This window comes from Ranitomeya imitator, chromosome 3, assembly GCF_032444005.1.
Source record: "Ranitomeya imitator isolate aRanImi1 chromosome 3, aRanImi1.pri, whole genome shotgun sequence".
Lineage (NCBI taxonomy): Eukaryota > Metazoa > Chordata > Amphibia > Anura > Dendrobatidae > Ranitomeya > Ranitomeya imitator.
Window position 1 is genome coordinate 31,133,850 of NC_091284.1, and position 144,179 is coordinate 31,278,028.

General features: G+C 45.7%; 1 protein-coding gene across 1 annotated transcript; it reads left to right on the top strand.

Annotated features, from left to right (window-relative positions):
• The first annotated feature begins 30,936 nt into the window (after positions 1-30,936).
• LOC138672581 (interferon-induced GTP-binding protein Mx-like) lies at positions 30,937-97,083 on the top strand. Its single transcript, XM_069760710.1, has 17 exons — positions 30,937-31,023; positions 33,266-33,364; positions 34,164-34,269; positions 38,198-38,247; positions 43,393-43,588; positions 49,829-49,966; positions 50,086-50,240; positions 65,719-65,761; positions 70,989-71,084; positions 75,428-75,626; positions 75,891-75,969; positions 76,798-76,920; positions 78,110-78,251; positions 81,876-82,034; positions 93,763-93,839; positions 95,385-95,597; positions 96,061-97,083. Exons 1-17 carry the CDS (start codon positions 30,958-30,960, stop codon positions 96,292-96,294), a joined length of 2,175 nt encoding a protein of 724 aa, XP_069616811.1. The 5' UTR covers positions 30,937-30,957; the 3' UTR covers positions 96,295-97,083.
• Positions 97,084-144,179: the final 47,096 nt, after the last annotated feature.

The window sequence follows — 144,179 nt, forward strand, 5'->3', positions numbered from 1 at the left end:
TTTGCATCGATATGAAATAAATCTGCTGGGGTGGAGGGGTTAGGCGGTAAAAAAAATGGAACTTATGCTTACCTCTCTTTGACCATCTCCATAGCTGGGCTTCATGCTGGTTCTTCTTTGGCTTCTATCTTTGTTCTGGTCCTCCAGACACTTCTTCCAATCACTAGGTCCCATGATGTCATGTGGACTTGATGCAGGTTATTCACATTAATGAAGTGGGTCGCCCCTCATATGGTCAAAGCGAATAGCTTAGACACCATGTCTCTAACTTGCCATCTAAGCAAAACTTTATTCAATGAGTATCAGAAAATATGGGACCTGTGCTCCATGTTACGTCCTGAAAGGTCATCAGTTTCATTTTTGCTACAGGCAACATTCCAATAGAATCCAATCATAGCGCTGTAGAAGGTTTTTCCACCAACATAGAAGATGATTCTTTACTCTTAGGGCAGTGAGAATCTGGAATTGCTTGCCTGAGGAGGTGGTGATGGCGAACTCAGTCGAGGGGTTCAAGAGAGGCCTGGATGTCTTCCTGGAGCAGAACAATATTGTATCATACAATTATTAGGTTCTGTAGAAGGACGTAGATCTGGGGATTTATTATGATGGAATATAGGCTGAACTGGATGGACAAATGTCTTTTTTCGGCCTTACTAACTATGTTACTATGTATACCGTAGACTCCAGAGCTCCCTCTAGTGGGTGCCGCCAACGATCAGATCTTCATGTCTATGCAGGGGATAAATTAAGAAATTTCTGGGCTGCGTGTATGAAAAAATTAATACAAAACATGGAACCGAGGGCGTCTCTAGCGTCAAACGTCCGGGGCTCCTGGCCCGAATGTTTTCCCCAGAGCCCCGAATCTCCTGACAGACTGCAGTGGGGGCCCCACTGCCGTGATCCCTACTTGTTACCTTCCCTCGCTGTTGGCACAGGTGCCCGGCTGCAGATAGGAGGACACGGTACCCTCCTGTCTCAGTATTCAGAGAAGCCTCTAGTATCGGTTCATGAGGGGGCTGGGACCTAGTTACAGGAAAGAAGAGCTCAGGGAGATGAGACAGGAAGCTGTGATCTGCCCAGAGTCACATCTGTTTTAAGAGGTAAGAGTGTGTGTGTGTGTGTGTGTGTATATATATAATTGTGTGTGTGTAAATGAGTGTATACACTGGTGTGTTTATATAATTGTGTGTATGAATGTGTGTGTGTGTATATCATTGTGTGTGTATATGAGTGTACACAGTGGTGTGTGTGCAGGGCCGGACTGGGACTAAGATTCAGCCCTGGCATATGCAGGTGCACGGGTCCACTTGTCGCATGGTGAATGTGTAATATCTTTATGCAGCCGTATGCTACAAGAATTGAAGTGCGTGTAACACGACTGTTGTGAATTCTGTGGCTGAGTTCACTTCTGTGGTCACAAGTGGTATTGCAGTCTCTGGGCTTCCTCCCTCAGGTGTTTTGGTGAGCTCGTTGGCTGCCTTGCTATTTAGCTCCACCTGAGTCTGTCTTCCTTGCTCCTTGTCAATGTTCCAGTGTTGGATCTGAGCTACTGCATCTTTCCTTGGGCCTGCTGCTCTGCTAGATAAGTGCTTCTAGTTTGTTTTCTGTTTTTTCTGTCCAGCTTGCTATTAACTTTTGCTGGAAGCTCTGAGAAGCAAAGGGGTGCACCGCCGTGCTGTTAGTTCGGCACGGTGGGTCTTTTTGCCCCTTTGCGTGGTTTTCGTTTTAGGGTTTTTTGTAGACTGCATAGTTCTCTTTGCTATCCTCGCTCTGTCTAGAATATCGGGCCTCACTTTGCTGAATCTATTTCATTCCTACGTTTGTCTTTTCATCTTGCTAACAGTCATTATATGTGGGGGGCTGCCTATTCCTTTGGGGTATTTCTCTGAGGTAAGTCAGGCTTGTATTTCTATCTTCAGGCTAGTCAGCTCCTCAGGCAGTGCCGAGTTGCATAGGTAGTGATAGGCGCAATCCACTGCTGCTTATAGTTGTGTGAGGATAGATCAGGTACTGCAGTCTACAGAGATTCCACGTCTCAGAGCTCGTTCTATTGTTTTTGGTTATTGCCAGATCTCTGTATGTGCGCTGATTACTGCACACTGTGTTGCCTGATTGCCAGCCACAACAGTACAAGGAGCCACACCAATGATTCCCAATAGAGGGAAAAAAGAAATCCTGACATCATTTTTTTTTTCTTAGCTCTGTCTTCAGTCTTTTTTTTCCCCTAGACATTAGAGTGCTTCAGGACACAGCTGTGGACATGGATATTCAGGCTCTGTGCTCCTCAATGGATAATCTCGTTGTAAATGTACAAAAGATTCAAGATACTATTGATCAGAAATCGATGCTAGAACCAAGAATTCCGATTCCTGATTTGTTTTTTGGTGACAGAACTAAGTTCCTGAGCTTCAGAAATAATTGTAAGCTATTTTTGGCCTTGAAACCTCATTCTTCTGGTAATCCTATTCAACAGGTTTTGATTATTATTTCTTTTTTGCGCGGCGACCCACAGGACTGGGCGTTTTCTCTTGCACCAGGAGATTCTGCATTGAGTAATGTTGATGCATTTTTCCAGGCGCTGGGATTGCTTTACGATGAGCCTAATTCAGTGGATCAGGCTGAGAAAAATCTGCTGGCTTTATGCCAGGGTCAGGATGATGTAGAAGTATATTGTCAGAAATTTAGGAAGTGGTCAGTACTCACTCTGTGGAATGAATCTGCACTAGCGGCTTTGTTCAGAAAGGGTCTCTCTGAAGCTCTTAAGGATGTAATGGTGGGATTTCCTATGCCTGCTGGTTTGAATGAGTCTATGTCCTTGGCCATTCAGATCGGTCGTCGCTTGCGCGAGCGTAAATCTGTGCACCATCTGGCGGTATTGTCTGAGAGTAAACCTGAGCCTATGCAGTGCGACAGGACTATGACTAAAGTAGAACGGCAAGAACACAGACGTCTGAACAGACTGTGTTTCTATTGTGGTGATTCTACTCATGCTATTTCTAATTGTCCTAAACGCACTAGGCGGTTCGATAGCTCTGCCGTTATTGGTACTGTACAGTCCAAATTCCTTTTGTCCATTACCTTAATGTGCTCTTTGTCATCGTATTCTGTCATGGCGTTTGTGGATTCAGGCGCTGCCCTGAATCTGATGGATTTGGATTATGCTAAACGTTGTGGATTTTTCTTGGAGCCTTTGCGGTGTCCTATTCCGTTGAGAGGAATTGATGCTACACCTTTGGCCAAGAATAAGCCTCAGTACTGGGCCCAGCTGACCATGTGCATGGCTCCTGCACATCAGGAAGTTATTCGCTTTCTGGTACTGCATAATTTGCATGATGTGGTCGTGTTGGGGTTGCCATGGCTACAAACCCATAATCCAGTATTGGATTGGAACTCTATGTCGGTAACCAGCTGGGGTTGTCAGGGAGTACATGGTGATGTTCCATTTTTGTCTATTTCGTCATCCATTCCTTCTGACATCCCAGAGTTCTTGTCGGACTTTCAGGATGTATTTGAAGAGTCCAAGTCTGATGCCCTACCTCCGCATAGTAATTGTGATTGTGCTATCGATTTGATTCCTGGTAGTAAATTCCCTAAGGGTCGTTTATTTAATTTGTCCGTACCTGAACACACCGCTATGCGCAGTTATGTGAAGGAGTCCCTGGAGAAGGGACATATTCGCCCATCGTCGTCACCATTGGGAGCAGGGTTCTTTTTTGTAGCCAAGAAGGATGGTTCGCTAAGACCGTGTATTGATTACCGCCTTCTTAATAAGATCACTGTTAAGTTTCAGTATCCCTTGCCATTGATTTCTGACTTGTTTGCTCGGATTAAGCGGGCTAGTTGGTTTACTAAGATTGATCTTCGTGGTGCGTATAATCTGGTGAGAATCAGGCAGGGAGATGAATGGAAAACGGCATTTAATACGCCCGAGGGTCATTTTGAGTATCTGGTGATGCCGTTCGGACTTGCCAATGCTCCATCTGTTTTTCAGTCTTTTATGCATGACATTTTCCGTGAGTATCTGGATAAATTCTTGATTGTTTACTTGGATGACATTTTGATCTTCTCAGATGATTGGGAGTCTCATGTGAAGCAAGTCAGAATGGTTTTCCAGGTACTGCGTGCTAATTCCTTGTTCGTGAAGGGATCAAAGTGTCTCTTCGGTGTGCAGAAAGTTTCATTTTTGGGGTTCATCTTTTCCCCTTCTACTATCGAGATGGATCCGGTTAAGGTTCAGGCCATCCAGGATTGGACTCAGCCGACATCTCTAAAAAGTCTGCAGAAATTCCTGGGCTTTGCTAATTTTTATCGTCGCTTCATCTGTAATTTTTCTAGCATTGCCAGACCATTGACCGATTTGACCAAGAAGGGTGCTGATTTGGTTAATTGGTCTTCTGCTGCCGTGGAAGCTTTTCAGGAGTTGAAGCGTCGTTTTTGCTGTGCCCCTGTGTTGTGTCAACCTGATGTTTCTCTTCCGTTCCAGGTCGAGGTTGATGCTTCTGAGATTGGTGCAGGGGCGGTTTTGTCACAGAGAGGTTCTGGTTGCTCAGTGTTCAAACCATGTGCTTTCTTTTCCAGGAAATTTTCTGCTGCTGAGCGTAATTATGATGTGGGCAACCGAGAGTTGCTGGCCATGAAGTGGGCATTCGAGGAGTGGCGTCATTGGCTTGAGGGTGCTAAGCATCGCGTGGTGGTTTTGACTGATCATAAGAACCTTACTTATCTTGAGTCTGCCAAGCGCTTGAATCCTAGACAGGCCCGTTGGTCGTTATTTTTTGCTCGTTTTGATTTTGTGATTTCATACCTTCCGGGCTCTAAAAATGTGAAGGCGGATGCTCTGTCTAGGAGTTTTGTGCCCGACTCTCCGGGGTTATCTGAGCCGGCGAGTATCCTCAAGGAAGGAGTCATTGTGTCTGCCATCTCCCCTGATTTGCGGAGAGTGTTGCAGAAATTTCAGGCTAATAAACCTGATCGTTGTCCGGCCGAGAAACTGTTCGTCCCTGATAGGTGGACTAGTAAAGTTATCTCTGAACTTCATTGTTCGGTGCTGGCCGGTCATCCAGGAATCTTTGGTACCAGGGAGTTGGTTGCTAGATCCTTCTGGTGGCCATCTCTGTCACGGGATGTGCGTGCTTTTGTGCAGTCCTGTGGAATTTGTGCTAGGGCTAAGCCCTGCTGTTCACGTGCCAGTGGGTTGCTTTTGCCCTTGCCGGTCCCGAAGAGGCCTTGGACACATATTTCCATGGATTTCATTTCTGACCTTCCCGTTTCTCAAAAAATGACGGTCATTTGGGTGGTCTGTGATCGCTTTTCTAAAATGGTCCATCTGGTGCCCTTGGTTAAATTGCCTTCCTCCTCTGATTTGGTGCCTTTGTTCTTCCAGCATGTGGTTCGTTTACATGGCATTCCTGAGAATATTGTTTCTGACAGAGGTTCCCAGTTTGTCTCGAGGTTCTGGCGAGCCTTTTGTGGTAGGATGGGCATTGACCTATCTTTCTCCTCGGCCTTCCATCCTCAGACTAATGGCCAGACCGAACGAACCAATCAGACCTTGGAAACATATCTGAGATGTTTTGTTTCCGCTGACCAGGATGATTGGGTGTCATTTTTGCCGTTGGCTGAGTTCGCCCTTAATAATCGGGCCAGCTCAGCTACCTTGGTCTCTCCATTTTTCTGCAATTCTGGGTTCCATCCTCGTTTCTCTTCAGTACAGGTTGAGTCTTCGGACTGTCCTGGTGTGGATTCTGTGGTGGACAGGTTGCAGCAGATCTGGACTCAGGTAGTGGACAATTTGACCTTGTCCCAGGAGAAGGCTCAGCTTTTCGCTAATCGCAGACGCCGTGTGGGACCCCGACTTCGTGTTGGGGATCTGGTTTGGTTATCTTCTCGTCATATTCCTATGAAGGTTTCCTCTCCTAAATTTAAACCTCGTTTTATTGGTCCGTATAGGATTTCTGAGATTCTCAATCCGGTGTCTTTTCGTCTGACCCTCCCAGACTCCTTTTCCATACATAATGTATTCCATAGGTCGTTGTTGAGGAGATACGTTGCACCTATGGTTCCATCTGTGGAGCCTCCTGCCCCTGTTTTGGTGGAGGGGGAATTGGAGTATATTGTGGAGAAGATTTTGGATTCTCGTGTCTCTAGACGGAAACTCCAGTATCTGGTCAAATGGAAGGGTTATGCTCAGGAAGATAATTCCTGGGTTTTTGCCTCTGATGTCCATGCCCCAGATCTTGTTCGTGCCTTTCATGTGGCTCATCCTGGTCGGCCTGGGGGTTCTGGTGAGGGTTCGGTGACCCCTCCTCAAGGGGGGGGTACTGTTGTGAATTCTGTGGCTGAGTTCACTTCTGTGGTCACAAGTGGTATTGCAGTCTCTGGGCTTCCTCCCTCAGGTGTTTTGGTGAGCTCGTTGGCTGCCTTGCTATTTAGCTCCACCTGAGTCTGTCTTCCTTGCTCCTTGTCAATGTTCCAGTGTTGGATCTGAGCTACTGCATCTTTCCTTGGGCCTGCTGCTCTGCTAGATAAGTGCTTCTAGTTTGTTTTCTGTTTTTTCTGTCCAGCTTGCTATTAACTTTTGCTGGAAGCTCTGAGAAGCAAAGGGGTGCACCGCCGTGCTGTTAGTTCGGCACGGTGGGTCTTTTTGCCCCTTTGCGTGGTTTTCGTTTTAGGGTTTTTTGTAGACTGCATAGTTCTCTTTGCTATCCTCGCTCTGTCTAGAATATCGGGCCTCACTTTGCTGAATCTATTTCATTCCTACGTTTGTCTTTTCATCTTGCTAACAGTCATTATATGTGGGGGGCTGCCTATTCCTTTGGGGTATTTCTCTGAGGTAAGTCAGGCTTGTATTTCTATCTTCAGGCTAGTCAGCTCCTCAGGCAGTGCCGAGTTGCATAGGTAGTGATAGGCGCAATCCACTGCTGCTTATAGTTGTGTGAGGATAGATCAGGTACTGCAGTCTACAGAGATTCCACGTCTCAGAGCTCGTTCTATTGTTTTTGGTTATTGCCAGATCTCTGTATGTGCGCTGATTACTGCACACTGTGTTGCCTGATTGCCAGCCACAACACACGACTATATAACTTATAGTCACCACTGTGTCCAGTATTTATTGCTTTTAGTTACGGGGTCTTTTACACACAGTGGTGGGTGTGGAAGGATGCTGCTCTCTGCATTGTGCCGCTGCAGCCTTTTCATAAAGCTGATGCTCAGGGATCCAAAAAGTCAGATGCCCACTGAGCTAATATTTATTTCACTCACTTATATAGCGCCATTAATTCCTTAGCAATTTACATTATTATCACTGTCCCCACTGGGGCTCACAATCTAAATTCCTTATCAGTACGTTTTTGGAGAAAACTGGAGAACCCGGAGGAAACCCATGCAAACACAGAGAGAACATGCAAACTCCTTGCAGATGACACAGATCAGTGTCCACATTTTGCCCCAGCAAAGTAATAATGATAATTATAGAAACTTGATTCCAGCTCACCCAGTTGCTCTATGCTCATCCATCTGGGGCTCGTCCTGGCCTCACATCAAGGAAAATAGAAAAAATTGGATTGGATTTTCCTTTTCTTTTTTTTTTTTTTCAAAAGAAAATATGGCGCATACAAAAGAAAAATGTACATGGCCGACATGACCCAGTCGACGCGTTTCGACTGCACTAGGCAGCCTTAGGCTACTTTCACACTAGCGTCGGCCCGACGTACCGACGCAGGTTGTGAAAAAAATGAACAATGGGGGCAGCGGATGCAGTTTTTCAATGCATCCGCTGCCCCATTGTAATGTCCGGGGAGGAGGGGGCGGAGTTCTGGCCGCGCATGCGCGGTCGGAAATGGCGGAGTCGACGCATAAAAAAAATGTTACATGTAGCGTTTTTTTGTGCCGAGGATCCGCCAAAACACGACGCATCCGTCGCACGACAGATGCGACGTGTGGCCATATGTCGCCTTGCGTCGGCTAATGCAAGTCTATGGAGAAAAAAAACGCATCCTGCGGGCAACTTTGCAGGATGCATTTTTTTCTCCAAAACGACGCATTGCGACGGACATCACAAGACGCTAGTCTGAAAGTAGCCTTTCTCATGACTAATGGTCAGATAACATGCAGTCATTTATATATTCTTTTACAAGGTATAACAAAGGCGATGCAGCAAATACTAGAATGACATTACAAAACTGCAAATTATTAGTGTCCATTACTTTTTCCACAGCGCAGGTGAAAAAATTATATATAAATAAAGTCACACACCAAAATTCTAAAAAAACACATGCGATAGTGTGATGTTGAAATGAGAAAAATTAAATCATACACCAGAATAAAAACGTCAAAGTGTATTTAATAATGACATGATATAATTATACCATGTTGTGAAGGTGAATGTGAATCCAACCAAATCATTTTTTTTTTCTTATTATTAAAAATGTTCTTTTTATTGTATATATATAAAAAAAATGTGTAATTTTGGTGTATCAATTATTATTGTAATTTTTCTAATTCCTTATTTCAACATTATTAAGGCTACATTCACATTTGCGGCTTTGGACGCAGCGGCGTCGCCGCAAAGCAACGCACGCGTCATGTTTCCCTATCTTTAACATTGGGGACGCATGTGCGTTCGTTTTCATGCGTTTCGGTGCATTTTGCGACGCATGCGTCCTTTCGACGCACCTGGCAGTGCGTTGCAAACGCAACATGTTGCATTTTTTCTGCGTCCAAAATTTTTAAAAAACGCTTGCGTCGCACTTGCGTTGTATTTGCTTCGTCGAAACTTCAAATCCTCCATTGAAGTGTATTGGCAACGCAGAAGACGCAAGTACTTGCGTTGCTGTGCGTTGTAGGACGCATGCGTTCTTTACTTTAAAAATAGAGAAACTGAAAAGACCCTATATATTAAAAAAGGGTTGAACGCATGCGTTAAAAATGCATGCGTTCTACTTGCGTCTTTTGTGCGTCGTGCGTTGCGTCCACGACGCTGCGTCCAAAGCCGCAAATGTGAACGTAGCCTAAGAAAGATTCTAAAGTGAACACACAATACAAGCATTTATAAATAAATATGAATGCCTCCCATAAAATGGAAAACATTCTTACAAGGCAACATGATCAAGGAACTTTTAATGCACTGGCCACAAAAAAAAAATTGCTGAAATACCTTATGCAATGAATCTGTCATATATAAATGCTATTGAAACATATAAAGTTGACACTATGCTTTTCAATATTGTTAAATTACAGAAATGTAACACGACATACATATAATACTGCTCTTTAAAATACAGTTTCGAAATTATTCACGTAGTTCTCAAAAAGCTTCATGATTGCATACCCTCTCTAACACAAAACTCAGACAACCTGAAGTAAGTTTGTGGCCAGGAGTACACTTGTATACCTCCCCCAATACCAAAGTCCCAATCCTTAGGACAGTTCGGGCAGCTCCAAAACACATACAAAACAAGAGAACGGAGCCACAAAATCCCAAAAGACATGATCATAAAATCATACAATTTTTATTAAACCAATATTAACACATTGTATCAAAATATATAAATATACAGCAGGCATATAGCCAAAAGAACATGGAGTGTGGAGGAAACTGATATATTAACTTACTTCCTCCTGGTTCCCAAGCATACCATCAGTTTCCCCCACACTCCATGTTCTTTTGGCTATATGCCTGCTGTATATTTATTTATGTATTTCGCAAAAAATCCACCAATGAAAGTCTATGGGGGCGAGAAAAATACGGATTACACATGGACCAGCAGTGTGACTTGCAAGAAATACGCAGCGGTGTTCTAGCGAAAAGCCGGCAATTCAGTGCGGTGTACAGTAAAATCACACTGACTGGTTAGAATAGAATAGATAGAATAAATGTCTACACATAGTATAGGTATATATACTGTATATATATATATATGTATATATATATATGTCAGTGAGACACATATACTGTATATATATATTTATATTTAATACAGTGCTAGATAGCAGAAAAGCCAGTAATTCAATTGTCGGCGTTTGCTATCTCCTTATCAAACCCGACATTATATGAGACATGATTACATACAGTAAACCATTTCATATCCATTATATTTTTACAAATTCCTCACTAATAATGTAAGAAGTGTCTGTGTGCAAAATTTGGGAGCTCTAGGTGTTAAAATCAAGGGTTATTAATATCTGCCCTCAGTCACTGGCTTTCCCACTCCGGCGGAGAAAATTGCGCGGGAGCCCACGCCAGTTTTTTCTATGATTTAATCCTTTATTTTAATGCATAAAGCTCCCAAATTTTGCACATACACACTACTAACATTATTAGTCAGGAATATGTAAAAATATAACCGATATACAATATCCTGTCGGGTTTGGTAAGTAGATAGCAAAAGCTGGCAATTGCGACAGTCTCTAGCAAGGTGCCCCCGTCGTCCACATTCCCAGCATTGGATGCCTCCTCCTCACCGGGGGGCACCTCGAGCCTGTCCTCATGCCTCCGATGCCTGACACACGTCCAAAATTTTTCAGTGTGAAATTTTTCAATCCGATGCCTGACGGGAGGGGGCTTGCTCCCATTGATCCCTTGTCGGTTAGGCTGAAGAATGGTTGCATGAGTATGGTGGGTCAGACTGATGTAGTTCCCCCACTCTTCGTTCCATCTGGGTCAGTTTCTCTTGCATGTTGACAAGGGATCGCTGCAAGTCTTGCACCGCCTGGACCAGCACCTCCTGATGGTTTGGGTCCCCTCTGGTATTGGCGCCCTGGACACGCATCACCCCAGACGCGTAGCTCTCTTCTTTGCTTCGGGCCACCATTTCCGCCAGGAATTGACAAAATGTAAGAGTCGGCTCTGCCCGGACCCATTATGACAGTGCTCGCCTCAAGGATGTGCTGTGCAGTCCCAGAATGAATTGCTTCCGGAGTATCCTGTCTTTAGAGCCCATGCTGCCAAATCCATCCACCTCCTTTCTCTGCACCTCTTCGAACACTTCTTGCAGTGCTGTTGCATACTGAGAAATTCCTTCTTCTTCCCGCTGCAGCCTAGAGAAAGATTTGGAGCGAAGGTGTCCGGCGCTAGCAGTCTCGCCGTAGATCTCTTACAGGAAATTTACTAGCTCCTTCAGGGTACTGCAGGTGAGTTCTGGTTGTAGGTAGACGTTTCTACGGGCTTCTCCCTCTAGGGCAGTTAAAGCAATGTCCGCTTCAAGGTCTGGGCTGATGTTAAAAATCTTCAGGGTTCTTTGCAGCCGGGACACCCAGTCAGACAGTGGCATATTATTGCCCTCAAACTTTGGTAGCACACTAAATACAGTGTCTATAGGGAGTGTCCTTGCAAGGGTTCCACCAATGCCCACAGCATTTCCATTAACATTAGCATTCCCGCCGTTGCTGTCTGCTGCCTCCATCTTGGTGACAGTACCCTGCTCGCAGCGCCACTTGAAGCGATGGCCGGGGGACCACCACGGTGAGGAAGACTACCGTACACAAGATGAGGTGCAAACAACAAAGGGTAGATTTATTGGAAGGCAAGGAATGAAGTGGATGAGGAAGATGCAAACAGGGGTATGCAATGGCAAAAGATAATTTACAAAAGTTATATTCTTTAGCTTGTTCGTAAAATAGCACTGCGCTTCAACTATTACAGAATCAACATACGTCACGCAAGTAAATGCAAACAATAAACAAATAATGATGCTACTCTACATATAACCTCCCTGGCATTTACTAAGCAGGCCACCCGGCTCCCGTGTACTGACTACTGAAGCCTACAATAGGCCCTAACGTGCACAAAACAGGAGCAAACTCGCGGTTGAGGTTGGGGACTCAGATCCAGTCCCTGGGGCCCCCAACAGTCTAGTACGGTGGTGCACACGGCTTTCTGCCAGCTCCATGAAACGTGATCTTCTTGCTTCTGGGTCCTGGAGGTGCTCCTGGAAACTGTATATCCCTTTGTTGGTATCTTTGTGGCTTCTCAAACTCACACAGGACAGCCACTCTCGCTGCACCCGGAAAAGTCTGTCAAATTTCACAAGTCCACTCCGTTACAGGCTGTGCGTCCTCTCTTGCAGAAAACAGCACAAAGTGTTCTCTGCAGAAGCTTCAGCTCACACAGGCTGTTCAAGCTCCACCCCTACCATCTGCACAGTCCAGCTCATTCACACAATCTATTGTAGGGGAGAAGCAGAACATTCCATCACACCAGAAAAGGGGGTGCAGTCTCTTAAAGTGATAGCGTGTTCCTTACTGTCCATAACAGCACCACCCTCTTACACTACTTTTAGAGGGGCATCAGGCGGCATTAATATTCTTAAAGAGCCATTATTAAATAGTGGTTCTCCTATGCTGTTATTGCCTATGCAGTGAGTGGCTGGGCTGCCAAGAATTACAACGCACCCCAATACCCCTTTCACAAGAGGTAAAGGAGGGATTCCTGAAAAAATGTTGCATTGAATTGCAAGGCCTGCCCTGCTATCAAGTCATATGCTCCCCAATAAGCCTTTGAACCCAGGTACTGGATGGTCACAGGAAAACCCACTTCACATTCTTCAGTTGGTCCTGCCATACTGTTTCCTTATGCATTGAATGCAAGGGCCGCCTTGACCCAAATTTGCACGCACCCCAATCCCCCCTTGGAAGAAACATTGAGGAGAGCCTCATAAAAAAACTGTCCTATTACAAAGGAGCGGATCTCCTAGACTCGTAATGCCCATCCACTAACTGCATGGGCTGACAAACATTTCCCCATGGGAGTTCATTTTATAAAAATATTTAATGGGGATCATAGACACCCTTGCCAAAAAATTGACTGCCTGTAGCAACACGGAAAACGTGAAACCTTGTGATCTGGTGGTGGATGAGAGGTGCAGGAAGGCTCCATAAAATACTAGGCCCAATGTAAAGGAGTGTGTCTCCTAGACTTGTAATGCCCATACATGCAGTGCATGGGCTGACAAACATTTCACCAAGGGGGATACATTTTTAAGAAATATACTATGGGCATCATAGACACTCTTGCCAAAAAATGGACTGCCTATAGCAGCACAGAACACGTTTAGCGTGGTGGTCTAGTGGTGGAGAATGAGGAGACATTGCTGAAGGCCTCATTAAAAACTAGGCACAATGTAAAGGAGTGTGTCTCCTAGACTTGTAATGTCCATACACGCAGTGCATGGGCTGACAAACATTTCCCCAAGGGGGATACATTTTTTTAAAATATACTATGGGCATCATAGACACCCTTGACAAAACTTGGACTGCCTGTAGCGGCACAGAAGACTTTAAGCCTGGTGATCTAGTGGTGGAGAATGAGGAGACATAAAGATAATTCATAATGAAATCAAACAAATAAATAAAGGATGTGAATCCACCGATGAAAGTAAATAACAAAAGGGAGGGGAGAACACAGGTTCATAGATTTGAAGCCAGAATGTGTCCAACGAGATATGTTTGTCCCTAGCAACAGCTCAGAGACAGGGCTGTAAATAAAAATATAATATAAAAGTCTTTGAGTAATTTTCTATTGAAGAGGTATACAGTACCCCATTAGAGGACTGTCCAGAGAAAGGGAAAATGGAAAATATAAGAATAAATGGGAATAGTGAACATACATCTCTTTTTTGTGACATTTCCCCCTGTGGGAGTAACACTTGTTTTGATTTCCAATTAGTAACGGACATTATAAAAACACCATTGCACAAAACAGTTTGTGACTTTGGCATCACGGAATCCCTTCACTCTGGTGTTCTACTAGTTGTGGATGATGAGGATGAGAATAGGAGGAGGATGACAACAAATAGACCAAATCTGGAAGCGTATACCCATGTGTGGTTGTGAAGAGGTGCATGAGAATACACTTCCCTAAAAAACAGAATGTGTCACGATCCATGTTTGGATCTGTGGCATATCTGGTTTCCCTCAGATTTAAACCTTTTTTCCTTTTCTGGTCATTGGGGGTTAATGCAGTTTTCTCCCCCCGGTGGCCGCTGGTGTTATTGCTGCTGGGTCAGCTGATGTTGTGACCACTCCCACCATCCTTTATAAGGTCACCTGGTGCTTCAGCTGACTGTTGGTTATACAGTTCCTTTCAGGAGACCAACCTCGCAGTAGCAGCTCCCTGGTGTCAGCCTAAATCTGGTGTTTGGAGCTCAGTTGCTGTACTATCTTTGTTGTGGAGTCTGCAGCGGTGTGCACAATCTAAGTTCTGAGTTTTGTTACTTTGTTGTTTGTGCATTCACCTTTTGGTATCGTGTTCCCCTCACTCTTATATTGTTTATTCCTGTTTATTTGCTTTGTGGTGCTGTTTACACCGTTCATCCCCTGGGGTGGGGGCTGGGGGTTTAGTTAAGGGTTTAACAGGAGACAGGGACAGGTCGGTGACTTGGGCCTCCCTACCTTCAAGGGTACCCCCAAGTTAAGGAAAGACAAGGCTTCCCCTAGCCTGAGGGGCAGTTCAGGGGCCCAGATTCCTCATCTCCTGTTTTCCTATTTTTGCCCCGTGACATTATAACCAACTGTTCCTTTTTTTTTCTGGTGAGCCATGGCCCAAATGCAGGCTTTTGCCCAATTGCTACAGACTCTCACTGAGGAGTGTAATGTGCTGCCTGGTGAGGTGGTGCAGCAGCTGCAGCAATTGTTGGGGTTTTGGGCCTCGGCTCAGGTACAGGCTCAACCTGAACCCAAGATATCTCTCCCAGACAGGTTCTCTGGAGGGAGAGATAAATTTTTGGGTTTTAAGGAGGCCTGCAAGTTGTACTTCAGGCTCCGCCCTCGTTCATCAGGGAGTGAGGAACAACGGGTGGGTATCATCGTTTCCCTTCTTAAGGGTGATCCCCAATCTTGGGCCTTCTCCCTGCCGACCGGTTCACCATCCCTACGGTCGGTGGACGAGTTTTTTATGGCTCTGGCTCTGGTGTATGGTGATCCAGATGGCGTCTCCCTAACAGAATCCCGACTCCGTAAGATCAAGCAGGGGGGTCGGCCGGCTGAGGAATACTGTTCAGAGTTCAGGAGGTGGGCCACAGACACACAGTGGAATGACCCTGCCCTTAGGAGCCATTTTGTGCAGGGTCTGTCCCCTAGGTTGCAAGATACTCTGGTGCAGTACGCAGCCCCCAGGTCATTGGAGGCCTCCATGTCCCTTGCCATCCGGGTGGATAGACGCTTGAGGGAGAGGCATACACCAAATGTGCCCCCTTTGGTCTTTGCTAGGGAGGAGGACACACCTGGGCAGGCAGACGAACCCATGCTGGTGGGAGGAGTTGGTTCACAAACTGGGTTGCCTGTGGTTTGCTGTGGAGTGGGGGCATGTTTCTACTGTGGGCAGACCGGTCATTTTATCAATGTCTGCCCAGCGTGTGCTAAAGTACCTGCACCATCTAAAGAGCCGTGTCCTCCTGGTCGTGTGGAGGGAGGCGACCAGGGTGTGTATATTTCCTCCATTTTTTCGTCTCAGTGTACCTTACCTGCTGCGGTGGTTATTGGTGGGGTAACTGAGAAAATTCTGGTGCTTGTGGATAGTGGAGCAGGAGTCAATTTGGTGGATGCTCATTTTCTCCAGACCCATGGCCTGGTGAGTAGGACGCAAAACCCTTAAGCGTCCAGGCCATTGACTCTGCTCCGCTCAGCCAGGGGAGCATTACACAAGTCGTAGACAATTTACATCTGCGTATAGGGGCTTGTCATGAAGAGTATTTATCATGCTACGTCTTGGAGGGCATACCAACTCCCATGGTTTTAGGACTCCCTTAGTTGAAAGACATAACCCGGTCATAGACTGGCGGTCCAGGGAAGTAGTCAGCTGGGGTCAGTCGTGTAAGGACTGCAGCCCAGGAGCTACGATCTCTGCCGTTCTTCTAAAACCTAACCCTTCCCCTTCAGTGGGGGCAGCAGAGGTGCTCCCAGGGACTAGGGGCAAGACTTTACCCTCACTACAGGTTAACCCAGTGGGTCAGAGACCTCTTAGGAGGAGGGGTCAGATGAGGGTGGTGGTTCCCTCAGAGCATTGTGGGGGTGTGAGTGTAGTGACACAGGGGGACGCCTCTGTTGTCAATTCCTCAAAGAATTCTCCGTCCTGTGGCAAACGTTTGCATGGAAATAAACGTTCAGGTCCAGACCTGTGTGTGAATGAGTACGTATGGGTGTCCACCAAAAACATCAGATGGAAGTGTGCAACTGGGACCTGGAGTTCCAGGGTGATTGGGCCATATCGGGTATCGGCCATTTTCAGCCCGGGGACTTTTCAGTTGGAGTTACCCCTAGTTATGCATGTACACTACTCAATCCCCAGGTCGGCCCTCTGGAGGTTTGTGGCACCTTCGTTGGTGGCATTTTCATCAGGTCGTGTTTGCCATAAACCTGAGGGTCAGGTGCCTAACGAGGTGAACTCTGGTGTATCGAGGCGTCCTCACCGTAGGTAGGTCTGGTGAGGTCTGATTTTGAGTGTCCAGAGGCCACTCATTGAAAGGGGGGGTACTGTCACGATCCATGTTTGGATCTGTGGCATATCTGGTTTCCTCAGATTTAAACCTTTTTTCCTTTTCTGGTCATTGGGGGTTAATGCAGTTTTCTCCCCCCGGTGGCCGCTGGTGTTATTGCATTGCTGCTCGGTCAGCTGATGTTGTGACCACTCCCACCATCCTTTATAAGGTCACCTGGTGCTTCAGCTGACTGTTGGTTATACAGTTCCTTTCAGGAGACCAACCTCGCAGTAGCAGCTCCCTGGTGTCAGCCAAGTCTGGTGTTTGGAGCTCAGTTGCTGTACTATCTTTGTTGTGGAGTCTGCAGCGGTGTGCACAAGCTAAGTTCTGAGTTTTGTTACATTGTTGTTTGTGCATTCACCTTTTGGTATCGTGTTCCCCTCACTCTAAGGGTACCGTCACACAGTGGCATTTTGATCGCTACGACGGCACGATTTGTGACGTTCCAGCGATATATCCGTGACGTTCCAGCGATCTCGCTGTGTCTGACACGCTCCTGCGATCAGGGACCCCGCTGAGAATCGTACGTCGTAGCAGATCGTTTGAAACTTTCTTTCGTCGTCTAGTGTCCCGCTGTGGCGGCATGATCGCATGGTGTAACAAAGGTGTGCACAATATTGTATACGATGTGCGCATAGTAACCAACGGCTTCTACATCGCACATACGTCATGAAATTATCGCTCCAGCGTCGTACATTGCAAAGTGTGACAGCAGTCTACGACGCTGGAGCGATATTGTTACGATGCTGGAGCGTCACGGATCGTGCCGTCGTAGCGATCAAAATGCCACTGTGTGATGGTACCCTTATATTTTTTATTCCTGTTTATTTGCTTTGTGGTGCTGCTTACACTGTTCATCCCCTGGGGTGGGGGCTGGGGGTTTAGTTCAGGGTTTAACAGGAGACAGGGACAGGTCGGTGACTTGGGTCTCCCTACCTTCAAGGGTACCCCCAAATAAAGGAAAGACAGGGCTTCCCCTAGCCTGAGGGGCAGTTCAGGGGCCCAGATTCCTAATCTCCCCTTTTTCTATTTTTGCCCCGTGACAGAATGTATTAGAGGTTATGTTTTGCTGTTTTCACTTGGTGGTGTACAGAAGTCTTGCCTAGTCCAGCCCTTGTTCATTTTTATAAGAGTCAGCCTGTCAGCATGTGAAGAAACCAGATTGTATCTTAATTTCCCAGACAACCATGTTTTTGTAGACCAAAAAGAACTGACTTTTTAATCTGTATATTGGCTTGTGAATTTAAGTGGTTATGGCTGGTGGGTCAAGAAGACAGACTTGCCAACTGATATACTATCTAACCTACTGTGTAAGTCTGTAATAGTGACTGGACATAGGATGTGTTAAGCTTTGTTTATTGATGTGTGCTGATATGCTAATAGTGCATTATTTTCTGGAACCAGCTTGGTGACTTCGAAAGCAGAGAGGGAAAAGGTACCATCACATTTAGCGACGCTGCAACGATATAGACAACGATGCCGATCGCTGCAGCGTCGCTGTTTAGGTCGCTAGGAGACGTCAAACACCGGCAAGGCAGAACGATGCAGGAGCGATCCAGTGACGTACTTATCGTTCTCGCTGGTTGTTCACTCCATGAAGAAACATTGCAGGCATCGTTGCTTTTGCTGTCAAACATGACGAATCACGCCAACCTGACAACCAAATAAAGTTCCAGACTTTCAGCAATGACCAGCGATGTCACAGCAGGATCCAGATCGCTGCTGCGTGTCAAACACAACAAGATCGCTATCCAGGACGCTGCAACGTCACGGATCGTTGTCGTTCTCGTAAAGTTGCTCAGTGTGAAGGTACCTAAAGACTGTACAAATAGATTGAATGGTCAAATTGTGCTACTTGATCCCATCACCATTGTTTACCTTATCTTGATGTTGGACTGAAGGACCCTGGGTAATTCTAAAAATAGCTTACAGGCCTCTTCTATAAAAGAGACTTCTTTTCTTCTGGTAGGGGACTCTTCACGATCTTAGCCAAGGGTCTGTCAGACCCGGCTGAAAAACACAGGACTGCTCTCGGATATCTCCCTATGCTTGTCGTTACCTCCTCTCTGCGTGCATACCACAGATGGAGTAGCGACCCTGGGAACTCTGACAACATGTACCATTATCTCGGCGAGTCAGGGGAAGGGTGAGGCCCTGTAATGTGCACCATCTTGGGGTAATTGCTGAGATTGTTCTGTTTTTCTGTTGTGTGTTGTGGTACAATTGAGTATTACCACACTGTTTTACCTTAACCCCGTGTTGTCTGTGTAGTGTAAACACTGACGTCGGCTGCCATCGGTCTCACATGGGAATTTTCTAAGTAATTATACTACAAGGACCCTCTGTTAATGCACCATGTTAGGACACCTCTCTGCCTCTGGTAGAAGAGATTGAAAGTTCTCCTTGTAGCGTGGGTCTAGAAGTGTCACCAACCAGTAATGAGTGTCACCAAAAAATGTTATAATGCGAGGGTCACGTGAAACGCAGCGCAACATAAAGTCAGCCATGCATGCCAGACTGTTAACAGGCAAGACTTCCGTGTCCTCTCCAATAGGACAACTGACCATGCTGTCCTCCTCATCCTCATCCTCCTCCTCCTCCCTGTCCTCAGGCCATCCCCCTGAACAGATGGTATGACATCTGTGCTTGTGGTACCATCTGTAGCACATGAAAGTAGCTCCTGTTCTTCTTCTTCCTCCTCTTCCTCATCGCCTACCAATCCACGTTGAGAAGACATGAGGGTGGGCTGAGTGTAATCCACCTGCATGGTTCCTTGATCCATTTCCTCGTGCTCTGCCTGCGATGCATCCTCTTTAATTGTGAGCAGAGAGGTTTTCAGAAAGCTGAGAAGCGGGATGGTGACGCTAATTATGGCATCATCGCCGCTCACCAACTTGGTGCAGTCCTCAAAGACTTGTAGGATGGAACATAAGTCTGACATCCATGTCCACTCCTGAGGTCTTATGTGTGGATGTAAAACTTAACTTTTAATTTTACACAATAAAAATGTAAAAGAAAAAATGTGACAAACCCCAAAACAACTCAGTGAGGGGAGACTTTACAAAAAAACAACTACAAGACACGAAAGGAAATTTAAAAAGCTGATCATGTAACGGTCCTATATTAAGATCCAAATCAGCACATGTAATACTCGTCTCTTAATTGGCAGTGCACGGAAATTATGACAAAATATATGGTCTGTATATCCAATTACAGCCTCGGCCCCTAAAAAGTTGTATATATGTGGGGCTATTATAATCGACCAATTAATCCTGGTATATGGTAGCCAAAATTTTTTTTCGCCCAGTACACCAAGCATAGTGATACTCGGGCGATTGCCGAGTAGTAGCGAGCACGTTCGCTCATCACTAGTTATTAGTAAATGTATTTGTTGCTAGTAACTGACTGGTCTAAGGAGGTTTCTTCCTGGCATTCTTATGACCATCAAAGCTTTCAACTGAGATTCATTGGAGAGTATAAAATATAAAAAAACAGAAAGTGGGGGACAAAGACATAAACAGATGGAAGAGTGATGGGAGACACCGAGAGACGAGGCTGATTGACTTCTACCATACTAACGTAATGTATGACTTTATTGATTATGTGCTGTTTGAGTGACTGTTTATTATCTTTTATTATGTAAATGCATTTTTGTTTATTCAATTTTTGTGTGAGCATTTATTTATTCATCACAATTCCTTGAACCTTAACAAAACAGTGTGTTTATATGAGTGTGTGTTTTTATATGTGAATATGTGTTTCTATGTATGTGCGTGTGGATTTATGGTAGGCTAACAGAAATTAATATATGAAAAGGGTGTAGACAAACAGCTAACTAACAAAAACCCTTATAAAATTTAACTTTTGTTAAGTAGTTTATTAAAATACATATACACAATACAGAAGTGAAAGTGCAACGTGCACTAGATATATCCGAAAGAATGCTAGATATCTGACAGGGGCCTATGAGCACAGGAAGCAGGCTGGTATGATATATGAGAAATCACCCCCACATATTACTGCCCACCACAGTAGTAGAATTGATGAAACCTACTGTCCTATATTGATTTGTCGCCTTAGATTTGGTATCTTTATCCATTTTCCCTAGGCAATTGTCTACATCATTCCTACAGTTGAGGCTTGGCATATAGGGCCATAGTCGCCTTCTGTTACAGATTTTACTGTTTTTCACTTAGGCAAGTTTCACACTAGCGTTTTTCTGATCTGCGGAGGGCTGCGGACTTCCTCCGTGAAGCCCCGCCCTCAGCTGCACCTCCACCGCTGTCTCCGCCTACTTCTGCATGCGGACCGCATGCGGCCTGTGTACCTATCTTTAACATTAGGTACGCAGGTCGTGCAGCTGTATGCAGATGCTTCCGCATGCGTCGTTTTGACGATGCGATGAAAAAAAAATTGCTACAAGCTGCGTCCCATCGCATTCGGTATTCTAGAATATGTATGTGGTTTATTTATGAAGTTTTCAGAATAATGCAATTTACACACAGGATTCGGCCAGCCAGCCGCGACCAATTAGGGAAGCGTGGTTCAAATTCCGCGCCAATTTGAGGGCTGACTGCGCCTGTCGCTGATTGTTCGCAGCCGGGCGTGACCAATCAGTGAAGCCAGGGCCGGCTCCAGGTTTTTGAGGGCCCCAGGCGAAAGAGTCTCAGTGGGCCCCCCTCTTTAACACATACCACGATTCATAATGCACAGATACAGCAGAGAAATATAGCACAGCCAAGTAGCATCTAACACAGCCCACGTAGTATATAACACAGCCCATGTAGTATACAGCACAGCCACGTAGTATATAGCACAGCCACATAGTATATAACACAGCCACATAGTATATTGCCCAGCCACATAGTATATAGCACAGCCCATGTAGTAAATAGCACAGACACGTAGTGTATTGCCCAGCCACATAGTATATTGCCCAGCCACGTAGTAGATAGCACAGACACGTAGTATATTGCCCAGCCACGTAGTATATTGCCCAGCCACGTAGTATATTGCCCAGCCACGTAGTATATAGCACAGCCATGTAGTATATAACACAGGCACGTAGTATATTGCCCAGCCACATAGTATATAGCACAGCCCATGTAGTAAATAGCACAGACACATAGTATATTGCCCAGCCACATAATATATTGCCCAGCCACGTAGTATATTGCCCAAACAACGTAGTATATAACACAGACACGTAGTATATAGCACAGACACGTAGTATATAGCACAGACACATAGTATATTGCCCAGCCACATAATATATTGCACAGCCACGTAGTATATAGCACAGTTACATAGTATATAGCACAGAGACGTAGTATATAACACAGCCCATGCAGTATATAACACAGGCCACGTAGTATACAGCACAGCAATGTAGTATATTGCCCAGCCACATAATATATACCACAGCCATGTAGTACAGTGGGGCAAAAAAGTATTTAGTCAGTCAGCAATAGTGCAAGTTCCACCACTTAAAAAGATGAGAGGCGTCTGTAATTTACATCATAGGTAGACCTCAACTATGGGAGACAAACTGAGAAAAAAAAATCCAGAAAATCACATTGTCTGTTTTTTTATCATTTTTTTTGCATATTATGGCGGAAAATAAGTATTTGGTCAGAAACAAACAATCAAGATTTCTGGCTCTCACAGACCTGTAACTTCTTTAAGAGTCTCCTCTTTCCTCCACTCATTACCTGTAGTAATGGCACCTGTTTAAACTTGTTATCAGTATAAAAAGACACCTGTGCACACCCTCAAACAGTCTGACTCCAAACTCCACTATGGTGAAGACCAAAGAGCTGTCAAAGGACACCAGAAACAAAATTGTAGCCCTGCACCAGGCTGGGAAGACTGAATCTGCAATAGCCAACCAGCTTGGAGTGAAGAAATCAACAGTGGGAGCAATAATTAGAAAATGGAAGACATACAAGACCACTGATAATCTCCCTCGATCTGGGGCTCCACCAAAATCCCACCCCGTGGGGTCAGAATGATCACAAGAACGGTGAGCAAAAATCCCAGAACCACGCGGGGGGACCTAGTGAATGAACTGCAGAGAGCTGGGACCAATGTAACAAGGCCTACCATAAGTAACACACTACGCCACCATGGACTCAGATCCTGCAGTGCCAGATGTGTCCCACTGCTTAAGCCAGTACATGTCCGGGCCCGTCTGAAGTTTGCTAGAGAGCATTTGGATGATCCAGAGGAGTTTTGTGAGAATGTCCTATGGTCTGATGAAACCAAACTGGAACTGTTTGGTAGAAACACAACTTGTCGTGTTTGGAGGAAAAAGAATACTGAGTTGCATCCATCAAACACCATACCTACTGTAAAGCATGGTGGTGGAAACATCATGCTTTGGGGCTGTTTCTCTGCAAAGGGGCCAGGACGACTGATCCGGGTACATGAAAGAATGAATGGGGCCATGTATCGTGAGATTTTGAGTGCAAACCTCCTTCCATCAGCAAGGGCATTGAAGATGAAACGTGGCTGGGTCTTTCAACATGACAATGATCCAAAGCACACCGCCAGGGCAACGAAGGAGTGGCTTTGGAAGAAGCATTTCAAGGTCCTGGAGTGGCCTAGCCAGTCTCCAGATCTCAACCCTATAGAAAACCTTTGGAGGGAGTTGAAAGTCCGTGTTGCCAAGCGAAAAGCCAAAAACATCACTGCTCTAGAGGAGATCTGCATGGAGGAATGGGCCAACATACCAACAACAGTGTGTGGGAACCTTGTGAAGACTTACAGAAAACGTTTGACCTCTGTCATTGCCAACAAAGGATATATTACAAAGTATTGAGATGAAATTTTGTTTCTGACCAAATACTTATTTTCCACCATAATATGCAAATAAAATGTTAAAAAAAACAGACAATGTGATTTTCTGGATTTTTTTTTCTCAGTTTGTCTCCCATAGTTGAGGTCTACCTATGATGTAAATTACAGACGCCTCTCATCTTTTTAAGTGGTGGAACTTGCACTATTGCTGACTGACTAAATACTTTTTTGCCCCACTGTATATAGCACAGAGATGTAGTATCTAACACAGCCAATATAGTATATAGCAATGTGGGCACAATTCCCTGTTAAAAAAAGAATTAAAATAAAAAATAGTTATATACTCACCCTTCGTCGGCCCCCCCGGATCCAGCCGAGGCATTTACGATGCTCCTCGCGACGCTCCGGTCACAAGAGTGCATTGCGGTCTCGCGAGATGATGACATAGCGGTCTTGCGAAACCGCTACGTCATCATCTCGCGAGACCGCAATGCATGGACCGGTCACCGGAGCGTCGTGAGGAGCGGGAAAGGCCTCGGCTGGATCCGGGAGGCCAACGGAGGGTGAGTATATAATGATTTTTCATTTTTTTATTATTTTTAACATTAGATCTTTTTACTATTGATGCTGCGTAGGCAGCATCAATAGTAAAAAGTTGGTCACACAGGGTTAATAGCAGCGTTAACGGAGTGCGTTACACCGGGGCATAACGCGGTCCGTTAATGCTGCCATTAACCCTTTGTGAGCACTGACTGGAGGGGATTATGGAGCGGGCACTGACTGTGGGAAGTAAGGAGCGGCCATTTTGCCGCCGGACTGTGGCCGTCGCTGATTGGTCGTGGCAAAATGGCCACGACCAATCAGCGACTTGGGATTTCCGAGACAGACAGAAAGAAAGACAGACAGAAAGACAGAAGTGACCCTTAGACAATTATATAGTAGATATATATATATATATGTATTCTATGTGTATATATCTAGTCTATCTTTTCTATTATAACCTGTCATTACTGTACCCCCATATGAATTACCGACTTTCAAAGGACACTGGTGCGAGTGCTGTGCGATTTTTTTTTTTTTTTTTTTTCTCGCATCCATTGACTTGCATTGGCGATTCTCGTCCAAGTTACGCAGCATGCTGTGATTTTATTCTCAATCCGATTTCGGCTGACAAAAAAAAAAATCACAGATGAGATGTCACCCATAGAATAACATTGGTCAGAGTGCAGTTCGATTTTTTAGCGGATTGCACTCGTCCGTATTTGAGCCCTAAGAACGGATTCATTATCTGGTGTAAGGATTTCACTCACTCAGCTGCGACGGCTGACACTCAGGAGACGTGTTCCTTTAAAGTTCACTGGGTTTATTGCTTCATAAACCATGTGGCAAATAACAGAAAGCAAAATGGGCCTTTGGTTCAGGCAAAGAAAAGCAAGTGTCCAGTTCATCCGGCTCAGTCCTGAAGCCGTAACACACTCAGGAGGGTTTCACCTCCACACATCTCTGCTGTGTAAAGGATTAGCCAGTCTTATAAAGAGCTAACCCCACCCAGTAACCCATCACATGATTAGCCATGTGGTCTGACATTACCACAGGTCCTGAAACACATATACAAGATTATGTGCAAGAAAGGAATACTCCGGGCTACATTACAGCAACCAGGCACTTATGTGGCACATACCTCCCATCGACTACAAACCCTTTAGCCATGCTACATACCTCCCCCCTCTGCCTAAAGCCGTGGGGCTTGGCACTTTCCCCCACTAAACAAGGGATCCTTGATAGGGCATCCGCATTACCGTGCAGCTTTCCGGCCCTATGTTCCACATGGAAACTGAAATCCTGCAGGGCTAAGAACCAACGGGTGACTCTAGCATTTCTTCCTTTCGTTTCTCTCATCCACCTAAGCGGGGCATGGTCAGATACCAGTCTAAATTTACGTCCCAGCAGATAGTACCGCAATGTGTCCACTGCCCATTTTATGGCCAAGCACTCCTTCTCAATGACTGAGTAGTTCTTTTCAGATGAGGACAGCTTCCTACTCAGATAGAGAACAGGATGCTCCTCCCCATGTAGTTCTTGGGAAAGGACTGCTCCCACCCCAACATCTGAGGCATCTGTCTGAAGAATAAACTCTTTCTTGAAGTTTGGGGCCATCAGAACGGGTTGCTTACACAAAGCGTTTTTCATTTCTTGGAAGGCTGACTCTGTTTCTTCGGACCACTTAACCATTACTGATTTTGTCCCTTTTAGCAGGTCAGTCAGAGGCGCAGCCATCGTGGCGAAGTTTGGGATGAACCTCCTGTAATATCCCACGATTCCCAGGAAGGCTTTAACTTGTTTCTTGGAAACTGGTTTTGGCCATGTTTGGATTGCCTCCACTTTATTGATTTGGGGTTTTATTTCTCCATGACCCACTATGTATCCAAGGTACTTAGCTTCTTCTTTACCCAAGGCGCACTTCTTCGGGTTTATAGTAAATCCGGCCTCTCTTATAGCATCCAACACCGCTTGGACTTTCTCCAGATGACTCTCCCAGTCCGGGCTAAAGATGACGATATCATCTAGGTACGCAGCAGCGTAGGCCTTATGGGGTGCAAGGACTCTATCCATAGCCCTCTGGAAGGTCGCCGGAGCTCCCTGTAGGCCAAACGGCATCCGGGCATATTGGAAGCATCCATCAGGTGTCGAAAAGGCCGTCTTCTCCTTGGCTTCCTGTGCCATGGGGATCTGCCAATACCCCTTTGTCAAATCCAAGGTGGATATATATCTGGCGTGCCCAAGCCTTTCGATGAGCTCATCAATACGGGGCATGGGATAAGCGTCGAACTTGGAGACTTCATTCAACTTCCGATAGTCGTTGCAAAACCTCCACTCTCCATCAGGTTTTGGGACCAGGACAATTGGGCTCGACCAACCGCTCTTGGATTCCTCAATGACCCCAAGCCTCAACATACGCTCCACTTCCTTGGAGATAACTTCTCGACGAGCCTCAGGAATACGATAAGGTTTCACATTCACCCGCACATGTGGCTCTGTTAGGACCTCGTGCTCTATGACCTTCGTGTATCCTGGCAATTCTGAAAACAGGTCCCTGTTTTTCTGGAGTAACTCCCGGCACTGCTGTTTCTGGGTCTTTGATAGCGTCTCTGCTATAGTAACCGCTCCAACCTCACCTTCTGGGTTGCTTAACAATGATGGAGTTGCTGTCGGCTCTCTATCTTGCCATGGCTTGATGAGGTTGACATGGTAAACTTGGAATGGTTTCCGTCTTCCTGGTTGGTGAATTTTATAATTTACCTCACCAAGTTTCTCGACAACCTCATATGGCCCTTGCCATTTGGCCAAGAACTTGCTTTCCACCGTTGGAACTAACACAAGAACTCGGTCTCCCGGATTGAACTGCCTCACTCTTGCAGACCGGTTGTAGACCCTGGCTTGAGCTTCTTGTGCTTGGAGAAGGTGTTCTTTCACGATAGGCATCACCTTTGCAATCCTCTGCTGCATCAGGGCCACATGCTCAATGACGCTTCTGTGGGGTGTGACTTCGGCCTCCCAGGTTTCCTTGGCTATATCCAGGAGTCCTCGTGGATGTCGGCCATATAGAAGCTCAAACGGTGAGAACCCTGTGGAGGCCTGTGGAACTTCACGAATGGAAAACATCAGATAGGGTAAGAGACAATCCCAGTCTCTACCGTCTTTCTCTATAGCTTTTCTCAGCATGCTCTTTAGTGTCTTGTTAAACCTCTCAACAAGGCCATCTGACTGGGGATGGTACACCGAGGTCCTCAACTGGGAGATCTTCAGGGCTTTGCATAACTCCCTCATCACCTTGCTCATGAAAGGTGTACCCTGGTCAGTCAGGATCTCCTTTGGCAGACCTGTCCGGGAAAAGACATGGACCAACTCGCGGGCTATGCTTTTTGAGGAAGAATTTCTCAAAGGAATTGCCTCAGGATAGCGTGTGGCATAGTCCAGGATGACTAATATATACTGATGGCCCCGAGCTGATTTAACTAAGGGACCGACCAAGTCCATGGCAATTCTCTCGAACGGTACCTCAATAATGGGCAGTGGCACAAGGGGGTTCCGGAAATGAGGAGTAGGAGCAGTTAGCTGACATGTAGGGCAGGACCTGCAATAGTTCACTATTTCCCGGTGACACCCAGGCCAATAGAACCTCTGCACAACCCGTTCCTGCGTTTTTTCCACCCCCAGGTGTCCACCCAAGATGTGTGAATGGGCCATGTCCAACACTTTCCGTCTATACGGACCCGGCACTATCAACTGCTCTACCAACTCCTCCCGTATTTTCGTGACACGGTACAACAACTCCCCCCTCAACAGAAAATGGGGAAATCTTGTGTCTGCCCCCGGCTCCTGTACCACCCCGTCAATAACTGTGACATTATTAAAGGCTTCTCTCAGAGTGGGGTCCCTATGTTGGGCAGTCCCAAAATTTTCACCGGTAACTTCTAACTCCAGAATGTCAGATGTAGGGGATACTTCCTCCTCATCCCCAACCAGAACACAAAAAGGAAAACTGTCTGCCTCTGGGTGTGGCGATACCCTTCCAGGGTTCACTGGTTCCCTGCCAGGGAGCTCAGAACCATTTCCCCACAAATCCCAAAACAAACAGAAATCCCGGCCAATAATTATAGGGTGCAACAAGTCCTGAACCACGCCGACTATGTGGGACTCAGTGCCACATGCCGTTTCAATGTCCACCCTGGCCATAGGGTAGTCCTTTGCATCACCATGTATGCACCGCACTCCGACCTTCTTTCCTGGGAGCAGGTGGAGAGGAAAAGTGGCCCTCACCAGGGTCACTAGGCTCCCCGAGTCTAACAGTGCCGTTACTGCTCGACCGTTCACCTTTACGGGACACGCTTGAGGTCCCTCGTTGGATGGAGAGTTCACACTACAGGCTGGATACGCATAGTATGAACAACGGCGTCCCATGCTGCAGTCCATCTGCTCAGTGGTTTGGGAACAACGGGCAGCTATATGTCCTGGCTTGTGGCACCTCCAACAAATAATATCACCCGTGGGGACCTTGGGCACCACCTCCCCCGCCCTTTGTGACCTTGGACGCACCACCCCTTTTTGGGACTCAGCTGCCTTCTGGGACCCCCAGTACGGCATGGGCTGCCTCCCGAAGGAGCCTTCCAACCCTTGGTATCTCTCAACCAGTCCGATCAGCTCGTCGGCATTCTGGGGATCACCCTGGGCAACCCAAGACTGTATAGGCCTCGGGAGGGAATGGACAAACCGATCCATCATCACCCGTTCTACCATCTGTGCAGGCGCAGAGGATTCTGGCTGCAGCCATTTCTGGACCAGGTGCAACAGATCAAACATTTGGGAACGAGGTGGTTTGTCCCGGTGATAGCCCCAGGAGTGAACTCGCTGTGCCCTGACAGTCAGTGTCACCCCCAAACGTGCGAGAATCTCGGCTTTCAATTTGTGATACTCTTTGGCATCCTGCAAGGTCAAATCATAGTACGCCTTCTGGGGTTCTCCTGTCAGGTATGGCGCAAGTACCTCTGCCCACTGCTCTGGCGGAAGTTTTTCCCTCTCAGCGACCCTCTCAAACACCGTCAGGAAGGCCTCAACATCATCCCCGGGAGTCATTTTCTGCAATGCGCGTCTTACCGTTTTCCGGACGTGGGTGTCATCAGCCAAACCTGGGGTTGGGGCACTCGCCTTGCCCTGGATGGCGGTTGCCAGAAGCTGCATCTGCTGCTGATGCTCCTGCTGGCTCTGCTGCATCTGCTGCCGTTGCTCCTGCTGACTCTGCCGTTGCTCCTGCTGGCTCTGTTGTATCTGCTGCATCAACAGCCTGTTGGTCTCTTGCTGCCTTTTCTCCTGCTGTGACTGCATCTGGACCAAGTGTTTCAGCAGGTCCTCCATTTTCTCCGGCAATGCTTGCTGGCTTGCAACAGCCTTGACCCAGGACATTCAAAAATAAACTCACGTCTCCGCTGGGAACGCTGCTCGCACGTCTACCACCAATTGTAAGGATTTCACTCACTCAGCTGCGACGGCTGACACTCAGGAGACGTGTTCCTTTAAAGTTCACTGGGTTTATTGCTTCATAAACCATGTGGCAAATAACAGAAAGCAAAATGGGCCTTTGGTTCAGGCAAAGAAAAGCAAGTGTCCAGTTCATCCGGCTCAGTCCTGAAGCCGTAACACACTCAGGAGGGTTTCACCTCCACACATCTCTGCTGTGTAAAGGATTAGCCAGTCTTATAAAGAGCTAACCCCACCCAGTAACCCATCACATGATTAGCCATGTGGTCTGACATTACCACAGGTCCTGAAACACATATACAAGATTATGTGCAAGAAAGGAATACTCCGGGCTACATTACAGCAACCAGGCACTTATGTGGCACATACCTCCCATCGACCACAAACCTTTTAGCCATGCTACACTGGATTATCTCTTTTTGGGTGCATTTGTATTCAATAAATCTTCTCCACTTATTGAAAAACTTTTCCATTGGTTTTGTTTTATCTCTTTCCGCTTCCAATCTTTATAAATATAGCAACTGTTTAATGTTATTCAGTAATTCACTCATGGTCGGACTCTCGGTCGTAATCCAATGTCTTAGTATACATTTCTTTGCCAAAATTGCTATACCATGCAGAATCGACTTCTTATCCACCCCCCCCTTCCTGCCATCCCCCTCCGCGACATAATGAAAAATTCAAGGCATCGGATCCAGTTGCCACTCCTTTCCCCCAATCCCAATGCTAAAATTGCACACAGAATTCTTTTATGATGCTACATCTACACAGACCGTGACACATATCCGTGCATTACTTTTATTTTTTTTATATTTTTAAAAACTTTTTTTTTACTTTTTGCATACTTCAGTAGTCTCCATGGGAGACTAGAAGTTGCACTTGTTTGATCGGCTCTGCTACATACAGGTGATGATCAGATCGCCTGTATGTAGCAGAATTGCTCACTTGCTATGAGCGCTGAACACCAGGCGGCGCTCATAGCAATCCGGCAGTGACAACCATAGAGGTCTGCTGGAGACCTCTGGTTGTCATGGCAACCCATCGGTGACCCGCGATCACATGATGGGGTCACCAATGAGCGGGATTTCTGGTTCGCTTGCTGGAAGCGCGTGTTAAATGCTGCTGTCAGCCGCGTGTGGATCGTGATTCCACCTGCGGCTGTTAGAGGCACATGTCAGCTGTTCAAAACAGATGTGGGCTCAGCGCCGTAGCACACTTCAAAGGGAGGGAGTCAGAAATCGGAGGAAATATACACCGAATGTCGGAAAGGTGTTAGAGGGGATACTGATACTCAAGGGTATTTGTTGCTTCGAGGGGACACTTTGGGTATTATAACTTTCAAAAGAGCATATTTAGCTTTATTACTTGCCAGGTAGCACATTGGGGGCTTTACTAATTTCTATTGGAAGTTATTATTTTTGTAGGCCCCCTCTATGTGGCACATTCTCTTTGTAGCAATAACTTATGGAGGGGTAATCATAGTAATGACATAATATTTGAAGCATTGGGGTCACTGCTCCACGCTGGAAGAGCAGGCAAGATGGGAAGGTTGTGCAGGTTGGGATTAGATGGGGACGGCGCTGGAAATGTGAGAAGTCAAAAGTGTTTTTGCTGTAATCTGCGCAGACAAGTCCTGGCTGGAGAAGTCGTCATGTCGGCCCGGGACGGATGGAAAAGATGGCCAAAGAAAACGACTAAATCACAAAGAATGTCAGCTGTAAGTCCCTATACTGTACACATCTGAACAGAAATCTCCATAATATGGTTGGCAGGACTTGTATCTACCACTATATGGTCACAATATGGCGAAAATATCAGTCTTTTCAATAGCGTGTTTTTCTTTTTTACTTAATGACAGCTTAATGCATTTCAGTCATGCAGTGGTAGGTGTCTGCCTGCATTATTGGACTTTGTACAGTGAGTTATGTAGAGGTAACGGTCATATAATATTATGTACACGCTGTGTAGTGGTGATGGTAGTGGGCATTGTGTAGCGGTATTATTTTGGCCTTGGATAGTAGTAATTGGTCTTTGTATGGTGTATTTTAGGTTAGCAACAGTTGTATACTCTAATTATACACTGCTCAAAAAAACAAAGGGAACACTTAAACAACAGAATATAACTCCAAGTAAAGGACCGCTACCTCCGCCTTTGTGCAAGGAGGAACAGGAGGAGCACTGCCAGAGCCCTGCAAAATGACCTCCAGCAGGCCACAAATGTGCATGTGTCTGCACAGACGGTTAGAAACCGACTCCATGAGGATGGTCTGAGTGCCCGACGTCCACAGATGGGGGTTGTGCTCACAGCCCAACACCGTGGCATTTGCCTCAGAACACCAGGATTGGGAAATTCGCCACTGGCGCCCTGTGCTCTTCACAGGTGAAAGCAGGTTCACACTGAGCACATGTGACAGATATGACAGAGTCTGGAGACGCCGTGGAGAGTGATCTGCTGCCTGCAACATCCTTCAGCATGACCGGTTTGGCAGTGGGTCAGTAGTGGTGTGGGGAGGCATTTCTTTGGAGGGCCGCACAGCCCACCATGTGCTCGCCAGAGGTAGCCTGACTGCCATTAGGTACCGAGATGAGATCCTCAGCCCCCTTGTGAGACCATATGCTGGTGCGGTTGGCCCTGGGTTCCTCCTAATGCAGGACAATGCCAGACCTCATGTGGCTGGAGTGTGTCAGCAGTTCCTGCAAGATGAAGCCATTGAAGCTATGGACTGGCCTGCCCGTTCCCCAGACCTGAATCCGATTGAGCACATCTGGGACATCATGTCTCGCTCCATCCACCAATGTCACGTTGCACCACAGACAGTCCAGGAGTTGGTGAATGCTTTAGTCCAGGTCTGGGAGGAAATCCCTCAGGAGACCATCCGCCGCTTCATCAGGAGCATGCCCAGGTGTTGTAGAGAGGTCATACAGGCACGTGGAGGCCACACACAAAACTGAGCATATTTTCCTTGTCATGCGGCATTTCCACTGAAGTTGGATCCACCTGTAATTTGAATTTCCACTTTGATTTTGAGTATCATTCCAAATCCAGACCTCCATGGGATATTCATTTTGATTTATTTTGATAATTGTTATGTTTCATTGTTCTGAACACATTCTACTATGCAATGAACACAAATTTGCAACTGGAATATTTCATTCAGAGATATCTAGGATGTGGGATTTTAGTGTTCCCTTTATTTTTTTGAGCAGTGTATATGTATAAATGCTCTTTTAGGTGGCTGGGAGGCTGTATGAGGAAACACGTACTTTGGGCCTTGGACCCTTGATCTTTTAGAACTCCAGCAACACCCCTGTCCTAACCCTAACCTTACCTTTAACTCTAGCACTAGTCTTTACTCAATTTCTAACCTTAAAGGTTGTCCTAACGCTAGTCTTAACTCTAACACTAGTCATTACTCAAGCTCTAACCTTAACCCTTGTCCTAATCCTATCCTTACCCTTAACTCTAGCACTAGCCATAAACCAGGTTCTAACCTAACACTACTCCTAACCCTAGCCTTAACTCTAACCCTAGTCATAACCCAAGTTCTAACCTGTACCCTTGTCCTAACCCTAATCCTTGCCATAAATCTAATCTGAGTTATAATAACTCAAGTTCTAACCTTAGCACTAATCCTAACCTTAACCGTAGCCTTAACTCTAACCTTAGTCCTAACACAAGCTATAACTTTAACCTTTGTCCTAACCCTAGGCGTAACTCTAACCCTAGTCATAATCCAAGTTCTAAACTAAACCCTTGTCCTAAACCTAATCCTAGAATGAAACTTAATCTTAGTCATTGCCCTAAGTCTAGTCCTAAGACTAAACATACTCCTGATCCTAACCTCGTCTGAACTCCATTGAGGGTTAGAAAAAGCATGTAACAATTTAAAGTTCGTTTTTATACGGTTATTGTTAGAAATTATCAGATCTGAGAGGATTAAAACTAACCAAATCTTGAGATTTTCCAGAGAAAGTTTATTTCTTCTTTCCGGGGGAGGTTCGGCAAACAGGATGGCAGTCAGTCAGCAGAATCGGCAGCCAGACAAGAGCGCGATGAGGTATTACTTATTATTTTTGTGGCCTTTTATGGTTTAGGAAAATAACAAGCAGTCCAGCTGCCATTTTGCTGTATTGTGTGGTGATAAAATCTGTATTCTGAAGAATACGGATTTTTGCAAAATTCAAGTACAATTCAATATGTGTTTCTTTAATTTTTGCTTCTTATTTTTATGAGGGACACTTTTCTAAAATTGCGACAGCATCCCAATCACGGCTATGTATCTCCTCTCACAAAATTACAAATGAGAGGAGAGGGAAGGGGATCTGTGGGAGAGCACAGGGCAGACTTTGTCATCTCAGTTGCTGCCCATGCAGAGTGTAACAGCCGAGATAAGTTTGATATCCGTCATCTCCGCTCTGTAAAGGCAGCGACTGAGATGACAAATCTTGCTTCATCGCATTGAGCGCTCTTTTATCTCTCAGATTCACAGCTGCACTCTGTAAAAGAACCTTTAGCATTGACTTACTTGCCAAAGCAGCCACTGCATCTAGTTTACAGGCTTCTGAGTGGGAATTTATGGGGCAAGAAAAAACAGCAATAGGGGTGAAAGTTTGCGCCTCAATAGAATTTGCACCTGTTGCAACTGCCCCTGGCAAAGCAAAACTATACAGTATGTCTCCATGGCGACAGACTACAATCAGCCCCTGCGTAGTCAGATCCTGCCGTCATGTTCTGTATGTTTACAATGACTGACTATAGTTCAAGTAGAATCCAACAGTCACAAAATCCATGTTCTGCCCATATCATGGGACCATATTGTGCTTGTATAATTTCTTTTCATGACTCTTTTTCCGCAGGAATCCTCTGCTCCAGATCATCTTCCCTTTGCAGCAACGCCGGCTCATATGCAAGGCTCCCTGGAAAACATAAACGCAGATGGGAGACAGGCAGCTTTTCAACCAGGTCTGGTGATTGATATGTCTGATAGTGCAGCCCCTTAGGTTGGGGGCAATTCAGCAACTTTGGGATCACTCTGTGCCGCTGCTCCATCGTGGCGTAATGCCGGTGACTTGGCATCGCATGGCAACACGCAACACACTGTGACGTCGGCAAGTACGTAAAACAAAAAATCCAACCAAGTGCAACTTTTCCTATCTGCTTGTCACAGTCACCGTTCCTTCTGGGTTGCATTACGGTGCGATGTAGCATCTGCATAGAGAAAACCTCGGCTGCACAACCGGTGCCATCACCAAAGTAGCCGCATAGTCACAGTCTTAATGGCGGAGTCTTGTTGGTACTTAAGTTTGAAGGTGATAACGCACAGGTTGTTGGGAGGTTCGACCACTGGACCCATTGATCTCAAGAACTGGGCTCCGAAAAGCCCCGTCTGAAGAAGGCAGTGAGCAAAAGTACTATCCGTATCCGAGCGCTGTTGGCGATCACTGCCAGTCCAATGGAGATTCATTCCAATGGTTCATTTCAGAACACCGTTCTTGGAATCATGAGGGTCCCAGAGGTCGGACCCCAAGTTATCACCCATCCTAATGTTTAAAATAAATCTTAAAATGATACAAATATTTTATTTCACATGATGTTATAGTAATACTCTTTTGTATCTCATAACAACAGGAGGACAAAAAGAGCAAACTGATTAAATCTAAAAGATATCATATCATTTTATTATATCATAGAAAAGGTAAAATGTCACAACAATATATAGAACACCAAAAACAATGCAGACTGTTATGAACTCCACCCACACCTATCCCTACCCCACATATACACTTCAATCCCTGGAAAAATAAATAAATAAAGGTCCAAAGACCGTAACTCAGGGAAAAGACAGTGCGTCCAAACGTGGACGTCAGGGAAGCAGCATGCATGAACCAGATGATCGGGAATAAAGTTACACCCATCTATCTAACATCTAAGGTGCAATAGTGCGTGGCAAGAAATGCAGCGCTTACTAACAGATGAGTGGAAACAAGGAGTGGTGGATGAAGGGTCCCGACGCGCGTTTCGCGGCAGCTAGAGGCCGCTTTCTCAAGGGAGTGTGTCTCAGGTCCCTGCAGGACCTTCTAATAACCCCATGAACTTAGTCACATGGCCTGAAATGGCCAATCAGAACGGCTAGAGTCGGCACATGCGCACTGCGGCCGTCAGGTCCTGAACTGCAGATAGGGTGTCACGGGAAGTGCACACGCACCATGGGAGAGCCCACCAAGCGGTGCACACACCGTAAAGACGCCCACCCGCAGACAGGAAACAATAGGTCGCAGTGCGATGCGTACAGCCATGAGAGCATGTATGAGGACAATTGACTGGATGACAAAAAACGCTGTGTAACAGGGAAAAAAAAACCCATGGCTGCATATAACTATAACATCACAAAATACAAATACAAATTACAAAAGTTGAAATCATCCAAAGTCGCTGAGATGGCTGTAATTTTCCCATATAACGAGATGAAGTCTGGGGTCATTTTCAGTCCGAAAGGGGGGCCCAGTAGGAGAAAATACGGAGGCGCAATAAATCAGCAGAGTCACAAACACTAAATTAAAAAAATAAATAAAAAAAGTTAAAAACACATCCACGGGGTTGATAAACATGGGGGCATGTGGGAACAGAAGTCTAGGAAACCAAATATTAGGAGGACGACAAAAAAGGGGCAAAGCTTAAATATTCATTGAGGCCTTTCGGTATCATGGTATCTAATTGGACGATCCACCTTGTCTTGATTTGTGCAAGAAGTTTTTTTATTGTCGCCCCCTCTTATACCAAGATGGAAAGCATCAATCCCCCTCACAATTGTGATGTAACTTGAAATGACGAGGAATAGTATCCAATTCCGAAGTATCGGACACTGTCTTGGCTGCACCAATGCCCCGCACATGTTCACGTACCCGTATTCTTAATTCTCTTGTGGTAAGGCCCACATATATTTTGGGGCACGAACAGGTGGCATAGTATATAACATTAGAAGTACCACAAGAGATACGTTGTCTGATTTTAAATTCCCTTGACCCATCTGATGAGGCAAAGGTAGAACAGCATAGGACATTGGCGCAGGCAAGACAGTGCCCGCATGAGAAGGATCCAAACTGAGGACCACTAGTGCCAAAGGGATTGCTGGGATCCGGAACATAGTGGCTCCTAACCAGCAAGTCACAAAGATTTTTGGATTTTTTAGGGGTCATCAAAGGAAAGCTACCCAGGGAGGCCCTCAGGGCGGGATCAACTCCCAAAACGGGCCAATATTTGTTTAGAATGGTACGCATCTTTGTATGTCAGTACATTATGCCTTTCACTAATATAGTGACCGCCATCCTAATAAACTCACATTACCCAAGTAACTTTGTTACGCCATAATCCCATTGCAGAGGGCGCTGGTAAGAGTCTGTATGTACTATATGTATGTACTGCAAAACTACTGAGATGCTGCAGTCAAAATTGACCGTGGCATCTATGGGTTAAAGGAACGCCCGCCAGGGCACTGGGGTACTCGATACCGGGTGGTAACGGTGTCTGCGACCTGGTCCATGGCCCTAGGCGCCCAAGTAAAAGGGGAAGGTCTATAAAAGGGTTTTATGAATAACGTTTGTTCGTGATGCCACCTGTGGTATTCAGTCACAGATAACCGATGCTGCTTAAAGGGGTCCTCTGGGGTGATGTTATGGCAGCTATGGTATAACTTTCCACAGGTGAAGTATATCCCCAGGGCTCCCGGTGTGTAGATGGAGATGGTGAGTGGTGCAGTAAAGAACGGAGGACACAGGTTTGCAGTCTGTTTACCTGATTTACTGAAGACTTCAGGCAGCCACAGTCCAGGGCACCAGATCACAGATACAGGCAGGGTCTGGTCGGCTTGGAAGCGAAGAGTCGCCTTTACCAGGCGGAGTTAAAAGCCTTACTACTAGCGCGGTGGTGTAGTCCCTTGCTGCCTATGGCTTCTGTCAAAGTCCTCACAGTTCTCTCTGTCCTCCTTAAAGGTGGGACACAAACCCATATGACAGGTGGCTTGAGCCTTTTTACAGGATTTCTATCATGACCTGGGCTCTATGCGCCACTGTGTCTCCTAGGTATTAGGGTGGACAGGTGACGTATAGTCCAGCTGCCCTGCTGGTTTCTGCTGTGCCCCTCAGAGTCCGACACATCCTCGGTCTTCCGGCTACAGGTGTCTGCGCTCTGCAAGGAGGTAGCTAAGTCGCACCTATTCTCCACAGTTGTCACACTCCTTTGCCTCACTCACCTGCATGCTCACTATACACTGTTCTTCCTTCTGTATCCTCTAAATCCAGGAGCTGCAGCACCTTCTTGGCTGCAAGGCACCTCACACGTCTTTCTGCCTCAGACTGCTCCAGTCTGCTATGCGGCACTAACTAACTCACTTTCCCTCCAGACCAGAATATATACTGTATATAGGGGAGTCACAGATAAGTTGGATCAGAGCTCCCCCTTCTGGCCTGGAGTGTGAACATGTTGTGTGCTTTGTGTTACCTGATAAAAGAAGATCTTCCTTCTCTTCCAAGCGTGACATCACTCTCCCCGTGAGGAAAGCAATGCCATTGTAACAACAACCAGGACCATGGGGTGTTACATTAACATTCTGGGAACATTCTGATCTATCTCCAGTCTTATAACACTAGGGCGCCTGCAAGTGATTTCATGGGCAAAGCTTCTGTACCAGTGGTGGTTTGTGAAAAATTACCCGCAAACCGCAACGTACTATTAAGGAGTAATTCATGGGTTTACTTTTTGCAGTTTTGCTGCTTTTTATCTTTTTTGCTGCACTGTAGATTGTAAAAATTGCAGAACAAAAAACATCAAACATTGCACATGTGTGCACAACCTGTAACTGAGGGAGAGATATATTTTCTTTTATATATTCCAGGCTTTGGTTCTCCAGTTTCACCCCAGTACTATCCAGACCAAGATAATACGGTAAGGGGCACTCACATTAGCACTGACATGTCCATTTTCCGCTCGTGTGCCGCCATATGGCATGGTGTTCTTCCAGATACTTGCTTGCGCTAATTCTTTTTTTTACAGATCCTCATTAAAGAAAACAAATGAAGAGTATTAAAGCAAACCTGTCATTAGCCGTAAATACGTATTTTTTGAACCAGTGTAAATGCCGGCGATGTTTTTCTTTTGTTTGTACTCCTCTCCATTCCAGAGATACGGCTCTTTCTTCCCTGTATATAATCATTTTATCCATCTGGGCATGGTGCTCAGGAAGATGCACACAGAAAAGAAGTGATGATAATGCCCACTTGGCTAAAAAGTCCAAAAAAATTAAATACAGGGAAGAGAGGGTCATATCTCAGGAACGGAGAGACGCAGGAACAAAAGAAAAACAGGAGATTCAGAACAGCGGCTTTTACTTTACATAAAACAAAATACATATTTATGGCATGTGAGGGGTCAGATTTAAAACCTTAATAAGAATTTGCCCAGAGTCACCCTCAGCGTAGGGAAATACAATCCGTATTTTACATACGCAATACGCAGAAATAGTCCCCAAATAGTGATCCGTATGTCATCCGTAGGCAGGGTGTGTCAGCGTATTTTGCGCATGTCATCCTCCGTATGTAATCCGTATGGCATCTGTACAGCCAGACTTTCTCGTCGGCTTGCAAAACGGACATACGGATATACAATGGATCCATGTGCTCAAATATTCATGAAAACATGTGTATGTATATATATATATATATATATATATATATATATATACTCAATTATAAGCCGACCCCCCTAATTTTGCCACAAAAAAACTGGGAAAACTTAATGACTCGAGTATAAGCCTAGGGTGGGAAATGCAGCAGCTACCAGTAAATGTCAAAAGTAAAAATAGATACCAATAAAAGTAAAATTAATTGAGACATCAGTAGGTTAAATGTTTTTGAATATCCATATTGAATCAGAAGCCCCATATAATGCTCCATACAGTTCATGATGGGCCCCATAAGATGCTCCATATTAAAATATGCCCCATATAATCCTGCATAAAGGTTAATAATGGCCCCATAAGATGCTCCATAGAAACATTTGCCCAATATAATGCTGCACAAATGTTGATTATGGCCCCATAAGATGTTCCATAAAGATATTTGCCCCATATAGTGCTGCACAAACGTTATGGCCTCATAAGATGCTCCATACAGACACTTGCCCCATTTGCGGTTGCTGCGATTAAAAAAAAAATCACATACTCACCTCTCCGTCTCTCAGGCCCCCGGCACTTTCAATATTTACCTGCTCCTCGTTGCGGCGCCGCTCCGTCTTCAGCACTGACGTTCAGGCAGAGGGTGCGCACTAACCACGTCACCGCGCCCTCTGACCTGAATGTCACTGCAGAACACGCTGAAGACTGAGTGGCAGCTGGAACGGGGAACAGGTGCATATCGTGCAGCGCAGCTCTCCCCCTCCCCGTTATACGCACCTGTTCCTGGCGCGGTGCAGTCCCTGCTTCCCCGGCGCTGCTGCTTCTTCCTCTACTGAGCCGTCACCGTTACCGCTCATTACAGTAATGAATATTTGGCTCCACCCTTATGGGAGGTGGAGCCGCATATTCATTACTGTAATGAGCAGTACCATGTGACCGCTCAGTACAGGAAGAAGCTGTCAGCTGCGGGGAAAAGATGTGCAGGGACCGCGCCAGGAGCAGGTGAGAATAATTAGACAGCCCCCGCTCCCCCTCCCCTGCCGACCACTGGGTATGACTCGAGTATAAGCCGAGAGGGGGACTTTCAGCCCCAAAAAATGGGCTGAAAATCTCAGCTTATACTCGAGTATATACGGTGTATATATATATATATATATATATATATATATATATATATATGTATATGTATATGTCAGTGACACATGTGTGTATATATATATATATATATATATATATTTATACATATTTATTTATATTTCATACAGCGCTAGATAGCTTAAAAGCTGGTAATTCAATTGCCGCCTTTTGCTATCTCCTTCCAAACCCGACAGAATATAAGACATGGTTTACATACAGTAAATCATTTCATATCCCTTATTTTTTTTAACATATTCCTCACTAATAATGTTCAAAGTGTCTGTGTGCATAATTGCGCTCCCGTGCAATTTTCTCCGCCAGAATAGGAAAGCCAGTGACTAAGGGCAGATATTAATAGCCTAGAGAGGGACCATGGTTATTGCCCCCCCCCCCCCCCCCGGCTAAAAACATCTGCCCCCCATCCCCCCACAGAAAAGGCAGATCTGAAAGATGCGCCTATTCTGGCACTTGGCCACTCTCTTCCCACTCCCCTGTAGCGGTGGGATATGGGGTAATGAAGGGTTAATGTCACCTTGCTATTGTAAGGTGACATTAAGCCAGATTAATAATGGAGAGGCGTCAATAAGACACCTATCCATTATTAATCCAATACTAGTAAATGGTTAATAAAACACACACACATTAGCAAAAAAGTATTTTATTGAAATAAAGACACAGGGTGTTGTAATAGTTTATTATACTCTCAATCTAATTGAAGACCTTTGTCATCTGAAGCAAAGTTAAAATAAAAAATCAACAATATCCCATACCTTCCGTTGTTCAGTCTTGTCCCACGCTGTAAATCCATCTGAAGGGGTTAAACAATTTAACAAGCAGGAGCCTGCTAATGCAGCCTCCCCTGCCTGTAAAAACTGGGGAATGAAGGGGAACGTAGCTACCTAGACTTGAGGTGCTGTGCCCCCTGCTGGCATAACCTCAGATGAACTCGAGCGTGAGAAAATATTCAGAAAAATTCAGAACATCCCTTTATTTTAACAGCTAGAGTGCCCAAATTTTGCCCATAGACACTTGGAACATTATTAGTGAGGAATATGTTAAAAAATAAGGGATATGAAATGGTTTACTGTATGTAAACCATGTCTCATATCATGTCGGATTTGGGAGGGAGATAGCAAAAGCCGGCAATTGAATTACCGGCTTTTGTGCTATCTGGCGCTGTATGAAATATAAATACATATATAATATATATATATATATATATATATATATATATATATATACCTATTCTATGTGTAGACATTTATTTTGGCTATTCTATTCTAACCTGTCAGTGTGATTTTACTGTAAACCGCGTTGAATTGCCGGCTTTTCTATAGAACACCGCATGTACAGTCGGTGCAGCTGCATCGGGGCCCAGAGGCTTCGGGGGGCCCTGCAGGGCGGCTAAAAATGAGGGCAATCTGGCCTGTTTATCCAGCCCCGAGGCTCCAGGGGGCTCCTGGCCATATTGCCCTCATGTGCGGCAGGCAGGGAGAGATCGCTGCAGCTCTGCTGCCTACAAGAGAAAATGACAGTGGAGCTGCAGCGATCCATCCTGCTTCCTGCCCATGCTTCGTGTCTCACACAGCAGTCTGGATGACATCATCATTCAGTGCCGTGGCCTCTGTGCCAGTGAGAGGAAGCTGCCGTGACGGTGATGCTGTGGCTGCGGGAGAGCATGCGAGAAGGTGAGAGGTGCTGTCTGGTGTGTGTGTAGAGATGAGTGGTGGTGTGTGTGTGTGTGTGTGTGCGTGTGTGCATAGAGGTGAATGGTGCTGTGTGTGTAGGTGGAGGAGGGGGATATGATGGGGGAGAAGGCAATGATGGGGTGATGGGGAGAAGCCAATAATGGAGTGGTGGGGGAGGAGGAAATGATGGAGGTGGTGAAATGGACAATGATGGGGTGGTGGGGGGGGAAAGGCAATGATGGTGGTAGTGGAAAGGGCAATGATTGGGTTGATAGGGGAGGAGGAAATGATGGAGGTGGTGAAATGGACAATGATGGGGTGGTGGGGGGAAAGGCAATGATGGTGGTAGTGGAAAGGGCAATGATTGGGTTGATAGGGGAGGAGGAAATGATGGAGCTGGTGGAATGGGCAATGATGGGTGGTGGGTAGAAAGCAATGATAGAGATGGTGGAAAGGGCAATTATGAGTGGTGGGTAGAAAGCAATGAGAGAGGTGGGGGAGAGGAAAATAATGGGATGCAGGGGGAGGAGGACAATGAGGGGTGTGGGGAATTGGGAAGGGGAAATTACAATGGATTTAGGAACAGGGGGCGGTGAAGGAAGACGTTATTATTGCTTATTATGTTTAACACAGTCCCGTAGTATATAGTGTACTCACTTATTATACATAGCACAGTCCCTTAGTATATAGTGTACTCGCTTATTATGTATAGCGCCATCTCTCAGTATATAGTGTAGTCTCTTTTTATGTATAGCACATTCCCTTAGTATATAGTGTACTCACTCATTATGTATAACAGTATAACACCATCCTTAGTTACATAGTTTCCTCTTTTATCATGTATAACACAGTCCCTTATTACATACCATCCACTCTAGTTATATATATGAAAAGATAAAAACCATAATTATTGAAATCTCCCCCATTTTAAGATGCTAAAAAAAAATTAGTACAAAAACATTTGGTATAGATGTGTCTATAAAAGTCTTCACTATGAAGTTACAAAATGTGTTAATCTGGAAGGCAGATGGATTACTACAAAATTGAAATGCCCAAAATTGTACATGCTCGTTTTCTCGCCTTACTGCCTTATGATCGGTCAGCATCGTAGAAGAAGAAGGGAGAAGAACATGTCCCCAGTGAAAACTGTGTGATAACACCCATTTGATTGCTAATTTCTCCCCAAAGGAGAGGCAACATAGATTTTTTTTTTATTTATCAACATATTATGTCCAAAAAAAGATAAAGGCAGGACTCCAAGGTCCAAAAGGATTTTTTGGTTTATTGACACAATGTCATCATGGCGACTTTATCTATCTATCTATCTATCTATCTATCTATCTATCTATCTATCTATCTATCTATCTATCTATCTATCTATCTATCTATCACCGTATTATTATCATCTATTATTGTATTATATCTATTATCTATCTATTATCTATATACCTATTATCTATCTATATATATATATATACATATATTATCTATCTATCTATCTATTATAATATCTGTCTAGCAATCTAACTTTCTATCTATAATCTATTTATCATATATTATATATGCAGTCTATTTCTTTCTGTTTTTTTAAAGCCTGCAACAGTTGCACTTATGGACAAGGGATTCCAAGAGAAGATCCGCCCGTGTATTGACCTCATTGACTCCCTTCGGTCGTTTGGGGTGGAGAAGGATCTGGCGTTACCAGCGATTGCTGTCATTGGTGATCAGAGTTCTGGTAAAAGCTCAGTCCTGGAGGCTTTGTCTGGAGTCACACTTCCCAGAGGCACCGGTGAGAGATTTTCTACCTGTCCTAGCCGCTCTGATGGTTTTGGGTAGGGAAATGGTGAATGTCCAGTTCCCTTGTGGTCTGGAGTAATAGCAGTAATAATTCATGGTCAATGGCAGGATTTGTTATTGTTTCAAAGCCAAGTGTCCCCTAATTAAAATACATTACACTGAAGTACAACCAAAGCTATACACAGACCCTTAATGGAGGTGATAATAGCAGCTTTTTTTCTAGGATAATAGTGGGGTAACAACTGCTTCCAGGAGGTCTAAGCCACGGGAGGCTTCCTGCTGGTTTGGGTTAGTGGGGGTATGTCACCAGCTTTACTGGTGGTCTAGGGTACAGGTGGGATTAATGCCACCTTACTGGGGATATAGGGTAGTAACACAACTTCCCATTTGGTTTAGGGCAGTAGAAGGGTAACACCAGCTTTTCTGTTGGTCTAGGGTATGGGAAAGATTAATTGCAGCTTTCCTGTGGTGCAGGTTATTGGAGAAGGTAACATTAACTTCCCTGGGGTTCTAGTATATACGTGTGACTAACGTTAGCTTCCTGGAGGTCTAGGGTACTGGTGTAGTGACACAAAATTCTCTGTTGTTTTGGGGTTAGAAGGTGTTTAACACCAGCCTCCCTAGTGGTCTAGGGTAAAGAAAGTGACTAATGCCAGGTTCTTGGTGGTCTAGGGCAGGGGTCCCCAACTCCAGTCCTCAAGGCCCACCAACAGGTCATGTTTTCAGGATTTCCTTTGCAATGCACAGGTGATGCAATTATTACCTGGGCAAGACTAAGGAAATCCTGAAAACATGACATGTTGGTGGGCCTTGAGGACTGGAGTTGGGGACCCCTGGTCTAGGGTAGTGGAGGGTTAACACTAGAAATTATTAGTACCACGCCGGATTCCTACTCTGACAGGCAGGGTCTCCAGCATGTCAGTTCACTCACCCGCGCTACGGTCGGTTCCTCTCTTCCTCATGCTCCGCGTGCTCCCAGCAGCACTTCCAGACGGGTTTCTAGCCGTGTCCTTAGGACACGCACGCACTCCCGCCCTCTTAAAGGGCCAGTGTGGGCACTTGCTATTTCCTCTCCAACCAATGGTTGTGAGGCATTGTTTATATATTGCTTCCTCTCCACTGGGGAGGTGCCTGAGCAACATTCCTGTTTTGCAGTCTAAGTTGTGTAAAGTTGCATACCTGTCCCTTATGCACTCTGGTGCAAATCCTGCCTGCTGCACTCTGGTGTGAATCCTGCCTGCTGCACTCTGGTGTGAATCCTGCCTGCTGCACTCTGGTGTGAAACCTGCCTGCTGCACTTTGATAAAAACTCTGCTGCATTCTAATACAGACTCTGCCAGCTGTTCCCTCCAGTCTGTCCTCTGGGTCCAGCTGCTGCTCGTCTGTTGGTCTGTCCTGGAGTGGCACCTGACATTCATCGGCAGCCAAGTCTAACCTCACCATCAGAGGCTCTAGTGAATAGTCAGGTGATCGCTTAGTCATGCCCCTCCAGGCTCTCCACGGCCCAAGGCCCAGTGGGCTGGCTGCAGTGCTGAGAGAGGGCGGAGTACAATGAACAGGACAAACTGCTGGACTTAGAGAGAGGTGCTGGCGGAGATGTTATGGTGGATTGAGAAACTTGTGGTGTACTCATTCTCTGAATCAGTCAAAAACAGCAGGCATGTCTGCTTCCGTTACAGCCGATGGTGAGCTCTCAGTCAGCATGACTGAGCGGGTAAAGTACCCGAGATTTTGCGGTCAAAGACCTGCATCTCTATAGTTGGCACGGTAACAGAGGAGCAGGAAGAAGCAGCAGATGCAATTGATGGGGCGGCTGATGGTGGTTGAGGTTCGCTGATCCGCATTTTTGCGCAGTGTGATTCCCACAGTAATGCATGTTGATTGCTCATGTGGTTCATACATGTAGTAGTCAAATTATTGCACTTTTCACTCAGTTTTTCTTTTAAAGTTGGCAGATTACGTGAGTTGGCTCATCCTTTGCAGTGTCAATAAAGACCCAGGGTAGGCAACCCTTGCTACCACTGTGAGCTGCAGACATGCGGACGCTGCTGGTTACAGCCACATTAGTGGCTGAGGATGCATTGCTCATCGTGGCTGCATCACTACGCGTCTACGACATACAGCGCAATGTAACCTCCTCGTCATCCTCCTCAGATGACCTACTTAGCTGTGTGCCTCTATGTTCACGCCAACTGGGATCTAACACCTCATCATCATCATCCTCTGTGTTATTACATTCTTGCCCTTGGAGTCAGCGTCCTCCTCTTCCTGCCCTGACAGCTTAGTACAGTCCGTGTGAGCCTCAGATATCTGAGTCTCATCAGGATCACCTCCCCAGGGGTTAACATCTGATGATGAGGGTCAGGAGGCTGTTCGGACCCTACTTCATCCTGCTCTGGACCCAAGCTAAAAAATTTTTGGACATCGGTGCAGATTTCCTCCTCTTGACAAGGCGTACCGCTGTGCGTCTGCCAAAGAAAGGTAGTCCAGAACAGAAGTTGTCAGTTATCTTTGCATAGGAAGTGACGTTGTTGGTTTACTAGTGCTTTCACAAACATTGCCACTTACGCCAGATACACCTTGAACACCAAGCCTAATTCCCCTTCCACCACAGCCTCACTTTTTCCCAGTCATGTTGCTCAGATAGTGTGATAGAAGCACAGTATTAGCAACAACAAAAAATAGATTTTAAACTCTGCACCACCTCTGCAAACAGCTGAATTTCAGCAACAGTAAATTCCAAGGTGATATATGGTGTGCTGTATCGTGTTAGTCACAGAAGAAAGAATTGTTTGAGTGTGGATGAGGACTGTATGACAAAGAAGATATGCTACAAACAATTTGAAAGTCAGATGTCTCCTACTGTATGACAGTAGGAACAGAAGATTTTTTCTGGCCTCTTGATCAGGCCTCTATAACACACTAGATGCTGCAAACTATTTTCAAGTCAGATCCTTTTAGGAACACAAGAATTTTTGGGTGGCCTCTGGATCAGGCCTCTACAGCTTAATTTCAACCCAACAAAATGACAAAGTGTGATATGGCGGGCTGTCTAACTTTTTAAACTGAAAAATTATAAATATTTTTAACGTGCCTTAGGTCTGCAGACAGTTTTATATCACCACAGCACTAAATGACAAGGTGGGATACAGTAAGCTGTTTCACATTTAGCTAGTGAAAAAATATTATTTAGAACGCTATACTCGTGCACGGAGAACAATAGAAGCAGCGCACAACTCACTTGTTGGACATGTGCCCTGCCGGCTTTATCTGTGGACCTCAGTAATAGCCCCCAAAAATGCTGGAAGGTAAATTTTTACAGCCACACTGGACACTAGCTTGCTACACTATCTGACTGATATACAACTGAATAGCTAACTAGCTAAAATCTTGCTGCTAACAGTGACAGCATCAGGAGCAGCCTCTCTGGGCTGTTGCAGTGCCAAAATAGCGCTAAAACAAGATGTCCGCTCTTTATATGGATAGGGACATGTGATTTCAGCAGCTAATGACACAAGCCGTTGTGTCAGGACATTGTGGGTGTTTCCTGTGTAAGCAGGTTGCGGGATGCAGTCACGCAAGAGAGGCAGAGAAAGGGTTAACAGTTTTAATTTTAACAGGGGATACTCCACGCAGGGAGATAAACGCTTTAAGGGTAAGCAATAGGTAGAGTTAATGAGCAATAAACATGTTAAAGGCAGTTCCTTATATCATTTATCGTGTCAAAGGCTTCCCAGTCTTCTGCTGAAGCTTGGAGGGTGGCAGCGCCAACAATGGCCGGCGCTGTGCCGTTCCAGTGGGGTCCTGCCAACAATGGTCCGTCTTCTGGTGGCAGCGGTCGGTTTCTGGTACCTTCCGCTGAGCCCCTAGTCCATAAGCACGTGCGGCCAAAACAAACAAGGCCACGGCACTGTCAAGAGTCAAATGTAAACAGGTGGGAAGCAAGTGGCAAGTTAGGCCGCAAAAGTCTGTCCGGCCTTCTGTCATCTGCACGTGTGCGGTACTCAGTCACTGAGCGCACGGCACTTCTGTCTCTAGCAGCTACTGAGCGCACAGCACTTCCCTCTGCAGCGGTCCCGCTGGAAGCAGCGGGGACCAAACAACGCAGCCCGTTGTGATGCCGGCACTCAGAGGACGGAGCAGGCTGCTCACCTGGCTGCACGCTGCTGCCGATTCATGCTAAACTGCCTGGCACACGTTGCTCTGCACATCCCCAATACCAGAAAGTCTCTCACGCAGTAAGTCTCTTATGCAGCCGTCCTGGATCTGTGCTCTGTCCTTATCTCTGCTGCGCGGCCTGTAACTTTGCAGAGCGTGCCGCACGCACGCCTGCTTCTGCTCACGCTGCCGGCGGGAAACTGACTGTTTCTTTGCGCTTTCTTCTCTCTGCCTGGCTTACTCATGCCCCCTCTTTCTGGGTCATGGGGCCTGTCCTGTCCCCCATTCTTTTCCCGGGCATCATAGGACGCAGCCTCAGCAGTTCCGGACCCAGCATGATTAAGGCACCTGCAGCCCAGTCTTCCTCCTTACACCTGCACATTGATTGGCTAGATGCAATGTGCACACAAAGTTACGGGGGAAAAATGACTGTTTGCAAGAACGACGCGGCTTGAGCTCTGTAAACCTCCTCCCCTCCTCTTTTCACCGAATCTTACCTTTTTTCCGATTTTATAAAAATTTGCTCGTGTTTCCGATCATGAATCCGAATGTGCCATATTCATGCAGAATTTATGTTTGGTGATCGTTTTTCGAACAAATTTGCTCATCACTCATTTGCTTTCCCATTGTACTAGGGAATTTATGGGGTAACATTAGATTCCCTGTTGGTCTAGTGTAGTGGAGAGGGTAACATTTTCTAGTTGTCTGGGGTAGCAGATGGGTAACACCATCTTCTGTTTGGTTTAGGATATTGGGGGTAATACAAGATTCCCTAGTGGTTTAGGGTATTGCAGGGGTTTTACAAGCTTCACTTGGCGGCCTAGGAAGGGTAACACATCACTTCTGCCACAGATAAGTTGCTGTTATTCCTCCGATACCCTAGACCACCAGGAAAGCTTGTGTTAGTTCTTCTCTACCCCAGACCACCAGGAAAGTTTATAATAATTTGGTGGTAATGATGATATTATTGATGTTTTTTTTCTAACACCAGGGAATTGATAAAAAAAATTGAGAGCATAAAAAAGGAATACTTGAGTAAGCAATGCTCACCTGTTACTTCCCCAGCATCTGGAGTGGTCCTGCATTTGCTACAGAGGTTGAGTGCTGAACATCCACATTTGTGTGACATGTCACAGGCAAGGACCATAATAGTTATAGCACCGGAGCAGCTTCGAAACTAAAATATAAGCATTGCTTATTTAAAAAAAAATTGGTTTGTGTCACTATTTTTTAACCCCATGAGGGTTTCCTTAATTATTGGCACTATTTTGAGGTTACACAAAACATTTTTATAGCTTTCTATTTTATGCAAGATGACACAACATTGGCACATATATAGAGTGTATATATTTATATATATATATATATATATATATATATATATATATATATGTATAGTGGTAGATCGGCTCACTCGGCTGTACACGGAGGTAGACACGGGAACACTGTGGCTTTAGGAATTCACTTGGTTTCTTTAGATGCGGCGTAAACCAAGCTCAAGCACAAAGTAAACACGGCCCTCTGGGCAAAACAGCAAAACAAAAGCTAGCACTAGGCAAAGTCTTTGTATCAGCGGGGATCAGCCAATTCAGGGTTAGCAAGGCCCACGGTTCAGGTTTAATCAAAACATAAACATTTCTTTGGAGTGTTCCTCTCCAGACACTGAACCCTGCTGCCTCTGAAGGCCAGCTACTTAAGCCACAGACCAACCCTGGGGTGGAGATAAATGGAAATCCTCCCACCCGCTCTATGGATGTCCACATAAAAGTCAGCTCATTATACAAATTAGCTTAACTCCTTAACGCACTTAGTGCCCTGGAGGAAATATATACTGTGTATGTATGTGTGTGTGTATATATATATATATATACATACATACATACATACATACATACATACATACATACATACATACACAGTATATATATATTTTATATGGACCGGGCTCAGCTTTTGAGCAATAAAACAATTAAGCCAATAAAAAAAGGAGGAGACACCTCCACATCTTACAAAATGATGGCACCAATCATATTGCTATACCCAATTCATTTATATTTTATTTTTTCCTCTACAGGTATTGTTACACGTTGCCCCCTTGAGCTGAAGCTGAAAAAATCTGCCACCAACTCCCCGTGGTTTGGAAGAATTATTTATAGAAATACAAAAACAAATATTCCGGGACCCTTCGCTGTGGAGGCTGAAGTTCGGAGAGGTAAAGGGAAAAATAATGGTTTGGAGATTTTAGGAACTTAGTTTTAGAAGAACTCGGTCACAGAACTGATATCTTCCTGACACTTGTCTTTCCTACCTACTTACTATTTTTCTTCCCAGCACAAGACATTGTAGCCGGCTCAGGAAACGGAATCAGCGAAGATCTCATAACGTTGGAAATCATCTCTCCAAACGTCCCAGATCTGACTCTCATTGATCTCCCGGGGATCACAAGGATTGCTTTACCCAATCAACCCCAGGACATCGGAAGCCAGGTTTGTCAGGATTTGCCTAGCAGACATCAAAAAGAAATGTGAAGTTTTTTTAATTTGAGTTATGCAGTTTTGCTACTTTTTTCCCAAAATGTTCGATTTGCAACAAATGAATATTCCACAAATTTGAAATACTCTAAAGTCTCCAATTTCCCTGAGAAGACGTGTGTAACACTCTGAGGTCTCCTAGTACTGTATCCAACTATTTTTAAGCTATTTAACTCAAATACAGCCTTATTAATGTCAAAGTGACCTTAACGTTTATGGCTAAAGGTAAACGGATAGTAGCCAACAGCTTGTTCCTCACACACTAATCGTCTTCCAAGCTGGTACACACACTAACTGTACAGTCTCTTTAGTATTTTGTAGTTTTCTCTCCATACCTTCATAGCTAACTTCTGAATTCTCTGCCTCTGCTTTTATACAGGCTATAATAGTCCATTCTGATTGGTTGTGCTATTCCATGTGATATGATAGCAGTAGGGCATTATAGGGAAGCTCCCCGCCCAGTTGCATCTGACTATTATGTGAGCCTTGTCTGGTTGATGCAATCAATTCTTCTACAATATGTAACATAGCATTTCCATAAATAAATATTCAGAGAGAGAGAAGAGAATTTGCACATGTATATACCTTTTTATATAATGTAAAATTATATATTTATTTACATAAAGAGGTGAGATGACTACCACCTAGAGCAAGAACCAGTCAGACATCCAACAGCGTGTCAAGAACATGAAGAGCTGGACAACACCTGGCCGAGACATGACCCACACCTACTGGCTAAAGAAATTAACAGTGGTATGTGAACGCATGGCAAAGCAGATGAACCAACTGCTAGAAGTAGGCCAGCACCCAGCTTGCCTAACAGAAGGAAAAACAGTGCTGGTCATGAAGGATCCTCACAAAGTAACAGTTCCATCCAACTACCAATAACCTGCCTTACCTGTTGTGAATTCTGCTCTTGGGCTCCCTCCGGTGGTTGTTGATGGTAATGCAGTTATTCCTGAGCAGCAGTCTTGGACAGGTGTTTCTGCTAATTGCAATTCTGACTGGGGTATTTAGCTGTGCAGGACTCATTAGTCCTTGCCAGTAGTCAATGTTCCTTTGGAAGTGTTGGTCCTCTGCCTGGCCTCTCCTGCTTGCTGCCAATTCAGCTAAGATAAGTGTTTGCTTCATTTTTTAGACACACTGCTGTGTGTTTATTTTCTGTGCTTATCTTGTTTCTATTTTGTTCCTGCTAGACTGTGCCTGATGTTTTTCTCAGTCTAGTTGGACTCGCTGGAGTCGCAGATATACTCTCCACATCTTTAGTTAGGTGGTGGAGTTTTTGTATTTTTCTGCTGTGGATATTTTGTAGTGTTTTGCTGACCGCATAGTATCCTGTACTATCCTTTCCTATCTAGGTAGAAGTGGCCTCCTTTGCTTATCCCTGTTTTCTGTCTGCGTGTGTCTTTTTTTCTCCTACTCACAGTCATTATTTGTGGGGGGCTACCTATCCTTTGGGGGTCTACTCTGAGGCAAGAGAGTTTTCCTATTTCCATCTTTAGGGATATTTAGTCCTTAGGCTGTGTCGAGGTGTCTAGGTCTGGTTAGGCACACCCCACGGCTACTTCTAGTTGCGGTGATAGGATCAGGGTTTGCGGTCAGTAAAGTTACCACTGCTCCAGCGAAGGTCATTTCATGCTGCTCCAAGGCGACCTGATCATAACACTTACCACAACAGGGAAACTCCTGTCAGGCTTCATAGCCACCAAGCTACAGAACCATATGAACCAGTACATGAATCCAGCTCAGATCCTAGTAGACAGAGCATTCCCTCAAGGCTCAAGATCCAGACAGACCAATCTCAGCACAGCCTGGATTGACTACAGGAAAGCCTATAACTCAGTGCCACAAACATGGATCTGTGAATGCTTGGCTCTCTATAATGTCAACAGAAAACTAAGAACCTCCCTCAGAAACTCAGTGGGGCAATGGAGAACAACATTGGAAGTCAACTCAAGACAACTAGCACAAGTGACCATCAAATGCGGCATGTACCAAGGTGATGAACTGTCCCCATTGCTGTTCTGCATAGGCTTGAACCCCGTCAGTCAGATAATTAGAGTCTGGCTATGGATACAAGTTCAAGAGTGGAAGCATCATCAGCCACCTCCTCTACATGGATGACATCAAGCTGTATGCGAAAAACAAACAAGACATCAATTCACTGATCTACCTGACAAGGATCTACAGTGAAGACATTGGGATATCTTTTAGACTGGAGAAGTGCGTCAGGTTGATCATCAAGAGAGGCAAGGTAGTCAAGACTGATGGAGTGGAATTACGAGCAGGACACATAGCAGATGTACAGACATGCTACAAGTACCTTGGCATCCCACAGGGATACGGTAACTATGATGAGGAGGCAAGGAAAGTAGCAACATCCAAATAACATCAAAGGGTAAGACAGGTCCTCAAGAGCCAGCTCAATGAGAAGAATAAAATCAGCGCCATCAATACATATGCCCTGCCAATTATCAGATACCCTGCTGGCATAGTGAGCTATCCAAAAGAAGAGATGGAAGCTGCAGATGTGAAGACTTGAAAGCTCTTCACAATGCTTGGAGGTCTCCACCCTAAGTCTAACACCCAAAGATTGTATGCCAACAGAAAGGAGGGTGGTCGAGGCTTGATAAGCATCCAAGCAACCATCACAGATGAAGCAAGGAGTATCCAGGAATACATCAGAAAAATGGCACCAAAAGATGAGATGCTGAGAGAAAGCCTAAGGCAACAACAGATCTGGAAGGAAGAGCAGGAACATGAAGCGCCATGGCAAGACAAGCCGCTGCATGGGATGTACCATTGACAGATAATGGAGGTGGCTGACATGGAGAAATCCTACCAATGGCTGAAGAAAGCTGGACTCTGAGACAGCATAGAGGCACTAATCATAGCAGCACAAGAGCAAGCACTAAGTACCAGATTCAGAGAAGCAGGAATCTACCACACAAGACAAGACCCAATGTGCAGACCAGTCAAAGAAACCTCAGAAACCGTCCAACACATAGTGGCAGGATGCAAAATGCAAGCAGGAACAGCATATACCGAACACCACAACCAAGTAGCGGGAATTGTATACAGGAACATTTGTACGGCATATGGGCTCAGTCCCCCTAAGTCCAAGTGGAAGACCCCAGAGAAAGTGGTGGAGAATGAAAGACTAAAATCCTGTGGGAGTTCAAGATAAGCAGGTGTTGGCTAACCAACCAGACATTGTGATAGTAGAGAAGGACCAGAAGACAGCAATGATAATAGATGTGGCAGTACCAAGTGAAAGCAAGATCAGAAAGAAGGATCATGAGAAGCTGGAGCAATACCAGGGCTTCAAAGGAGAACACGAGCAGAAGTGGAAGGTGAAGGCAACAGTGATTCCAATGGTGATAGGAGCATTTGGAGCAGTGACACCTAAGTTGGAAGAATGGCTACAACAGATCCCAGGAGCAACATCTGAGGTCTGTACAGATAAGCGCAATGCTGGGAACTAAGATTCTGCTCAGAACTCTCAAACTTCCAGGCCTCTGGTAGAGGACCCGAGAATGAGAAAGGACAAAAAAAGACCACCCACATTGGGGGTGAGAAGGAAGATTGTATATTTTATATATATATATTTATATATATATATATATATATATATACAAACATTTCCATCCGCTATGTAAAAAGACACATATGCATGTTTTTCTCAATATCTGACATGGAATCAGAATAAACCTTTCCCCTTTTAGGTCAATTAGTTTTACCAGAAGTATTAATGTTTGCCAAATGCCAGAATAATGAGAGAGGGAATGTTTTAAGGCGTTTTTATTTCTTACTGCAAAGTCAAAAGTTTACATGATTTCATGTCAGATATTGAGAAAAACATGTATATGTGTCATTATATATAGGTATGGAAACGACTGGTTTCAACTGTATGTGTGTATATATATATATATATATATATATATATATATATATATATATATATATATATAATCTGTACCTCTCTCTCTGTTTAGGAATTAAATAGTCCTTATTCTGTCCCTGGGGCCTGTGGCTGCAAATATGTCTCTGTGAGATGATGAATCTCTTCACCTTACTTACAATTGGCGACGTTCGCAGATAGCTTAACTCAGCTGCCGGCACACATGTTATGAAGAATCCAGAAGAGACTTTGATTTCTTTAAGAATTCTTGTTGAATGCATAAACAGCAGCAGCAGCAAGTAAAAAAGACTTTCTTTGAGACAAGCTAAAAGCACATGTGCCTCTAATGAAGCCAAGATGGAGACTGAGACACAGGGAGAAGAAGAAGGAAGTGACATGACACCCAGCAGAGGGAGACAGGGAGACAGAAGGGACAAACTTGATGGAAAGGGAGGATTTCAGCTATGCAAAACACAGGAACACATAGCAACAATAAACAATATGAGAACTGCAATACAGCATGTAAAGTGTACAGGACAGTCTGTAAAATGTCTCATTCATGGGACATAACACTCCCCGTCTGAAATCTTTAGACTTCACAATTCTTATGATATCCTCTGGGGATGTCACTGTAGACCTGAAAAACAAAAGGAAAATAAGCATACAAGTAATAACAACAACAGTGGTAGTCCAATTGGCATGGTCCAATCTTCAGTTGAGGCATGAAGTCCTAAACAGCGGAATAGTCCAAGTCCAAACGTAAACCCATCTTCAGATTGGGGAAGCTGCAACGTGCAAACACTTCCACCAACCCAACAATCCGCTGGAGAAAGTTCAAAGGTTCGAATGTTCCAACACAGCTGGAGGAATATATGGCAGTAGGCTCCCTGCTGTGAGCTGTGTCCATAAGCAACGACTTTATGTGATGCCCTCCTTTGGTAAAAGTAGCACAAGCTCAGTGACTGGATGAAACAAAATAGGAGTTGAACCGCCCTTCGTAAACTTGACTTCTACCTTACGGATCTTCCCGTCATTGCTTGGTGTAACCTTGGTGATAAGACCCATTGGTCAGTCGTTTCGATGAGCTTCCTTATCCTTAAGGAGGACGAGGTCTCCCTCTTGGAGATTAGGTTTTGCAGTCTGCCATTTGTGATGGCTTTGGAGCAAGTGCAGGTATTCAGTTTTCCAGCGGTGCCAAAAGACATTGGACAAGTGTTGTACCTGTTTCCACTGACGTCTGTAAATGTCCCCGTCCACAAACTTCCCTGGAGGGATTGCGGCAGCTCCAACCTTCTGAGTAAGAAGTGTAGCAGGAGTAAGGATCATTGGTGCATCAGGGTCTGAGGTTACTGGCACCAATGGTCTTGCGTTTATCACAGCAGACACTTCAGCCAGGAAGGTAACCAACACTTCATGAGTGAGGGGTAACTTGTGATCCAGCAACATCGAATCTAGGATACTTTGAGCAATGCCTATCATACATTCCCAGGATCCTCCCATATACAAGGAATGTGGAGGGTCGAACACCCAAGTACACCCATTGTCAGTCAAAAAGTTGTCCAACTGTAGTTCTTTGCATGCTCCCACAAAGTTAGTGCCACAGTCAGATCTGAGTTGCTTGTCAGGTCCCCGGATAGAAAAGAATCTTCTGAGGGCATTGATGAAACAAGAGGAATCCATGGATTCTATTACCTCAATGTGAACTGCTCGGATGCTAAGACAGGTGAACAGCACGGCCCACCGCTTACTGTTTGCAGCTCCACCACGGGTCCTTCTTGTAACAACCAACCATGGGCCGAAAACATCTATGCCGACATACGAGAATGGCTGGTCTGTGTTTAGCAGGTCCGCTGGAAGATTTTCCATTTGTTGATGTTGCTGTTTTTCTCTTAATTTTTGACATTTAATGCATTTATGGAGCACTGAGGAGACGCATCTCTTCATCCCCACGATCCATAGGCCAGCGAACCTTATAGCGCCTTCGGTAAACTGTCTCCCTTGGTGCTGCACTCATGAAAGTGACAGACCAACAGCGTGGCAATGTAGTGCCAACCCGGGATGATGATAGGATTCTGCTCCTTATCACATAGGTCAGTCTTCTCTATATGACCACCCACCTTTAACAATCCATGATGATCGATCACTGGGTTCAATTCAAACAGAGAACTGTTCTTAGACAGGCTAGTACCCCTTGTGATACTGTCAATCTCGTGACCATATTCTTCTTGTTGCACACATCGGATGATGAATTGCTTGGCATGTCTGACATCAGCAACGGTAGGGTGTCCTCTACACATATGCCAGCCACAACACTTTGATGTCTTGTTACTGGCAAACGAATGGTTGATGTGAATTAGACGATGCTATGGCCCGCACGACAGCTGTCCATCTTGAGAAGTGTCAAAGCGGAGAGATCTCCGTTCCAATTTTGGCATCACAGAAGTGTAGTGAGTAGAAATGATTGGCCTGATCTCTTTGTCAGACTCTGGTTCCACCAGCTCATAAATGTTGTTGAACTCCCTTGAACTGGAATCCTCGTACAAAATCCTTGGAGGTGACACCCACATGTTGTCATTGAGTTTAGACGCGGCGGTGAGTCTCGTCCCTCAGTCGGCTGGATTCATGTCAGTAGGGACGTAGTGCCACTGGTCAGGGGTAGAAAAGCTTCTGATACGCTCTACTCTATTGCTGACGTAGACATAAAATTGTTTTGTTTGGTTGTAGATGTAACCAAGTACCACTTTACTGTCTGAGTAGAAGGTAAATGAATCAATAGCAATGTCCATTTCGTCCTTTATAGCTTCAGCTAACTCCACTGCCAGAACGGCGGCACCAAGTTTGAGTCTTGGAACAGAGTGAGCAGGTATCGGGGTTAGTTTTGCCTTACTGAGGATGCACAATGCACCTTGTTATCTTTTGCCAAGGTCTTCAGGTAGGCTACAGCAGCTATAGCCTCTGTAGAAGCGTCGGAGAAAATGTGGACTTCTCTTCTAATGGTGGCTGAAAGGGTGCCTGGGGAATAACAACGTGGGACTTGGAAATGCTCTAAAGGTACCGTCACACTTAGCGACGCTGCAGCGATACTGACAACGATCCGGATCGCTGCAGCGTCGCTGTTTGGTCGCTGGAGAGCTGTCACACAGACCGCTCTCCAGCGACCAACGATCCCGAGGTCCCCGGTAACCAGGGTAAACATCGGGTAACTAAGCGCAGGGCCGCGCTTAGTAACCCGATGTTTACCCTGGTTACCAGCGTAAAAAAACAAACAGTACATACTTACATTCAGCTGTCTGTCCCTTGCTGTCTGCTTCCTGCACTGACTGCTGGCCATAAAGTGAAAGCAGAGCACAGCCACAGCGGTGAGTCACCGCTGTGTGACTCACCGCTGTGCTGTGCTTTCACTTTCACTTTACGGCCAGCAGTCAGTGCAGGAAGCAGACGGCAAGGGACAGACAGCTGAATGTAAGTATGTACTGTTTGTTTTTTTACGCTGGTAACCAGGGTAAACATCGGGTTACTAAGCGCGGCCCTGCGCTTAGTTACCCGATGTTTACCCTGGTTACCAGTGAAGACATCGCTGAATCGGTGTCACACACGCCGATTCAGCGATGTCTGCGGGGAGTCCAGCGACCAAATAAAGTTCTGGACTTTCTTCCCCGACCAGTGACAGCACAGCAGGGGCCTGATCGCTGCTGCCTGTCACACTGGACGATATCGCTAGCGAGGACGCTGCAACGTCACGGATCGCTAGCGATATCGTCTAGTGTGACGGTACCTTAAGACCTTCAGAGACTTCTTCCACGCCTCCCACCTTTGTTGTTTCTGGGATGGTAGCGGAGTGTTTTAATCCATACTCTCGGCGGTCAACTGTCTCAACAGTATCTTGCCTTGAATGGTGATGAGTGCGATAAACCCGAGAGGATCATAGATGCTGTTCACAACAGATAGGACTCCTCATTTAGTGAAAGGTTTATCAAGCTGACACCTGGAAAGTGAACGTATCCTGCTTAATATCCCAAAGCAGACCGAGGCTGCGTTGCATGGGAGGAACGTCAGAACCCAGAACAAGATCCCTTACACCAGCAGCGTGATCCTCAGATGGAAATGCTTTCATTACCTTTTCACTGTTGGAGATGATCTTGTGGAGTCTAAGGTTTGCTGTTGACAGCATTTCCTGAGTCCTAGAGAGCAGATCGATTGTCTCTTCACTTATGGGAAGAGACTTAAGCCCATCGTCTACTTAGAAGTTTCTTTCCACAAATAGACGAGCATCAGACCCATATTCTCTCTCACCTTCCTGTGCTCTCCGTCTTAATAGATCCATAGATGGCCACTGCAGGCGAGGGGCTGTTCCCGAAGACATGCATCTTCATCCTGTAGTCTATGACCTTGTTATGGACATCGTTGTCTTTGTGCCATAGGAATCTGAGGTAGTTTCTGCTGTCTTTTCTCACGATAAAACTGAAACATTTGTTGAATGTCGGCCATCACTGCGACAGGTTCTTGCCTGAAGCGAATAAGTACTCCTATAAGGCTGTTGTTTAGATTAGGCCCAGTGGTGAGCAGGCTATTTAGGGAGATGCCTTCATACTGAGCACTGGAGTCAAACACCACTCTAATTTGGTCGGGTTTGCGAGGATGGTAGACACCAAAGGATGGGAGATACCAGCATTCTTCACCTTCTTTTAGCGGGGGTGCGGGTTCTGCATGACCTCTGTCGAAGATATTCTGCATGAAGTCGACAAAATATTTTTCCATCTCTGGCCTTCTCTTTAAGGTGCGTTTTAGGGATGAAAACCTTGCCGCTGCTTGTTGTAGATTATTAGGTAGTCTTATTCTTGGAGAACGTGCTACCCAGCTATTTGAATCGTCTTGGGCGAATTCCTTTCCCATAATCTTTACGAACTCTTTATCCTCCCTTGCAGGTGCTAGCTGGTTGTCTTCTCTTGTAGAGTTAAAAACTGTTGACCCGAGGTCATCATTGTGGGACAGGAATGTGTTCGTGTCGTCAGAGGTTTCTTTCTTCCACTTGTTATTGCTTATCTTCTCTTTCACCCAGTAATGATGTGGGCATGGTTGAAAGTAAGTGTTGCGACCATTTGGTAGGACGTGAGTCTTAAATGAGGAAATCCTCGTGGGTCTCTTCATCTTTCCTATACAGACATCGCCTATGATAACCCAGCCTAGGTCAAAGCGTTGAGCAAATGGAGCGTCGTGTGGCCCGTTGATTTGCTGACGTACCTTGTGTAGTCGCAGAATGTCTCTGCCAAGCAAGATCAGAATGTTTGCGCTGTTGTCGAGAGCTGGAATCTTGCCTGCCAAAGTCCTTAGATGAGGGTCATGGAGTGCAGTCTCTGGAGTTGGGATTTCCTCTCTGTTGGACGGTATCTGGTTGCATTCGACCAGACTGGGTAAGGGTACCTCCACATTGTTCTCAAGAGAAGACACCATGAGTCCAATGGCTCTTCTCCCAGAAGCCTCTGTAACACTGCTGCAGGTGCCCAGGGTGTTGGGGTGAGAGTTTCCCTTTAAGTCAAACATATCAAAGAGTTCTGACCTTGCAAGTGACCGGTTGCTCTGATCATCCAGGATCACATACACACTTGCGGTTTTCTCTGGTCGACCCATGGGAAACACATTCACAAGGCATATCTTCGCACACAACTTGTTCCAGAGGCCTTCTCTGCAGACTTCTGTGCATGAAGAAGATATTGTGATAGAACCAACTGTTTGAACAGCAGCCTCCCCGCCTTGCCTCGTGGTGGGGGGAGGCGTAGGCTATGCATCCCTGTCTCCCTCTGCTGGGTGTCATGTCACTTCCTTCTTCTTCTCCCTGTGTCTCAGTCTCCATCTTGGCTTCATTAGAGGCACATGTGCTTTCAGCTTGTCTCAAAGAAAGTATTTTTTACCTGCTGCTGCTGCTGTTTATGCATTCAACAAGAATTCTTAAAGAAATCAAAGTCTCTTCTGGATTCTTCATAACATGTGTGCCGGCAGCTGTTAAGCTATCTGCGAACGTCGCCAATTGTAAGTAAGGTGAAGAGATCCAGCATCTCACAGAGCCATATTTGCAGCCACAGGCCCCAGGGACAGAATAATAAAAAAGACTTACCAGATTCATCTGTAAAGCCACCAACAGCTTCCATAAAGCTACAGAACTTCCTGCAGAGCATCCGCTCTCAGCATTTAAGAGACTATACAGCTCCCCTTCTCCCTGTGAATCAGGATGGCTGTAGGAATGACTATACTCTCTCTGCCAGACCCATTGTTAGAGGAAGAGTGCATAGAACTTGATCCACCATCTAGTGAGAAGGCTAGACATTCCACAAAGCCCACAAGGAAAGTAAGGGAGAACCTAGAATCCAATACACATGATCTTCTCTGTGCCATAGCAGAGCAATGGCAAAAACTGCTGAGTCACATAGCCTGTTTCAGCCTGCTTCTCTCAAACGACCACCAGAGGGAACCCTTGCACAACTGTGTTCAGATTATCAAGTGTATGCAGAAATTGCAGCTCAGTGCTCCTCTGTGTTAGAGACTTAACCCGCCAGTTCCCTGCAAAGAGCTGCAAGCTTTCCAACAACTTAACTCTGAGAGAGAAAGCATGGTGTCATGCCGTAAACGGCGATAAAGGGGCAGGACATCGTACTGGAACCCGCACCTTTCCTTACCACTTAAATGGGGCCCTGGCTTTCCCTTATCTCGGGGGTACCTATGATGGTTAGGAGGCCCGAGCCGCCAGCATATCCCTGTCTCCTGTGAAGGAGGGCCCCCTCTCCCCCCAAAGGAGGTGAACTGCTCCAGTGTATAAATACAACAAATAACAGGGTATACAGACAAGGTAACTAAAAGTCTCAAACTCACCAAATGCTCACACAACCACAGAGGAAACAGAGAAGGGAAGAGAAGGAATAAACTTAGGAAGGAAAACAGGTTTAACATGCAACCAAAACTGCAGACACCAATCTCTGTAAATAAACCTCCAACACCAACACTACGCTCCTTCAACCTCCAAGCCAGGCAGTAGAACTGATCACTGACACTAGCTGAAGTCAGAACAGGGTCTATATAGAGGATCAGATTACAAAATCCACTTCAGCTGAGAGACCCAGCTCTCAGCAACTTAGCAATAAGGGATGGATGGAGCGCTTGCAAATGCTCCTCACTGTCACACTCCAAACACTTAATAGATATTTTACAGTCCTTAGCAAGGCGTTCAGTAGAAGCGCAGCACCTGTAACATATGCTAAAGTTCTTCAGAAGCTCTTTGCGTTCCTGAATTGGTTTCTTTCTGAAGCTGATGCACTTCTTTAAGGGGTGAGGTTTCTTGTGAATGGGACACATACGATTAGGATTCTCAACCTTCTCACCTTTGTTGCTCTTATCTTGTGATAATGTAGGTGTGGGAAGAACATCAGTCTTCTTGACTGACATTGGAGCTCGGCGGTTCCTGTAGTTAAGACGTGGACTATCGTGTTTAGGAGATGAAACCGCGTCGCTATGTTCTTCATAGGAAAAACTTGGATCAGTCTTACACTCTGCAATATTTTCGATGAACTTGCAGAAGTAGGAAAAAGGAGGGAAGGAGACTTGGTTTTCCCTTTTGTATTTTGATTCAAGCATGGCCCACTTATTTTGGATATTGGACGGCAGCTTGGAAACTATTGGGGTTACCCCATGAGCAGTGTCCAGGTAGCTGAGGCCAGGCAGGTACGGGTCTGCTTTGGCCAACTGAAACTCTAACAGAAGGTTGCTGAGCTCTTGGAACCTTGTACTGTTCTTACTAGATACCATTGGAAATTCCTCTAGTCACTTGAACAGGGCCTTTTCTATTGCCTCAGGACTGCCATAGCTTCTTTCTAGCCTGTTCCATGCAGCGGTGAGACCCACGATAGGATTACTGATGTAGACGGATTTAAGTCTCTTGACCCGATCTGTGGATTGTGCCCCAAGCCACCTGATTAGCAGGTCTAGCTCTTCAGTGGTGGTAATGCTGAGGTCACTGATTGTGGTTTTAAAGGTACACTTCCAACCCCTGTAGTTGCCAGGTTTATCGTCAATCTTTGTAAGACTGGTCTTAGTTAGATCACGCCGAATTATGTACCTTGCAAAGCCAGTCATCTCAGCATTCTCCAATTTTGGACTGTTGCTGGCTGGGTAGCATTGTTCATACAGTCTGTGCTTTGACCTGGGAATGCAGGAACATATGGGGCAGCATAGGCGTTTAGTCCATTAACTGGCTTAATGAGCTTAGTTTCTGCCACACATGGGACTGGAATTGTGTGACTGACCGGAGTGTGGTGACATGCCTGCATATTGGCCTGCACGTATGTTTGTGTATAAGACTTGGTACAGGCAGGTTTCTGGTACATTCCGGTGCACAGAGGAGGATCAGGATGCAGGGTTGGCAGCGTATTGTACTGACCTTGGGTGCAGGATGCGGGCAAACACTCTGTGTCCTGTTATCTCAGGGGAGCATCTGTGCAGTCAGGAAGGATTGCAGGAGCAGGGGGAGCGCTGTATTGGCTTTGTACATAGTCTCTAGTACGTGTAAAGAGGGTCTTCAGTATCAAAATCACTTAAACTAACACTGTCTCTTTGGCTCCCACTGATGGCTTGTTCCAGGACCTTTAACCTTGCCATGTCTGCGGCGTGTTCGCATGCCTTCTCTAGGGCCTCTATTTCTGCCTTTTTTTTCTTCTCTAGGGCCTCTATTTCTGCCTTTCTTTCCTTCTCTACGGCCTCTATTTCCATCTCAGTTTTCTTTTGAGCGAAGGCAGCTTGTGTTTTAGTTGCCTCAGCTTCTGCACGTGCTCTTACGAGCTGTTCGCTGAGGGTTGAGGATTTTGAAGAGCATGACTTAGATGATCGCTTTGACTGTCTGGCTGAGCCGGAAATACAAGATGACATTTTGGCTATTAGCGCAAATCTTGCCTCTGTCTTGACTTTTATATCACGCACCATGTGTCACAGGGCTACCGTGACAGAGAGGTTCCAGAAAACCGCAGCACTCTGGGCCTCGTTCACACACAGTGAACAGAAGCTCTTCACCTGTATTCTGACCTAGCTGCTTTGTGCCAGCAGTGCAGGAGTTAACCTTATTGCTAAGTTGCTGAGAGCTGGGTCTCTCAGCTGAAGTGGATTTTGTAATCTGATCCTCTATATAGACCCTGTTCTGACTTCAGCTAGTGTCAGTGATCAGTTCTACTGCCTGGCTTGGAGGTTGAAGGAGCGTAGTGTTGGTGTTGGAGGTTTATTTACAGAGATTGGTGTCTGCAGTTTTGGTTGCATGTTAAACCTGTTTTCCTTCCTAAGTTTATTCCTTCTCTTCCCTTCTCTGTTTCCTCTGTGGTTGTGTGAGCATTTGGTGAGTTTGAGACTTTTAGTTACCTTGTCTGTATACCCTGTTATTTGTTGTATTTATACACTGGAGCAGTTCACCTCCTTTGGGGGGAGAGGGGGCCCCTGATAGGGCCTTCACAGGAGACAGGGATATGCTGGCGGCTCGGGCCTCCTAACCATCATAGGTACCCCCGAGATAAGGGAAAGCCAGGGCCCCATTTAAGTGGTAGGGAAAGGTGCGGGTTCCAGTACGCTGTCCTGCCCCTTTATCGCCGTTTACGGCATGACACCATGCTTTCTCTCTCAAAGTTAAGTTGTTGGAAAGCTTGCAGCTCTTTGCAGGGAACTGGCGGGTTAAGTCTCTAACACAGAGGAGCACTGAGCTGCAATTTCTGCATACACTTGATAATCTGAACACAGTTGTGCAAGGGTTCCCTCTGGTGGTCGTTCGAGAGAAGCAGGCTGAGACAGGCTGTATATGTGATTCAGCAGTTTTTGCCATTGCTCTGCTATGGCACAGAGAAGATCATGTGTATTGGATTCTAGATTCTCCCTTACTTTCCTTGTGGGCTTTGTGGAACGTCTAGCCTTCTCACTAGATGGTGGATCAAGTTCTATGCACTCTTCCTCTAACAATGGGCCTGGCAGAGAGAGTATAGACATTCCTACAGCCATCCTGATTCACAGGGAGAAGGGGGGCTGTATAGTCTCTTATATGCTGAGAGCGGATGCTCTGCAGGAAGTTCTGTAGCTTTATAGAAGCTGTTGGTGGCTTTACAGATGAATCTGGTAAGTCTTTTTTACTATTCTGTCCCCAGGGCCTGTGGCTGCAAATATGGCTCTGTGAGATGCTGAATCTCTTCACCTTACTTACAATTGGCGACGTTCGCAGATAGCTTAACTCAGCTGCCGGCACACATGTTCTGAAGAATCCAGAGGATACTTTGATTTCTTTAAGAATTCTTGTTGAATGCATAAACATCAGCAGCAGCAGGTTAAAGGGAACCTGTCACCCCGTTTTTTCAGATTGAGATAAAAATACTGTTAAATAGGGCCTGCGCAGATGGAGATCGCGGCGGCCATTTTCCCAAAGCCGAGTTTGCATCTCGGCTTCAGGAAAATGGCCGCCGCAATCTCCATCTGCGCACTCGCGGCATCCCGCGGCCATTTTCCTGAAGCCCCGTGCAGCAGAGCACTCCATCTGCGCACACGCGGCCTCAGGAAGATGGCCGCCCCCACCGATGACAAGGGTAATAGCGCAGATCGCGCGCTTTTTCTTCACCTGCGCGCAGTGGATTCGGAACTTGGACATGCGCACACCACTACGCCACCAACGGAAAGCTGGAGAAGAAACAGCGATGTCACCACGCCCACCTGACCTGACCAGCCTGATTGACAGGCGAAAACGGCGACTTTGGTAATGTATTTCGCAGCATAGGTGGGGAATCAGGGTACACTACATACACTATTGTAACGCACAGCGCAGGCCCTATTTAACAGTATTTTTATCTCAATCTGAAAAAACGGGGTGACAGGTTCCCTTTAAGAAGATTTTCTTTGAGACAAGCTGAAAGCACATGTGCCTCTAATGAAGCCAAGATGGAGACTGAGACACAGGGAGAAGAAGAAGGAAGTGACATGACACCCAGCAGAGGGAGACAGAAGGGACAAACTTGATGGAAAGGGAGGATTTCAGAGGAACACATAGCAACAATAAACAATATGAGAACTGCAATACAGCATGTAAAATGTACAGGACAGTCTGTAAAATGTCTCAATCATGGGACATAACAGTCCTGGTGAATTAGTAATATTTGTTTATGGAAATACTGTACTATGTTACATATTGAAGAAGAATTATATATGGGCACCCCTGCTATGACCTCCTACTTAGACAAAGAGATAAAAGATACTTACCTATAGCCACCACTAGGAGGAGCTTAACAGCTTACCGCATACACATTCATTATGCAGCATATTGTAGAATCCCCCTAGTGGTGACTGCAGGAGGAAAAAGTTTTCACATCTCAGTCTGTCACTATGGAGGGTGATATGAAACTTTGCACAAAAATTATCTCAGACTGCTAGAAGATTTAAAATAAATAAATAAAGTGAAATTAATGTACTCACTTTAACGCTAATAACCCTTAGAGTGTAGTAAAATGTCTTCTTTTATACACATATTTCCAGATTAAAAAGATAATAAGAAACTACATAACGAAACAAGAGACCATTAACCCCTTAATCCCATATGACGTACTATCCCGTCCAGGTGACCTGGGACTTAATTCCCATGGACGGGATAGTACGTCATATGCGATCGGCCGCGCTCACGGGGGGAGCGCGGCCGATCGCGGCCGGGTGTCAGCTGCCTATCGCAGCTGACATCCGGCACTATGTGCCAGGAGCGGTCACGGACCGCTCCCGGCACATTAACCCCCGGCACACCGCGATCAAAGATGATCGCGGTGTGCCGGCGGTGCAGGGAAGCATCGCGCAGGGAGGGGGCTCCCTGCGGGCTTCCCTGAGACGATCGGTACACGGTGATGTGCTCACCGTGTACCGAGCGTCTTCTCCCTGCAGTCCCCGGATCCAAAATGGCCGCCGGGCTGCATCCGGGTCCTGCAGGGAGCACTTCCGGGTCAGGATCAGGCTGCAGCTGCAGCTCTAATCCTGCCCGGCTGTATGTTAGATCACCGATCTAACAGAGTGCTGTGCACACTGTCAGATCGGTGATCTGTGATGTCCCCCCCTGGGACAAAGTGAAAAAGTAAAAAAAAAAATTTCCACACTTGTAAAAAAAAAAATAAAAAAAAAATTCCTAAATAAAGCAGAAAAAAAAAAAATATTATTCCCATAAATACATTTCTTTACATAAAAAAAAAACAAAAAAACAATAAAAGTACACATATTTAGTATCGCCGCGTCCGTAACGACCCGACCTATAAAACTGGCCCACTAGTTAACCCCTTCAGTGAACACCGTAAGAAAAAAAAAAAAAAAACGAGCCAAAAAACAACGCTTTATTATCATAACGCTGAACAAAGAGTGGAATAACACGCGATCAAAAAGACAGATATAAATAACCATGTTACCTCTGAAAACGTCATCTTGTCCCGCAAAAAACGAGCCGCCATATAGCATCATAACCAAAAAAATAAAAAAGTTATAGTCCTCTGAATAAAGCGATGCCAAAATAATTATTTTTTCTATAAAATAGCTTTTATCGTATAAAAGCGCCAAAACATAAAAAAAATGATATAAATGAGGTGTCGCTGTAATCGTACTGACCCGAAGAATAAAACTGCTTCATCAATTTTACCAAACGCGGAACGGTATAAACGCCTCCCCCAAAAGAAATTCATGAATAGCTGGTTTTTGGTCATTCTGCCTCACAAAAAAATCGGAATAAAAAGCGATCAAAAACTGTCACGTGTCCGAAAATGTAACCGATAAAAACGTCAACTCGTCCCGCAAAAAACAAGACCTCACATGACTCTGTGGACCAAAATATGGAAAAATTATAGGTCTCAAAATGTGGAGACGCAAAAACTTTTTTGCTATAAAAAGCGTCTTTTAGTGTGTGACGGCTGCCAATCATAAAAATCCGCTAAAAAACTCGCTATAAAAGTAAATCAAACCCCCCTTCATCACCCCCTTAGTTAGGCTAGGTTCACATTGCGTTAATGGGTTAACGCTAACGGACAGCGTTGCACGGCGAAAATGTCACAATTAACGCCGTGCAACGGGTCCGTTAGCACAACCATTGACAGCAATGTGATTTTCAGGTGTAGCGCATCGCTAGAGCGTGCCATTTTCGGCTCGCGCTAGCAAGGTGCCATTCTTTTGTGGCGCGCCTCAGACGCTGCTTGCAGCGTCCGCGGCGCGCCCGAGGTCCGATCCCCGATCTTCCAGAGCGGGGACGTTAACGCGACCACTAAACACGACACCTAAAAAGACATTGTGTTAGCGCAATCCGCTAGTGCTAAACGGATTTCCCTAACGCAATGTGAACCTAGCCTTAGGGAAAAATAATAAAATTAAAAAAAATGTATTTATTTCCATTTTCCGGTTAGGGTTAGGGTTAGGGTTAGGGCTAGGGTTGGGGCTAGGGTTAGGGTTTGGATTACATTTACGGTTGGGATTAGGGTTGGGATTAGAATTAGGGGTGTGTCTGGGTTAGGTGTGTGGTTAGGGTTACAGTTGGGATTAGGGTTAGTGGTGCGTTTGGATTAGGGTTTCATTTATAATTGGGGGGTTTCCACTGTTTAGACACATCAGGGGCTCTCCAAACGCGACATGGCGTCCGATCTCAATTCCAGCCAATTCTGCATTGAAAAAGTAAAACAGTGCTCCTTCACTTCCGAGCTCTCCCGTGCGCCCAAACAGGGGTTTACCCCAACATATGGGGTATCAGCGTACTCGAGACAAATTGGACAACAACTTTTTGGGTCCAAGTTCTCTTGTTATCCTTGGGAAAATAAAAATTTGGGGGGCTAAAAATCATTTTTGTGGGAAAAAAAAGGATTTTTATTTTCACGGCTCTGCGTTGTAAACTGTAGTGAAACACTTGGGGGTTCAAAGTTTTCACAACACATCTAGATAAGTTCCATGGGAGGTCTAGTTTCCAATATGGGGTCACTTGTGGGTGGTTTCTACTGTTTGGGTACATCAGGGGCTCTGCAAATGCAACGTGACGCCTGCAGACCAATCCATCTAAGTCTGCATTCCAAATGGCGCTCCTTCCCTTCCGAGCTCTGCCATGAGCCCAAACAGTGGTTCCCCCCCACATATGGGGTATCAGCGTACTCAGGACAAATTGAACAACAACTTTTGGGGTCCAATTTATTCTGTTACCCTTGTAAAAATACAAAGCTGGGGGCTAAAAAATCATTTTTGTGAAAAAAAAAAGAATTTTTATTTTCACGGGTCTGCGTTATAAACTGTAGTGAAACACTTAGGGGTTCAAAGTTCTCACAACACATCTAGATAAGTTCCATGGGAGGTCTAGTTTCTAATATGGGGTCACTTGTGGGGGGTTTGTACTGTTTGGGTACATCAGGGGCTCTGCAAATGCAACGTGACTCCTGCAGACCAATCCATCTAAGTCTGCATTCCAAATGGCGCTCCTTCCCTTCCGAGCTCTGCCATGCGCCCAAACAGTGGTTCCCCCCCACATATGGGGTATCAGCGTACTCAGGACAAATTGGACAACAACTTTTGGGGTCCAATTTATTATGTTACCCTTGTGAAAATACAAAACTGGGGGCTAAAAAATTTTTGCGAAAAAAAAATAAATTTATTTTAACGGCTCTGCGTTATAAACTGTAGTGAAACACTTGGGGGTTCAAAGCTCTCAAAACACATCTAGATAAGTTCCTTAGAGGGTCTAGTTTCCAAAATGGTGTCACTTGTGGGGGTTTTTAATGTTTAGGCACATCAGGGGCTCTCCAAACCAACATGGCGTCCCATCTTAATTCCAGTCAATTTTGCATTGAAAAGTCAAATGGCGCTCCTTCCCTTCCGAGCTCTGCTATGCACCCAAAAAGTGGTTTACCCCCACATATGGGGTATCGTCGCACTCAGGACAAATTGCACAACAACTTTTGTGGTCTAATTTCTTCTCTTACCCTTGGGAAAATAAAAAATTGGGGGCGAAAAGATCATTTTTGTGAAAAAATAAGATTTTTTATTTTTACGGCTCTGCATTATAAACTTCTGTGAAGCACTTGTTGGGTCAAAGTGCTCACCACACATCTAGATAAGTTCCTTAAGGGGTCTACTTTTCAAAATGGTGTCACTTGTGAGGGGTTCCAATGTTTAGGCACATCAGGGGCTCTCCAAACGCAACATGGCGTCCCATCTCAATTCCAGTCAATTTTGCATTGAAAAGTCAAATGGCGCTCCTTTCCTTCCGAGCTCTGCCATGCGCCCAAACAGTGGTTTACCCCCACATATGGGGTATCGTCGCACTCAGGACAAATTGCACAACAACTTTTGTGGTCTAATTTCTTCTCTTACCCTTGGGAAAATAAAAAATTGGTGGCGAAAAGATTATTTTTGTGAAAAAATATGATTTTTTATTTTTACGGCTCTGCATTATAAACTTCTGTGAAGCACTTGTTGGGTCAAAGTGCTCACCACACCTCTAGATAAGTTCCTTAAGGGGTCTACTTTCCAAAATGGTGTCACTTGTGGGGATTTCAATGTTTAGGCACATCAGGGGCTCTCCAAACGCAACATGGCATCCCATCTCAATTCCAGTCAATTTTGCATTGAAAAGTAAAATGGCGCTCCTTCCCTTCCGAGCTCTGCCATACGCCCAAACAATGGTTTACACCCATATACGGGGTATCAGCGTACTCAGGACAAATTGGCCAACAATTTTTGAGGTTCAATTTCTTCTCTTACTCTTGGGAAAATAAAAAATTTGGGGCGAAAAGATCATTTTTGTGAAAAAATATGATTTTTTATTTTTACGGCTCTGCATTATAAACTTCTGTGAAGCAATTGGTGGGTCAAAGTGGTCACCACACATCTAGATAAGTTCCTTAGGGTGTCTACTTTCCAAAATGGTGTCACTTGTGGGGGGTTTCAATGTTTAGGCACATCAGTGGCTCTCCAAACGCAACATGGTGTCCCATCTCAATTCCTGTCAATTTTGCATTTAAAAGTCAAATGGCGCTCCTTCCCTTCCGAGCTCTGCCATGCGCCCAAACAGTGGTTTACCCCCACATATGGGGTATCAGCGTACTCAGTACAGATTGTACAACAATGTTTGGCATCCATTTTATCCTGTTACCCTTGGTAAAATAAAACAAATTGGAGCTGAAATAAATTTTGTGTGAAAAAAAGTTAAATATTCATTTTTATTTAAACATTCCAAAAATTCCTGTGAAACCCCTGAAGGGTTAATAAACTTCTTGAATGTGGTTTTGAGCACCTTGAGGGGTGCAGTTTTTAGAATGGTGTCACACTTGGGTATTTTCTATCATATAGACCCCTCAAAATGACATCAAATGAGATGTGGTCCCTAAAAAAAAATGGTGTTGTAAAAATGAGAAATTGCTGGTCAACTTTGAACCCTTATAACTCCCTAACAAAAAAAAATTTTGGTTCCAAAATTGTGCTGATGTAAAGGAGACATGTGGGAAATGTTACTTATTAAGTATTTTGCGTGACATATCTCTGTGATTTAAGGGCATAAAAATTTAAAGTTGGAAAATTGCGAAATTTTCAAAATTTTCGCCAAATTTCCGTTTTTTTCACAAATAAACGCAAGTTATATCGAATAAATGTTACTACTAAAATGAAGTACAATATGTCACGAGAAAACAATGTCAGAATCGCCAAGATCCGTTGAAGCGTTCCAGAGTTATAACCTCATAAAGGGACAGTGGTCAGAATTGTAAAAATTGGCCCGGTCATTAACGTGCAAACCACCCTCGGGGCTTAAGGGGTTAATCTGGCCGTGGTTCCCTGTAATGTGGATATAGCAACAACAGAAGTTTTAGAAATGGCGCGAGAGGTGGATCCAACCGGAGAGCGAACTATAGGTAATATAAATAGTGATGGGTCCTTCCGTTACTTTCCTCCAACCGTTAGAAGAATTCATCATGGATTCTGTAATTCTTCTAGTAAGATGATCATGGTGAAAACCCGAAGAATGCTATGACGGACACCGGACAGGTTAATGTCCATCATTAGGGTTGAGCGAAACGGGTCGGCAATTTCAGAAGTTGCCGACTTTTGGCAAAGTCGGGTTTCATGAAACCCGACCCGACCCCTGTGTGGGGTCGGCCATGAAGTCGGCGATCTTCTGAATCTGGAATCGGAATTCCGATACCGATTCCCGATATGTTTAAGATATCGGGAATTGGTATCGGATCAGATTTAAGTGTAAAATAAAGAATAAAAATAAAAAATATCGCTATACTTACCCTCTGACGCGCCCTGGTACTAACCGGGAACCTTCCTTCCTTCGAATCAGTGCTTCCAGGACCTTGCGGTGATGTCGCGGTGACGTCGCGGCTTGTGATTGGTCGCGCGACGCCCATGTGACCGCTCGAGCGACCAATCAGAAGCCGTGACGTCACCGCGACGTCACCGAAGGTCCTGGAAGCGCTGATTCTTAGGAAGGAAGGCTGCCGGAAAGAAGCAGGGTGCGTCCGAGGGTGAGTATATACCTAATAGGAATATACTCACCCTCGGACGCGCCCTGCTTCTTTCCGGCAGCCTTCCTTCCTAAGAATCAGCGCTTCCAGGACCTTCGGTGACGTCACGACTTCTGATTGGTCGCGCGAGCGGTCACATGGGCGTCGCGCGACCAATCACAAGCCGCGACGTCACCGCGACGTCACCGCAAGGTCCTGGATTCGAAGGAAGGAAGGTTCCCGTTTAGTACCAGGGCGCGTCCGAGGGTAAGTATAGCGATATTTTTTATTTTAATTCTTTATTTTACACTTAAATATGGATCCCAGGGCCTGAAGGAGAGTTTCCTCTCCTTCAGACCCTGGGAGCCATTGGAAACCCAATGCACTGCATTGGGTTTCGAGTTTCGGCCGACCCAGACCCCGACTTTTTTATAGGATCGGCTGATTTCACTCGACCCGACTTTTGAAAAAGTCGGGTTTCGTGAAACCCGACCCGATCCTATAAAAGTAAAAGTCGCCCAACACTATCCATCATGTGACGGATTCTCCACCATCATCAATTTTGTTAATTAAAACCTTCCTGAGCTGAGATCTATGGCAGTAAATATTAGAAAAGTATATGCCTGCCATAAGCCTAAACAAAGTCCATCCATTGATCGTCTGTTGTCCATAAGCAACTATGTTAAAAAATATATATTAAACTGGATAACTTTGTCAGATGCCATTTGTCACCCAAAGGTGACAGTCCGTAGTCCACCTTTTCTTGCATGCAGCCTCTCAGGGAATCAGGGAAGGGGAGGAAGGGGATGCAGCTGCAGCTTCTTACAGTATTCAGTAGAACACCATTGGGGTAGAGAGGAGGAGGAGCAGCGGAGTGAGATATCTTATTGGCTCAGAGCACTGAGATCACACCAAACAGTATCCACCCAGTCATGTACAGAAAAAAAACCTGCAATTGCAATCAGAAGATCCAAAATCCTCATTAATCAGTATTTCTAAAACAATGCATAAGATGAAAAAAAAGAAACAGGTGACGAGCAATAAATAATTTGCAAACCTGAAAAACAAGAATGAAATATATAAGGTCTGAAAGGGTAGAAGACATAAAAAAACAGACATTGCGGTAATTATTTTTTAGTCTATTTATATTGGGGCTCCTTTAATAAATGGAAAACCCACATAACTATGTGTCTCCATGGTCACAGACTACAAACACACTCTGTGTAGTCAGATCCTGCAATCATGTATTACTCCACATACCCTGTCTTCTTGATGGCATGAATAATATCACTGCCATACAGTGACCATATATAGGGGTGGATGCTAGTTTTGCAGACAATAACTGTGATACCAATTAATATATATATATATATATATATATATATATATATATACATACTAGCTGAAGAGCCCGGCGTTGCCTGGGCATAGTAAATATCTGTGGTTGGTTATAGCACCTCACTTCTCTTATTTTCCCATCACGCCTCTCATTTTCCCAATCACATCTTTCATTTTCTCCCTTACACCTCTCATTTTCTCCCTCACTCCTCTCATTCCCCCCTAACACTTGTCATTTCGACCTCACATCTGTCATTTTCCGATCACTCGACTATTTTCCCTCACTCCTCTTTCGACCTCACATCTGTCATTTTCCGATCACTCCACTATTTTCCCTCACTCCTCTCATTTTGCACTCACACCTTTTCATTTTCACCTCAGTATATACATGTTTGTCATCTCCCTTATATATAGTATACACCTGTATGTCATCTCCTGTATATAGTATATACCTGTATGTCATCTCCCCTGTATATATAATATACCTGCTGTGTGTCATCTCCCCTGTATATAGTATATACCTGTATGTCATCTCCTCCTATATATAGTATATACCTGTATGTCATCTCCTCCTGTATATAGTATATACCTGTGTGTCATCTCCCCTGTATACCGTATATATCTGTCATCTCCTCCTGTATATAGTATGCGCGTGGCGAGTTTTGAGTGGCGACTTTTGTGTTTCGACTTTTATGTGGCGAGGTTGGTGTATTTGTGGTGAAATGTGTGCTGAGGGTAATATGTGTTCAAGCACGTGGTTGTGTGTGGTGCATTTTGTGTGAGTGTTCATATCCCTGTGTGTGGTGAGTATCCCATGTCGGGGCCCCACCTTAGCAACTGTACGGTATATACTCTTTGGTGCCATTGCTCTCATTCTTTAAGTCCCCCTTGTTCACATCTGGCAGCTGTCAATTTGCCTCCTACACTTTTCCTTTCATTTTTTCCCATTATGTAGATAGGGGCAAAATTGTTTGGTGAATTGGAAAGCGCGGGGTTAAAATTTCACCTCACAACATAGCCTATGACGCTCTCAGGGTCCAGACGTGTGACTGTGCAAAATTTTGTGGCTGTAGCTGCGACGCCTCCAACACTTTTCCTTTCACTTTTTCCCCATTATGTAGATAGGGGCAAAATTGTTTGGTGAATTGGAACGCGCGGGGTTAAAATTTCACCTCACAACATAGCCTATGACACTCTCAGGGTCCAGACGTGTGACTATGCAAAATTTTGTGGCTGTAGCTGCGACGCCTCCAACACTTTTCCTTTCACTTTTTCCCCATTATGTAGATAGGGGCAAAATTGTTTGGTGAATTGGAACGCGCGGGGTTAAAATTTCACCTCACAACGTAGCCTATGAAGCTCTCAGGGTCGAGACGTGTGACTGTGCAAAATTTTGTTTCTGTAGCTGCGACGCTTCCAACACTTTTCCTTTCACTTTTTTCCCCATTATGTAGATAGGGGCAAAATTGTTTGGTGAATTGGAAAGCGCGGGGTTAAAATTTCACCTCACAACATAGCCTATGACGCTCTCAGGGTCCAGACGTGTGACTGTGCAAAATTTTGTGGCTGTAGCTGCGACGCCTCCAACACTTTTCCTTTCACTTTTCCCCATTATGTAGATAGGGGCAAAATTGTTTGGTGAATTGGAACGCGCGGGGTTAAAATTTCACCTCACAACGTAGCCTATGAAGCTCTCAGGGTCCAGACGTGTGACTGTGCAAAACTTTGTGGCTGTAGCTGCGACGGTGCAGATGCCAATCCCGGACATACACACACACACACACACACATTCAGCTTTATATAGTAGATATATATATATATATACACTGTATATATATATATACATATATATATATATAAATATATATATATATATAATATCTCTCACAGCTGAGATCCTTCTGATTGGTGTCCACTTTTTCCATGTTTTCCATCTGGTCCAGACCTTCATGAAGACTTCTCCTAACCATGACTTGTCTGCAGAGTTTGCAACACAGACACATTTGACCTCTTATGTCCCCATCTGTTCCCAACCGACACCTACTTCCCATCCCAGTGGAACCCCCAATTCTGTGCCTGGCCCCCTGCTCTTGAAATAAAAAAATATTAAAAACTGAAAGTCCTCATTGGTTGATAGTCCTATTAATGGCTAACTGAAAAGTCAGGACATTATTGCAGTGTCTGCGCCAGGATGATGATGTCTTGCGCTGTTTTATTGTCCTGGGGGGGCAGGCGTAAAGAAAACCATGGGTTACAAAACAGAGGCAGGTGGAACCATCGCCTTTCTTACTTTCCACAGGGTACGAGTGAACAGAGGGCGACCTCCACTCATATTCCCCCCTCCGGTTGTCACACCACTGAACACAATATATCAGTAACTTTATATTTGTGCTGTAATTTTCCTACAGGAGTCCTGACTAAACCAGACCTGGTAGACGCAGGTGCTGAAAGAGAAGTTTTACGTGTAGTCCAAAACCGAGTATACAGCCTTAGGAAGGGCTACATGATGGTCAAGTGTCGAGGACAGAGGGAGATACAAGAAAACATCTCTCATGAAAGAGCCGTACAAAATGAGAAGAATTTTTTTGAAACCCATGAACACTTCAGGTAAAGATTATAAGGGTGCAAACGGTCTGGGCAGGAGACCCTAGTTTAAGGAATGAGCCGATTCCACATATGTTTTTGAGTTGGAGGCAACGTGAGGTGGTTGGACATGTGGTTTGAAAGACATGGCTGAATCCAAATGTGATATCCTAACCTTCTGTCTTGGAACATGATGGGGGGAATATTTATATATATATTGGCCGTCCAATGCTTGGCTGGTGTCTGCATCACACATAGTTTATGAAGGTATCATTGTTTTACTTGTAGCGTTCTTTTGAAGGAAGGACAGGCCACCATACCTCACCTGGCCGAAAGTCTCACCAAAGAGCTGGTGTGCCATATCTCCGTAAGTATGTAAAGTTGGTTAGTTATTCCCAACACAGAGGAATTGTAGAGTCCTCTAATATAGATGTCATCAGTCGAGGTCTTCGTTATCAGGGAGCAGGGGTCTGACTCCTGGCACCACCACCGATCACCACCACGTCGGAAGTGGCACAACTCTGGTCTCTGCACATCGTGGTACTACAAGTTCTCTCCCACTCTAGTCAATGAAAAGACCTAATTAATTTTCAACCTACGGAAGATAGTTCACCAGATTGTTCAGAAGGGTACATGATGATGCCTTAAGGGGGTTGTCTAATGAAAACACCTTTCATTGATAGACAGTGGTGTGGTGATCGGTCGATTCTGCTGGTGCAGACAGGGACAAGGTTGGGGATGCGATGAGGGGAATTCTCTCCTCTTATTGCATCCCATATTTTGCACATTTTGCCTTAATCATAATATTTAGTCTCTGGGCTGTGCAGCCACATGCTTCTTTGCCTACCAATTTGTAGCTGCGTCCATCTATACATTTTTCTATGAAGACCATTGGACGGTGTAATGGATGGATGAACTGACCTGGTTTACCATATAGCAAACTGATCTTATATTATAGCCCCTCTTTCATTACTTGAAGGGGAGCAAGAGCCGACTCCTCCGCAAATAAAGTCCTTATGTCCTAATAGTTTTGCAGTCCAATTCTGCTGACTGCCACTGGAAACCCACCGCACACTGTTAGTGCAATGATTAATCATCATACATTTTTTGGGAAAATTATGTAGAAACTTTTGGCTATTTTATTCTTTTTTACCATTCTTTTTCTCTATTCTGATGTAAACATCTCCTTTTCTAGAAAATATTACCCAATATAGAACACCAGATCAGTAGTAAGCTCCGGCAGGCGGAGGAGCAGCTGAGACAGATCGGCAGAGGCGTCCCCGACACAGACGAGGAGAAGTCTCATTTTCTTATATCGGTAAGTACATAGTAAAGGAGAGGCCTTTTTAAAACCTATTTTCCAGTACCCATTTATGGAAGGGAGGAAGAAGGGCCGACATTCAGAACCCTCATCTGTAATAGAGATCAGAAAGCAACTTCAACAGCGTCGTGTTTTACATTGCTAGTTCAAGCACTACATAGTGAGCTCATTGATTTCAGTTGACAATGTGCAATTCTTCATTTTACCTGTGGTGGCGCTGCAGAAAAATTACAAACTGATGTAGTGACCTGGTCCAGGTTATGACTGTCCCTTTAAATACCCCTGGACCGTGAGTAATCCTGTACCACTACAGCTCACATTCTAGCTACCCCTTTTTCTGTTATTAAGACGGGCTTTCATTTGATCATGTATTTCTCTGGGTATTTTCTCATTTGTTGTATTCCAGAACAATCTGGTGGTGAAATATATACAATGCAAAGTTTTGACATGAGAACTGAGGTTTCAATAGGAAGGGCTGTTCTAGTTTCCGCCCCGTCTAGACCAGGAGAGCTGGGAACACCCCAGTCTGAAACAAGCTGTCTCTGGGAGCAGAGGACATGTGGAGGTTCCTTCTCTCCAAGACCCTCTGGTAGGCCTGATAAGCTTAGAAATTAATCCAGGACTCCCAGGTCGGAGAAGTATTCTTGCTATGTAAAATCTTCTGCATAAAACTACAAAAGACTCTGAACCTCTCTATAACAACTTACAAGCATTACATCTAAAGGAGCAGGTTCTTAAAGCTGTGAAGCCTCAATTCCATGTCAGAATTTAACTCTGTACTGTAGTTGCCGTGGTTTAATCCCGTGAGCGGTGAAGCATTTACTCCGTATCATATTTTCCCGTTCCTGCGAAAGTAAATGCAACTGTTATCCCCGAGACCTGTGGGCGTGGATAGCAGTGAACGGAAAGCAAGGGCTTTACATTTACTACCAGATTCCTCTCTAGAAGTTACAGTACTTCATATGTATCCGCTTTGTAATACGCACCACTGCTCCATTCATTTTATATGGGACTTCCAGATATAGCGGAGCCTAGCGTTCTATGTCTAGCAGTCCCTCAGAGAATGAATAGAGCAGTAGTGCGTGGCCATCACTCCATTCTGATGGCATTGAAAGTCATCACCTTTTCTATGGTGAGGTGATAACTTTTAAGGGTGCCACATGATTTTATTTTTATTTTTTGGCAGAAGATCGAAGATTTTGAGGATGGAATTATGAAAGTAGTAAATGGAGATGAGGAAGGAAAGACCGAAAACTTAAAACTTTTCAAAAACTTAAGAAAACTTTTCGACTCTTGGGAAACATCAATTAAGAATTTATGTGACGTGTGTAAGTTTGAAGCTGATTTCCCGCTCACTAGTAAAACAAGTTGTTTTTTTCCTGTTACTTATGTAAAGCAGGTAAAAGGATGCAGTAACACAGAAGCTCAGAGCAAGGGTTAACTATTGTTTACTTAATCAGCAGTAATGAACTCCTCACAGGGAGATAACAGGGAGGGGGAAAACATGTTAAACAGTGTAAGGCTATGGTCACACTTGCGGATTATGATGCGTTTCCGGAGCGTTTTTGGACACGTGGAATTGCATCAAATCTGCAGTTTAGTGCACAAGCAATGTTAGTCAGTGGGAGATTGACAATTGGTGTGCACATAGTACGGAAAAAATCGCGTGGATTTGCAGCGCTTTATTTTCCGCAGCATGTCAATTCTTTTTGTGGAACTGCAGCGTTTCTGCACCCATTGACTTTCATTGATTCAGTCAAATCTGCAGCAAAACCGCAGGTTTAAAAAGAGCTGCGGTTTTGCTGCGGAGTTGGGTGCGAGAAAAGCTGCAGATTGGGAGGAGGAAGAGTGTGTGGGCAGAGACTGTGTGTGCGGAGAAGATGTGCATGTCTGTGTGCGGGTGTTTGTGTGTGTTTTCGTGTCTGTATGTAGGCAGGCATTGTCCGATGGGACTACTAGTCCCATCTGGCTATGCCTGCTACAGTGACAGCTAGCCAATGATGGGACAGTAGTAGTCCCATCATTGGCTACTGTGTTCAAGTGTAAAATACCCATACACACATACAGTACATATTTACCAAACAGCTAATCTCCGACGCCCTCGATCACCTGTAAAAAAAATAAATAAATAAACCAACGGTATACTCCCTGTTCTGATGTAATCCATTTAATAATGAGTGTCCCACAACAATCTTCAGTGGAGAGCTGTCACATCGGCAGATGTGACTGCTCTCCAGGGGCTCCGGTGATACACTGATGGCAGGTATCCTCCCGCACTGTATTACTCCACCATCAGAGGTCGCTGTCACTTGCGGCACCACTGCGTGGGAAAATTCTCACGTAGCAGTGCCGTAAAGTGAGAGGGATTGTCTCTTGTCAGTTTGTCACTGGAGGCCCACATCTCCTGATGTGACAGCTCTATAGGGGAGATCGTCATGGAACACTTGTTATTAACTGGACTATATCAGACCAGGGAGTATTTATGTTGGTTTAATTTTTTTGTAGGAGATCGAGGGCATCGCAGGAATTAGGCGTACAATAAAGATGGCAAACTGTGTAGTGTTTTATTTCATTAAAATACTTTATTATGTCTGTGTGTTTAATGAACTCTTTCAATACTATAGGATTAGTAATGGATATGTATCTTATTGACGCCTCTCCATTACTAAGTCGGCTTGATGTCACCTTACAATTCAAAAGGTGACATCAACCCCCCAAATATTACCACATATGCCACTACTACAGGGCAATGGGAAGAGAGCAGCTAAGTGCTGGAATTGGCGCATCTTACCGATGCACCATTTCTGGGGTGGTTGTGAGCTGGTGTTTGTAGCCAGGGGGGGACAATATCCATGGCCCCTTCCTAGGATATGAATATCAGCCGGCAGCTGTATGCATAACCTTTTCTGGCTATTAATTATAGGGGGACCCCACATCATTTTTTGGGAGGTCCCCCTATTTTAATAGCCAGTAAAGGTTAAATATACAGCTGCGGGCTGATATTCATAGCCTGGGAAGCTCCATGGGTATTAACCCCTTCCCAGGCTATAAATATCGGCACCCCAGTCGCTGGCTGGCTGGCTGGCTGACTGCGCCATTTTTTTAAAAAATTAAACAGATATTGCTTTTAAGGCCGGGTTCACACTTGCGAGAAGCTCGCACGAGTCTCGCACATCAATACCCAGCACTGCCGTCGGCACTTGGGATCGGAGTGTGTGGCTACATGTATCTCTATGCAGCTCAACGCTCCGGTCCAAGTGCTGGCAGCAGAGATTGAAAGCGGCATTTAACTGGTCAACAATCCATAACTACACTCCGCGCCAACCTTGGCCGTTAGGGGCAGATCCTGTGTAACACACAGATAGTGGTGAGCGAGCATTCTCGCCACTCGAGCGACATTGGGGTGCTCAGGTACACCTAAAGTAACATGGGTGCTCAAGCGCCATGGTCAGGTCCCGGGGATTGCCTGCAATACACGCTAATGCCATAGCCAACATGGTTTGGCCGGCAAGGCCCACATGTTTATTGGCTGTCTAACTGCCGTAAAACATACGGGACAGGGACTCGAGCATGGCGGTAGGTGTTAATAGGTACTTCCTTGGGACTAGTAGAAATTGTGTCTCCATATCTCAGTAGGAGATCTAGCTATGGCCAAGAAGAAAAGTCGCACCTAGGTGTTAATAGGTACTTCCTTGGGACTAGTAGAAATTGTGTCTCCATATCTCAGTAGGAGATCTAGCTATGGCCAAGAAGAAAAGTAACATTTGGCACCTCCTAGGCCTTTGAGGGGAGATGCTAATTGCCGCCTGAGGGAATCTATTCCTGAGAACCTTTTCACAAGAGAAAATAATATATTCATTGGGGGAGCAGCCGTGGCCCAATCAAACAGGCAGCAGTTATGATATTGACCTGAGGGGCTGGTCTAGAAACCTGACCTCCAGACCACAGTTATAAATTTAGGCTGCAGACAGAGAATCGTGTTCACATGATGGGGGCAGCCTGAGAAGCTGGTGTGATCCAATCTACATTCGTCCTACCCTCAGGGAGCAGAAGCAACTACCAGTTAGATAATTTCTGTAAGTTTCTCCTGTTTATTTTGATACTGTTTTGCATAAGTTGTATGTCTTTTTTTATCATATTTTTATACCTTTTTCTTATTGTAAGCATTGAACCTTTTGTTATTAAAGTATACAACTTTAACAAGTTGAACCTTGAATGTTCTAAAAGAATCCATAGCCTAAGGTGTGTGAGCCTTATGAGTGATAGACATATTTTTATTAGTATTATTATTTCCGGGACTCATCGCCCGTGTATTCGATGAGTAGTGGCAGCGTGTATGAGCGGGTGTGTGGCCTGGGTCGGTGTGTGATTTATGCTCCCATTAGAGCATAGGACAGAGGTTGAATGCTGGACTGAGAGTGGGGAAATAGATTAACCCTTGCAGGCACAAGCCCAAGTCAAGTGTGAGAGCAGGCACGTGATGAATAAGTGACACCAGGGAGAAGAGATCCGTGACAGTGTTAAAGTTGCTTTCTCCTGAATTTAGCATTTTTTTCCTTTTGTTCTTACACTTCTCCATTCCTGATCTATAGCCCCCTTTTCCCGGTATATAAATCTAGTCTTGTTAGCCAACTGGGTGTGGTCTTCAATAAAAGAGTAGATAATCACACCCAATTGCATAAAAAGACCAGATTTACATAAAAGGAAGAAGGGGTCATATCTCAGGAATGGAGAAGAGTAGGAACAAAATAAAAACAACATCGGATTCAGGAGAACAGCGGCATTTACACCGGGTAAAAAAAAAATACATATTTATGGCAAGTGACAGATCCGATTAAAGCAATAATAATTTGTGTCGCTAAACCAAAGTTATGCACTAAGTTCTTAGCTCTTAATATTTCAGAATAAATATACCTATTGCTTCAGTATAACACGGAGTCTTCACATTGCAGTTGTCAATGAGATGAGACAAGAAAGGGACGTGTACGAGAATCAGTATCGAGGCCGCGAGCTCATCGGATTCATCAACTACAATAAATTTGAGGACATTATGAGGAAACATATAGTGACATTTGAGGAGCCGGCTCTGAATCTGCTGCACAACGTCACTGGTAAGATGATTCTGTGATGGAAATTACACCTGAGAATATTACACTTATGAACTAAGGAAGGAACTTGGCAAAAGTTCTGGATGCAAAATGTCCTCCTATCATTTAGTGTATACAGCTCCTTTGCACACCTAAGAGTAATAGTAATGAGGATGAGTAACATGAGGACAGTGATTCTTCTTCTGTTGGTGGTCTCCAATAGTATTAATCGAAATCTCCAACACGGCTTCAATATTATTAGTATTGTCACATAGGCCAAAGGGTACTTTTTGGACCCCTAAGCCCCATGTCCCAGGAACGACTGCAACCCCAAGGCTCCATCCTCCAATTCTGATCTGTCATCTTCTCATTGAAAATTTAGAACCAGCTTCATGAACAATATTATCTATCATTAGTCAAGTCCGTGACTCAAACAACGCATGCCATCATAAAAATCTAACCAAGAGCAAAAAGAATACCAACTGGGATTTGTTTTATTGATGATTCAATATTTTTTTTCTACTTTATTTGAAACAATATATGATATTACAGGGTTTTCCCTACTGTATTTTCAGCTGAGAAAAAAAAATGGCCACAATGTAAAAATGCTTAAAGAGTAACTGACATTTTAATTTTTATTTCATAAATCTAGAGAACACATTAAAATTAGAAACTCTGTGATCTACAATACAGACCAAAAGTTTGGACACACCTTCTCATTTAAAGATTTTTCTGTATTTTCATGACTATGACACATATGGAATTATATACTTATACTTATATAACACATGTGGAATTATATACTTAACAAAAAAGTGTGAAACAACTGAAAATATGTCTTATATTCTAGGTTCTTCAAAGTAGCCACCTTTTGCTTTGATGACTGCTTTGCACACTCTTGGCATTCTCTTGATGAGCTTCAAGAGGTAGTCACCGGGAATGGTCTTCCAACGATCTTGAAGTAGTTCCCAGAGATGCTTAGCACTTGTTGGCCATTTTGCCTTCACTCTGCGGTCCAGCTCACCCCAAACAATCTCGATTGGTTCAGGTCTGATGACTGGAGGCCAGGTCATCTGGCGTAACACCCCATCACTCTCCTTCTTGGTCAAATAGCCCTTACACAGCCTGGAGGTGTGTTTGGGGACATTGTCCTGTTGAAAAATAAATGATGGTCCAACTAAACGCAAACCGGATGGAATAGCATGCCACTGCAAGATGCTGTGGTAGCCATGCTGGTTCAGTATGCCTTCAATTTGGAATAAATCCCCAACAGTGTCACCAGCAAAGCCCCCCCACACCATCACACCTCCTCCTCCTCCATGCTTCACGGTGGGAACCACCAACCACCTTTTCTGCGTCGCACAAAGACACGGTGGTTGGAACCAAAGATCTCAAATTTGGACTCATCAGACCAAAGCACAGATTTCCACTGGTCTAATGTCCATTCCTTGTGTTCTTTAGCCCAAACAAGTCTCTTCTGCGTGTTGCCCGTCCTTAGCAGTGGTTTCATAGCAGCTGTTTTACCATGAAGGCCTGCTGTACAAAGTCTCCTCTTAACAGTTGTTGTAGAGATGTGTCTGCTGCTAGAACTCTGTGTGGCATTGACCTGGTCTCTAATCTGAGCTGCTGTTAACCTGCGATTTCTGAGGCTGGTGACTCGGATAAACGTATCCTCAGAAGCAGAGGTGACTCTTGGTCTTCCTTTCCTGGGGCGGTCCTCATGTGAGCCAGTTTCTTTGTAGCGCTTGATGGTTTTTGCCACTGCACTTGGGGACACTTTCAAAGTTTTCCCAATTTTTCAGACTGACTGACCTTCATTTCTTAAAGAAATGATGGCCACTCGTTTTTCTTTAATTAGCTGCTTTTTTCTTGCCATAATACAAATTCTAACAGTCTATTCAGTAGGACTATCAGCTGTGTATCCACCAGACTTCTGCACAACACAACTGATGGTCCCAACTGTTATGAAAGATAATTCAGAACCACAATGGACATAGAGGTCAGCGCACATACAGTGACCTGACAATAACCCAAAAAACGAGAACGAGCTCTGAGACGTGGAACTCTGTTGACCGCAATCCCTGATCCTAACAAACCACACTAGAGGCAGCCGTGGATTGCGCCTAACGCTGCCTATGCAACTCGGCACGGCCTGAGAAACTAGCTAGCCTGAAGATAGAAAATAAGCCTACCTTGCCTCAGAGAAATACCCCAAAGGAAAAGGCAGCCCCCACATATAATGACTGTGAGTAAAGATGAAGAGACAAACGTAGAGATGAAATAGATTTAGCAAAGTGAGGCCCAACTTTCTGAACAGAGCGAGGATAGGAAAGGTAACTTTGCGGTCAACACAAAACCCTTCAAAAACCACGCAAAGGGGGCAAAAAGACCCTCCGTACCGAACTAACGGCACGGAGGTATACCCTCTGCGTCCCAGAGCTTCCAGCAAGCAGAAAAAAACAAATTGACAAGCTGGACAGAAAAAAACAGCGAACAAATAGCAAAGAGGAACTTAGCTATGCAGAGCAGCAAGCCACAGGAACGATCCAGGAGGAAACAGGTCCAACACTAGAACATTGACTGGAGGCCAGGATCAAAGCACTGGGTGGAGTTAAATAGGGAAACACCTAACGACCTCACCACATCACCTGAGGAAGGAAACTCAGAAGCCGCAGTACCACTTTCCTCCACCAACGGAAGCTCACAGAGAGAACCAGCCGAAGTACCACTTGTGACCACAGGAGGGAGCTCTGCCACAGAATTCACAACACCCAACCCCATTTATAAGGCAAGAAATCCCCCTTATTAAACCTGACAGGGCACACCTGTGAAGTGAAAACCATTCCCGGTGACTACCTCCTGAAGAGAATGCCAAGAGTGTGCAAAGCAGTCATCAAAGCAAAAGGTGGCTACTTTGAAGAATCTAGAATATAAAACAATTTCAGTTGTTTCACACTTTTTTGTTAAGTATATAATTCCACATGTGTTAATTCATAGTTTTGATGCCTTCAGTGTGAATGTACAATTTTCATAGTCATGAAAATACAAAAAAATCTTTAAATGAGAAGGTGTGTCCAAACTTTTGGTCTGTACTGTATGTTATCAGAAAAATCCACTTCTTTCTCCTCCTGAACTGATATTTCAGTTCAGATGTAAAATCTGTATTCAGTGAAGACAGATTTTCACATTACTGAGATAGGAGATGACAGTTGAGGCAGACAGACAATCTATGGAGAGGGAGGAGCTAGAGGAGCACACAGACATTCTATGGAGGAGATGAGCCAGAGGCAGACACAGACATTCTATGGAGGGGAGGAGCTAGAGGCGGACACAGACATTCTATGGAGGAGATGAGCCAGAGGCAGACACAGACATTCTATGGAGGGGAGGAGCTAGAGTCAGACACAGACATTCTATGGAGATAGAGGCAGACACAGACATTCTATGGAGATAGAGGCAGACACAGACATTCTATGGAGACAGAGGCACTAGAGTCAGACACAGACATTCTATGGAGACGGAGGCATTAGAGGAACACACAAACATTCTATGGAGATAGAGGCAGACACAGACATTCTATGGAGATAGAGGCAGACACAGACATTCTATGGAGACAGAGGCACTAGAGTCAGACACAGACATTCTATGGAGACGGAGGCATTAGAGGAACACACAAACATTCTATGGAGATAGAGGCAGACACAGACATTCTATGGAGACAGAGGCACTAGAGGCAGACACAGACATTCTATGGAGGGGAGGAGCTAGAGGCAAACACAGACATTCTACAGAGGGGAGGAGCTAGAGGTGTACACAGGCACTCTATGGAGAGGGAGTTCTCCATTCAGCTTCATGAGCACCAACTGTCATTTTTTATCCCATTAATGAGAAAATTCACTGAAGACAGATTTTACCTGTGAATTAACAATTATGTTAATGAAAGATTAGTCCAGAAGAAGAAAACAGATTTCTCTGATACAAAGTTTATTTTCATGCGTATTATTGACAATATCTTTTTTTCATATTTTGAAGTTTCCTCCCGGCTAAAATGGTGGCCCTATCTTTTTTTTACATGAACAAGGTTGGGAGAATTTTTTTTTTTTTGAACAATAAATTTTTATTGAGTTTTGCAAATAAAGTGATAAAGAAGAATCTCAATACAGACATATGTTTGCAGTATGTATAAGAAAGCATTTAAAAAGTTAACAAACAAACGAACACGCAACAGGGAAGGAGGCAAGGGAGGGGAGGAGGAAAGCCCGAGGAGGGGGTTATATTATGTCCAATTCCAGCTAATGATTCAATCAGAACCATGAAGATCAGGGTTAGTTAGATGGAATACAGGTGTGGCAAAAGGGGTGTGGTTAGCGTACTCCGCCCAGGGAAGCCATATTTACTCAAATTTACCAGCTTTCTAAGTATGCGGTTAATTTTTCATTTATCATGTACCAAGAAATGCGTGTTTTAACCGCAGATAAATCTAAATTTGGTTTCTTCCAAGCCAAAGCTATTGTTTGTTTGGCTGCCAGGAATATAAAGGAAATGAGGGCTTGAGTGTGTTTAGGGATATTGGGGATGCGTTTGTTAAGTAAAGCCTCCCAAGGTTTTTTTTTTTAAGGTTTGTATTTGTTATAGAGAAGACCAGGTGATACATTCTGATCCAAAATCTACGTACAATCGGGCATAGCCACCATATATGGAACATATCTCCTGTGGAATTGCACCCTCTAAAGCAATTTGGAGAGTAGTTAGCGACTGCTTTGGCCACTCTGGCTGGGGTCAGGTACCACCTGGTCAACACCTTATAGTTGGTTTCCAACATAAGGGTATTTAATATTCCTCCCTTAGAGGAGGACAAAATTTGGGACCACTCTGAATTAGTCAAAGTGAAGCCAATGTCGGACTCCCAGCGAAAAGTGTATTTCAAAGAGCGCCTGTGAGAGGAGGAGTTGATATGAGAGTAAAGGAGAGATATAATGCCTGGAGCATGTGGATTTTGACGGCATCTTTGTTCAAAGGGGGTAAAGGAATAGGGACGGGTAGAATTTCTTAATAATGAATTGACAAAGTTTTTAAGTTGCAAGTAGCGAAATACTTCTCCAGGGGGGGAAATTATATTTCTCGCTCAGGACCGAGAATGCAATAATCCCATCAACATTAACAAGATGATGGACTCTGGTTATCCCTGCAGCAACCCTTAAACGAAAGTTCCTGAGGGATTCCATGCCTGGGGGGAACTGGAGATTGCCCCAAAGCAAGGGGCAAAAATGGTGAGATTAGTTGTGAGGAGTATTTCAATGAATCCCAAATCTTAAGAGAGTGCGATACAATAGGGTTCGAGATGTGCTTACGTTGTGCCGGGAGAATCCATAGTAATGTGTCCAGAGTACCTGAGGGGCATTTGGTGCCTCTAGAGAAAGCCAGAGTGGAGGTTCAGAGTAGGCGTGATATAGGGTCAGTTGACCTAATTGGGCTGCGTAATAATATTTAGAAAGATTGGGAACTCCTAAACCTTTTAAACGATGACGATAAAGGGTAGCTCTATTAACCCTGGGGAGGCCTCCTTTCCAAACAAAGGTATCAACTAATCGTTGGGCCATTTTGAGATAGTGTGAGGGGACAGGGTTTGGCAAAACCCGAAATAAGTAAAGTAATTTGGGGAGAATAGTCATCTTCAATGCACGCACTCGGCCGAGCCAGGAGAGGTGTAATTTTTCCCATGACTGGAGGAGTAGACGGAGTTTACGGAGCATATGGGGATAATTAGCTGTAAAAAGGGAGTGATTGGCAGTCAGTTTCACCCCTAGATGGTCCAGGTGGTTAGTAGCCAATTGAAACGGAAAGTTGTGTTGGAGCTGTGAAACAATAAGTGGAGGGAGGGATATATTCATGGCATAAGATTTTGAAGGATTAACTTGTAAACCAGAGATATGTTCAAAATTACTAAGGGATTGAAGTAGGGCCGGCAAGGATGTCTCTGGCGTTGATAGGAGAAGTAGCATGTCGTCTGCGAACAAGAAAAGTTGGTGAGAAACTGAATCTATCTTCACACCTTGTATATTAGGGTTGAGGCGAAGGTGAATGGCTAATGGTTCGAATGCTAAAAAGAATAATGAGGGCGATAGAGGGCACCCTTGGCAAGTGCCTCTACTAATGGGGAAGAGCGCAGAGGAGAAGCCATTATAGCGTACGTAGGCCGATGGAGAGCTGTAAAGAGCTTGAATCCATGAAAGAAAGTAGTCGGGAAACTTCCACTTCCGCAAGACCGCAAACAGATAAGGCCAAGAAATAGAGTCAAAGGCTTTTTTAATATCCAGTGACAATAACATGCTTGTTATGTTGCGCTGTTTGCAGAGGTGCAGCAGGTGGGAGACGCCCCGTATGTTGTCTGAGGCTTGTCTACAAGGAACAAAGCCTACTTGATCCCTTTGTATTAGAGTTCCCAAGCCTGGATTCAGTCGCTGAGAAAGAATTTTAGCTAGTATCTTAAGTTCTATGTTAATTAGGGATATTGGTCTATAGTTAGACCAAAGTAAGTGATCTGCGATAGGTTTTGGTATCATGGATATTGCAGCCATTAAAGAGGCTCCCCCTGGTTTATTACCATCCCTTAAGGAGTTAAAATAATTAGTGAGATGGCGAATTAATAACGATGCGTATTTTTTATAATAGACGGCCGTAAATCCGTCAGGACCTGGTTTTTTATTAATTTTCAGTTGTTGAATAGCTAATTCTATTTCACTAGGGGAAATGGCCTGATTTAAGCTGATTTAAGAGTTCAATCATGTTAAAACTAAGGGCTGGAAGGGGCATAGAGTCTAAAAAGGTGTCTAGCGTTTGTGAATTTATAGTGGTATTTACGCTGTATAACTGTCTAAGTTTTTGCTGGAACAAATGGGTAATCTGTTGTGGATTGGATGTAATACCCAAAGGTGTACGTAAACGTATGGGGGGACGAGGCAGAGGTAGGCATTTTAAATGAAGAGCTAAGTTAGAGTTATTCTTATTATTAAGGGTATAGAAGCGTTGTTGTGACCAGCGTATGGTGCGGTCCGCGTTCTCAAAAGACAGAGGTCAAGTTCTATAAGTGCAAGGGAAATGTCCTTGTACGTAGCAGGTGAGGGTGTGTTCTTCATATGGGACTCCAAAACTAATACCTTGTTCTCTAGTTCAGCTACCCTTGCACATCTATCTTTTTTCTTGCGAGAGGCCTCTTGAATACAGAAGACTCTTAGTATTGCAATTTGGGCTTCCCGTAGGGAAATTGGCGAGGAAGCTGAATGTTGATTCAAGGAGAAGTAATCATCAAGATGATTTTTCAATTTTTTGAGCAATTTCAGGGTAAGAGAGCAATGAATCGTTTAGAGTCCAGTTAAATGTTCGGGCCGTGGGTGGAGTGTGGAGCATATGAATTGAATCGGAGAGTGATCTGACCACGGAGTAGATTGGATAGAAATATTTGACACATTTGGAATAAAGGATGGACGGACAAAAATATGGTCAATTCTAGTGTACACTAAGTGGCGTGAGGAGAAGTAAGTATAGTCTTTGTCTGAAGGATGCAAGTCTCTCCAAAGGTCTACCCAATGGTGTTGGGAGAGGAGCTTGTTAAGGGCAGCTGAGTCCGTAGATTGGTATAGTGGCAAGGAAGTAGGGGATTGAGGGTTTGTAGACTTATCAAGGCTAGCTTTAAGTATGCAATTTGAGTCCCCACATAGTAGTGTGGTCCCTTGGGCATGTTCAGAGACTAGATCCAATAATTGAGAAAAAAAGGCAGCTTGATGAGTGTTAGGAGCGTAATAGGAAACAATAGTCACCAGCTCATCTGAAATTGAGCCCGTCACCAATAAATAGCGGCCCTCTTTGTCTACGACTGAGGATTTAAAAACGAAGGGAACAGATTTTTTGAAACAGATAGCGACACCCTTGGTTTTGTTTGGGGCATTTGCTAAATAAAAAAGCGGGTAGGAGGTGGACAGAAACCTTGGGTGAGAGCTAGTTGAGAAGTGTGGCTCTTGGAGGCACACCACATCTGCCGGTTGAGATCTGTAGTAGCGTAAGGCCTTAGTGCATTTGGGCGGAGAATTGAGGCCCCGCACATTGTGTGATATAATTGTTAGTGGCATGATGAAAGGATGTTAGACATGCCTATGATAGCTACTAATCGTGGTTTGTAGATGAAAGTGAAAGTATTGTTTTGGAATGGACCAAGTTGGTAGAATTCACTCGGGCGAGTAACAGGAATGGGAGATTGGATAGGCAGAACAATACGTATAGTACTGATAGGGTGAGGGAAACCTATGGGGGGAAAAAGGGTAAGTTTAACAATGGCTAAGCACAAGGTGCTAAGCAGCAGTGTGTAAGGACACTGTGGGGTCATATGGATTTGTCAGGGACAACGCAATATAATATAAAATAAGTAAAGAGAAAAAAAATGTAGATATAAAGGGTGTGTTGGGATGGGATGGATCAGGGTGAGCTGGCTATATAAGTCTACGAATTGAAGGGTATTCAAACGATTTCTAGAATTTTGTATAAATCTGAGTATAGTGTATGGAGTATGGCATGAATAAACCAGAGAGTAGATCCAGTTATGGTCTAGTGTCTTAAGAAGAGGGATTAGACAGCACAATTTTAGAAGAGGGGAAATCTTATCAAGTACCTACATACCCAGAATGTAAAGTAACATAACGTAGTACAATACTGGATCAATAACAGCACAATTGAATTTAGAACAAATCATAATAGGGTAACAGTATTAAGTACCAACATAACCAAAATACAAAGTTATATAACGTAATATAATACTTGGTCGGCAATGGTGTAGGAAATTATAGGACAAGTCTCAGGAATGTAAATGGAGGGAGTATAAACCACCGACATGTATAATGGACATAGTCGCTTGTCCTAAAGCCGAAGTACTCGACTACCTCCGGAGAAATGAGAGTCAAAACTGTGCGCTCCGAAGATATCTGGAAGAAATAAACTGAAAAACCACATATAGAGAATTCTTATCAGAGGAGGCGTTACAATACTTCTAGAACTCAGACGCATATACAGTACATAGTCAAAGTTTCTGAGCAGTGACGAATAATAGGCTGACAGTTTGTATAAAGAGCCATATAGACACCATGTAAGGTAGCCTATTGAATAACTGGAACTCAAGGTAGGATTATGTTTGTGTACATTTTTTCAAGGGGGAATAGATGGGTCATGCGGGCTGGAGCGGCGATACCTGGGCCGAGGCTGTGAAGAAGATGTTGAGGGGGGCAAAGGGGGATCCATGAGCTGTAACTTAGTGAGGCAGCGGCTCGCACCTTCGGGGGAGAGGACTGTGTGGACCACTTCGAGATGAGTAAACATCAGTTTAAAGGTGAATGCCCAGCGATACTTAACGTTCTTTTAGCGAAGAATGTCTAGATATGGTTTCATTGCCCGTCTTTTGCCGATGGTAGTAGGGGCCAAATCAGGAAAAAGTTTGTAGGGATGACCTTGGAATACCAAGGGTGCTGATTTTCTTGCCGCCTGTAAAAGTTGTTCTTTCTTTTTTTTAAAAATGCAGCTTTAGAATGATGTCTCTCGGTGGGCCTTCCGGCTTGCGTTTGCTCAGGGCTCTGTGGATGCGGTCCATTTCTAAACGCTCAATAGAGATACCGGGTAGAAGTTCTTGAAACAAAGCTGTCGCCGTGGACTGGAGATCTGTGATTGTTTCAGGCAGTCCTCTAATTGTAATGTTACTTCTACGGGCACGATTTTCAAAATCCTCTAATTTATTGTTAAGGGTGTAGATCTCGTCGTGGAGCATCTCGATATCTTTTTCATGAGTGGCAAGATTTGGGAGGGTGGAGTCCATCTTGTTCTCAAGGTCAGAAGTACGGAAACCCAGCTCTCTGATCTCTTTAGTTAGATCTTTAGTCAATTTGTCCGACATTTTGAGTAACTCGGAGTGTAAAATGGACTGGAACTGTGAGAGTAAAGCTGTTTGGTCTGAAGTTGGAGTGTTTGGGATCCTGGTTGTAGAAACTGGAATGATCTCTGAGTCTGCTCTATCTGGTATAGAGGAATTGGAAGATTCCGATTGAGAGTGTGGTCCGAGAGACATGTTAGCGTCCAGGTCCGTTAATGCAAGGAACCTATTGCTGGAGTATTTTGAGTTGGTTTTGCGCAGTTTAGGCATGAGGACGGCTATTTATTATATGGAATCCTAGCATTTATGTCCAGCTTTAAAAAAAATGAAATTAAATTAAAGGAGAGGCATGTTATGCGTTGTCCCCTTCAGAATAAGAGGGGGTATGGATTAAGTCATAAAAGGAGTCCTCAGGGTACAATGTAGAATGAATCCAGGCGGACTGATTTGTTCGAGTTCAGTGTAAAATTAAAGTTCTATGTGCTAAAGGACAAAATACGATATATGTTTGAAATGGCCAGCAGGTGGCGGAATTTATCCAAAAGCCTGCGAAATGGGCACAATATTAAATGAAAACTTCATCAATTATCCGCAATGTGCGGATTTTAACGGAAATGTTAACAGGAGTGATGCCGTGGCCAGTAATAGGGCTCTGGTGTAGAATGGCGTCCGTCCGTGTGAGCAGGGTAATTGTCAGAGCCGTGCTCGCCTATTCTGACGGTGTTTGATAAAGAGGGGAACGAAAGAATAACGTCTCTTGACAATGTGGCTTAAGACTCTTCCTCTCAGGAGGCTGTAAGTACAGGGGCTCCACTATGCACAGTCCCCAGGCAGTCTATCACTCCAGGGAACAGTCTGCCCTGGGGGAGCGCAGACACCCCAGGTCAACTTGGTGTCCAGCGTGCCACAGATCACGGGATTATAGGACTGGGTGGGCCACTGTGATCTATGATGTCTCCCCAGCGCTCACCTCTGTCAGGCAGGCCTCTCTCACCGCCGCCGGCCCCGAGCTGGTGGTTGAAGTTGCCGCGAGATCTGGGCACCAGGAGACGCTGCAGGAGGGTGGGTGCCCCAACAAGGAGGCATCCCCGGAGTGCCCGGTAAGCAGGCGAGCACCGCTGGTTCTTTTCTATCCCGGCGCTGTCTCTGCAATAAGGGAGCTGGTGCCGGGCTCAGACGCAGGGAAGGAAGAGAGGGGCCAGGCAGGAGATGGCGCCGGAGCGTCCGCCCTCCTTATTCCAATCTCCTCACCTCCTCCTGACTCCAGAGCTTCTCCGGCAGGGCCACCTGGCTCCTGCGATGACAGGGAAGGGCCCCACTGATGTTCTGTCTGCCGAGGTCTCGCGTTCCGATATGGAGAGGCGTGGTGAGTCCACAGATAGATGGTGGGCTGCGTTCACCCCTAATAGGCTTCAGGCCTGCCTGTAGGCCTCAGGTCCTTGCCATGTCCCTGGCACAATTGCGTAACCAAAGCGGTCAGATATTATGTCCAGGGCTTAGGGACAGTCGGTTAGTGCCCTCTAAATGCGTGGATGGGTCAATAAGAGTTTTAAACTTGGGGGATTTTACAAGCTATCTGAGGAGCCTAAGGAGAGCATGTCTTGCTCCCTAGTGCCGGCCACGCCCCCCAAGGTTGGGAGAATTTTTGAATGAGTGGTGGAATACCCTTTTGAAGTAAAATATTTAATTTTGTTTACTTCAGAAAGATTCAGTGTTCAGCTTTAAAAAAAATTCTGGTTGAGCAAATTTAACGGTTTAGCATTTGGAAGGAAAGTTAAAAAATGTTCTGCTTCGAAAATCGAGTGCACAACTTTCAAGTGATAAATATCCATTTTATTGTTCTAGAACTCGTCCAGAAACGTTTTAAAGACGTAGCTTCTACACGTTTTGCTCAGTTCGAGAAGCTTTCCTACGCTGCCACAGTAAGGTTTATAGAAATTGTGTTGTCTACCTTAAAAATATACTGTATATTTTTGCATCAAGTATACCTTCTGAGATAAAGAGGGTTTCTGGGCTGAGTGTAAATGTTTGCAATCATTATATGTGACTACAAAATCCTGAAGCCTAATAATGTGCAATATGCACACTGTCAGGGTTAACCTTTATTGCCTGCTAAGTCAGTTGTGACATGACTTCCTCTATGTGAGACAAGCAACTTTTTCTGCTTCACTTGATGTTTTGGGACAAGTTGATAAGCAGCCATAAAAGGGCAATCCTGACAGTTTGCATGTCTCACACTGTTAAGATTAGACAATCTGAAGTCACATGCAGAAGCCTAGAATTTTTTTGTTAATAGAAGAAAGGATTGGAGGATTATTTACTCATAGAATCCTAGAATCTTAGAGTTGGAAGGGACCTCCATGGTCATCGTGTCCAACCTCCTGCTCAATGCAGGATTCACTAAACCATCTCAGACAGATTTCTGTTCCACCTCTGTTTGAAGACTTCCATTGAGGGAGAACTCACCATCTCTCGTGGCAGCCTGTTCCACTCATTGATCACCCTCGCTGTCAAAAAGTTTTTTTCTATTATCTAATCTGTATCATCTCCCTTTCAGTTTCATTCCATTGCTTCTCGTGTTTCCATGTACTAATGAGAATAAGGATGATCCCTCTACACTGTGACATCCCTTCAGATATTTGTAGACCGCTATTTAGTCTTCTTTTAGCTTTCTTTTTTCCAAGCTAAACATTCCTAGATCCTTTACCCGTTCCTCATAGTACATACTTTGCAGTCCGCTCACCATCCTGGTAGCTCTTCTCTAAGCTTGCTCCAGTTTTTCAATGTCTTTTTTTTAAGTGTGGTGCCCAGAACTGGACACAGTATTGCAGATGAGGTATGACCAAGGAGGAGTGGAGGGGGATCATTACTTCACATGATCTAGACTCTATGCTTCTCTTAATAAATCCTAGAACTGTGTTTGCCTTATTTGCTGCTGCATCACATTGTTGTCTCCTGTGTAGTCTGTGATCTATTAGAATAGCCAAGTCTTTTTTCACACGTGCTGTTGCTTAGTTCTGTTCCTCCTATTCTGTAGATGTAATTTTCGTTTTTCTTGCCCAGATGTAGAATCTTGCACTTCTCCATTAAATACCATTCTATTAGTCTCTGCCCGTTGTTCAAGCTTACCTAGATCCTTCTGAAACCTTTCTCTGTCTTCTCTAGTGTTAGCTATCCCTACTAGCTTTTGCATCTTCTGCAAATTTGATTAGTTGAATTTCAGTTATCTAGATCATTTATAGAAATATTGAACAACACTGGGGCCAGGACAGAGACTTGTGGTGCCCCAATTGAAACACTCTTCCAATTGGATGTGCAACCATTTGTGAATCCACCTAACCGCAGCTTTGTTAATCCCATAGTTAGCCATTTTTTCACTAAGGATAGTATGAGATATGCTCAGATTCTTCACCTTTAATTTCCACTTATCTTTCATATTTGCATTCTCTTTTCTTCTGTGTTCCAAGCATAAAATTGAAGATATTTCACACAAGCAGAAAAAAGACGCAGAGGCGGCAATCGCGTTACAATTCGAAATGGAGAAAATCATTTATTGTCAGGACACTCTGTACTGTGAGGCGTTCTCAGTTTTAAAATCTACAGACAAAGATCAGATCCTGCATGACCTGAGGCAGCTGACAATAAAGGATGCGTGCTGCCATCTGGAAGCTTATTTTAAGGTGAGTCACTAATGTGCGGGATTGTATAGCACAAGATATCTACAAATAGCAGTACAGCCGCAGAACTCGAAAGTCATCTCTTAGAAATGTTAGAAGAGGGAAAATCTATTTTTTCTCTTGTTGGGGTTTTCACCTTCCTCTGGATCCTCATGTTAAGTGGATCTACTATGGGTTGGAGCCACTGTAGGATCTGGAGCCACACGTTAGGTTGAACTTGATGGATTTAATTCTACCTTCAGCCTCACAAACTATGAAAACTATGAAAGAAGAGGCAGCACAGAACCAAAGAAGGTTCAGAGTGACAAAGTGGAACAGTTGAGGGCCATCCTAATTTATTTTTTTTTAACCCTTCAGCCTTTAATAAGCCGCCATTTTTTCTGGATTCATTCAAAAGAAAAATCAAAGGATGATTCCCATTTTTTTTTTTTGTTTGTGTAATTTTTGCGCTTTCTAACTCTTTCAGAACACCACCACTCGTTTGGCTAATCAAGTCCCTCTGATTATTCAGTATCACATCCTATATCAGTTCAGGAAGAAATTACACTATGAAATGATCCGCCTGCTGGAAGAACGAAACCAAACTGACCTCCTAGAAGAAAAGGACGGTCGGTCCGGAGACAGAAAGAGGCTGAAGGATCAGATTCGGCGGCTCAAGATGGCTCGGGAGCGTTTGCAAAGATTTTCACATAGTAACTGAAAAACAAATTTTTAAGAACTTTTTTTCTTAGCACTATTTTATCTGAAGATTTTATTATAATTATGTGAGTTAAAAGGAGAAATCCGTCCTTATTTTTTAACAAGAAAAACCGTCCCGGTGTGATCTGAAAGTAAGAAAAAAAAACTATTCTCACTTATTGATCCATGGCTTCATTGTGCTGTCAAGTGCAAATTTCAGTCAATTCTTCCTATAAAAAAAGAAGGGTGGTCAAACCTTCCACCTTTTTGAAGAATGATTGGTCGAAAGGCTTATGAGGCCATTAAGCTCTTAATACATTTCTAAACATTTTACAGCTTTTTTCATTTTTGCAGTAGCTTGAATAAATGCCGCGGTTTAACGGGTCAACCACATCACACATTTACTATGGCTTACGCAAAAAAATTTGAGTAAATTTTAGCTTCATTTCTTGCATGCACAACCCAAATATGTAACAAATTTATTAAGAGCTGTGCAATAAATTTGTCATCTGTCACTCCAATGTTTTTTTTTTACTGACATATGTTTTCCAGATTTTTTTACTTATTTTTCTTACACATCGCTGTATCACGTTATCCAGTAAACTGAATTAAGGAAAGGTTATTGTTTCCCTGATGATTTCAAGAATTCTTGTGACTAAATACAGAGTTACTTACACAAATAATATGCAAATTATTGCAAAAATTGCTAATATATCATTCACAGAAAACATATGCACGCTATTATACTACTGAAATATTGTTGTATATTACCAAGGTTGTAACGCATTAAAGACTACACCTCCACTCCGATTTTAGTATTTATTTATTTGCTTCCTAAATTCAAAAGTTAATAAACTTTCTAACTTCATAAGGCCGGTTTCACACGTCAGTGGCTCCGGTACGTGAGGTGACAGTTTCCTCACGTACCGGAGCCACTGACACACGTAGACACATTGAAATCAATGCATCTGTGCAGATGTCATTGATTTTTTGCGGACCGTGTCTCCGTGTGCCAAACACGGAGACATGTCAGTGTTCGTGGGAGCGCACGGATTACACGGACCCATTAAAGTCAATGGGTCCGTGTAAAACACGTACTGCACACGGACGTTGTCCGTGTGCAGTCCGTGTGCCGTGCAGGAGACAGCGCTACAGTAAGCGCTGTCCCCCCCACTGGTGCTGAAGCCGCCATTGATATCTTCTCTGCAGCAGCGTTTGCTGTAGAGAAGATATGAATATTGCTTTTTTTTTTTGTTTCTCGTGTTTAAAATAAAGATCCCTGTCCCCACCCCCCTCCTACCCCCTGTGCACCCGCCCCCTGTTCTTAAAATACTCACCCGGCTCCCTCGCTGGCTGGCGCTGCTTCCTGTCCTGGCCGCACCTTCTACTGTATAAGCTGTTGTGAATTCTGTTGTTAAGCTCCCTCCTGTGGTCATGAATGGTACTTCGGCTGGTTCTGTCCATGGGCTTCCTCTGGAGGCTGTGAGTGGAGCTGCTGCTTCTGAGGTTCCTTCCACAGGTGACGAGGTTAATTCGTTAGCTGGCTGCTCTATTTAACTCCACCTAGATCATTGCTCCATGCCACCTGTCAATGTTCCAGTATTGGTCTAGTTCCCTCCTGGATCGTTCTTGTGACCTGTCTTCTCAGCAGAAGCTAAGTTCCTGCTTGTTTTTCTCTGTTGCTGTTTTTTCTGTCCAGCTTGCTATTTTGATTTTTGTCTTGCTTGCTGGAAGCTCTGGGACGCAGAGGGAGCGCCTCCGCACCGTGAGTCGGTGCGGAGGGTCTTTTTGCGCCTTTTGCGTGGTCTTTTTGTAGTTTTTGTGCTGACCGCAAAGTTACCTTTCCTATCCTCTGTCTGTTCAGTAAGTCGGGCTTCACTTTGCTAAATCTATTTAATCTCTGTGTTTGTAATTTTCATCTTTACTCACAGTCATTATATGTGGGGGGCTGCCTGTTCCTTTGGGGAATTTCTCTGAGGCAAGGTAGGCTTTATTTTTCTATCTTTAGGGCTAGCTAGTTCCTTAAGCTGTGACGAGGTGCGTAGGGAGCGTCAGGAGCGCTCCACGGCTTGTCCTGTATTATTAGTAACTATCAGGTCATTCCGTGTGCTCTTAACCACCAGGTCCATTATTGTCCTCACCACCAGGTCATAACAGTACAGGTGGCCCAAAGTATTAATGCATCTCAATAGAGGGATAAGAGAAGTTCTGAGACCATTTTTTTTTCTTTGCAGTGTGTTTTGTCTCTCTTTTCCCCTTTACCTCTGGGTGGTTCAGGATACAGGTGTAGATATGGACATTCAAGGTCTGTCCTCTTGTATGGATAATCTCACTGCAAGGGTACAAAACATTCAAGATTTTGTGGTTCAGAATCCGATGTTAGAGCCTAGGATTCCTATTCCTGATTTGTTTTTTGAGGATAGATCTAAGTTTCTGAATTTCAAAAATAATTGTAAATTGTTTCTTGCTTTGAAACCTCGCTCCTCAGGTGACCCTGTTCAACAAGTGAAAATCATTATTTCTTTGTTACATGGCGAACCTCAAGACTGGGCATTTTCCCTTGCGCCAGGAGATCTGGCATTGCGTGATGTTGATGCGTTTTTTCTGGCACTTGGATTGCTTTATGATGAACCAAATTCAGTGGATCAGGCAGAGAAAATCTTGCTGGCTCTGTGTCAGGGTCAGGATGAGGTAGAGATATATTGTCAGAAGTTTAGGAAGTGGTCTGTACTCACTCAGTGGAATGAATGTGCGCTGGCAGCAATTTTCAGAAAGGGTCTCTCTGAAGCCCTTAAGGATGTCATGGTGGGATTTCCCATGCCTGCTGGTCTGAATGAGTCTATGTCTTTGGCCATTCAGATCGATCGACGCTTACGTGAGCGTAAAACTGTGCACCATTTGGCGGTATTATCTGAGCATAGACCTGAGCCTATGCAATGTGATAGGACTTTGACCAGAGCTGAACGGCAAGAACACAGACGTTGGAATGGGCTGTGTTTTTACTGTGGTGATTCCACTCATGCTATCTCCGATTGTCCTAAGCACACTAAGCGTTTTGCTAGGTCTGACACCATTGGTACGGTACAGTCGAAATTTGTTTTGTCCGTTACTCTGATTTGCTCTTTGTCATCCTATTCTGTTATGGCATTTGTGGATTCAGGCGCTGCCCTGAATTTGATGGACTTGGAGTATGCTAGGCACTGTGGTTTTTTCTTGGAGCCCTTGCAGTATCCTATTCCATTGAGAGGAATTGATGCTACGCCTTTGGCCAAGAATAAGCCCCAGTACTGGACCCAATTGACCCTGTGCATGGCTCCTGCACATCAGGAGGATATTCGCTTTTTGGTGTTGCATAATCTGCATGATGTGGTCGTTTTGGGGTTGCCATGGCTACAGGTCCATAATCCAGTATTGGATTGGAAATCTATGTCTGTGTCCAGCTGGGGTTGTCAGGGGGTAAATGGTGATGTTCCATTTTTGTCTATTTCGTCATCCACCCCTTCTGAAGTCCCGGAGTTTTTGTCAGATTACCGGGATGTATTTGATGAGCCCAAATCCAGTGCCCTACCTCCTCATAGGGATTGCGATTGTGCTATCAATTTGATTCCTGGTAGTAAGTTTCCTAAGGGCCGACTGTTCAATTTATCTGTGCCAGAACACGCCGCTATGCGGAGTTATATAAAGGAATCCTTGGAGAAGGGTCATATTCGCCCGTTGTCGTCACCATTGGGAGCAGGGTTCTTTTTTGTGGCCAAGAATGATGGTTCTTTGAGACCTTGTATTGATTACCGCCTTCTTAAAAATGAGCACAGTCAAATTTCAGTACCCTTTGCCGCTGCTGTCTGATTTATTTGCTTGGATTAAGGGGGCTAGTTGGTTCACCAAGATAGATCTTCGTGGTGCGTATAATCTTGTGCGTATTAAACAGGGCGATGAATGGAAAACAGCATTTAATACGCCCGAGGGCCATTTTGAGTACCTGGTTATGCCATTCGGGCTCTCCAATGCTCCATCAGTATTTCAGTCCTTTATGCATGACATCTTCCGAGAGTACCTGGATAAATTCCTGATTGTATATTTGGATGATATTTTGGTCTTCTCGGATGATTGGGAGTCTCACGTGAAGCAGGTCAGAATGGTGTTCCAGGTCCTTCGTGCTAATTCTTTGTTTGTGAAGGGGTCTAAGTGTCTCTTTGGAGTTCAGAAGGTTTAATTTTTGGGTTTCATTTTTTCCCCTTCTACTATCGAGATGGACCCTGTTAAAGTCCAGGCCATTTATGGTTAGACTCAGCCGACATCTGTGAAGAGTCTGCAAAAGTTCCTGGGCTTTGCTAATTTTTATCGTCGCTTCATCAGTAATTTTTCTAGTGTTGCTAAACCGTTGACTGATTTGACCAAGAAGGGTGCTGATGTGGTCAATTGGTCTTCTGCGGCTGTGGAAGCTTTTCAGGAGTTGAAGCGTCGTTTTTCTTCTGCCCCGGTGTTGTGCCAGACAGATGTTTCGCTCCCGTTTCAGGTCGAGGTTGATGCTTCTGAGATTGGAGCAGGAGCTGTTTTGTCGCAAAGAAGTTCTGATGGCTCGGTGATGAAACCATGTGCCTTCTTTTCTAGAAAGTTTTCGCCTGCTGAGCGCAATTATGATGTTGGCAATCGAGAGTTGTTGGCCATGAAGTGGGCATTCGAGGAGTGGCGTCATTGGCTTGAAGGAGCCAAGCATTGCGTGGTGGTCTTGACGGATCACAAGAATTTGACTTATCTCAAGTCTGCCAAACGGTTGAATCCTAGACAGGCTCGTTGGTCGCTATTTTTCTCCCGTTTTGATTTTGTGGTTTCGTACCTTCCGGGCTCTAAGAATGTGAAGGCTGATGCCCTGTCAAGGAGTTTTGTGCCCGACTCTCCGGGTGTTACTGAGCCGGTGGGTATTCTCAAAGAGGGGGTAATTTTGTCTGCCATCTCCCCTGATTTGCGGCGGGTGCTGCAAAAATTTCAGGCTGATAGACCTGACCGTTGCCCAGCGGAGAAACTGTTTGTCCCTGATAAATGGACTAGTAGAGTTATCTCTGAGGTTCATTGTTCGGTGTTGGCTGGTCATCCTGGAATCTTTGGTACCAGAGATTTGGTGGCTAGATCCTTTTGGTGGCCGTCTTTGTCGCGGGATGTGCGTTCTTTTGTGCAGTCCTGTGGGACTTGTGCTCGGGCTAAGCCCTGCTGTTCTCGTGCCAGTGGGTTGCTTTTGCCCTTGCCGGTCCCGAAGAGGCCCTGGATGCATATTTCTATTGATTTTATTTTGGATCTCCCTGTCTCTCAAAAGATGTCGGTCATTTGGGTGGTTTGTGATCGCTTCTCTAAGATGGTCCATTTGGTACCCTTGTCTAAATTGCCTTCCTCCTCTGATTTGGTGCCGTTGTTTTTCCAGCATGTGGTTCGTTTACATGGCATTCCGGAGAACATCGTTTCGGACAGAGGTTCCCAGTTTGTTTCGAGGTTTTGGCGATCCTTTTGTGCTAGGATGGGCATTGATTTGTCTTTTTCCTCGGCTTTCCATCCTCAGACAAATGGCGAAACCGAACGTACTAATCAGACTTTGGAAACATATCTGAGATGCTTTGTTTCTGCTGATCAGGATGATTGGGTGTCCTTTTTGCCTTTGGCTGAGTTCGCCCTTAATAATCGGGCCAGCTCGGCTACTTTGGTTTCGCCGTTTTTCTGCAATTCTGGTTTCCATCCTCGTTTCTCTTCAGGGCAAGTTGAGTCTTCGGACTGTCCTGGTGTAGATACTGTGGTGGATAGGTTGCAGCAGATTTGGACTCATGTGGTGGACAATTTGACATTGTCCCAGGAGAAGGCTCAACGTTTCGCTAACCGCCAGCGCTGTGTGGGTCCCCGACTTCGTGTTGGGGATTTGGTTTGGTTGTCGTCTCGTTATGTTCCTATGAAGGTTTCCTCTCCTAAGTTTAAGCCTCGTTTCATTGGTCCGTATAAGATTTCTGAGGTTCTCAATCCTGTGTAATTTCGTTTGACCCTTCCAGCTTCTTTTGCCATCCATAATGTATTCCATAGGTCGTTGTTGCGGAGATACGTGGCGCCTGTGGTTCCATCCGTTGAGCCTCCTGCCCCGGTGTTGGTTGAGGGGGAGTTGGAGTATGTGGTGGAGAAGATTTTGGATTCTCGTATTTCGAGACGGAAACTCCAGTACCTGGTCAAGTGGAAGGGTTATGGTCAGGAAGATAATTCCTGGGTCTTTGCCTCTGATGTTCATGCTGCCGATCTGGTTCGTGCCTTTCATTTGGCTCGTCCTGGTCGGCCTGGGGGCTCTGGTGAGGGTTCGGTGACCCCTCCTCAAGGGGGGGGGGGTACTGTTGTGAATTCTGTTGTTAAGCTCCCTCCTGTGGTCATGAATGGTACTTCGGCTGGTTCTGTCCATGGGCTCCCTCTGGTGGCTGTGAGTGGAGTTGCTGCTTCTGAGGTTCCTTCCACAGGTGACGAGGTTAATTCGTTAGCTGGCTGCTCTATTTAACTCCACCTAGATCATTGCTCCATGCCACCTGTCAATGTTCCAGTATTGGTCTAGTTCGCTCCTGGATCATTCTTGTGACCTGTCTTCTCAGCAGAAGCAAAGTTCCTGCTTGTTTGTCTCTGTTTGCTATTTTTTCTGTCCAGCTTGCTATTTTGATTTTTGTCTTGCTTGCTGGAAGCTCTGGGACGCAGAGGGAGCGCCTCCGCACCGTGAGTCGGTGCGGAGGGTCTTTTTGCGCCTTCTGCGTGGTCTTTTTGTAGTTTTTGTGCTGACTGCAAAGTTACCTTTCCTATCCTCTGTCTGTTCAGTAAGTCGGGCCTCACTTTGCTAAATCTATTTCATCTCTGTGTTTGTAATTTTCATCTTTACTCACAGTCATTATATGTGGGGGGGCTGCCTGTTCCTTTGGGGAATTTCTCTGAGGCAAGGTAGGCTTTATTTTTCTATCTTTAGGGCTAGCTAGTTCCTTAGGCTGTGACGAGGCGCCTAGGGAGCGTCAGGAGCGCTCCACGGCTATTTCTAGTGTGTGTGATAGGATTAGGGATTGCGGTCAGCAGAGTTCCCACGTCTCAGAGCTTGTCCTGTATTATTAGTAACTATCAGGTCATTCCGTGTGCTCTTAACCACCAGGTCCATTATTGTCCTCACCACCAAGTCACAACAATAAGCGGTCACGTGGGGCCGCTGATTACAGTCATGAATATGCGGCTCCACCTCCCATAGGGGTGGAGCCGCATATTCATTACTGTAAATGAGCGGCCCCAAGTGACCGGTCATACAGTAGAAGGTGCGGCCAGGACAGGAAGCAGCGCCAGCCAGCGAGGGAGCCGGATGAGTATTTTAAGAACAGCGGGCAGGCGCACAGGGGGTGGGAGGGGGCTGGGGACATGGAGCTTTATTTTAAACACGAGAAACAAAAAAAAAAGGAATAGTCATATCTTCTCTACAGCAAACGCTGCTGCAGACAAGATATCAATGGCGACTTCAGCACCAGATGCAGGGGACAGCGCTAAACTTTAGCGCTGTATCCTGCACGGTGCGTGTGGTACCCAGTGGGCGCACGGGCGGCACACGTGTGCCACACTGATGTGCCGCACGTTTGCCACACTGATGTGCCACAGAAACGCACGGGCACACGGACACGGATAATTCCGGTACCGATTTTTCCGGTACCGGAATTATCTGGACGTGTGGGACTGCCCTACTACTTTGCTGCTGAAAAGGGTATGTTCCCACGATCAGGAATGGCTCAGGATTTGCTCAGGATTTCACGCAGATGAAATCTGCACCAAATCTGCATCTGAGGTCACTGGCAGGTCTCCTGCGTTTTTGGTGCGTTTTTTACATGTGTTTTTGATGCGTTTTCTCATTGCATGCGTTTTTTTGTCACTTGAAATAAAGCTAATTGAAAGTTGTCTTCTGGGAATGAAAAAAAATGATTTCCTGTTTGCAGATATATTGGGGTTAAGTTCCTGTAAGGAGGAAGACCAGACTGCAAGTGCCTGTGCCAGATCAGGTCCAGAACTGCTGAGGCTGCGTCCCATGTTGTCCGGGAGAAGGCAAAAAATCCTGGACAGGTTCCCTGACCCGGAAGCTGGTGGCACGATTATAAGTAAAAGCGAGCGCAGCGTTGGGCGGTTTTCCCACTGGCGGTGAGAGATGCAAGGTGCTTGCGCAGCGGGCTCCAGGGGGCACGCAGCCGGGCCGCAGCGACACGTGGCTGATCAAATATCGGGATGCTGCCGGAGCCCACTGCAATAATAAGGAAATAGTCGGGAGCCCTGTTCAGGTAAGCGTCGCACGCCAGACTAAGAGAAAGGGCAGAGTTCAGGACCTTTCGCTGCCACCCTCGTCGTCGAACCGTGGTCTGCAGGACCTCGTTGGATAAACATCATGCCAGCTGTAGTCGGCGCTTCAGTCTTGGCGGGAACAGGCAGCGCACAGCACAGAGAGAGAAGTGCAGTGTGCCCAGTAGCTGGCAGAGAGCGAGGTGCCGCGTGCTTCGTGATCTTGAGTACAACGCCCGTGCCACATAGAGAAAGCCGAGTACTGGACAGACATTTGCGGTCTACCTTGCCAGTTGACACTTGCCAGTCCACGTTGGACTCTGTCAGTGTGGCAACCCTATTTGCTTTGGCTACACCAACTTATGGACTAGGGGCTCAGCGGGTAAAGACGGAGACCGCCTGCTGCCGCCAGAAGACGGACCGTTGTTTGCAGGACCCCACTGGAACAGCACTGCACCAGCCGTTGTTGGCGCTACTGCATTCAAAGCTTCAGTTGTGAACTGGGAGGCCTCTGACAGGATAAGTGATTTAAAGAACTGCCATTAACTTGTTTATTTCTCATTAACATTGCCTATTGTTTGCCATTGAACTGTTCAACCCTCATTTAACCATTTATCTCACTGTAAGGAGTTAATCCCCTGTTAAATTAAAACTGTTACATTTGTTAACCCCTGCTCTGCCTTCTGTCTGTCACTGCATCTCGCAACCTGCTTACATTCCCACGGTCAGTAAATGCTGCGGGTTGGACGCTGCATACATCTGTAATGTTCAACATGCAGCATCCAGCTGTTACAGCATAGTGGATGGGATTTCAAGAAATCCCATCTCCACTATATATAAACTGATGCCCGCAGCTCACCTGCAGAGATGGACATGCGGCGCATCTTTCCAGACTGCAGCATGTAAATTTATGTAGTGGAGACGTACTGTCTCCACTGCGTAAATTACCCATTCACTACGATTAGATGCAGTAAATCCGCATTATCTTCCTAGTCACATTATTATTTATTAAGTGCGGGAACGCAGCTTACTATGCATGTGTACTAATTTACATAATGGTGAATCTTGTGACACAGCCGGATGTACCTAACACAGGAAGTGGAGGGAAGCACAGAGAGGTCCCCTCCTTTTTAATATATATATATAATTGTCTAAGGGTTTTTCCGTCTGTCTGTCTTTCTGTCTGTCCTGGAAATCCCGCGTCCCTGATTGGTCGATGCCGCCAGGCCTCGACCAATCAGCAACGGGCACAGTATCGACGTAGAAATCCCACGTCTCCTGGCGGCCTCGACCAATCAGCAACGGGCACAGCGACGATGATGTCATAATGGTTGCCATGGCGACGATGATGTCATAAAGGTTGCCTCGATCAATCAGCGACGGGCACAGTCTGCCGCGAATTCTGGAATCATCATTGTCCATATACTACGGGGACATGCATATTCTAGAATACCCGATGCGTTAGAATCGGGCCACAATCTAGTAAATAAATAATAATTTTTAAAAATGGTGTGGGGTCTGTTGTGAATTCTGTGGCAGAGCTCCCTCTTGTGGTCACAAGTGGTACTTCGGCTGATTCTCTCTGTGAGCTTCCGTTGGTGGAGGAAAGTGGTACTGCGGCTTCTGAGTTTCCTTCCTCAGGTGATATTGTGAAGTCGTTAGGTGCTACCCTATTTAACTCCACCTAGTGCTTTGATCCTGGCTTCCAGTCAATGTTCTAGTATTGGACCTGTTTCCTCCTGGATCGTTCCTGTGGCCTGCTGCTCTGCATAGCTAAGTTCCTCTTTGCTATTTGTTTGCTGTTTTTTTTTCTGTCCAGCTTGTCAATTTGTTTTTTCTGCTTGCTGGAAGCTCTGGGACGCAGAGGGTGTACCTCCGTGCCGTTAGTTTGGTACGGAGGGTCTTTTTGCCCCCGTTGCGTGGTTTTTGTAGGGTTTTGTGTTGACCGCAAAGTTACCTTTCCTATCCTTGCTCTGTTCAGAAAGTTGGGCCTCACTTTGCTAGGTCTATTTCATCTCTACGTTTGTCTTTTCATCTTAACTCACAGTCATTATATGTGGGGGCTGCCTTTTACTTTGGGGTATTTCTCTGAGGCAAGGTAGGCTTATTTTCTATCTTCAGGCTAGCTAGTTTCTCAGGCCGTGCCGAGTTGCATAGGCAGCGTTAGGCGCAATCCACGGCTGCCTCTAGTGTGGTTGGAGAGGATCAGGGATTGCGGTCAGCAGAGTTCCCACGTCTCAGAGCTCGTTCTTGTTTTTTGGGTTGTTGCCAGGTCACTGTGTGTGCGCTGACCTCTATGTCCATTGTGGTACTGAATTACCTTTCATAACAGTACTGGAAGACCAAAGTACTAATGATTCTCAATAGAGGGAAGAAAAAAGTTCTGAGACCATTTTTTTTTCTTTGCACTGTGTTTTGCCTTTTTTTTTCCCCTAGACATTTGGGTAGTTCAGGACACAGGTGTGGACATGGATATTCAGGGTCTGTGCTCTTCATTGGATAATCTCGTTATAAATGTACAAAAGATTCAAGATTTAGTGGTTCAGAAGCCTATGTTAGAACCAAGAATTCCTATTCCTGATTTGTTTTATGGTGATAGAGCGAAGTTTGTGAATTTCAAAAATAATTGCAAACTGTTTCTGGCCTTGAAACCTCGCTCCTCTGGTGATCCAGTTCAACAAGTGAGAATTGTTATTTCTTTTTTGCGTGGCGATCCTCAGGACTGGGCATTTTCCCTTGCGCCAGGGGATCCTGCATTAAGTAATATTGATGCATTTTTCCTGGCGCTCGGATTGCTGTACGATGAGCCTAATTCAGTGGATCAGGCAGAGAAGAATTTGCTGGCTCTGTGTCAGGGTCAGGATGAGATAGAGGTATATTGTCAGAAATTGTCAGTGGAATGAAGGTGCGCTCGCAGCTATTTTCAGAAGAGGTCTATCTGAAGCCCTTAAGGATGTCATGGTGGGATTTCCTATGCCTGCTGGTCTGAATGAGTCTATGTCTTTGGCCATTCAGATCGGTCGACGCTTGCGCGAGCGTAAATCTGTGCACCATTTGGCGGTATTACCTGAGCTTAAACCTGAGCCTATGCAGTGCGATAGGACTTGGACCAGAGTTGCACGGGAAGAACATAGACGTCTGAATGGGCTGTGTTTCTACTGTGGTGATTCCACTCATGCTATCTCTGATTGTCCTAAGCGCACTAAGTGGTTCGCTAGGTCTGCCACCATTGGTATGGTACAGTCAAAATTTCTTCTGTCTGTTACCTTGATCTGCTCTTTGTCATCGTATTCTGTCATGGCATTTGTGGACTCAGGCGCTGCTCTGAATTTGATGGACTTGGAGTATGCCAGGCGTTGTGGGTTTTTCTTGGAGCCCTTGCAGTGTCCTATTCCATTGAGAGGAATTGATGCTACGCCTTTGGCCAAGAATAAGCCTCAGTACTGGACCCAGCTGACCATGTGCATGGCTCCTGCACATCAGGAGGTTATTCGCTTTCTGGTGTTGCATAATCTGCATGATGTGGTCGTGTTGGGGTTGCCATGGCTACAAGTCCATAATCCAGTATTAGATTGGAAATCCATGTCTGTGTCCAGCTGGGGTTGTCAGGGGGTACATGGTGATGTCCCATTTCTGACTATTTCGTCATCCACCCCTTCTGAGGTTCCTGAGTTCTTGTCTGATTACCGGGATATATTTGATGAGCCCAAGTCCGATACCCTACCTCCGCATAGGAATTGTGATTGTGCTATCGATTTGATTCCTGGTAGTAAATTCCCAAAAGGTCGACTGTTTAATTTATCTGTGCCTGAGCACGCCGCTATGCGGAGTTATGTGAAGGAGTCTTTGGAGAAGGGGCATTTTCGCCCGTCATCGTCGCCATTAGGAGCAGGGTTCTTTTTTGTAGCCAAGAAGGATGGTTCACTGAGACCTTGTATAGATTACCGCCTTCTAAATAAGATCACGGTTAAATTTCAGTACCCTTTGCTATTATTATCTGATTTGTTTGCTCGCATTAAGGGGGCTAGTTGGTTCACCAAGATAGATCTTCGTGGTGCGTATAATCTTGTGCGTATTAAGCGAGGCGATGAGTGGAAAACTGCATTTAATACGCCCGAGGGCCATTTTGAGTATTTTGTAATGCCATTCGGACTTGCCAATGCTCCATCAGTGTTTCAGTCCTTTATGCATGACATCTTCCGAGAGTACCTGGATAAATTCCTGATTGTGTACTTGGATGACATTTTGATCTTCTCGGATGATTGGTAGTCTCATGTGAAGCAGGTCAGAACGGTGTTTCAGGTCCTGCTTGCTAATTCTTTGTTTGTGAAGGGATCAAAGTGTCTCTTTGGTGTCCAGAAGGTTTCATTTTTGGGGTTCATCTTTTCCCCTTCTACTATCGAGATGGACCCTGTTAAGGTCCAAGCCATCCATAATTGGACTCAGCCGACATCTCTGAAAAGTCTGCAAAAGTTCCTGGGCTTTGCTAATTTTTATCGTTGCTTCATCTGCAATTTTCCTAGTATTGCTAAACCATTGACCGATTTGACCAAGAAAGGTGCTGATGTGGTCAATTGGTCTTCTGCTGCTGTGGAAGCTTTTCAAGAGTTGAAGCGTCGTTTTTCTTCTGCCCCTGTGTTGTGTCAACCAGATGTTTCGCTTCCGTTCCAGGTCGAGGTTGATGCTTCTGAGATTGGAGCAGGGGCCATTTTGTCGCAGAGAAGTTCTGATTGCTCGGTGATGAAACCATGCGCCTTCTTTTCCAGGAAGTTTTCACCTGCTGAGCGAAATTATGATGTGGGCAATCGAGAGTTGCTGGCCATGAAGTGGGCATTCGAGGAATGGCGTCATTGGCTTGAAGGAGCTAAGCATCGCGTGGTGGTCTTGACTGATCATAAGAACTTGACTTATCTCGAATCCGCCAAGCGCTTGAATCCTAGACAAGCTCGTTGGTCGTTGTTTTTTGCCCGTTTTGACTTTGTGATTTCATATCTTCCGGGCTCTAAAAATGTGAAGGCGGATGCTCTGTCTAGGAGTTTTGTGCCCGACTCTCCGGGTGTATCTGAGCCGGTGGGTATCCTCAAATAGGGAGTAATTGTGTCTGCTATCTCCCCTGATTTGCGGCGGGTGCTGCAAAAATTTCAGGCTGATAAACCTGATCGTTGCCCAGTGGAGAAACTGTTTGTCCCTGATAGGTGGACGAATAAAGTTATCTCTGAGGTTCATTGTTCGGTGTTGGCTGGTCATCCTGGAATCTTTGGTACCAGAGAGTTAGTGGCTAGATCCTTTTGGTGGCCATCTCTGTCGCGGGATGTGCGTATGTTTGTGCAGTCCTGTGGGATTTGTGCTCGGGCTAAGCCCTGCTGTTCTCGTGCCAGTGGGTTGCTTTTGCCCTTGCCGGTCCCGAAGAGACCTTGGACACATATCTCTATGGATTTTATTTCAGATCTTCCCGTCTCTCAAAAGATGTCAGTCATTTGGGTGGTCTGTGATCGCTTCTCTAAGATGGTCCATTTGGTACCCTTGTCTAAATTGCCTTCCTCCTCTGATTTGGTGCCATTGTTTTTCCAGCATGTGGTTCGTTTACATGGCATTCCAGAGAATATCGTTTCTGACAGAGGTTCCCAGTTTGTTTCGAGGTTTTGGCGAGCCTTTTGTGGTAGGATGGGCATTGACTTGTCTTTTTCCTCGGCTTTCCATCCTCAGACTAATGGCCAGACCGAACGAACCAATCAGACCTTGGAAACATATCTGAGATGCTTTGTTTCTGCTGATCAGGATGACTGGGTGTCCTTTTTGCCTTTGGCTGAGTTCGCCCTTAATAATCGGGCCAGCTCGGCTACCTTGGTTTCACCGTTTTTCTGCAACTCTGGGTTCCATCCTCGTTTCTCTTCAGGGCAGGTTGAGTCTTCGGACTGTCCTGGTGTGGATACTGTGGTGGACAGGTTGCAGCAGATTTGGACTCATGTAGTGGACAATTTGACCTTGTCCCAGGAGAAGGCTCAACGTTTCGCTAATCGCAGACGCTGTGTGGGTCCCCGACTTCGGGTTGGGGACTTGGTTTGGTTATCTTCTCGTCATATTCCTATGAAGGTTTCCTCTCCTAAGTTTAAACCTTGTTTTATTGGTCCGTATAGGATTTCTGAGGTTCTTAATCCTGTGTCTTTTCGTCTGACCCTTCCAGATTCTTTTTCCATACATAACGTATTCCATAGGTCATTGTTGCGGAGATACGTGGCACCCGTGGTTCCATCTATTGATCCTCCTGCCCCGGTTTTGGTGGAGGGGGAGTTGGAGTATATTGTGGAGAAGATATTGGATTCTCGTGTTTCTAGACGGAAACTCCAGTATCTGGTTAAGTGGAAGGGTTATGCTCAGGAAGATAATTCCTGGGTCTTTGCCTCTGATGTCCATGCTCCCGATCTTGTTCGTGCCTTTCATATGGCTCATCCTGGTCGTCCTGGGAGCTCTGGTGAGGGTTCGGTGACCCCTCCTCAAGGGGAGGGTACTGTTGTGAATTCTGTGGCAGAGCTCCCTCTTGTGGTCACAAGTGGTACTTCGGCTGATTCTCTCTGTGAGCTTCCGTTGGTGGAGGAAAGTGGTACTGCGGCTTCTGAGTTTCCTTCCTCAGGTGATATTGTGAAGTCGTTAGGTGCTACCCTATTTAACTCCACCTAGTGCTTTGATCCTGGCTTCCAGTCAATGTTCTAGTATTGGACCTGTTTCCTCCTGGATCGTTCCTGTGGCCTGCTGCTCTGCATAGCTAAGTTCCTCTTTACTATTTGTTTGCTGTTTTTTTTTCTGTCCAGCTTGTCAATTTGTTTTTTTCTGCTTGCTGGAAGCTCTGGGACGCAGAGGGTGTACCTCCGTGCCGTTAGTTCGGTACGGAGGGTCTTTTTTCCCCCTTTGCGTGGTTTTTGTAGGGTTTTGTGTTGACCGCAAAGTTACCTTTCCTATCCTCGCTCTGTTCAGAAAGTTGGGCCTCACTTTGCTAGGTCTATTTCATCTCTACGTTTGTCTTTTCATCTTAACTCACAGTCATATGTGGGGGCTGCCTTTTCCTTTGGGGTATTTCTCTGAGGCAAGGTAGGCTTATTTTCTATCTTCAGGCTAGCTAGTTTCTCAGGCCGTGCCGAGTTGCATAGGCAGCGTTAGGCGCAATCCACGGCTGCCTCTAGTGTGGTTGGAGAGGATCAGGGATTGCGGTCAGCAGAGTTCCCACGTCTCAGAGCTCGTTCTTGTTTTTTGGGTTGTTGCCAGGTCACTGTGTGTGCGCTGACCTCTATGTCCATTGTGGTACTGAATTACCTTTCATAACAGGGGTCCCCTTATATTTGTTAACCAGCCAGAGTAAAGCAGACTACTGGGACTGTTATTTCAGGCTGGTAAGGATCCAATATCCATGAACCTGTTAGGGAGAGCCAGGGTCGTAGTTGTGGCTGGGACTATCTCTTTACACGTGCCCTGGCCTCCCGCCACATGCACACAATGTCCCCTTTTTAGCGTACTTCCAGCTACATCATCTGCACCGTCAGGGTTCCTTCTGAGCAGCCAAAGTTCTGCTGCTGCTGTTGTTTGCCAAAACAGCGGGATTCGAACTCGGCTTCAGGAAAATGGCCGCCGCGATGTCCATCTGCGCACGCGCGGCATCCCGCTGCCATTTTCCTGAAGCCCCGGGAAGCAGGAGACTCCATCTGTGCACGCGCAGCCTCAGGAAGATGGCCGCGCCCACCGAGAAACCGCTGAATAGCGGCGAGCGCGCTCTTTTTCTACAGCTGCGCAGTGCATTCGGCACTTGCGCATTCGAGAAGCACTACGCCACCAACGGGAACATAAGCAAGATGTGGGGGAGAAACGGCGCTGTGACCACGCCCATCCGACCTGACCAGCCTGATTGACAGGCGAAAAAGGCCACTTTTGTAAGGTATTTCGGCAGCATAGGTAGGGAATCGGGACAAAAAATACCCTATTGTAAAGCACAGCTCAGGCCCTATTTAATGTTATTTTTATCTCCTACTGAAAAACCGGGGTGACAGGTTCCCTTTAAATTATTACTGCTGTTCAGCTGCTGCCAATTGGCTGCAGCATTCACAAAACGCACCTGCCGTGGTTTGCTGCAACCAGGACACTGGAACTGAGTAAAGAGAAACAATGCCTTTCTGGGAGAGGACTGTCGTGTTTATTTCATTTTTTTTCTCCTCCTTGGACCCATGAATAAAAGGTTGTTCGCTTTTTCAACTAAAGGGAATATCTAAATTGACCCCCTACAAATGTGTCAGCCACCTACATCTGCAGGTAAAGGTTCCCTTTAATTACAAATTTAAAGCTGAAGAACTTCACCTGATCTATCCTTACTTTTGCACAGCTTTATCTTGTGACATTCTATCAGTGTACCTTCAAAGTTATCAACAGACAGAAAACAAGACAGGGATAAATAAGATTACATTATATTACCAGGCTTGGCTGATTCCCTATGTAACAAGGGGGCACGGGGTGGTAGACATGGGCGAGTCCACTAAGGCACAGGCAGTGAGCACCTCGGCCCCTTGCACATAGAAAGACAGATAAAGTCCCGATACTTGCAGCATAGTCATTTACCTCTATCACAGTATTGCTCTCCGCACTGGAAACGCGTCCTCGGATACACCACAAGTCACGATTCTGTCCAACGTTAGAAACTTTTGATGAACATGAGGTAACATGAGGAAAATAAAGTAACGCTTCCTGCGCTATCCCTGCATCTTCAACGAGATATTCAGCATCAACATCAACAGCTCATGTCTGGATTATGAGAGCCAACAGTTCATCTGCAGCTGCTCCCGCAGAAACAGCGTCCGTCTGCACTGCACGACAGTCCATGACAGCTCCCATTCACTGGATCCAGACACCCTCAGCTACCGATGGTGGAGAGCGTCTTGCCCTGGGCAAGCCTGCCCGGGCACTGCTCCAGAGACATTAAATCACTTCCCTCTAAGCCGGCTAGTCTGGCCCCACCTTCTTAATAAACAAAGCAGTTACATGGCATATACAACACATATCACAGTACACATTAATGTATGACAGGACAACACCAATAAACAGCAGAACAGTGTAAATTATAAGTGAAACATTGAGGTACCATAGGGGCCCAGTGTGAAGGAGAGCGGAGGCAGTCGAGGGTCCCCGCAACCTCCTTACACCTATGTGCATAATGTACACTAGAGCAAATCCTCAGCAGTGTAAGTTAAAACAGATCAGTAAGTATCCCAGCCTTTTAAATGAACACTGTCGTTTTATCAAACATTGCACAAATTCATAGTACAAGCGAGTATCAGAAACTTTGTAATATATCTAATCAGAAAAATCTGCTTATTTCTTCACTGAAGAATCGGTTCTTCCTCTCCCCTGTCTGCTGAACTGATCATTCACTCTAAAAACTGAATTCAATCTTGGCCAATAGGAAGGTGGATTGTTAGCACAGTGAGGAGTCAGGTTAATAATAATAATAAATAATCTTTATTTTTATATAGCGCTAACATATTCCGCAGCACTTTACATTTTGCACACATTACCATCACTGTCCCCGATGGGGCTCACAATCTAAATTCCCTATCAGTATGTCTTTGGAATGTGGGAGGAAACCGGAGTGCCCGGAGGAATCCCACGCAAACACGGAGAGAACATACAAACTCTTTGCAGATATTGTCCTTGGTGGGGTTTAAACCCAGGACTCCAGTGCTGCAAGGCTGCAGTACTAACCACTGCGCCACCATGCCGCCCAATAGGTTACACCACCTATTATGCTTTATCAAGAGAGGAATGGAGTAGAGAAGTGAGGACTCGGCACAGTCAGAGACAAGCAAACACCGACAGACATGGAGATCGAGTTGCAGAGTCAAGAAACCGTTTTGCCTCACTCTAATGCTGGATTCACAGTCACACAGAGCAGTACTCTTGTATATTGTCCTCCTTGCTGCTGCTTCACCTTCTGTACTAAAGAGAAAGAAGAGCTGGACTCCATCTCTGTGTCTGCGCTATATTTGTGACATCATAGCTGCTAATCTACCCCAAGTAGCTCAGAGAGAACTGAAAATTAGATTAGAGGTAAAAAACTAAAACCTACACCCCTTTTATTATTATTATTTATTGTTATAGCGCCATTTATTCCATGGCGCTTTACATGTGAGGAGGGGTATACATAATAAAAAGAAGTACAATAATCTTAAACAATACAAGTCATAACTGGTACAGGAGGAGAGAGGACCCTGCCCGCGAAGGCTCACAATCTACGAGGGATGGGTGAGAATACAATAGGTGAGGATAGAGCTGTTTTGAAGCGGTTTGGTCGATCGGTGGTTACTGCAGGTTGTAGGCTTGTCGGAAGAGGTAGGTCTTCAGGTTCTTTTTGAAGGTTTTGATGGTAGGCGAGAGTCTGATGTGTTGTGGTAGAGAGTTCCAGAGTAGGGGTGATACGCGAGAGAAATCTTGTATACGATTGTGGGAAGAGGAGATAAGAGGGGAGTAGAGAAGGAGGTCTTTTTTCCAAAGCGTTTGATACCGTGCCGCACAAGAGGTTGGTACACAAAATGAGAATGCTTGGTCTGGGGGAAAATGTGTGTAAATGGGTTAGTAACTGGCTTAGTGATAGAAAGCAGAGGGTGGTTATAAATGGTATAGTCTCTAACTGGGTCGCTGTGACCAGTGGGGTACCGCAGGGGTCAGTATTGGGACCTGTTCTCTTCAACATATTCATTAATGATCTGGTAGAAGGTTTACACAGTAAAATATCAATATTTGCAGATGATACAAAACTATGTAAAGCAGTTAATACAAGAGAAGATAGTATTCTGCTACAGATGGATCTGGATAAGTTGGAAACTTGGGCTGAAAGGTGGCAGATGAGGTTTAACAATGATAAATGTAAGGTTATACACATGGGAAGAGGGAATCAATATCACCATTACACACTGAACGGGAAACCACTGGGTAAATCTGACAGGGAGAAGGACTTGGGGATCCTAGTTAATGATAAACTTACCTGGAGCAGCCAGTGCCAGGCAGTAGCTGCCAAGGCAAACAGGATCATGGGGTGCATTAAAAGAGGTCTGGATACACATGATGAGAGCATTATACTGCCTCTGTACAAATCCCTAGTTAGACCGCACATGGAGTACTGTGTCCAGTTTTGGGCACCGGTGCTCAGGAAGGATATAATGGAACTAGAGAGAGTACAAAGGAGGGCAACAAAATTAATAAAGGGGATGGGAGAACTACAATACCCAGATAGATTAGCGAAATTAGGATTATTTAGTCTAGAAAAAAGACGACTGAGGGGCGATCTAATAACCATGTATAAGTATATAAGGGGACAATACAAATATCTCGCTGAGGATCTGTTTATACCAAGGAAGGTGACGGGCACAAGGGGGCATTCTTTGCGTCTGGAGGAGAGAAGGTTTTTCCACCAACATAGAAGAGGATTCTTTACTGTTAGGGCAGTGAGAATCTGGAATTGCTTGCCTGAGGAGGTGGTGATGGCGAACTCAGTCGAGGGGTTCAAGAGAGGCCTGGATGTCTTCCTGGAGCAGAACAATATTGTATCATACAATTATTAGGTTCTGTAGAAGGACGTAGATCTGGGGATTTATTATGATGGAATATAGGCTGAACTGGATGGACAAATGTCTTTTTTCGGCCTTACTAACTATGTTACTATGTTACTATGTTACTATGTCTTGTGAGGATCGGAGGTTGCGTGTAGGTAAGTACCGGGAGACGAGGTCACAAATGTATGGAGGAGACAGGTTGTGGATGGCTTTGTACGTCATGGTTAGGGTTTTTGTTATGATCCGGTGACCTTGGAGCAGCATGAGAACTTTCACTGGAGAAGGTGGTCACTATACTGACCGCAATCCTGAACTTAACACCGCAACTAGAAGTAGCCGTGGAGTGTACCTAACAATCCTAGACACCTCGTCACAGCCGGAGGACTAAATACCCCTAAAGATGGAAAGAGGAATACTAATTGCCTCAGAGCAGATCCCCAAAGGATAGACAGCCCCCCACAAATATTGGCGGTGAGTTGGAGAGGAAAAAACATAGGCAGAAAAACAGGATTTAGCACAGGAGGCCACTCTAGCTAAATAGGACAGGATAGGACAGAGTTCTTATTAAAACCCTTCAAAAATATCCACAGCAGAATATACAAAAACTTCCTACATCTAACTAAAGATGTAGGAGCGTATATCTGCAACTCCAGTGAATCCTACAATCAGAGCAGGAATACAAACAAAAACAAGCACACAGCAGTGTGCCACAGACACACAAAAAAACCAAACACTTATCTTTGCTGAATTTGGCAGCCAGCAGGAGAAGCCAGAAAGTGATCCAACACTTCACAAGGAACATTGACAACTGGCAAGGTCTAAAAAATCCTGCACACCTAAATATCCCAGTCAGAATTGTAATCAGCAGATACACCTGGCCAGGACTGCGACTCAGAGACAACTGCATTCCCACCTACAACCACTAGAGGGAACCCAAGAGCAGAATTCACAACAGTACCCCCCCCCTTGAGGAGGGGGTCACCGAACCCTCACTAGGGCCCCCAGGACGATCAGGATGAGCCAAATGAAAGGCACGGACCAAATCAGCAGCATGGACATCAGAGGCAAAAACCCAAGAATTATCCTACTGGCCATAACCCTTCCATTTGACCAGGTACTGAAGCTTCTGCCTCGAAAAACGGGAATCCAAAATCTTCTCAACAACATATTCCAACTCCCCATCAACCAACACAGGGGCCGGAGGATCAACAGAGGGAACAACGGGCTCCACATATTTCCGCAACAAAGATCTATGGAATACATTATGGATAGCAAAAGAAGCCGGAAGCGCCAGTCTAAAAGACACCGGATTAATAATCTCAGAAATCATATAAGGACCAATAAACCGAGGCTTAAACTTAGGAGAAGAAACCTTCATAGGAACATGACGGGAAGACAACCAGACCAGATCCCCAACCCGAAGCCGGGAACCAACACACCGACGACGATTAGCAAAACGTTGAGCCTCCTCTTGAGACAACATCAAATTGTCCACCACATGAGCCCAAATCTGCTGCAACCTGTCCACCACAGAATCCAAACCAGGACAGTCAGAAGGCTCAACCTGCCCAGAAGAAAAATGAGGATGAAAACTAAAATTACAAAAGAAAGGCGAAACCAAGGTAGCAGAACTAGCCCGATTATTAAGGGCAAACTCGGCCAATGGCAAGAAAGCCACCCAATCATCCTGATCAGCAGACACAAAACATCTCAAATAAGTCTCCAAAGTCTGATTAGTACGCTCGGTCTGGCCATTTGTCTGAGGATGAAATGCAGAAGAAAAAGACAAATCAATGCCCAGCCTAGCACAAAAGGCCCGCCAAAACCTAGAAACAAACTGGAAACCTCTGTCGAACACAATATTCTCCGGAATACCATGCAAAAGAACCACATGCTGAAAAAACAACGGAACCAAATCTGAAGAGGAAGGCAATTTAGGCAAAGGCACCAAATTAACCATCTTAGAGAACCGGTCACAAACAACCCAGATAACAGACATCTTCTGGGAGACCGGAAGATCAGAAATAAAATCTATCGAAATATGCGTCCAGGGCCTCTCAGGGACTGACAATGGCAAAAGCAACCCACTAGCACGGGAACAACAAGGCTTGGCCTGCGCACAAGTCCCACAGGACTGCACAAAAGAACGCACATCACGCGACAATGAAGGCCACCAAAAGGACCTACCAACCAAATCTCTGGTACCAAAAATGCCAGGATGACCAGCCAACACGGAACAGTAAACCTCAGAAATCACTCTACTAGTCCATCTGTCAGGAACAAACAGTTTCCCCACAGGACAGCGGTCAGGTTTGTCAGCCTGGAATTCCTGAAGAACCCATCGTAAATCAGGGAAATGGCAGAAAGGACCACCCCCTCTTTCAGAATACCGACCGGCTCTAAGACTTCAGGAGAATCAGGCAAAAAACTCCTAGAGAGGGCATCAGCCTTAATATTCTTAGAAACCGGAAGGTACGAGACCACGAAATCAAAACGGGAAAAAAACAAGGACCATCGAGCCTGTCTAGGATTCAGCCGTTTAGCAGACTCGAGGTAAATCAAATTCTTATGATTGGTCAAGACCACAATACGGTGCTTAGCTCCCTCAAGCCAATTTCGCCACTCCTCAAACGCCCACTTCATAGCCAACAACTCCCGATTACCGACATCATAATTGCGTTCAGCAGGCGAAAACTTATGGGAAAAGAAGGCACACGGTTTCAATAAGGAACCAACAGGATCCCTCTGAGACAAAACGGCCCCTGCCCCAATCTCAGAAGCGTCAACCTCAACCTGAAATGGAAGAGAAACATCCGGTTGGCGCAACACCGGAGCAGAAGTAAATCGACGTTTAAGCTCCTGAAAGGCAGAGACAGCCGCAGAGGACCAATTCGCCACATCAGCGCCTTTCTTCGTCAAATCGGTCAAGGGTTTAACCACACTGGAAAAATTAGCAATGAAACGGCGATAAAAATTTGCAAAACCCAAAAATTTCTGAAGGCTCTTCACGGATGTGGGCTGAATCCAATCATGAATGGCCTGAACCTTAACCGGATCCATCTCTATAGACGAGGGAGAAAAAATAAAGCCCAAAAAAGAAACCTTCTGCACCTCAAAGAGACACTTAGACCCTTTCACAAACAAAGCATTGTCACGAAGGATCTGAAATACCATCCTGACCTGTTAAACATGAGACTCCCAATCATCGGAAAAAATCAAAATATCGTCCAAATATACAATCAAGAATTTATCAAGATAAGTCCGGAAGATATCATGCATGAAGGACTGAAAAACAGATGGAGCATTAGAAAGTCCGAATGGCATCACAAGGTATTCAAAATGGCCTTCGGGCGTGTTAAACGCAGTTTTCCATTCATCACCCTGCTTAATACGAACAAGATTATATGCCCCTCGAAGGTCAATCTTCATAAACCAACTAGCTCCCTTAATCCTAGCAAACAAATCGGAAAGCAAAGGTAAAGGGTATTGAAACTTGACCGTGATCTTATTCAAGAGGCAATAATCTATACAGGGTTTTAGCAACAAAAAAGAACTCCGCTCCCAACGGTGAAGAAGATGGTCGAATATGCCCTTTCTCCAAAGACTCCTTAATATAGCTCCGCATGGCGGTATGTTCAGGCACAGACAGGTTGAAAAGTCGACCCTTAGGAAACTTACAGCCTGGAATCAAGTCAATAGCACAATCGCAGTCCCTGTGCGGTGGAAGGAAACTGGACTTGGGCTCATCGAATACATCCTGAAAATCAGACAAAAACTCTGGAATTTCAGAAAAGGAAGAAGAGGAGATTGACATCAAAGGAACATCATTATGAACCCCCTGACAACCCCAACTAGTCACAGACATGGACTTCCAATCCAACACAGGATTATGTACCTGCAACCACGGAAAACCCAGCACGATAGCATCATGCAAGTTATGCAACACCAGAAATCGACAATCTTCCTGATGGGCTGGCGCCATGCGCATGGTCACCTGTGTCCAAAACTGGGGCTTATTTTTAGCCAAAGGTGTAGCATCAATGCCCCTTAACCCCTTCATGACCCAGCCTATTTTGACCTTAAAGACCTTGCCGTTTTTTGCAATTCTGACCAGTGTCCCTTCATGAGGTAATAACTCAGGAACGCTTCAATGGATCCTAGCGTTTCTGAGATTGTTTTTTCGTGACATATTGGGCTTCATGTTAGTGGTAAATTTAGGTCAATAAATTCTGTGTTTATTTGTGATAAAAACGGAAATTTGGCGAAAATTTTGAAAATTTCGCAATTTTCACATTTTGAACTTTTATTCTGTTAAACCAGAGAGTTATGTGACACAAAATAGTTAATAAATAACATTTCCCACACGTCTACTTTACATCAGCACAATTTTGGAAACAAAATTTTTTTTTGCTAGGAAGTTATAAGGGTTAAAATTTGACCAGCGATTTCTCATTTTTACAACGAAATTTACAAAACCATTTTTTTTAGGGACCACCTCACATTTGAAGTCAGTTTGAGGGGTCTATATGGCTGAAAATACCCAAAAGTGACACCATTCTAAAAACTGCACCCCTCAAGGTGCACAAAACCACATTCAAGAAGTTTATTAACCCTTCAGGTGCTTCACAGCAGCAGAAGCAACATGGAAGGAAAAAATGAACATTTAACTTTTTAGTCACAAAAATGATTTTTCAGCAACAATTTTTTTATTTTCCCAATGGTAAAAGGAGAAACTGAACCACGTAAGTTGTTGTCCAATTTGTCCTGAGTACGCTGATACCTCATATGTGGGGGTAAACCACTGTTTGGGCGCACGGCAGGGCTTGGAAGGGAAGGAGCGCCATTTGACTTTTTGAATGAAAAATTGGCTGCACTCTTTAGCGGACACCATGTCACATTTGGAGAGCCCCCGTGTGCCTAAAAATTGGAGCTCCCCCACAAGTGACCCCATTTTGGAAACTAGACGCCCCAAGGAACTTATCTAGATGCATAGTGAGCCCTTTAAACCCCCAGATTCTTCACAAATTGATCCGTAAAAATGAAAAAGTACTTTTTTTTCACAAAAAAAGTTTTTTAGCCTCAATTTTTTCATTTTCACATGGACAACAGGATAAAATGGATCCTAAAATTTGTTTGGCAATTTCTCCTGAGTACACCGATACTTCACATGTGGGGGTAAACCACTGTTTGGGCACATGGTAAGGCTCGGAAGGAATGGAGCGCCATTTGACTTTTTGAATGAAAAATTATCTCCATCGTTAGCGGACACCATGTCGCGTTTGGAGAGACCCTGTGTGCTTAAACATTGGAGCTCCCCCACAAGTGACCCCATTTTGGAAACTGGACCCCCCAAGGAACTTATCTAGATGCCTAGTGAGCACTTTAAACCCTCAGGTGCTTCACAAATTGATCCGTAAAAATGAAAAAGTACTTTTTTTTCACAAAAAATTTATTTTCGCCTCAATTTTTTCATTTTCACATGGGCAACAGGATAAAATGGATCCTAAAATTTGTTGAGCAATTTCTCCCGAGTACGCCGATACCTCATATGTGGGGGTAAACCACTGTTTGGGCACACGGCAGGGCTCGGAAGGGAAGGCGCGCCTTTTAACTTTTTGAATGGAAAATTAGCTCCAATTGTTAGCGGACACCATGTCGCATTTGGAGAGCCCCTGTGTGCCTATGCAATGGAGCTCCCCCACAAGTGACCCCATTTTGGAAACTAGACCCCCCAAGGAACTTACCTAGATGCATACTGAGCACTTTAAACCCCCAGGTGCTTCACAGAAGTTTATAATGCAGAGCCATGAAAATAAAAAATAATTTTTCTTTTCTCAAAAATGATTTTTTAGCCTGGAATTTCCTATTTTGCCAATGGTAATAGGAGAAATTGGACCACAAATGTTGTTGTCCAGTTTGTCCTGAGTATGAAGATACCCCATATGTGGGGGTAAACCACTGTTTGGGCGCACGGCAGGGCTCAGAAGGGAAGGCACGCCATTTGGCTTTTTAAATGGAAAATTATCTCCAATCATTAGCGGACACCATGTCGCGTTTGGAGAGCCCCTGTGTGCCTAAACATTGGAGATCCCCCACAAATTACCCCATTTTGGAAACTAGACCCCCAAAGGAACTAATCTAGATGTGTAGTGAGCACTTTGAACCCTCAAGTGCTTCACAGAAGTTTTTTAACGCAGAGCCATGAAAATAAAATAAAAAAATTATTTTCTCAAAAATGAATTTTAGCCCGCAATTTTTTATTTTCTCAAGGGTAACAGGAGAAATTTGACCCCAAAAGTTGTTGTCCAGTTTCTCCTGAGTATGCTGATACCCCATATGTGGGGGTAAACCACTGTTTAGGCACATGCTGGGGCTCGGAAGTGAAGTAGTGACGTTTTGAAATGCAGACTTTGATGGAATGCTCTGTGGGCGTCACGTTGCGTTTGCAGAGCCCCTGATGTGGCTAAACAGTAGAAACCCCCCACAAGTGTCCCCATTTTGGAAACTAGACCCCGAAAGGAACTTATCTAGATGTGAGGTGAGCACTTTGAACCCCCAAGTGCTTCACAGAAGTTCATAACACAGAGCAGTGAAAATAATAAATACGTTTTCTTTCCTCAAAAATAATTTTTTAGCCCAGAATTTTTTATTTTCCCAAGGGTTACAGGAGAAATTGGACCACAAAAGTTGTTGTCCAGTTTCTCCTGAGTACGCTGATACCCCATGTGTGGGGGTAAACCACTGTTTGGGCACACGTGGGGGCTCAGAAGGGAAGTAGTGACTTTTGAAATGCAGACTTTGATGGAATGGTCTGCGGGCGTCACGTTGCGTTTGCAGAGCCCCTGGTGTGCCTAAACAGTAGAAACCCCCCACAAGCGACCCCATTTTGGAAACTAGACCCCCAAAGGAACTTATCTAGATGTGTGGTGAGCACTTTCAACCCCCAAGTGCTTTACAGAAGTTTATAACGCAGAGCCGTGAAAATAATAAATACGTTTTCTTTCCTCAAAAATAATTTTTTAGCCCAGAATTTTTTATTTTCCCAAGGGTTACAGGAGAAATTGGACCACAAAAGTTGTTGTCCAGTTTCTCCTGAGTACGCTGATACCCCATGTGTGGGGGTAAACCACTGTTTGGGCACACGTGGGGGCTCAGAAGGGAAGTAGTGACTTTTGAAATGCAGACTTTGATGGAATGGTCTGCGGGCGTCACGTTGCGTTTGCAGAGCCCCTGGTGTGCCTAAACAGTAGAAACCCCCCACAAGTGACCCCATTTTGGAAACTAGACCCCCAAAGGAACTTATCTAGATGTGTGTTGAGCACTTTCAACCCCCAAGTGCTTTACAGAAGTTTATAACGCAGAGCCGTGAAAATAATAAATACGTTTTCTTTCCTCAAAAATAATTTTTTAGCCCAGAATTTTTTATTTTCCCAAGGGTTACAGGAGAAATTGGACCACAAAAGTTGTTGTCCAGTTTCTCTTGAGTACGCTGATACCCCATGTGTGGGGGTAAACCACTGTTTGGGCACACGTGGGGGCTCAGAAGGGAAGTAGTGACTTTTGAAATGCAGACTTTGATGGAATGGTCTGCGGGCGTCACGTTGCGTTTGCAGAGCCCCTGGTGTGCCTAAACAGTAGAAACCCCCCACAAGTGACCCCATTTTGGAAACTAGACCCCCCAAGGAACTTATCTAGATATGTGGTGAGCACTTTGAACCCCCAAGTGCTTCACAGACGTTTACAACGCAGAGCCGTGAAAATAAAAAATCATTTTTCTTTCCTCAAAAATGATGTTTTAGCAAGCAATTTTTTATTTTCTCAAGGGTAACAGGAGAAATTGGACCCCAGTAATTGTTGCGCAGTTTGTCCTGAGTATGCTGGTACCCCATATGTGGGGGTAAACCACTGTTTGGGCACACGTCGGGGTTCGGAAGTGAGGGAGCACCATTTGAATTTTTGAATACAAGATTGGCTGGAATCAATGGTGGCGCCATGTTGCGTTTGGAGACCCCCTGAAGTGCCTAAACAGTGGAAACCCCTCAATTCTACCTCCAACACTAACCCCAACACACCCCTAACCCTAATCCCAACTGTAGCCATAACCCTAATCACAACCCTAACCCCAACACACCCCTAACCACAATCCTAACCCCAACACACCCCTAACCCTAACCACAACCCTAATTCCAACCCAACCCTAAGGCTATGTGCCAACGTTGCGGATTCGTATGAGATTTTTCAGCACCATTTTTGAAAAATCCGCGGGTAAAAGGCACTACGTTTTACCTGCGGATTTTCCGCGGATTTCCAGTGTTTTTTGTGCGGATTTCACCTGCGGATTCCTATTGAGGAACAGGTGTAAAACGCCGCGGAATCCGCACAAAGAATTGGCATGCTGCGGAAAATACAACGCAGCGTTCCCGCGCGGTATTTTCCGCACCATGGGCACAGCGGATTTGGTTTTCCATATGTTTACATGGTACTGTAAACCTGATGGAACACTGCTGCGGATCCTCAGCCAAATCCGCACCGTGTGCACATAGCCTAATTCTAAAGGTATGTGCACACGCTGCAGAAAATGCTGCGGATCCGCAGCAGTTTCCCATGAGTTTACAGTTCAATGTGAACCTATGGGAACCAAAAATCGCTGTACACATGCTGCGGAAAAACTGCACGGAAACGCAGCGGTTTACATTCCGCAGCATGTCACTTCTTTCTGCGGATTCCGCAGCGGTTTTACAACTGCTCCAATAGAAAATCGCAGTTGTAAAACCGCAGTGAAATGCGCAGAAAAACCGCGGTAAATCCACGATAAATCGGCAGCGGTTTAGCACTGTGGATTTTTCAAATCCGCTGCGGAAAAATCCGCATAGGACCAGAATATGTGTGCACATACCGAAACCCTACCCCTAACCCTAACCCTACCCCTAACCCTAACCCTACCCCTAACCCTACCCCTAACCCTACCCCTAACCCTACCCCTAACCCTACCCCTACCCCTAACCCTACCCCTAACCCTACCCCTAACCCTAACCCTAACCTTACCCCTACCCCTACCCCTAACCCTACCCCTAACCCTAACCCTACCCCTAACCCTAACCCTAGTTCTTACCCCAACCTTAGTGAAAAAAAAAAATTCTTTATTTTTTTTGTTGGCCCTATCTATGGGGGTGACAAAGGGGGGGGGGTCATTTACTATTTTTTTTATTTTGATCACTGAGATAGGTTATATCTCAGTGATCAAAATTCACTCTGGAACGAATCTGCCGGCCGGCAGATTCGGCGGGCGCACTGCACATGTGCCCGCCATTTTGGAAGATGGCGGCGCCCAGCAAAGACGACGGACGGACCTCGGGCGGCCAGGTAAGTATAAGGGGGGGAGATCAGGGCACGGGGGGGCGTCGGAGCACGGGGGGGTGGATCGGAACACGGGAGGGAGGATTGGAGCACGGGGGAGGATTGGAGCACGGGGTGAGGGATCGCTGTGCGGGGGGGTGGATCGGAGCACGGGGGGGGTCGCTGTGTGCGGGGGGTGGGGATCGGAGTGCGGGGGGGTTTGTTTGGAGCGCGGGGGGTGTGATTGGTGCACGGGGGAAGCGGACAGGAGGACGGGGGAGCGGAGCACAGGACGGAGGGGAGCGGACCACAGATCGGGGGGCTGGGGGGGGCGATCGGAGGGGTGGGGTGGGTGCACATAAGTGTTTCCAGCCATGGCCGATGATATTGCAGCATCGGCCATGGCTGGATTGTAATATTTCACCAGTTTTTTAGGTGAAATATTACAAATCGCTCTGATTGGCAGTTTCACTTTCAACAGCCAATCAGAGCGATCGTAGCCACGAGGGGGTGAAGCCACCCCCCTGGGCTAAACTACCACTCCCCCTGTCCCTGCAGATCGGGTGAAATGGGAGTTAACCCTTTCACCCAGCCTGCAGGGACGCGATCTTTCCATGACGCATATGCTGCGTCATGGGTCGGAATGGCACCGACTTTCATGACGCAGCGTATGCGTCAAAGGTCGGGAAGGGGTTAAAGGAATAAGGTTCTGCAAAGGCTGCAAGGGAGAACCACAACGCTTGGCAAACTCAAAGTCCATTAAATTCAAGGCGGCACCTGAATCCACAAACGCCATGACAGAAAATGATGACAATGAGCAGATCAAGGACACAGATAACAAAAATTTAGGTTGTACAGCACTGATGGTAATTGAACTGGCGATCCTCTTTGTCCGCTTAGGGCAGACAGAAATGACATGAGAAGCGTTGCCACAATAATAACACAACCTATTTTGACGTCTGAAACCTTGTCGTTCCATTCTAGACAGAATTCTATCACACTGCATAGGCTCAGGAATTTGCTCTGAGGATAACGCCACAGCGCGCACAGTTCTGCGCTCCTGCAAGCGCCGGTCAATCTGAATGGCCAGAGACATAGAATCACTCAGACCGGGAAACCCCACCATAACATCTTTAACAGATTCAGAAAGCCCCCTTCTGAAAATTGCCGCCAAAGCATCATTATTCCATTTAGTCAACACAGACCATTTTCTGAATTTCTGACAATACAATTGTGAAGGATTACCCCTTCCTCCCACGTCACCAATCCGTGACGTCACTACACAGGTCCAGCTCTCCGGCGCCCCCTTTGTCTCTCAGGTCAGTAAAGGGACTGCACCTAGAGCAAATGGCCGCCGGGGAGACTGCCCTGTTACCCACCCTGGGTATTCTAAGATTCGCAATCAGAGTAAAAGGATCAGCCCAAAATTAATTTATGATTTAATTGCCTTAAGGGCGCACTAGATAATTACAAGAAATATACAATCACAATATATCAAGAGTTACAGTCAGAGTACAATATAACAACAATAATACAAGGCTTAAAGGTATAAAGCTGGAGGTCAATTTACCAGGTCGAAGGTCGCTTGTGGAAGCCGGGGGGCATAGCATTCCGCAGGTCCAAAAACTTAGTTGCCGGGCAGCCCCCAGAAAGCATGTGCTTGCTCCCCTCTGGCTGGCATACCCTGTTCCTTAAGATGTCATCATCATCATCTTCTTCTGTGGAGTGAGTCCCTCCCAGTGACCTCAGCGTCTTCTTATACCTGGCTGAGCCCCCCTGCCTGCAGCTGGGTGGGCTTAGCAATCTCCACCCCCTCTGTCTCCCTGCAAGATTTATTCCAATATCTAATAAATGGGATAACTTCTCTCAGGATGATCGGATCAGCACACGGGCAGTACCAGCGCCTGTGGTTTGTTCTGCCGGTCGTACTGGGATCAAACCTGGACCCATTCGGTCCCTGTGGGGGGCTGATCCCTATATCTCGGGTTTCAGACCTTCCACCGTCACGGGAGTCACACTGTTGGATGCACAATTTCTTTAGGGTAAGGAGAATATTTTTTATGAGCCTGTACCTCGGACGATGCGTCCATAATTCACAATTCCATGTTGGAGACGGTTTGGCTGGGCTGCCATAATAGATGTGTATCCAGTGGCCACTTGGCATGCGTGTTTTAATTAAGCCCCCAAGCATTTCCAAGCCCCCTGGTGGCGTGGTTTCCTCATGGGGCTTTGAACTACCATCTACAGTTTACACTGAGCTCAGCCCGTTAGCATACTAATAGGAACTCTATTCATTAGCAAAGGTGGGGGCCAGGAGCACTCCTGTGTCCAGGAGACAAAATGGAGTCACGCCAATCTGATAGCATGCCTGTTCCAAGATGGCGGCTGTTCCCTCATCACACCTCCCTGCTTTAGAGGGCGCTAGGGGGCATCACATTCCTGTGTTCCCCCATGCGCCCTTCCACACCTTCTCCTTGCCGGGACAACCCATCAGCATTACCATGGTCTCTGCCACTTTCTCCCTGAGCCTGTCCCTGCCTCCTCCTCTCTGAGGCTGACTCTGTCCCTCCTCTCTCTCTCTCTGAGGCTGTCTCTGCCTCTCCCCTCTTTCTGAGGCTGTCTCTGCCTCCTTCCCTGTCTCTTTCTGAGGCTGTCTCTGCCCCCTCCTCTCTCTGAGGCTGACTCTGTCTCCCCCCCTGTCTCTCTCCGAGGCTGTCTCCGCCCCCTCCTCTCTCTCTCTGAGGCTGTCTCTGCCCCCTCCTCCTTCTTTCTCTGAGGCTGTCTCTGCCCCCTCCTCTCTCTCTCTGAGGCTGTCTCTGCCCCCTCCTCCTTCTCTCTCTGAGGCTGTCCCTGCCTCCTCCTTTCTCTCTCTGAGGCTGTCTCTGCCCCCTCCTCCGTCTTTCTCTGAGGCTGTCTCTGCCCCCTCCTCTCTCTCTCTGAGGCTGCCTCCGCCTCCTCCGCGGTCTCTCTCTGAGGCTGTCTCGGCCTCCTCCTCTCTCTCTCTGAGGCTGTCTCTGCCCCCTCCTCTCTCTCTCTGAGGCTGCCTCCGCCTCCTCCGCTGTCTCTCTCTGAGGCTGTCTCGGCCTCCTCCTCTCTCTCTCTGAGGCTGTCCCTGCCTCCCCCTCTGTCTCTCTCCGAGGCTGTCTCCGCCCCCTCCTCTCTCTCTCTGAGGCTGTCTCTGCCCCCTCCTCCTTCTTTCTCTGAGGCTGTCTCTGCCCCCTCCTCTCTCTCTCTGAGGCTGTCTCTGCCCCCTCCTCCTTCTCTCTCTGAGGCTGTCCCTGCCTCCTCCTTTCTCTCTCTGAGGCTGTCTCCTCCCCTGTCTCTCTCTGAGGCTGGCTCTGCCTCCTCCCCTCTCTTCCTGAGGCTGTCTCCGCCTCCTCCTCTGTCTCTCTCTGAGGCTGTCTCTGCCTCATCCTTTCTCTCTCTGAGGCTGTCTCTGCCCCCTCCTCCTTCTCTCTCTGAGGCTGTCCCTGCCTCCTCCTTTCTCTCTCTGAGGCTGTCTCCTCCCCTGTCTCTCTCTGAGGCTGTCTCTGCCTCATCCTTTCTCTCTCTGAGGCTGTCTCTGCCCCCTCCTCCTCTCTCTGAGGCTGTCTCTGCCTCCTCCTCTCTCTCCCTGAGGCTGTCTCTGCCCCCTCCTCCTCTTCCTGAGGCTGTCTCTGCCCCCTCCCCTCTCTTCCTGAGGCTGTCTCCGCCTCCTCCTCCTTCTTTCTCTGAGGCTGTTTCTGCCCCCTCCTCTCTCTCTCTGAGGCTGTCTCTGCCTCCTCCTCCTTCTTTCTCTGAGGCTGTTTCTGCCCCCTCCTCTCTCTCTCTGAGGCTGTCTCTGCCTCCTCCTCCTTCTTTCTCTGAGGCTGTTTCTGCCCCCTCCTCTCTCTCTCTGAGGCTGTCTCTGCCTCCTCCTCCCTCTCTCTCTGAGGCTGTCTCTAACTGTCGGTCCCTGGGCCACGCCTCCGGTGAACCCTGCTGGACCGTTACCCGGTACAGCCGTCCCTGGTCCCAGACCACCTGCTCGCGGTCTGACTCCCCGGGAGGCTGTGCCGCCTGCTCCTTAAGAGCTTTCAGGCTAGCGTCAGCTTCCAGCGCTTCCTGACATCCCTGACTCGATGTGGCGAGAATGGACAACACCGCCACATCCACCGTCAGCTCCCCGGGATCTGTCTCCTGGCCGCTGTCTGACTCGGCAGCCACTTGGTCAGAGAGGGGGAAGCCGTCGGACCTCTGCAAGGCTCCTTGGGCTCCAGCGCTCCCATTCCTGGTGACAGCGGCCACGACCACTGTGTCCATGGGTAGCGCCTGCTTCCCCCCGGCTCCTGACCAAGTCGCCGGGTCAGGCAGACTTCCCGGCCCTCCTGACATCCCGGGTGTGGGGAACTCCCGCCCTGGGGTCTTACCTGGTGGCTCCTCTCCCGGGACGCCTCCTCTCCCCATGGCCTGTTCCTCTTCCTGCAGGGGCCCTAGACTCAGCAGGCTGGATTCACTTAGGGGCCCTACACTGCCCATAGCAGCCCCTCCCTCCACCTCTGAGCTCTCCCCTACAGTCTCCTCACCTGTCCTCACTGTGAGCCCTGTGTGTGTGGTGTCAGTGCATGGAGTACCCTCAGGTTTCACTCCCTCCCCCACTGTTGGAGGCACATTCAACACATCAACATTCACAGTAGAGACATGACATTCTTGGGGAGCCGAACTTGGGGGTTCAGTGGCCACATACTGAGACACTAGCCGCCCCAAATCGGTCCCAAGCAATACATTAGCAGGAATATTCGACATTACTCCCACCTCCCGCATTCCCCTCCCGGCACCCCAGTCCAAAAACACCTTTGCGACAGGCAGCGCCGGTTCCACGCCTCCAATTCCGGAGACGGACAGGGATCTCCCTGGCACCAAGTCTTGAGGGGACACCACCTCAGGACGTACCAGGGTTCGTTCAGCGCCTGTGTCCCGCAGTCCCATGACCGCTGAGCGGCCGATAGTGACGGGTTGGTAATTGTCCAGGGACCTCCCACCACCCCCTCCCACACATAAAACAGTGGACGGTTTCGGAGACATGGATGGGGCCTTAAGACGCTGGGGACACGCGGTCTTGAAGTGTCCCAGCTGGTTGCAGTGATGACAACGTCTGGGTTCTGCGCCTGGCCTGGAGAGGGCAGCAGGGGGGTACACCCCTTGCACTCTGGGGGCTGGGGAAACAGGGGCAGGATTGGGCTTACCCCCTCTCCAGGTGCTGCTGGCAGGCTTCTTCGGCTCAGGCGCCCTGTTATTGGCATACTCATCTGCCAGGGCGGCTGTAGCAGAAGCCCCCTTCGGTTTCCGGTCACGGAGGAACTGCTGGAGGTCCTCTGGGCAGTTCCACAAGAACTGCTCCATGACGAACAGTTCCTGGACCTCCTGGCGGGTGGTGAGCGCTAGACCCGAGGTCCAGTGCTCTGCAGCTCTCAGCAACGCCCGCATGTGGTCGGTCCAGGTGTCCTTTGGGCCCCGCTGCAGGCTCCGGAACTTCTTGCGGTAAGACTCTGGGGTGAGGTTGTAGTGCTGGATCAGGGCCCGCTTGATGCTGCTGTAGTCCTGCTCCGCCCCGGCAGGTAAGTCCCCCAAAACTTCCAGGGACTTACCCCTCAAACGGGGGGTCAGGTATCTTGCCCACTGATCCGGGGCCAGATGGTGTTGAAGGCAGGTCCTTTCAAAGGCCAGCAAGAAGGAATCCAGGTCTCCATCCTTCTCAAGCAGAGGGAAGTCCTCGGCCCGGACTTTGGAAACCCTGGACTCTGGCGGTGCTGGGGCGTCCAGCGGGAGCCCGCGTTGAGCCATCTCCAGTCGGTGCTGGCGCTCCGCTGCTCTCTCTGCCGCTGCTTGCTCCGCTGCCCGCTCAGCAGCTCTCTCTGCCCGCTCCGCTGCCTCACGGCGTTCTGCACGCTCAGCCTCCGCTGCTTTCTCTGCAGCTGCCATGAGTCTCACATAGGCGTCTTCATTACCCGCCTCGAGACGTGCTACTGCCGCTGCAACAAGGGCCGCTGATGTGGACAGGCTGGGGCGGGTAGGTGGTGGGTAGTCCCTTGCCGGACTAAGCACGGGTGGCTGGCTCCTTGGGGAGTCTGGGCTGAGCTCCCCCTCGCCTGGAACAGTACCGTCCACCACCACCTCCTCATAGGCCATAGCACTGGCCTGCGCCCTCACTGCACTCCTGGTGCCCTCCGCCATCTTTGGAACCTCTGGTTACTGACACAGCTGTACCCCTGACCTTGCACACAACTTATTATATCTACACTCTGACCGTCTAGTGCTGGGCTGACCTTAAGACCCCAGCAGTGAAAGTTACCACTGGTAGTCTTTAGTGTCTGGGAGTAGGGGTCCCACGCACACTATTACTCTGATCCCACGTACGCTGCCACCACTGTGAAGGATTACCCCTTCCTCCCACGTCACCAATCCGTGACGTCACTACACAGGTCCAGCTCTCCGGCGCCCCCTTTGTCTCTCAGGTCAGTAAAGGGACTGCACCTAGAGCAAATGGCCGCCGGGGAGACTGCCCTGTTACCCACCCTGGGTATTCTAAGATTCGCAATCAGAGTAAAAGGATCAGCCCAAAATTAATTTATGATTTAATTGCCTTAAGGGCGCACTAGATAATTACAAGAAATATACAATCACAATATATCAAGAGTTACAGTCAGAGTACAATATAACAACAATAATACAAGGCTTAAAGGTATAAAGCTGGAGGTCAATTTACCAGGTCGAAGGTCGCTTGTGGAAGCCGGGGGGCATAGCATTCCGCAGGTCCAAAAACTTAGTTGCCGGGCAGCCCCCAGAAAGCATGTGCTTGCTCCCCTCTGGCTGGCATACCCTGTTCCTTAAGATGTCATCATCATCATCTTCTTCTGTGGAGTGAGTCCCTCCCAGTGACCTCAGCGTCTTCTTATACCTGGCTGAGCCCCCCTGCCTGCAGCTGGGTGGGCTTAGCAATCTCCACCCCCTCTGTCTCCCTGCAAGATTTATTCCAATATCTAATAAATGGGATAACTTCTCTCAGGATGATCGGATCAGCACACGGGCAGTACCAGCGCCTGTGGTTTGTTCTGCCGGTCGTACTGGGATCAAACCTGGACCCATTCGGTCCCTGTGGGGGGCTGATCCCTATATCTCGGGTTTCAGACCTTCCACCGTCACGGGAGTCACACTGTTGGATGCACAATTTCTTTAGGGTAAGGAGAATATTTTTTATGAGCCTGTACCTCGGACGATGCGTCCATAATTCACAATTCCATGTTGGAGACGGTTTGGCTGGGCTGCCATAATAGATGTGTATCCAGTGGCCACTTGGCATGCGTGTTTTAATTAAGCCCCCAAGCATTTCCAAGCCCCCTGGTGGCGTGGTTTCCTCATGGGGCTTTGAACTACCATCTACAGTTTACACTGAGCTCAGCCCGTTAGCATACTAATAGGAACTCTATTCATTAGCAAAGGTGGGGGCCAGGAGCACTCCTGTGTCCAGGAGACAAAATGGAGTCACGCCAATCTGATAGCATGCCTGTTCCAAGATGGCGGCTGTTCCCTCATCACAACAATTCTGCCGCCTCTTGACCCTGAGACAGGGCCAACAAGGTCTTCTCAGCTTGATCCACAGAATTAGGTTCATCATATAATAAAATGTAGCTAAGGCATATAATAGAATAGGCCGTGTCTATATCCTCAGGATCAAATATAATAATAGCTGTGGAGGATGTCCACTAAATAAAACATAACTTTCAATTAGTCTAATTAAAATACTCGGATCCTAACAAACACATAACAAACACTAATATACGTGCTCAAGTGAAACAGTGCTCAAAGTAAAAAATTTGAACGGTCTTACCAATTAGACGGACATATGGAGGAAATCCCTCAAATTCTAAAGAGGTGGTTCCAAGAATAGTAATCAGGCCAGAGGGTAGGGAAATAATATGTCACCACTGCCTTCCCTGTGAACCCTCCCAAGAGCTCCTGTCCTGACAAGGACAGGCCCCAAGTAGGTCCTGCTATGGACACCCACCAACCAGAACAAAAAATTGTCTCTTATCTCTCAACGCGTTTCAACTCCGATGGGGGAGAATCATCAGGCGAGTTGTATCAAATGCAAATAACGACCAATGGGTCTTTTTAGTAGTCCAGAGAAAATGCAATCAAATGAAATCCATGAGGGTCCGTGTAGAGTATGGGTCCCGCAGTGGCAAGGAATCCCAATATAAAGTCCACAGATATCAGTTTTGTCCGCAACTTGAAATAGGTACCTACATACTGATCAAAATCCCCTCCCTATATAGCCCCCTGCTTGTCAGCTGTATAGAATGATACCCAAATAAGTGGGTTGGCAATACATACCAGATTCCATGCTGTGTATGTTGTGCCGCCGGGTGGTAGAATAGTTCCGGCCACTGAAACGCTCATTACAAGAAGTTTCGACACGATATTGAATGCGTCACTTCCGCCCACCATATTGTCGGAGCACAACGCTCCCCATAGTCTATTGTGCCGCCGGGTGGTGGGGTAGTTCAGGCCGCTATGACGCTCGTTACCGGAAGTCTCGACGCCATATTGGAAGCGACACTTCCGCCGACCATATTGTCGGAGCACAACACTCCCACTATTTGGAGGAAAAACCTCCGTGTACTATCTATACTGGTTAATGCAGTTAACAGCGGTGGCCATAAATACCGGATATAGGGATACTGAAACCTGGATATCACCATGGACACATAACATGTATCCTTTTGATCCGCACCTCGCATACACAGGACATAGATAGAAGTGTGCGCCATATTGTGTGTATTTTATATATGTAGTATACGGTATAGAAGTGCACCAGTTTCAACCATCAATAGGGTATCCCCAAAATGTCCCTTTGTCCATTTGTCCCTAAGATTCATCAAAATCCACACACCCCACTGAGTATCAATGTGGGTATAATCCTTCCACCCACAATTGTACTGGGCCTAAAAGAATAAGGAAAAGGGGGGGAGGGGTTTTGCTACAGATAGCTCCATTTTAGACAATAAGGACATCATATGTATGGAATTCAAATACAGCAGCACCGTATATATTTATGACTGCCATATATAATAGCAGCCCCCATATGTGCCCCTTTGTTGTGACCTGGTGGTTAGGAGCACCCGGAATGACCTGATAATTAAACCTCATACAGGACGAGCTCTGGGATGTGGAAGCTCTGCAGACCGCAAGCCCTAATCCTATCACGCACACTAGAAATAGCCGTGGAGCGCTCCTGACCAGACCTAGGCGCCTCGTCACGGCCTAAGAACTATCTAGCCCTAGAGATAGAAAATAAAGCCTACCTAGCCTCAGAGAAATTCCCCAAAGGTAAAGGAAGCCCCCCACATATATTGACTGTGAGTAAAGATGAAAGTCACAAACGCAACAATGAAACAAGTTTCAGCAAAGGGAGGCCAGACTTACTAAATAGACAGAGGATAGGAAAGGTAACTTTGCAATCAGCACAAAAACCTACAAAAGACCACGCAGAGTGTGCAAAAAAGACCTCCGCACCGACTCACGGTGCGCAGGGGCCACCCTGCATCCCAGAGCTTCCAGCTAGCAAGACAAAATCATGAAAACCAGCTGGACAAGAAAACAGTGAACAAATAATGACTATCAGGAACTTAGCTTCTGTAGGAGAAGGCAGGTCACCAGAGAGATCCAGGAGCGAACTGAACGAATGCAAAAACATTGACAGCTGGCATGGAGTAACGATCTGAGAGGACTTAAATAGAGCAGCCAACCAAAGGATAAACCACGTCACCTGTGTAAGGAACCTCAGAAGCAGCAGCTTCACTCATAGCCACCAGAGGGAGCCCATAGACAGAACTCGCCGAAGTACCATTCACAACCACGGGAGGGAGTTCGATAACAGAATTCACAACACCCCCTATAAGGATGGAAAGCAAAAAGGGAAGGGGGGAAAATGGAGGGGGGGGGGAAGGGGCAGGAAAACTCCCCTGTATGGTTATTATTACCAGACCGGATGTATATCTAGGCAAAATAGTCAGTCATTATCTGTCATGGTATATATGAAAACAGCCTAGTACTGGTCATATAAAAAGGGGGAGGGACAGGCAAACAGGGAGGGATCAGTATATAGGGCACATAAGTTACCATACAAGTTAGGTCCTAAGACGAAACGACTACTTCCAGGCTAAAATGGGGAGAAAATCCCAAATGGGATCCCCATTATGTACAGCCATTGGAAATCCTAATAGAAGGGAACAATGGCTCCATTACTATATAATGAACATCAAAAATGACTTATTTTGTTTTCTTTGGCTGTTCTTTCAACTTCAGGCCCATGAACAGACTTGGAATATGAAGATCTCAAAATGAGGATATATTGTGAGAAGACACTCAATGAAGTGAAATATGAAGAGGAGGAGAGGGGGGGGGGAGAAAAAAGGGGGATATAGAGAGGAATGTATTATAGGGAACATCCAAAATTAATCTGATCATTCAGACCTCTGGGGTGGCAGGTATCCAGAGTGAATATCCAGCTGGCTTCTCTCTGAAGCAACAGTCTATCAAGATCACCACCTCTGGCTGGCATATCAATTCTGTCAATCCCCATAAATCGTATAGCTCTAACATCTCCCCCATGTATGTTGTTAACATGTTTCGCAATTGGGGTATCCCTATGGTTTCGTTTGTCACCTAAATGCTCCCCCACCCTTCTCCTCAACTCTCTAATTGTTTTCCCGACATACGTAATGCCACATTGGCATAAGGCTCGATAGATAACTCCTGTGGTCTTACAGTTCATGAATTTCTTTAATTTAAAGGTCTCTTGTGTTTTCTTGTTAAAGAATTCCTTACCCGTACATTTTGATTCACACGCTATACATCCACCACACCTAAAGCATCCCGCTGGTCTCTGTGGGAGCCAAGTTGTTCCCCTGGGTGCAGTAAAGTGACTATGAACGAGTCTGTCGCCTAATGTCCGGGCACAGTATCGATGTAGAAACCCGCGTCTCTGAATCAGCGACGGGCACAGCGACGATGATTTCAAAAAGGACGTAGACATCCCGCGTCTGATTGGTCGAGGCCGCCAGTCCTCGACCAATCAGCAACGGGCACAGTATCGACGTAGATGTCATGATGGTTGCCATGGCGACGATGATGTCATAAAGGTTGCCTCGACCAATCAGCGACGGGCACAATCTGCCGCGAAATCTGGAATCATCATTGTCCATATACTACGAGGACATGCATATTCTAGAATACCCGATGCGTTAGAATCGGGCCACAATCTAGTATAACAATAAGTGCCCACTTTACATTTAATAAAGTCCGAAGTCTCCCTCGTACGGCTCCCCTATACACAGCGTGATGCTCTCTTACACACAGTATAATGCACCCACAAAGTATACTGACTCCTTAGTAGCCCCCAAACTCTTTGATGGCTCCAACAATGTATAATGACCCCCACACTGTAATCTCCATACTGTATGATGGCCCCCTAGATAGCCTCCATATACAGTAGCATAATGCACCAAATAGTCCACAATATAGTATAATGCACTCCCCATAGGAATACACTGTAATAAGGCAGCACCCCCATATAGGCAGACCCTGTAAAAAGGCAGTACCCTCATAGGCAGACTCTGTAGTATAAGGCAGCACCTCCATAGGCAGACCCTGTAATAAGGTGGCAGACCCTGTAATAAGGCAGCACCCCCATAGTCAGACTCTGTAATAAGGCAGCCCCATAGTCAGACCCTGTAATAAGGCAGCACCCCTATAGGCAGACCCTGTAATAAGGCGGCAGACCCTGTAATAAGGCAGCACCCCCATAGTCAGACCCTGAAATAAGGCAACACCCCCATAGTCAGACCCTGTAATAAGGCAGCCCCCATAGTCAGACCCTGTAATGAGGCAGCACTCCCATAGTCATACCCTGTAATAAGGCAGCACCCCCATAGTCAGACCCTGTAAAGAGGCAGCCCCCATAGGCAGCCCCTGTATTGAGGCAGCATCCCCACAGTCAGACCCTGTAATGAGGCAGCACCCCCATAGTCAGACCCTGTAATAAGGCAGCACCTCCATAGTCAGACCTTGTAATAAGGCAGCACCCCCATAGTCAGACCCTGTAATAAGGCAGCCCCCTGATAGGCAGACCCTGTAATAAGGCAGCCCCCATAGTCAAACCCTGTAATAAGACAGCCCCCATAGTCAGACCCTGTAAAAAGGCAGCCCCCATAGGCAGCCCCTGTAATAAGGCAGCACCCCATAGTCAGACCCTGTAATGAGGCAGCACCCCTATAGTCAGACCCTGAAATAAGGCAGCCTCCATAATCAGACCTTGTAATAAGGCAGCACCCCCATAGTCAGACCCTGCAATAAGGCAGCACCCCCATAGGCAGACCCTGTAATCAGGCAGCCCCCCATAGTCAGACCCTGTAATAAGGCAGCCCCCAAAGGCAGACCCTGTAATAAGGCAGCCCCCCACAGGCAGACCCTGTAACAAGGCAGCACCCCCAGAGTCAGACCCTGTAATAAGGCAGCCCCCCATAGTCAGACCCTGTAATAAGGCAGCCCCCCATAGTCAGACCCTGTAATAAGACAGCACCCCCATAGTCAGACCCTGTAATAAGGTAGCCCCACCATAGGCAGACCCTGTAATAAGGCAGCCCCCCATAGGCAGACACTGTAATAAGGCAGCACCCCATAGTCAGACCCTGTAATACGGCAGCATCCCTATAGGCAGACCGTGTATTAAGGCAGCCCCCCATAGTCAGACGCTGTAATAAGGCTGCACCCCCATAGGCAGACCCTGTAATAAGGCAGCACCCCCATAGTCAGACCCTGTAATAAGGCAGCCCCCCATAGTCAGACCCTGTAATAAGGCAGCCCCCAAAGGCAGACCCTGTAATAAGGCAGCCCCCCATAGGCAGACCCTGTAACAAGGCAGCACCCCCAGAGTCAGACCCTGTAATAAGGCAGCCCCCCATAGTCAGACCCTGTAATAAGGCAGCACCCCCATAAGCAGACCCTGTAATAAGGCAGCCCCCCATAGTCAGACCCTGTAATAAGGCAGCGCCCCCATAGTCACACCCTGTAATAAGGCAGCACCCCAGAGTCAGACCCTGTAATACGGCAGCACCCCCATAGGCAGACCCTGTAATAAGGCAGGCCCCCATAGGCAGACACTGTAATAAGGCAGCACCCCATAGTCAGACCCTGTAATACGGCAGCACCCCCATAGGCAGACCCTGTAATAAGGCAGCACCCCCATAGTCAGACCCTGTAATAATGGAGCCCCCCCATAGTCAGACCCTGTAATAAGGCAGCCCCCTATAGGCAGACCCTGTAATAAGGCAGCCCCCCTAGTCAAACTCTGTAATAAGACAGCCCCCATAGTCAGACACTGTAAAAAGGCAGCCCCCATAGGCAGCCCCTGTAATAAGGCAGCCCCCAAAGGCAGACCCTGTAATAACGCAGCCCCCCATAGGCAGACCCTGTAACAAGGCAGCACCCACAGAGTCAGACCCTGTAATAAGGCAGTCCCCCATAGTCAGACCCTGTAATAAGGCAGCACCTCCATAGGCAGACCCTGTAATAAGGCAGCCGCCCATAGCCAGACCCTGTAATAAGGCAGCCCCCCATAGTCAGACCCTGTAATAAGGCAGCACCCCCATAGTCAGACCCTGTAATAAGGCAGCCCCACCATAGGCAGACTGTGTAATAAGGCAGCCCCCCATAGGCAGACACTGTAATAAGGCAGCACCCCATAGTCAGACCCTGTAATACGGCAGCACCGCCATAGGCAGACCCTGTAATAAGGCAGCACCCCCATAGTCAGACCCTGTAATAATGCAGCCCCCCTATAGGCAGACCCCGTAATAAGGCAGCCCCCCTAGTCAAACTCTGTAATAAGACAGCCCCCATAGTCAGACCCTGTAAAAAGGCAGCACCCCCATAATCAGACCCTGTAATGAGGCAGCACCCCTATAGTCAGACCCTGTAATAAGGCAGCCCCCATAGTCAGACCTTGTAATAAGGCAGCACCCCCATAGTCAGACCGTGCAATAAGGCAGCACGCCATAGTCAGACCCTGTAATAAGGCAGCCCCCCTATAGGCAGACCCTGTAATAAGGCAGCCCCCATAGTCAAATCCTGTAATAAAGCAGCTGAAATAGTCAGACCCTGTAAAAAGGCAGCCCCCATAGGCAGCCCCTGTAATAAGGCAGCACCCCCATAGTCAGACCCTGTAATAAGGCAGCACCCCCATAGTCAGACCCTGTAATGAGGCAGCACCCCTATAGTCAGACCCTGTAATAAGGCAGCCCCCATAGTCAGACCTTGTAATAAGGCAGCACCCCCATAGTCAGACCTTGCAATAAGGCAGCACCCCCATAGGCAGACCCTGTAATAAGGCAGCCCCTCTATAGGCAGACCGTGTAATAAGGCAGCCCCCCATAGTCAGACGCTGTAATAAGGCAGCACCCCCATAGGCAGACCCTGTAATAAGGCAGCACCCCTATAGTCAGACCCTGTAATAAGGCAGCCCCCAAAGGCAGACCCTGTAATAAGGCAGCCCCCCATAGGCAGACCTGTTATAAGGCAGACCCTGTAATAAGGCAGCCCCCCAAAGGCAGACCCTGTAATAAGGCAGCCGCCCATAGCCAGACCCTGTAATAAGGCAGCACCCCCATAGTCAGACCCTGTAATAAGGCAGCACCCCCATAGCCAGACCCTGTAATAAGGCAGCCGCCCATAGCCAGACCCTGTAATAAGGCAGCACCCCCATAGTCAGACCCTGTAATAAGGCAGCACCCCCATAGGCAGACCCTGTAATAAGGCAGCCGCCCATAGCCAGACCCTGTAATAAGGCAGCTCCCCATAGGCAGACCCTGTAGTATTAGGTAGCACCAATTAAAAAAATAAAAATAAATAAATACTCACCTCTCTTCATCCTGGTTCCTGCGCTGCTCCCACTGATCTCCTGACAGCAGGCGCCGGGCAGTGACATCATTGCGTCCGCTGTCAGTGTCGGCGACGTCAGACGCCGACACTGACAGGGGGATGATGGGAGAAGGAGCGCAGCACTCTCCCATCATTGCGGTCAGCTGTATCGGCTAAATGCCGGTACAGCTGATCTTCCGATGACGGCGGGGAGGCACACTGCTGGCACCGGGGCCCCCGCGCCCAGCTCAGGGGCCCCATAGCGGCTGGGCGGCAGAGCAGGGACAACGATTCTCCCTGCTCTGCCGCAGCATGTAACAGTAGCGTAGCCCTTACCTCTGCCCCCCCTCCCCCGGTAGCTACGCTACTGGTGCTGTCAGATCTTTACTAGAGTTGAGTGAACATGTTCGGATTCTGGCACCGAATCTGAATTTGCCATATTCTTGCCATATTGGTACCCTATTCGTGTCGAATTTTTATGTTTGACGATCTATGATAAGAATCACGGCGGATGCTCTATGCATTCCGTTATACGCGGTGCCTCTCTGCTTTAAAGGTACAGGCAGTTTTTCTCTTACACTAATATCCCAGTAGTTGAAATTTACTGATCATACTATATATATATATATATATATATATATATATATATATATATATACTCTATATATATATTTTATACTCCACGGATAAAGAACCACGTCGGTTGCCTATAAAACAAGCATTAATATATAGGTGGGTGTTGTACAAAGACAGCAGTCGGGTAGGTCCCTCTCCTTACCTTGTTTTCCTCAGATACTTCTCCTTGCATAAAATATCTGATTTTTTATGCCGCCTCTGAATATGGATTATTATACAGGGTGGGCCATGTATATGGATACACCTAAATAAAATGGGAATGGTTGGTGATATCAACTTCCTGTTTGTGGCCCATTAGTATATCGGAGGGGGAAAACTTTTCAAGATGGGTGGTGACCATGGCGGCCATTTTGAAGTCGGACATTTCTGATCCAACTTTATTTTTTCCAATGGGAAGAGGGTCATGTGACGCATCAAACTTATTGAGAATTTCACAAGAAAAAAACAATGGTGTGCTTGGTTTTAACGTAACTTTATTCTTTCATGAGTTATTTACAAGTTTCTCTTTGTATACAGCCATTGACATGTCGCAGGGGTTAACATGTGAGGAGCGGATAGAAATTGTGTTGATGTCTGGTGAACGCAGTACCCGGGTCACTGCAGCAGATTTCAATGCAAGACACCCTACACAAGAAAACTGTCACCATTCCCATTGGAAGAAACCTCTTTATACAGGTCCTTCTCAAAAAATTAGCATATAGTGTTAAATTTCATTATTTACCATAATGTAATGATTACAATTAAACTTTCATATATTATAGATTCATTATCCACCAACTGAAATTTGTCAGGTCTTTTATTGTTTTAATACTGATGATTTTGGCATACAACTCCTGATAACCCAAAAAACCTGTCTCAATAAATTAGCATATTTCACCCATCCAATCAAATAAAAGTGTTTTTTAATAACAAACAAAGAAACCATCAAATAATAATGTTCAGTTATGCACTCAATACTTGGTCGGGAATCCTTTGGCAGAAATGACTGCTTCAATGCGGCGTGGCATGGAGGCAATCAGCCTGTGACACTGCTGAGATGTTATGGAGGCCCAGGATGCTTCAATAGCGGCCTTAAGCTCAACCAGAGTGTTGGGTCTTGCGTCTCTCAACTTTCTCTTCACAATATCCCACAGATTCTCTATGGGGTTCAGGTCAGGAGAGTTGGCAGGCCAATTGAGCACAGTAATACCATGGTCAGTAAACCATTTACCAGTGGTTTTGGCACTGTGAGCAGGTGCCAGGTCGTGCTGAAAAAATGAAATCTTCATCACCATAAAGCATTGACCCTGCCCTTGATGAAACACAGTGGACCAACACCAGCAGCTGACATGGCACCCCACACCATCACTGACTGTGGGTACTTGACACTGGACTTCAGGCATTTTGGCATTTCCTTCTCCCCAGTCTTCCTCCAGACTCTGGCACCTTGATTTCCGAATGACATGCAAAATTTGCTTTCATCAGAAAAAAGTACTTGGGACCACTTAGCAACAGTCCAGTGCTGCTTCTCTGTAGCCCAGGTCAGGCGCTTCTGCCGCTGTTTATGGTTCAAAAGTGGCTTTACCTGGGGAATGCGGCACCTGTAGCCCATTTCCTGCACACGCCTGTGCACGGTGGCTCTGGATGTTTCCACACCAGACTCAGTCCACTGCTTCCTCAGGTTCCCCAAGGTCTGGAATCGGTCCTTCTCCACAATCTTCCTCAGGGTCCGGTCTCCTCTTCTCGTTGTACAGCGTTTTCTGCCACATTGTTTCCTTCCAACAGACTTACCATTGAGGTGCCTTGATACAGCACTCTGGGAACAGCCTATTTGTTGAGAAATTTCTTTCTGGGTCTTACCCTCTTGCTTGAGGGTGTCAATGATGGCCTTCTTGACATCTGTCAGGTCGCTAGTCTTACCCATGATGGGGGTTTTGAGTAATGAACCCGGCAGGGAGTTTATATAAGCCTCAAGTATCTTTTGCATGTGTTTAGAGTTAATTAGTTGATTCAGAAGATTAGGGTAATAGGTCGTTTAGAGAACCTTTTCTTGATATGCTAATTTATTGAGACAGGTTTTTTGGGTTATCAGGAGTTGTATGCCAAAATCATCAGTATTAAAACAATAAAAGACCTGACAAATTTCAGTTGGTGGATAATGAATCTATAATATATGAAAGTTTAATTGTAATCATTACATTATGGTAAATAATGAAATGTAACACTATATGCTAATTTTTTGAGAAGGACCTGTATGCTCTATATACGATCCAATATTATCTCTATAATTATTTGAAATATTTGGTATGTTGTTCTTTTTCTACTTTTGTTACTGATTTGTATAAAATCTGCATCTTGATGAAAGTCATTATTTGACCGAAACGTCTGGATTTATGTACTACATGTCTGACTGCATTAAAAATTAGCTTCACAACTTCAAAGCTGAGTGCCAAGTTTACTGATGGCACAGACAGTAGAGGCTCCTTGTGCAAGAACTATATCAAGACTCCTCTTATCATAGAGCTCATCATAAAGCATCTAATTATCTCTCTATAACAATCCGCCAGTAATTGCGAGCTATGAACTTTATTGGCTCCTGCCCTTACATGGAATCTGATTGATTGTATTAGGTTATGGTTTTTTTCTGCACCCAAAACCTTTTCGCTTCGCAGGAAAAACATTGGGTAGAAAACACATTTTTGTTGTGATTTTGCAGCGTTTTTTCGGATTGGGATTACACGTGTGCTTTATCTATAGTACATGTTCACTAGTGGTTACTGTATATTCACCAAAAATGATTCAAAAGGGTGACAAAGAACGGCATTGCACTTTTTTACAGTGTTTTTTTCACTTTCTCATTGCATTCTATAGGAGAAAAAACTCTGCAAAAACAATGAAAGGATTGACATACAAAAGATTTCAAAGTCGCTTCCGTTTTCCAATTCAGCTAGGAAAAAAAGACACCAAGCATGTGTATGAGATTTCTGAAATCTCAAAGCTTTTACACATGGACCAGCAGTGTGACTTGCGAGAAATACGCAGCGGTGTTCTATCGAAAAGCCGGTAATTCAGTGCGGTGTACAGTAAAATCACACTGACAGGTTAGAATAGAATAGCTAAGATAAATGTC

What these genes read in the sequence shown, in the direction of transcription:
- LOC138672581 (XM_069760710.1), top strand. Translation starts at nt 30,958, where the DNA reads ATGTCGGCCCGGGACGGATGGAAAAGATGGCCAAAGAAAACGACTAAA. An exon ending in AATCACAAAGAATGTCAGCT is followed by an intron (nt 31,024 to 33,265) that starts GTAAGTCCCTAT and finishes CCAAATCTTGAG; the next exon opens with ATTTTCCAGAGAAAGTTTAT. An exon ending in ATCCAGACCAAGATAATACG is followed by an intron (nt 38,248 to 43,392) that starts GTAAGGGGCACT and finishes GTTTTTTTAAAG; the next exon opens with CCTGCAACAGTTGCACTTAT.